This window comes from Lagopus muta, chromosome 3 (genome assembly GCF_023343835.1).
Source record: "Lagopus muta isolate bLagMut1 chromosome 3, bLagMut1 primary, whole genome shotgun sequence".
Taxonomy (NCBI): Eukaryota; Metazoa; Chordata; class Aves; order Galliformes; family Phasianidae; genus Lagopus; species Lagopus muta.
In genome coordinates, this window is record NC_064435.1 from 42,460,732 (window position 1) to 42,576,276 (window position 115,545).

General features: G+C 41.8%; 1 protein-coding gene and 1 long non-coding RNA gene across 6 annotated transcripts; one reads left to right on the plus strand and one right to left on the minus strand.

The window, feature by feature from the left end:
- Positions 1 to 37,353: 37,353 nt before the first annotated feature.
- LOC125690756 (uncharacterized) lies at positions 37,354 to 38,298 on the minus strand. Its single transcript, XR_007375773.1, has 2 exons — positions 38,193 to 38,298; positions 37,354 to 37,478 (listed from the first exon to the last, which is right to left on the minus strand). It is a non-coding gene; the product is annotated as an uncharacterized LOC125690756 (long non-coding RNA).
- KLHL14 (kelch like family member 14) lies at positions 38,124 to 107,653 on the plus strand. Of its 5 annotated transcripts, none has more exons than XR_007375769.1 (10): positions 38,666 to 38,779; positions 39,504 to 40,476; positions 55,725 to 55,846; positions 82,478 to 82,567; positions 86,991 to 87,069; positions 92,936 to 93,126; positions 93,357 to 93,515; positions 96,179 to 96,336; positions 97,002 to 97,689; positions 101,804 to 107,653. XR_007375769.1 is itself a non-coding variant. In XM_048939470.1 (9 exons), the coding sequence occupies exons 2-9, from the start codon at positions 39,548 to 39,550 to the stop codon at positions 97,140 to 97,142; spliced, it is 1,869 nt and encodes a 622-aa protein (XP_048795427.1). In that variant the 5' UTR covers positions 38,124 to 38,215; positions 39,504 to 39,547; the 3' UTR covers positions 97,143 to 99,682. The 5 variants fall into 5 exon arrangements, 3 of the variants coding, with proteins under 3 accessions (XP_048795427.1, XP_048795425.1, XP_048795426.1); XR_007375770.1 differs by having other exon boundaries at positions 106,521 to 107,623; XM_048939470.1 differs by lacking the exons at positions 38,666 to 38,779; positions 101,804 to 107,653 and adding an exon at positions 38,124 to 38,215 and having other exon boundaries at positions 97,002 to 99,682.
- The last annotated feature ends 7,892 nt before the right edge of the window (positions 107,654 to 115,545 follow it).

A 115,545-nucleotide genomic window follows, 5' to 3' on the forward strand; every position in this document is an offset into this window, starting at 1 on the left:
TGCATTTCCACGTGCTCCTGCAGCTGTTGTTACAATAACCAGAAATGCTTGTGCAAAAAAGGACATCCAAATGTCTGCTTTCTTTCACTGAAGCCAAATATCAGTTTCCAGAGTGAAGAGAGACCTCCATGAGGAATAACCAGCAAAGATCAGTCCTTTCCCGATGTTAGATGTTAGTTCTTCGGGAAACAAAAACCCACAAGGGATTGTTTTGACACAAGACTGTTTATTGATAAGCAGACTCACCCACAAGTCTTTTATAAAAACCTAAATGTTATATATGAAATGGGACTCGCTCTTAGTGAATGTGAATTACATTTAACCCTTTTCCCAAAATTCTAAACTCAAGGGCAAGAAACAGCAAAGTGATTTTGCTGTGCAGCTCAAGATTTTAAAAACATAATAACTGTACTTTTTAGATAGTCAGGACTTAGTGAACCATTGAAAGTGACCCAGTTCATTGAGCAGAGCTGAACAGATGGAATTCCAGCCCCGCCATGCTTGGGCGACTCTCTGAACAATACAAAATCTTCTTTCAAAACGCTCTCCACCAAGCTTCCTGTCTCCTACACATAACATTTTGGGATGTTCTGATCACTTTTCAGTTCATTTCACCACGTCTTGGGTAGAGCAGTCGGCAGACTCTTAGCATTGAGCTATTTGGGGGGTTTTTCATTAGAGCTTTTATAACTGTTCCTGTTCTGTTCCAGATGTAAAAATAAAATCCTGTAGAATGTTCTCTGTTCACTGGAAAATGTCTCACCATGCTCTGGCCCCAAAAATACAAGTTATTTTCATTTCTTCTTTCAACTTGCCTGCTACAAAACAGTGACAAAATATATTCAATGTGTATTTGCCATTTTCAGCAAGCCCTCTCCTTTTCACAGGCTAAACAAATGACAAACTTCCCCTCATGTTTTTGTTAACCTTTTAATTGGCTTTTTATCTACTATATTAATCAGTTTCTACAAGACTGTTTCTATTTAGGGAAATAACAAAGAGAAAAATATGTCATTTCTAATCTAAAATATTTCATCAAAATATTTGCATGGATATTCCCCATATTTTAAACAATATTCTTACATGTGTACAAAAATTTGTGAGCAGTTTGGATTGCCTCATCAAAAAATATGTTCATTGAATTTAATATTTGACCCCATCTCATGTTGTTTCATTAAAATTTTAATAAATGTTTCTAGAGTTGGAGCATAGCGTGATGCTTTTTTAAAATGAAGTGATTTTAAAATAAGTTCAATGTTTGCTGAATAGGTAACTGTTAAGGAGGAATTCAGTCTTTTCATTTTAGCAGGGTTAAAATTTAAAAGATTTTTTTAATTTGCTCTAAAAAATTCTATTTCATAAATGTAAGAAAAAAGAAAAGAAAAGATTACAAGAAAAAAATGGAAAAGAAGTATAAAAGGAAATTAAAGAGGTGCAAATAAGGGCATTTTGGATTTATTGTAATTGTTAGTAAATTGAAAGCAAGTTTTTCTACTTTATCGGGGAGAAAATAAAATAATTTTTCACATAGTCCTAATTTAGAAACCCGAAACAAAGGCTAAAATGGAAATATGTCTTATACTTTTCCTCCTCTTCTGTGAATGTGTAGCAGAAGACCTCCCAGCAGTCAGGGTGATCTGGATTCTCAGATGACACCCACCACTTTAAAGCTGAAAACATAGACATGTTGAGCTTGGGAATAGTTGTTCACATATATGTAGAGAGCAAATAAATTGCCATGAAATTACAGTGCAAGTGAGAATCAAATTATGTTTCTACAATCTTTTATGAGAAATCATAGAAAAGGTCAAAAAAGTCACTTTAAGATTCAAGCAACTTCATTGGTTTCCCTATCAAAAGGTGCTTTCAAAAGAATAGTTTATCAGAGTTCTCACTCTTCCCTGATAAATTTCCCCATCAAACAATACAAAAGCAGTAGCACTTATCAAAAGATTGCAGCCAAAGCAAATCACAACTTCTGTTGCTTTGGTCTTAAGCAACTCAGTTGAATTATCATGGTGCTTATATTGCCTTCCTTGACTGCCAGTTGAATGGTCATCACGGGATCTCACCCCAGCTCTGCATGGCCTGCGCTGCTCCCTCACTTGACAGTGTTCTCAGATCAGCATCTCCGAGAGACGTGGCTGCCCCACAGCTGCTAAGCAGAAACTGCCAGCACCGGCTGTGGGCTGGCTGCCACAGTGGAGAGATGAGGGGGAAGGTAATGTAATTATGTGGAAGGTATGGATAAATGTGGCTGAAAAGCTGCCATAACATCCTATGAGGTCAGAGCAAAGAAGACGAATGGAAAACTTTGGGTAAGGTATTGATTTAATAAGAGAGAGCTAAGCATGGCAGATAGAGACCTCCTCTGCAAACGCTCCTAACAGCAAACAGTGCAGGGCTCTGGTGTTCATGGGCTGACAAGAAGTGAGCTTGGATGAGGCAGGCTTCAAGCTAAGTGCAGGAAGTTGTGTACTGAAAGTCTGTAAGGCTTTAATCCTCCTGCGTGCCTGAATAGCTTAGAAAACTGGCTCTATTTTAGATTCATTTTTAAGTGCCCTTAGCAATTTCTTCACTTCTCTTGGTTAGAAAAGTCTTGCTGTTTGTATCTTTGATTGTAAAGTGGGAGTAATTGATTAGATATGATTTGGTAGGAGAAGGATCCTGCATACTGGTACACCAGAGGCTGAATAAACAGATTGCTGGTGCCATGCAGCTTGGAACATACCAAAACTATTAGCTGCGGCACAGACAGAAAACCAGTCACACAGCTGTGCAAAGCAAAGGTCTTCTGAAATAATCTGAAATAGTTAGGTAACCGAATACCAAAAAAAGGAGCAAAGACCAGACAGATCCAGAACAAGATTGGGTGGCTGGTTAGAAGAATGCAGATCATGTGGTATAAGAGACCAGAAGGTATTCATCTCTGTAAAAACCAAAGCATCCCTGTATCCAGTGTGGGGAAAAAAAAAAAAAAAAAAAAAAAAGATAAACACTGGGATGGAGAAAGGCTGTTTAGCCTAAAGGACAGTATTCAGAAGCACACATGGGTATAGGCTGGTCCAGAGCGTTCCTGGCCAACTGGAAGGTCATTCTGACCCACTGGATAAAGGCCACTGCCTTTGTGCTGAAGCAAGCAAGGCCACACAGAGCTCCATGGGTTTGTCTGGCACAGCTTCACACAAGAAGAGACTGCCTGACCTAGGAGGCCTTCCACACCAGTCCCTGAATAAAGATGTGTACAGCTGTAGCTGGCATTTGGCATTTCTCCCAGTTAAGAAGTCCAGAAGAAAGACAAAATCTTCCCACTCTTCCACATTGGCTGGATGGCTCAGCAGAGGCGACGCAGACCTGATTTTGATTCTATCCCTGCTATATCCTTGCAGGAGACAAAGGGCTTCTCACCTGCATTGTACTCACTGTTTTTTTATTAGAACAGGTCCCTGAAGTCTGTCAATATGATAATGAGAGATAGCTTAGATACCTGTAACCTAATTAACCCCAGTACCAATAACAGTTGCTAATAACCATGACTAAGTCCTTGACATATGAGCAAGCTCCTAGCCTCCTGGAAAGGTTTTAATCAGCTTGTGTGAGCATCTCCTTGTCCTGCTCCGCATTCTGTGTGCAGGACAAGGTCAGAGCTAGCATGCAGGTGGCTGCAGCCACAACTGTGCTGCACCATTCACACAACCCAGGCCAGCAGCCCCTCCTCGAACAAGCACTTGGTGTTGAGTCTGGAGCACATCTGCCCTTCTTGGGGTATTAGTAGGGATACCCACCTCCTGTCTGAACCAAAAAGGGAAATTAAATGTAGTGAGCTTATTGACTGTAAAAGCTGGTAACTCACAGGAGGGGAATGCTCCTCTGGTGGCTGTCAGCTCAGATTGCAAACACAGAAGGATGCTCAGGTGGCTGGGTGAGACTTGCATTCATCCCTTGAGCCCACCAAGTGCTCCTGTGTGGGGCACTCAGAGATTTACGAGCTCCAGGGGCAGTCACACCACAGCCCGGTGGTAGGTAAGGATCACAGAGGTTTGTTACACACACAGCTCTGAGGCAAAGTTGCGAGTGATGTGCCCAGCTGGGATGTCCAGAGGCTGGACTGCCTGACTGCACCCTTGGTGCCCAGTTTTCTCTCCTGTCTGAACCAGGATGCTTGATAACAGGCTGTCCTCGCTGCAGTGGGACCCTGTGGTCTGGAGGGTGAGGTATCACCTCCGTTATGCTTTACCTGTCAGGCAGAAGGAAGGGGTGCATTGCTGGCCATTCCTACCCAGAGTCCCTACCCATCTTGAGGCAATAACCTTTGCCAAGCCTCTGCCTAAGCCACAGTGGCATCCATTTAACTGATGGAGAGAAGCAAAAAGCAAACAGTTTGCTTGATCAAGGACAAGGAGAAACCATACCCAGTATATAAATGCTGGCATGAGTCTAGTAGGTGTTATAATTAGGTGGCATTAATTAGTGCCGGAAAATACTGTCATGTCTTATAGCAAGCCTTTGGGTAAAAGACAGGAGCAGAATACCTATCCTTAAAAAATTCCATGTCTATTTTCTTGTTTTACTAGTAGGGATTTTTAATCAGTTGAATGAACTTGTATGTACTAGTTAACTTTGCTGGAGTTTAGTGGTTGTATTTAAAGCAGATTTTATCCTAGAATGATATTAATTTGATAGGATCCCTGATCTGTAAAACCATTGGTTATCTTGGTCTCTCCTGATAAGAAAAAAAAGTGCCGAGGGTTTCCAGTTGGTGAGCACATTTGGGCAGAATCTTTCACACGTCACAAATTGCAGATGGGAGGCAGTGATCTCGAACATGCAGTCACATTGCGTGACCATCTGACACCTTCCATTTAGAAAAATAATACTTTCCTCACAGCATACGCTCCCTGCTGCAACCAGCACCAAAAATTATGCCTGGGAGAGCTGTTCCTCCTAGACTAAGGTCTTAAATATTTCTTAGGCTGCTTTTAAAAGATTCATGCAGCAGCACCACCTCACTCACATCCTGCTAAACCACAGAAAATACTGAAATTCTTCCCCAGACAGTGTTAATCACAAAATAGCTGAAAAGAACAAAAGGGGGAAAAAGACAGCAGGAAAATTATATACTCACACTGGCGAGGTGAACAATGGAAGGCTCCTGTTGTATGTGTAATTCAAACATGCCCATGTAAAACACCGCATGGAGATATTTCCTACTGCTACCAGTTCCTCAGCTGCAGAAAATCCCACAGCTGTGGGGAAGTTCAGTCTCAGGCACCCCGCTTTGTGAGTAATTCCTTTTGACAATGTTGTGTATTGACACGTTCATTTGAAATAGTAATGACCATTTCAGGGTGTCCTTTGCTATATATTGAGGTGTCAGTAGTGATAAAAAAATATTTAATGTGTAAGGACATAACTATGTGAATTCAAAGGCTGACATCCCATGCTAGCTTACTGTGTCCTGCTAGTTACCATGTCCTAGAAAATACAGAGAATAAAAATAAACCTACGTGCATTCTTTCTACCCAAATTACAAGACTATCATGGATGCCATTTTTTAACTCGTGAAATTATCGGCAGCAGGCTGGTGTGACCCAAAGCAGGAGGCAGCTCCTGCCGTCCTATCTGACCTTACCAAGTATAGCTGTCTTAAAGACCAGTCCATGTTTTCCCACTCACCTGCCAAGGAGATGTGCCCCAGCAGCCAGACCAGCCAAGCGCTTCATTGCTGCAGTGCACCATCCTCCCCACCCACAGCCTCACCACTGCAGGTCTGCCATGTGCAGCACTCTGCACACCCCAGCAGGGCTCAGCCTGCACCCAGCACCCTGGCAGACCCCACCATCCCTAAGGGTTTTTTAGTGACACTATTGCTTCACTGTAAGTTTCTGCCTGCCAGGGCTGACCTGAGCCCACTGAGCAGTGATACAAATGCCCATTATCCACAAATAGCAATTAGTGTCTGTGACTCTGGGCCAAGCTTGACCTCATGAAACAGAAGAAAAAAGTTTCATCTTCTTCTATGCCCTCTGGCACGGCCTTTCAACACCCCAACTCCTGGACTGGCTGCCAGCCTCTTTGAAAGCCAAACTGTGTGAAGACTTCATGCTGCTTCCACAAGACACGTACAACATCTGGGCACCATGTTACCCCTTCCCTTACTCCAGCTGAGCTCATGGGATGGCAAATGAGAAAGTCTAGTCCTCCCTAGTGGCAGTGGCATGTGCTGCACCTGACTTGCATGTTCACAGCGCTGATTAATCTACCCTTCTCACAGAGCAGGGGATGCAATTTTAGGATGCTGTGAGACTGACTATAAGACAACATTTTTTCCCTCGGGGCTGAAAGTGTCAGATATAATGTATCTCCCTTTTGGGACATCTTAATCAAACATTCAACGGTTTGTTTTCAGAGTTTGTGGGTACCTATTGAAATCACCGCAGCCCGCAACTGCTGCCTAATGAGGATTACAAGCCTCAGGTTCAGATCCTAAAAGCAAAAGAGACCAAGAATTCTCCCGGTGATCCTAATGTTTGTCAGAGGAGAAGACCTTATGTCTTCCCAGAATGAGCCTTTCCCAGCCTCGTGGCTGATGTCTTCCTTTGCAGGAAGGCTCCTCCTGAACCCTCTTTGTAGGTCAGGGCAGCCTACATTACCCTGGGGCAGGATACCTGAAAACCAGACTTAGCCCTTTTGAACCCTGCCTTTTTGACCCATTCCCTTAAAAGCTGTGACTTGCTGCCTGTATCTCATCCTTGTGTCTGCCAGGAGTCATTGCTGTGTCTGCATCAGCAAGACAGAGCCAACTGGTGAACTTGTCTCATTATCTCCTTGCCGAAAACTTACAAACCGTTACTTATTCTTGGATACTTGTAGTATTTATGTTTTTCCTACCCAGAAGATTAGCTCAGGCATAGCAGAGCTCAGAACACAAACCCATCTCTTGGCATTATCTTAGCCTGGGCTGGCTGTCATTTTACAGTAGTTGCACAAAAAGAGTAACTAGCAACAACACTTACAAATCAGAGATTATATTGTATTGGTTTAGCTGATATTGTTTTCCTTAAATTTATATTGTGCTTTAAATGCTAGCCATTAAAATTATTAGGGCAAGTTTTGCCCTCAGTTTACAGCCTCTCTCCCCAACAGCTCATAAGAGAAGCAGTGGTCCTGGTCTCTCTTTATTTTGTGCTGTAGAAGTCACAGAGAGTATCCAGAGAGTCATAACACAGCCTGGAGCTATTTCACTTTTTCACTTCCAGATGACATTTGTGATTGGAAATCCAGGTACAGAACTAGGGAATGGGCTTTAGAAAGCTGCATTTCATTTGCTCCACTTTCTCACCCCACCCCAAACCCCACCCCAAATCCATGGTGTATTCTGAGTACAGTGATGCAAAAGGGAACAGGAATTAAAAAGACCCAACTTGCCTTTGGCAATAGATTCTTTGGGGTGGCTACCTCAGCCTAAGGAGGACCTTTCTTTTTTCTGGGAGACATTTTCATTAATGTATTCTTTTTGACTGTCATTATTCTCTCTCATGTGTTGCTTTGCATTTCTCTAGACTGTCCTCACATTTCCTGTAAAACATAGTTTTTAAATAGCTTCAGTCATGCATACAGAACTTTCTGTGGATGTTCTTAATCTGTGAAAACAAGATTTGTAGCATAGAAACTAAGACAGTTTTAAGCACAGAGACATGAGTGACACTTCTTCAGGGCCCTTAAAACAATGAATATGATCTTATTTTGACTTGTGACAAATCCTAGCGATGAGATGTGAACAGAGTTTGCTCAGAAGTTTACCTAATATGGGCAGTGCAAAATTAACCTTTTCCAGCCCCACTACCAGAACAGAACACAGCTGCTTGGTCCTTTTGTAAGGATCAAACAGGCAGCAGAATCTAAAAAAGACATGATTTTTTTGAGACGAGGCAGAGTTCTTCATACATGTCTGATGAGAGCAATTGCAATCTGTCCTGAATTCCTCAATGGAAGTTTGAACTAAAATCACAGCTATTTTATAGGCTCAACTACAGCATTACATGTGACCCCAGATCTTAATAATAGAATCACAGAATAGCTTGGGTTGGAAGGGGCCTCAAAGCCCACCCTGCTCCAACTTCCTGCCATGGGCAAGGCTGCCACCCACCAAACCAGGCTGCTCAGGGCCCCATCCAGCCTGGCCTTGGGTGCCTCCAGGGATGGGGCACCCACAGCTTCTAAATGTGTGAGATACAATTGGGCAAAGTTTCCTCTGGAAACTTGAAATATATCTCATGAAGTAGTTCCCCAGCTGTTCATTAGCAGTGCACAGGGTTATCCAAGGCCATAATAGGAAAAAAATTCTTTATTCAGAGGGTGGTGAGGCCTAGAGAAGCTTTGGTTGCCTCATCCCTGGAGATGCTCAAGGCCAGGTTGGATGGAGCCCTGGGCAACTGAGCTGGTGGATGGCGGTGCTTCCCATAGCATGGGGTGGAACTGGGTAGGCTTTGAGTTCCCTTCCAACTAAGCCAGTCTGTGATTCTATGATTCTATGCACAGCAAGACACAATTCATCTCAAAGAGCAGTCAGTGGAAGAGAAGATAATATCTCCCTTCTGCTACAGTGTCAGCTTATGTTGAAAATTAAACCTGTGATGTTTGTTATATCACAGTGATGACAGAAATGTCCATGGAAGAATAAGAGAGTCTGCAAGAGCAAGGAGTGGATTGCCAGAGATGCATGGGCTGGTGGGTGGTGAGATGGCACAGAGGCGAATGGTAGAAAAGCATCAGTATGTCCTTTGGGAAGAATACAGCAAAAAGGACTATGGGAAAATGGGATTTGGAGATTCAGTTGAAAGAGAACCATGGAGGTTTCTAAATGAGGAGAGCTGATGGTGCGCCTGCAGGAGGCAAAGCAGCAGGTGGCAGGGCTGATGGTCCTACCTGAAGTTAAGATAAAGAGGCAAGTGAGAGAGGGAGAAGGCAGAATGCTGTGTGGAAATGTGGATGGGAACTTTTTGTTACTGCAACAGCAGAAATGGCGTATTAAGGAAAGAACTGGATTTTAGGAGTATCTGAAAGGGGAAGGAGTAGAACTGGTCCTTGCATGGGTCTGGGGGAGCAGCGAAAGGACACCACACACTTCTGCAGTAGGGATGCACACGGCATCAGCCCAGGGATTCCAAAGAATATCTCTCTGCTGTCTCGTGCCCTTTGCAGGGGATGGAGATGGAGCTCTGACAGTAGCTTCGGCTGGAAACTGCTGGAAAATCACTGAGCTGCTCCCATACTGCAGCAGGAACAGCTTGTGAAGTGTGTCACCCTGAGGTCAGGCAGCAATGGGAGCAGGGGATGCCTTGCACAGAAGAGGAGAAATTCAGGAGGCAGGAAGCCTTCTGCAAAGCTAATGTTTTATTGTTCCTAAATAAATTAGTTATAAGGCTGAATTGTAGGAATAGGCCAACATTGAGCTTATTTAGAAACACCATATATGTGATTCTAGGTTTTGTTCCTTTTTTATAGGCTCTGTCTGGGGCAATGAGGAGTGCTAGCTGTGCCCAGGAAGCTGTGATGTTCACTGCACTGGTAAGGGAAAGAAGCATTAATCAGGAAAAAACTGCTTAGAAATTCAGAGTTATTATTCTGGCTTGTTCAGAGACTTCATTACAGCATCACCTTCTTTCTTCTTCCAGATGTGCTGAGCAACTTCTGTTCCTATGGAATTTTAGAGCAGGTTCAGGCATCTAGTCACTTTGAATATCATGCAGTATCACACCCCCTGTGTGTGCCCTGTCCATCAGTGCAATACAGACACAACTGCCCTATGCCTTTTGACTGAAATGCCTGCTGAATTAAACACAACCATTAAAGGTTGTTTAGGTATAGGCTGTGTCTTAGCCCATGCACTGGCAGAATGCAGGTATTTGCAAGTAGGATAAGGCATAAAGCTTCATAAATGATGCAAGACAGAATGAAAACTCAAAAAAGTATTGAAAAGAAAGAGAAAAATAGTAACAGGAGAGCTGTCAAAGAAAGTTAGCATGAAAAGCAGAATGAGTATATTGGGAAAAAAAATGCCTTAAAGGGAATGGAGGTCAGAAAAGGGGCAATATGGTACTGAAGGTGTCTGCCTAAATGTCTCCCATACCCCTCTTACTCTCTGAATGTTGATGTGGGGTTGAATCATGTGGCTGGCAGGCAGGACAGGAGCAGCAGACCCCAACATTGCCTGAGAGCTGTTGCACCAGTAGTGCTTCCAACTGGGTTGAGGTCGGATTCTGTCTATCAAAAATGTGCAAGCAATACGGCCAGCTGTCTTTGTACTATGACATCATGGGAAAAAAAAATGTTATAAAAATGTTATTAAAAAAATGTTATACTAGGCACAGAAGGCATCTAGATTTTTCCTGCCACTACCTTCCCTCTTTCTGGGCTTTGCTTTAGGTTTCAAATGTCCTTTACATAGAGAAAAACCATAGTCTTATTCCTGAGGCTTTTGAGCATCCAGACTTCTCTCTCCTTGCATTTTGGCCACTGGTTGTGCTCCTCGGAGGCCATTTGATCATGTTGTAAGGTAAGACAAGGCTGTGACCCAGATTCCTGTCTCTTGGGTGCTGTGGCTCAGCTGCATATGCTAGTGTTGCTTGGGGTTTCACTGTTTCCACCCTTCCTACTGTTCTTGTAAATTTGATTTCCCACTGCAACACATAAAGAGCAATAATACATGCTCCAAGGCATCAACTCTCACCTCTTCCTCTTCATCCATGAGCAAACGCCCCTTTTAACAGCACCTTGCTCATATTCCTTTGGCTTCTGCTCCTTTTCATATCTTTTAATAATTTAACTGTGTTTTTCTTGTAATTCTTTCTGTTAGATTTTAGATAAACCGCAGAACACTAAGCAGAGCTGCAGCTGTTTTCCAGGACAGTAAAAGCTATGGGTCAAATGAAGAAGAAAACATCTCTGCATGGTGGGCCTATAAAATGTGCATTTCAGGGGCAGTGCAGGAATCTGTGGTACACACTTCTGGCTAGCAGCTGGTTGCCACGTCCTACAAATGCTTTTCCTGCTGCAAGCACATTGGAAGTTGTTTTAAAGCCAGTGTTGACAAAAGAGGGTTGGCCTGACAGGCAACTGAAGGACCACAGGGCCATTCAATACCAAAGGTCCATTCTGTGTGCAGAATAATTCCTGGAGAAGGGGCCTATTCTATTCCATGTATTCCCCGGAGTTTCATAGTGCTCTGTAAGAAATAATAGTACATTATATATCACAGAATCACAGAACCATGGAATGGTTTGGGTTGGAAAGGACCTTAAAGACCATCCAGTTCCAACCCCCTGCTCCGGGCATGATTGCCACCCACTAGATGGATTACCTTACATTATTCACCAGTTTCTTAGAGGGACACTTTGTAAGATAGGCTTGAGGAAGGATCAGAGTCTGCCTCTGTCCCTCTCTACATGTCTCCTTGAAGGCAAGTAGCTGAAATCAAACCCCTTGCATCTTTTTGCTGCTTTCTTACTCACAGCAAAAGAGAGGCTTCTGAATGTGTGCATCTCAACCCCACTAATACTTTTAAATACTTCAAGGCTCCCGCTCAACACCTTCTCAGCATGCAATCCTTCATACAACCCAACAATACTTTGCTAATATTTTTATTGAGATCCCAGTGGCCATAGCACAAGGGGCATTCAGAAGGATGCGAGTTCCTGGGCTGCAGTGATGGGAGGACTGGGCTCAGCGCCGGGCATGCTCCACAGTCCTGTGCCCTTGCAGGCTTTCTTCTGCTGCTCTCCTTGGAGCTGCCCTTTGCCTACAAGTTAAAAGAAAACTGAGGCCACATTGCAGGGCCAGCAGCAGGAAAGTACAGTGCGAGAAGCACTTGTCACCATGAATAAACAATGAAATGCATTTCTTTTTAAGTTGCTAATTCCACTTGGCATTTCTGAGTTCAGCATTGCAAACATCCATCTTGTTAAAAAGTGATGTCATTTGCTACACTAGTAGCATTAGAAGAGATTGCAAACATGTTCTCAACCTGTTTTAATAATGATTTAACAACCAGGAAAGTAGTCAATATTTTAGGGAGAAGTTTTCCACCGTGCCTCCACCAGACTCCATCTGTGCCCATGCAGAGCTATGTCTATGGATATGCAGGTGAAATTACCTGAGTGCATGTGTCAAACATGTGCATGTGGAATATTATGCTGGCAACACTTAACGTTCTGAACTGAATTAAAAATCCCTTCATCTTTCTCCAGTCTCTGATAAAATCAATCCCACCTATTTCTCCAATGAATATATAAAATAAACCTTTATATCTATTTTCTATTACATATTTTTGTGTTTAAATCAACACAAAATTGGGAAGATTTTGATAAAGTACAATGTGTAACACAATGCACCTGAATGTCATTTACCAAGGGAAGAGGATGAGATTTGCATTACACTTCCTGGTCACAAAATGAGATCATGGCATTCAAAACTGCTTGTATAATTGTCGTGCAGACATTTTTATTTTTTTTTAAGTGGCTAAGTCTAAGCTAAAGGGAGTGGGGAAGGGGAGGGAAGGGAAGGGAAGGGAAGGGAAGGGAAGGGAAGGGAAGGGAAGGGAAGGGAAGGGAAGGGAAGGGAAGGGAAGGGAAGGGAAGGGAAGGGAAGGGAAGGGAAGGGAAGGGAAGGGAAGGGAAGGGAAGGGAAGGGAAGGGAAGGGAAGGGAAGGGAAGGGAAGGGAAGGGAAGGGAAGGGAAGGGAAGGGAAGGGAAGGGAAGATCTCAGGTTTCTTCCTTTTGAAAGCTGATTCATCACAGGTCTATGTCACTGAAAGTGTAAGCTTTTGAAATGACTTTGGGTTTTCTGTTTTGTTGGTTTCATCATGTTCAGCGAATTGTTCTTATTGTTCTCCTATGCAAAAGAAATATTTTTACAAGGCTTTTTAATCATAGGCAAAGTTCTTGAAAATGTCACAGGTAACTGTGGAATCTATGTCATCCTTTTTGGGGAGAAATAGAGTAATATTTTCTGAAGTATAATTAGATCATCAGTTGTCTGATTTAAACTCTTTGTTGTTAAGTTAAACTCTGAGTTGTCTGAGTTAAACTCTTTGTTGTATTATTTTTGGTGGTTTTTTTTTTTTTTTTTTTTTTCTTCTAATGAATAGATGCTCTGAAATTTCCAAATCTGAGTCATCTGAATTCACTACTCCTCTCAGAAATCTTGGTTCTGTAGGAAAATTCTATGTACACCCTCATTTCCCTACAGCTATTTTTAATATATCACCTGGCTCAGGATCAGGAATGCTCATGTTATTATTGATAGTAAGTCTTACTGACATTAACAGTCATATAATGATATTTGTTCACTTATAAGAAGTTTTAATTAAACAGATTATTTTCAATAAAGGATATCCAAAGGGTGATATTATGAGGGCCTTGTTCCATGTATGTTCAATTCACTGAGTTACATTTTCACTTTGAAGTTAACAGGAGTCTCTACCTATACCACTGTAACATTTTGTCCAAGACTGTGGGCACCATTATATGGATGAAGCACTTTTTCATCCGTTTTCTACCAGAAAATTTGGCTGTGATATTTTAAATGGCAAGTTTTCTTTTTTTTTTTTCCTGTTTTATCTTAGAGAACATGTGATAACCACAGTTTGGAAACATGCTTAGCTCACTTGCATCTTAGTCAGTGCCTGTTATCAGTGGCAAGGCAATTGTACCTCACCAGATAGAGACTACCTTGAACTACAGACTATAACTTGATGTTGCATACAATAAAGTGTAAAAAGACCCAAACGACCTTCTGATTCTCTTCTTCTTCAGACCATGGTTTCGAGGTTGACCAGGTGTTGTAAAATGCAAATGATGAAGAGAAGATCTCATGGAAAGGCTGCTAGAGTCCAGACCTTAGGATACTGGGAAGGAAGCTTGTCACCTTGAGGGTTGCTCTCTGGCCTCGAGCTTCAGGGAGCAAAGACACTGCGTGCCCCTCAGTCACTGTGATGTGGTTGGCTTTGTGAGAAATTTCAGTGGAAGGACAAGTCCCAAAAAGCTAAATGTTTTCTCATTCCTCTAGTCTGTAGCCTGAATTCAGGCTATCACAGATTTCATCTCAAACAGGAACTATATAGAGAAAAATCTCCTCTTTTCAAACTGTTCTCCAATTTGCTTTCACTGGATGACAACTGTGACCCTATTAGTATCTCAAGATATGATTGAGCCAAGGAACTTGTGTGCCTGCATACATATGTGCACGTGTGAGCAGTGTTGTGAAACAGTCTATACTTCCATCTCTACTATAAAGCACCAGCCTAGTACTTCTAACCTAACTTAAATCTGAGAATCTGTGAAGTAAAGAAAATTTTTTCTTGAGTGTGGCGCAAAGAGAGCATTTTGGGAAGTACAGAGTTTTAGGTAGGATGTCAGAGGTATGAAGACAAATGTTTCAGTCATTCTTCTGAGCCTGAGTTGTACTGTTGCAAAGAAATACGTTCTAAACCTGAAGCAGGCAGTGACACTTGATCCTGGCAGACAGGCTGGTGCAGCTGCTAGGAGGTATAGATGGTCCCTGTGCCAGTCTGTCCTACTGCCTTTGGATGAGCAGCCAAGCTGAGCGCCCAGTCCACGCTTGGGAGATGACTTGGGAATCCATGTTGTATTGTGATGCTGAGGAAGCTCCAATTTACTCCAGATGGGAGAGGGATGCCAGGTGTTGGGTGTTGTCTTGGTGGGCTATGAAAGCCATGCACAAAAAGGAAAGACTAGATCTTGGCTCTCCACACTGTGTTGGAGGGGCTGTCCAGCCAGCTTAACACTGATGTATGATGTGCCAGTCAGTTGGCAATGGTAAAGTCTTATTTGTCTCCCAAGAGCCCTGGAAGAAATTATACTGGAAAGGATCTGACCAAAACCTTCTGCCAGAGCATGTTTCCATGGGAATATATTACTTCCATGAGTTGGCATCCTCCTGTGAAATATACCCCTGTGGTCTTTACCAGTTTTTACGCTTTAGTTTCTGAATGTGTGAACTCACAGGCTCCCGAAGTTATCCATTTCCCTATGTTTCCTCAGTCCAGCAGGTGAATCACCTGCAAAGCACTTAGCCAAACAAGGGCTTTCAAAAAATGTATCCTCTGCAAGAAAAAAAATCCCACACTCCCATTTGGGATTTTTCACTTTTCTTTGAAATAAGAAGTACTTTGAATACGTAAGCATTCCTGCATTGCTCTATTACCAAGTTGGAGGAAAATAGTTATATTTTTTGTGTCTTTATTTTTATAGTCTCTATCATGCATGTGTCCTGAAAAAGAGGAGCATCACATCACACAGATCTAGGGATTCACTGAACAGCAAAGAATGCTATGGTGAAGAATATACAAAAATAGGACATTTATAACAGGCTAAGATTCAGGATGGGCTCCTTGTGGTCTGATTTTATTTAACACGTGGTGGGCCTCTGTGAGCCTGAGAAGCACAGGAACAGTGACAAACAGCTTAATAATTACAGGATGGTACATCACATCACATGTTCTTGGTCATTGACCCAGCCCAACTCTTGACCTGTTCTATGACTGTAAACAAATTCTTTTATTGTCGCAGACCAACCCTGCTGTCTGCATCCAGGCAAAACAGTCACTGCAATAAAATTCTGTCCTGCTGTATGTTTTATGACTAATCACAATAATGTTATTCCCTTCCTCTTGCCTACAGCAAGATCTTCTTGCACCACAGCCCCCTGAGGGACAGGGCTAAATGTGGTACGATTTGGCAACAGGCTGTGATCAAAATCAGATCTGAACATCAGTATACAGCAGTAGTGACCCACTTTCACTCTTTACTTCCTCCTCTCATCCATGGTTCTCAAAAATCACTTGCCTCTAGCATTGTCACTCTTTTAACTCCCAACCTAGAAGATCTGCTGTGCCAGAGCACCCCATGACTCAGAGAGATCCAAAAAGCCTGAGCTTAGCAGCATGCCTACTGAACTGAGACAAATAAGATGAGCAGGTCAGTCTGACGAGCTAATCAGAACTCTCCTCTAGGAAAGATTATGCTTTCAGGACATATTCCACATATTGCAGAAAGCATGTGGAATAGAGCCAAGGCAGAGATACCAACTCCAGCATAACCCACGTTCTCTCAGACTTGCATATCCTCAAGGACAGTTTGTCTTTTGACCTAACATTAAGAACCCTTAAAAAGTAAAAGATCTCTACTCTTCCCTTCCTTCTTAGCAGAGATGTTTCTTATCTAATCACTTTCTCTACTTAATTTTGTCCAAAAAATGGGGATTTTATAGCCTCTGAAAAATTGTCTCCAAGTGCCCAAAACAGAGTAGGTACAAGAGTCTACGAGATTTCTCACATCTCCTCCATGTGAATCCTCACTGCCTGCATTTATGACCCTTGGAAGGTTTCTTAGCCATGGCAATAGGTTTGACACTTATGTCTCTTCTCTACCTTAGGCAGGGACAGCCCATTTTGTGGCAGAACAGCTGCAGATGGTACCTACTGCTTTAGCTTCACAAATGTGTCTTCAAATTCGAGTCCAAAAATATTACTGCTAGACGTCCTCAAGCCTTAAATTCATGACTCTTCTACATTTTTACACACCCTACAGCCTTTTTCTCCATCTTAAATGCATAACAAAAGATCTCTGTTGAAGAAGTAGGTAAGATACGTGTGTTTTATGAACTGAGCTCCTCTTATCTACACAACCATATCAACAAAGTATTTTCCAGTAGTCTCAGTCAAGTATCAGAAATATAGCATATTAGCTGAATGGCACCCTGGGAGTGGCCCTCTGTTCAGACACGCTGGTGGTCATATCCATTCCACGCACGATTCAGTCTTCAGTGGCTTCAGAAGAATGGCAGATAGCTAATGAACAGCAGCCGCCTCTGCCACAGCGTGTGCTGATCCACAGCTCTAGCCACAGCCAGCACATTCATGAACCCCTTTAAAAAGCAAAAATCTTACAGCTCTTCTAAGAAAAGCCATAGTACAAACTCCAAAGGTTGCAATTTTGCTTTGAGGCACAAGTGAAACAGCTTTTTTTCATTTCATCATTCTTTATAATTTTTGCATTGAAGAGGAGTAGTAAGACTTTGCAGATCAATACATACATGCTAAGGGAAGACCTGTAAGAAGAACAATGCAGTTCTTATCTGCAATATGCTGTTTTAATAAGAATTACCCACCACTGTTCTTCATACTTGTAGCACCAAATTCACATGCAGGGTTTAACACCGAAAATAAATAAGCAGTGACTTACTCTGTGTGCACGTGCCTGTGTGTAGTATGGCAGATACTGGGGCAGATCGTCAGCTGGTGTAACTCAGCCTAGGTCCATTGACTTTAATGGAAACGTGCCAACTTACCCCAGCTGAGAATCTGATTATTGTTTTGCAAGTTCTTGCATTAAAGATCAGCATTCGCATTCTGCTCTGTTACACTGGTGTAAGTGGGAGTAACTTCGCTGGAGTCTCTGGAGTCCTGCTTCATTTACATTATCAGGAAGGCAGAATTTAGTCCAAAATCTTAATGGCAGTAAAGCAGTTTTTACTTCCACGGTGTTTCATCTCTTTCCTTTTCTTTAAAACAAATTAAGAAATAAATAATGTTAAGAGTGAAAACGAAAGAATATCAGGCTGTCATGGAAATTCTCAACTAAAATCTTTTTCTTCTCTGACTCTCATTTGCAAGCTTTGTGCAAATAGTTTATTTGATTTGACACCTATTGCACAAAAGGCTTCCCCTTCTGTTCTATCAGGGCTGGTATCAAGAAAAGAGAGAAAAAAATAGCACAGCTGGTAATACAGAGAACCCAAAAATATACAAAGACGTACCAGAGGGAATAGTCATCAACATAAAGTGAACAAGCACCCAGACTATTGATTACATGCTGCTCACAGAACACCAGGCATTTCTGCCAACTTCTTTCCACTCTTACACTGAGCTGCAGACAGCATGTTGTACTTTGCATCATCAGTTTTGATGAATAATGCACTGATAAACACTGCAGCCAATATTCTGGAGGAGCTGAGAAGCCAGATGTCATCTGGACCTCCAATAGTTTTAACCCTGGGTCTCTGACAGACACAGAAATAAACACGAGACATGCGCCACAGAATGGGAGATTCCTAAATGTGAGGCTAGGTATAGTATTAAGCTGGCAGGAATGTGGAAAATGGATAGACTGTATTTCTTTCACAAAATACTTCCACAGGTGCTGAGAAAGTGAGAAAGCTCCTGCTTCATCTGCTTCCTGGAAAGATCTTCCAAGTGCAATATCCAATTTGTGGTGCCCAGACAAAAGAAACAAGGTTATTTTCATCAACTCAGTCCTACATGGCACTGCTAGACTCCATGAGGAGGGGAAGGCTCAGTGGACTCACCACCTTGCAGAGTGAGGACCGCATTTGGAAGGGTGGATACATCCATCCCACAGCCATGATTTCAATGTTGCATGTCTTAGAGATACAGCAGATCTTTTCTTTTCATGGGCAGCCATTTATGGCAATGTTTCTCAACCATTGTTTAAAATGCCGTTTGGTATTTATCTCGTGGTTTAAATACCATTTGGTGTTTATCTTGTGTGTTTCCTCATCAGTGAGGCCTGGCTTTTACAAAAACAATCTGTGGGCCCACTGGTTCTACCCTGGTTCTGAGGTCAGTGCACAGGGGACCTCGGATTCTGGAAGGGTTTCAAAAGTGAGTCTTATCAGCACCAGCTGCCCTTTAAAATCTCATTCAATTTACCAATATTATCAATGAAATTATGCAATTTGCGAAGGAAGCTATTCTACCCACCCCAGTAATGTGAGGTCTCAGCATGCTATATAAGAGTAAAATTTACTCTTTTAATGAATGAGAGAAAAGGCTCTTCCTTCCCCAGAATTATACTGTAAAGGGCTCATTGCTAACTTGAAATCCTGTTTAAGGAAGATCTGCTTATATAAAAAGCCAAATTAGGCTCTCAAAGGCTCAGCGTATGCCTAAGCAACGGAAGAGCAGTTTCTCTCTGCTGGCAGTGCAACATTGCTAGGGTCAGGAAGCCCCCTCATGGTTTGCTCACCAGGAGGAGGGATGTATTATTTGAAGCATCCTAAATGTTCTGCTTTATTTTACTGCCAGAACTTCCCAAGAAAAACTACATGTAGAAAAGAATATATATGACTTAAGTATTGAGGAGAATGTTTTCCCTCTATTTACTTTCTCCACTTTCTTTTGCACCTGAGTAATCATTCCTGGCATAGCTAGCAAATGTTCTAAGACATGCCCCTCTCCTGCTTTGAGGGGAAATCCAAAAATAGGTAACACACTCCTTATACATGCTATTTCTTTTCCATTCAGCTTGTCAAATATCTGACAAACGTGAAGCATGAATAAGGACCTCTTAAAGGTATGAAACAGTCCAAAAAGAAAACTGGGAAGTGCTTAAAACAAAGAAATAGATCGGGAAATGCTTACATAGACAAGGGGTAAGTGGTAAAAAGGCAGATGCAGTGACTACAGTGGAATTTCAATTATACTGACATTGATGGGCATAGCAGTAGTGGAGTCATTAAGGATGGATGCGCGTTTCTAAGTGTGATACCAAACTGTTTTTTCGGTTTGAGGAGCAATCAACAAGACCAGGGGCTATTTTGGACTTAGTCCAAGGAAATGAAACTAGGTGAAATGAATAACACAGAAGATAATAAACCCTTAGGGCCAGGTTATAACATCATCAAATTGCAAGCACTTCTGAAAATATTTGTGAATGGTTATAAAAGTACAGTAATTTTGAGGACAGAATGAGTTGAAGAAAGTTGATTGGAATCAACTGTTTGTGGACAATAATGGAAAAGCATGCAGTATTTAAGAAATGGAGAGACTGCTATTTCTGTTCAGTTTATTAGAATTGAAGTCAAAATGATAGCAAAAACAAGCTAATGTGGCCTCAAAAAATGTAATAAAGGTATCAAATGCTTTCCTTATTTAAAAGGCCAGGCATCCTTGAAAAATGGGAAGGTTTGGCAGTTTGAAAATGAATGAGAAAAACATTGTGAGAATACCAACGATGAATAATATCCATTAAATATTTCAATCAAGACTGAAGCCAAGTTGCTCAAGTGTATGCATGCAATGTAAATGGTAAAAAAGAAGAATAAAAAAAGAAAGAAGATAATGAAACACGGAGCACTTGTTCATATCTATTTCCACACATCAAAGGACAAGTGCTCAGACTACAATTCCCACAGCAGTGGAGGGACAATACAGTGTGGTTCTCCTCAAGGAGTGGGCCATTAATGGAGTTGCCGGCTGATGGGGACCTGCATAACAACTCTTGTACAGTAAGAATCTGATCCCACTTTTGTGACGTTGAAAACCACTTAGAAGTGGCCTTGTAAGAGTGCGGGGTCTACACTGGCAACGTGCTAGTTATTATCACCTGCCATGACAACCTGGGAGATGAATGTGAAATTGTACTTACTGATCTATACAAAAGAATCCAGTGGCACAATCAAGTGATCAGAGAGGTGGATCAAGCCCATCCATTTTAATTCCCTGAAAAGAACCTCCTACACACATAGCTGAGTTCTCTGCCTCACCTGGGATGGCCACAGCCTCCAAGTGAGAGGGGCTCTGGAGGACTTGCTTCTGCCAGCAAGCTACCACAGTATCTTGTGTTTTACATGCATTTTCAGCTGACGCTTCCTGGCAAAATCTTGATATCTTCTCCTGAATGCAAATTAGTGACACCAGAAAGGGCCAGAGTCACCTGGCAGAATCTTACCCAGGGAAGGAAACCAGACATTACTTAGTAAGAGACTCTTCAGGGAGGTGAACAGGCAGCAGGATCTTGAGAAAGCAAGAGGCAGTGTGGTTGGGAAGGAGAATGTGCTGAAGAAGTTACTTTGCGTCATCTCGGGAAGAGGCAGGATGTCCTTGGTGAGCGTGCTGCAGTCAGCAGCGAGCCTGGCCAGCACAGACGGGGCTGGCCACACCTGGTTGAACAGCAGTTCATCCTCCCGTAGGGACATGTTGTTCATCTGGCAGCATCTCCTGCTGCTGCACTGAGCCCGTTATGGAGACTTCTGCTTTCCCCAGGGAAGTAGGTGACAGAGCCTTCCTCCTTTCCTGCCACAGTCCCATGCTTCTCAGCCTAGACTGCCAGATAGATATGCCACGACATCACCAACAGCGTCAGCTTGCAGACTTCTCCAGGCTCCACGAAGGCTGGAATTACTCATTTCCTGTCAACCTTGTAAAGTGGAGAGTTCAAGATCATATACCAAATTTCAAAGCAAGCCTTTTGCTTAACAACTCCAGGAAAACTCTTCCAATTTTTCAACTTGTAAAAGATAAAGATTAAATGGAGAATCTTTCTTCTCTGAAGATTCACAGCTGCAGAACCTGGAAAGGGATCAATTTAAATGAATTCTTCATTCAGCTACAAATGTTCATTTCACCATTTTCACCAGATACCTTCCGAACACAAGACTGTTCAAAACAGAGTAAGCGTTTTTTGGGAAACACACCAGATCTGACATGGGTGAACCTCTCCCTGAAATGATGAAACCACGTGCAGACGAGTCTTGGAGACAGCTGATTTCTGGTTTTCATGGTCTGAAGAACTGCCAGTGGTTGAATTTCACAGTAAGCCCTGTACTCAGATTTCCACAGTGAGGGCCAAAGGCAAAAACAGACTGTGGAGGATCATGGCTGTTTTCTGGACCATGTTGTCATGGTTCTGTGGGAAGTATGAACAATATTATATTCAACAGTTTTATGCAGGAGTAAGCATGGAATAGGCCAGAGAAAGTAGGGAGTTAACCCATGGACTGGCAGAAACTGTGGTTCTGGCTTCAAAGATAAAAACAAAATGCAGTTAATTTTTTTTCCAGTTATAAGTCGTGGAAATGAACATAGTTAAAATTAAGCTTAATAAGTGATTCAAATTGTAGATTTGTAGATCTTGCAATTATAGGCTGAGGTCCAAACATGAGCAGGATCAATCCTTTGCATGCCACCCTTCACTCATCAGTGAGATTGTTTGCAAGTAGAGGATGGTCCTGAGTGGAACTGAAGTTTATTGTATGAATCCTCTCCCCTCAGGCACTTTGGCACCTACCAGGCACTAAGCATCCCCCAGCTGTCCCCACAGTCTGCCTTTCCTATGCCTGATGTATCACTAGTTCTCATGGCCCTCTGGAGCTCACAGACACCCTACTAGCCTGCACTACAAGCTGGCCTGGGGAAGATGGTTCATATTGTGCTTGCAAAAATCACAAAACTCCACAGGAATTTCAACCCTGAAATAGTGGCGCAATTTTCCACGAGCCCGTAAAAATTTAACATGGAGTGTAGAAGATCACACATACCTGTGCAGAATCACTTGTCACTTAGGTAGAGATACTCTGGAAAGTTCAGAGTGATGGAGTCAAAATCATCTGTTTGTAGAGAAAATGCATACTTCTTGTTTTATAAAGTGAAATTTGTAGAAAATGAGACTGTTGGTGATCCATAAAACCCTGGGAAGCTCAGATCAGGGTGTCTCTCCTTTTGTCTAAGCACTCATAGTAAGTAAGGAACAAAGAAAGGATTGCAGGAGTGTAGAAAACAGTAAATTTTTTTTTGCAAATCCTACTGCACAGTCTGTCTGGGAGGAGGAGAGAGCCCCAGCCTTTGTGATGGGAAAACTTGCCACATATTTGCCCTGGGTAATGAGCTCAGAGGAGGAGATTTGCAAGAAGACTTTGCATTGTTCGTGGAGGCTCTCGAGCAGAGGGAGGGTGGAATTCCATCTGTTCACTCCAGCGCGGTTCAGTGAGCTGCTTCACTTTTAATGGTTCACTAGGCTGTGACACTTAGCAGAAATTACGGTAAATGTTTTTTAAAACCTTTACATTATCATTTAAGAAGATGCATGACAAGATCACTGAAAAGCTAACCCTTTGATCTCTGTCTCTTGTGAGGTTTTTTGTCTGATAATGGAGACAATGTAGCATGTGCCATTGAGGTTGGGTAATGTCTTGGAGTGCTTACGTTCATTTCACCCCCCATCTTCATGACACTCTCCATCATATTTTTCACACAATCACACTCATAGAAGATAGATTCTTACTTACAAAAGGTATAGTCACCTTAGCATTTTCCATACTGCTCTTAACATGCTAGGAGTGCTGAGATAGGAAGCACCCTATGTTACACTTTAGGTGGAATTCCACTTTGCCTGCTTGAGTGACTCTTTGAACAATGTAAATCATTAAGTCTTTGCAGTGGTGCAAGGAAGGTGGCGGGGGAAGGGAGTTCTCTGAGTGATGCTTGTTCAATGCAGTTTCACAGGAAGTACGTTTATTTTCCATAAACCTTTGAAAAGGAACAAATGGTTCACAACAAAATCGGATTAACTTGAAAGACACGAATGGGAAGTCACAGTATTTCTTATGCACCTTGGGGTTCAATCAACATTTAAGACATTTTTTCTCCTTACATTTTGTCCTTAGCATCACAGTTTTCAACAGTTTGTAGTATAAATCTGTCTTTGCCATCTGGAAGAAAGTGTATGGAATGTCTGCAAAATTTCTAGAAACCATTCAGATGTCTTCACTGTTGTAGGAACTGGCCCTATAAGTAGCAAGAGAAAATCTTTATCTTTTTGCACAGAAGAAAGGAAATAAATATATATGAAGTCAGACTCCCCACACATTCATGGCTTGCAAAGCATTCTGTCATTTTTTTCCTAATCTAGGAATTGTTCATGGATTTTTGAGACAGATCACCCCTTCTTCAACTGCTCTGACCAAGTAGTATATTTCACAAAGAGGCAACCTGAAAAACAGAGGCTGTGGATTCCAGCCATTTTCACCTTCTCCAGCATTCAAGAGTTAATTACTAAAGCCTGTCATTTTCTATGATTGAATGATTCTATAATTTTAGACATAATAAATGAGAACTCTGAAGTAAAACATAGTTAAGCAAGCCCATAGAATTCTTGCTATAGTGCCATTGAGTTGGCCCTCTCATTGAAAAATATCTGTTTTCCTCCTGCAAGATGGAATCTACCAGAGGAGCAGAAGGATGCTGAGACAGTTTAGGAGAAGACTGACAACTATTCACTGAGAAGAGCCAGAGAGGTCACTGGAGAGGGAGAAGAAAAAGCAAGGGCTGCAGCTGAATTCCAACCAGAATAACGCAATACTTTGAATAAGTCAGTAGTAATGAAGGCAAAGAAACTAGAAGTGCTGGTTGGGATTTCAGCTGTGAGCAGCTTCATATGGTCCCCTCTAGCAGACAAATAGGGTAAGGCATTTCTGACCTTGAGAATTTGTGTGACACCTAAACAAGAATAAATAAACTTAGGAAACGCAAACAGCTGAATAGTGGCACCAGAGACATGCCTTGCCTTGCTCCTTGCATCATTTCCATGCTCTTCTCTGCCAATGCTCCCAGCTCACCTGTGCAGCTGGTGAGGCCAGAGAAGCCCTCACACCACAGCACTCATACTGGTGCCTCCAATAGGATCTGGCTCATCTCAAGCAGGAGAAGAGGCAGTGAGAGCCCCCGCTCACCCTCCTCAGTTCTGCTAAAATGTAAGTCCAAATATTTCCTCTCAAGCAATACCCAAATCCCTCTTACGGATTTTCAAAAGCTCATTTGAATGGCGGTATCACAGCACTGGTGTAGTGGCCAGTGAATGCTTTATGTTGTAGGAACATGCTACCACTCTGCCTAAAAGTGAAATTCTTCCTGCAGGAATATCTGTATCTCATGGAGCTGGAAAAGTACGGCCAATATCAAGCAAATAAATCTATTTGCATGTGGACTTTGACTGGTATCAAACTGGCTCATTTATTGCCACAACTCTTTGCTGGGAGATTTTTGTTCTGCTGTAGAGCTGCTAAATTCCCCCTGAGTACTATTAGTGTTGCAGCTTTTTATGTCTCTCTCCATGACACTACTCAATGCAAGTTATAATTAACTCAGAGGAAGTAGAAGGGGATGGTCTCTGACTGTACAGGGGGAGATGGGTACAGAACAGAAAAAATAACCTTCAGGCCTTTTATTTTCTCCTGACCATTCAGACTTTGGGCATTTTCTTACTTCGTCTTTCTTCTCAGAGGCAGCCCAAAGCCTGTTTTCAGGCACAGACAATGGCATCAGGACAAATTTTGGAGGCCAAAGGGGCACAGAGTGACTTAACTTGTGAAACCTTTGTACTGGCCTTTTGCACAAGACTGTGCAAAAGGTTTTAAGCCTTGGAGAACTGCAGAAGCCATCCTGGCTGATATCCCAATACCAAAGGTGACAGTGTGTATTTCAGCAACACTGGACAATCCAGAGAACAATGTATTGTTTAACTATTAAAGATTTAAATGTCAAATGCAGGAGCTGCCCAAGTTTCCATAGATTCCCACATTTGTTCATGTACATACAAGCTTTAGGGCAATTATAGGGCTGAGGCATGCAAAAACAAGCTGTGAGGGCAACAGAGCATTTCTGAAAGTACATGAAGTGAAGTAGGATACTGGTGAGGCTTCTTGCAATTTTTTTGAAGTACTGCATGGTACAGCGTAAAAAGGTAGCACAGCCAGCAAACTAACGGTAACATGGCACATGCTCTGGACACAGAAATTACTTCTCTAGCAGCAAATAGTGTATGTTAATAAGATCTTATCAACATCTAGCAGGGTTCTTGGAAGTTGACAAGAAAAAGAAGACTGGGAAGCTTACTTGGACACCTCTCCTGCAGATACATAGAACCACAAGTAACTTTATGCAACCAAATGAACCTACAGAGTTCAGCAGGACCACTCATATGCACACATTAGTCATATGGGTTTACATAATGTCAGCTCACAGTCTAAACAGTTCTTATTTTTTAACTATTAAAAAAGTGAATTTCTGAACCAAGAAGCCATTTGAATAGCTAGTATGCTATTTTGATCTGCAGTCTAATTTGAAAACTCATCATTATTTACATGCTAAACATAAATGGTGCATTTGGAGTTGTTATGGTCTACCATGTGAATCCTTATTTAAACACTACAAAAAAGAGGATTTGTGACTCAATAGATCATATTAGCTTTAAACCAGCTATTCCTGTTGATCAACTCTATTTTCTTACTGCCCAGCTTGCACAAATTCACATGATAAAAAGTCCTTATGACATATTTACTGCTGTGTCAAATTATGTGGTCATTTTAAATTTCTTTGTATTTTTTCTGTAATATTCTGTGCAGCTTGGCATTCTCAGAGGAGAGTAGCAGTCTTAGCCAAGGTGAACCTACTTTGATCTCAGCCCAGTGGCAGGTGGTAATGAGCTTCCACAAGTTTAAGAAGGATTCACAAAAGTATTTTCTCCTTCACCAAGTGATGTCTGTGATGCTCTCTGGGAATGTCTTTCTCAAAAAAAAAAAAAAAAAAAAAAAGAAACCAACAAAAAAAAATCCCAATGCTACAGACATTGACTACCATGCACAAGACAGAAGGTTTTTATGACATTTGGGATACCTTCATCTGCTTGTGTGAGACTGCCAACCTAAGGTACAGCAGAAAAATTGAACTGTTCAGTTCCATATCTCCCCTCATCGCCTCCTATTTCCCCTGTGTTGAACCATTATCTCACTGACCCATCACACTTCCTCATCCTAGCCTGGTAGCATTCATAGTTGATCTCCTCACCCAGTGGGGTTTTTTCAAAACTGACTGAGTAGAAGAGAGTTGGGTGATCTCTTGTCCCCATTGCCCCATTGACCCCTGTGGCACTGAGTTCTCCAGTGGATGTTGATTCTTCAGCAGTGGCTCAGATAAGTACCAGATCTGTTCTGCCATCATGACAGGCAGTTAGAGGCAGACTCATTTTTCCTTCTGTTTCTCAGGTTGACAGTTCCACACAGACGGATAAAAGTATCTCCTAAATGCCATAAAAACCTTCTGTTGTGTGCTGAGCAGTGCATGTTTTTCTTGTTTCATAGTGGATGAAAATGACCACTTTTATTCTCCTTCCTGCAACATCACCAGTGTGTACTCAGAAAGGGCTGGAAATGTTAACTAGAGAGACGAGCCTTAGAGTTTTGTCACAAACAGGAATTTTTCCTTCTTGTCTCCACTCCAACTGCAATCAAAAGACATCTGCAATTGTCACAACCTTATTTATGTGGCACAAAGTTTTTAGGGACTGCTAACAACCTACACATTTCAGACCACTCTTAACTGCCACCATCCTGTATATATCTCTAGGTATACTCAGCAGGGAGAGAGAAGCAGATTTTTGTCCTCCTGCAGCAGCAGCACTTCGTATTCTTTCTGCTCTCTCCACTTAGATCATATTTCTAAGGCTTCATTCGCAGAAAAAGGGGAAACATACTTTTGTCCAGACCATCAAAGATTTCTGGAAACTGATCTATTTAAGAAAGCTGATGTTTTGTTATTATTGGTGGAGGTCAGCACCTTCTCCTGTGTAATTAGTGATAGTGGCAATAGAGCTAATGGCCTTAAGTTGTGCCAGAGGAGGTTCAGTTGGATATTAGGAAAAAAATTCTTCTCAGAAAGAGTTGTAAGGCATTGAAATAAGCTGCCTAGGGAGGTGGTGGAGTCACTGTCTCCAGAGGTGTTAAAAACCTTGGAGAAGTGGCACTGAGAGACATGGTTAGTGTACATGGTGGGGATGGGCTGATGGTTGGAGTAATTGAACTTAGTGGTCTTTTCCAAACTTAATGATTCTATGATTCTAAGGTAAAACTGAGGTTATCTTTGAAAGTCCTCGTGGTTGTTGCTATTGGCCCAAGCTGGTGGAAGACCCCCACAAATCCAGTTTCTCTCTTTGGTGAGAACATCCAAAAGCAGAGTCCCACCTGCAGTGCAGCTGCACTTCATCAACCTACTTGGGTGAAATCTGTTCCAGAGTGAAACTAGAGGATGAGTCAGAGAGAAGAGGAAGAAAAACGTAAGGCTAGTGACAATGTAAAATAATGGGAACATTCTACCTAACAGATGTTCTGTACTCCTGCAACTTGTTACCTTTGGTTAAACGCTTGAATCAATGCTTTCAGTTTAACAAAGAAAACAGATGCAAAATTTGTTAGGAATGAGTGTCAGGGCACAGCAAGCAATCTGCGCATCTCCCATGATGTGTTTTTCAGTCCAGGACGGGAAACCTGTTGTTCAAATTGTTCCCAGATCATATCCCACTGGCCCTGATTACCTTGATGTTGGAGAAACGTCTCGAGGGACATAAATTGCCTAGAAACATTTGAAACAGCTGCCAGCGACTGTGATTCTATGTTATTACAAAAGCAATCTCCCTTTCCAGGAATTTAATTTGCAAAAAATAAAAGAATTTATTAGAAATGGAAAGAAAGGTTTTGAAATAAGATCAATTCCCAGAATCCAGGTGTCCTGTGCTGGTTGTGCCTTTCTGACACAATTACCCCTTATGATCTCAAATGGGAATAAATGTGACTGCCACAAGATGGTACCTGCTTGTGAAAATAAATTTCTCCCTTGAATTTAGGCAGGCTCGAGTCAATATCTCTTGCAGAAGAAATCTCTCCTTTAAGCTCAGTATATTTTCTGGAACAATGGATATTGAAATGTGTCTGTTAATATAATCGCTTGACATCTACCGTTTTGTATATTCCATGTTCCAGTGAAACCTTCTCTGTATAGCTAATGAAATAATTTTTTTATGTCCTCAATAATCATTATTCTCTTTAATGAAAAGTTAGGGCAGATCTTTCAGCCCTTACTTGTGGGAATAATTTCTACCCTCACATTACTTTCTTGAGTAACTTAAGCCGAGTTGAGTGAATTAAAGTTTTGCAGGGATGGGTTGTTCATAACTTAAGTGCTAATTGACATCTATTTCAGAACATGACATTCCAGAATAAACCTTACTTTAAAACATTAATGCAATTATGGTTTTTATAACAATTAGTACAATTATATTTTGGGTAATAAGTCATTGTAGTGGAATGTAACAATGTTTCCTGACTGCTGCCTTCAAAAATTCCCTGTCCTGAGTCACATAAAGCATCTCCTACAAACACTGTGAAATAAAGGAACAGGCGGCATCATGCTTCAACCTTTTAATTTTGAGACAAGATTAGTTGTCATGCTTGGAAATTTTAGAGTCCTTGTATCATACATGAAACAAATTGTCTCATTTCAATGACTTTGCATCAGAAAAAGTGTCAGGTCCAGATACAGAAGTCGGACTAATAAATGATTAATAGCTAAAGTGAGCCTCTGGTGCTTTATTTCCCGTCCCCTACTCTGTCTCCTCTTTAACACTCAGGTAACTGTCAGAAATGGACCTGGCTGTTATAGATGACAAGGGGTAAATGCCTTCGTGTTGTCCTCCAAAGGTTAAGGTTTACCAACCTCAGTTGGAAGCCACAATCTCCAATAACCATTAATCCACTAAACTCCAGTGCGAGTGAACATATTTATGGCTGCAGTCACTAAAGGGTGAAATAAAGATTAGTTTTTAGTTAGGAACGCAAAGCTTTTTGGATCAATACAGACCCACTGCTGAAATCAATCTAAAGTTTGGAATTTTTAAGTAAAGATTTACAGGGCTTCCTTGTACAGTTAATTTTCCAAAGGGGGAATAGTCTCAGCAATGTTACATAGTAATCAAACTGAGTAAACACCGTCAGTTCGTAAACTGACCTCAGTTTTGCACGTAGCAAATGAGTGTACAGCAATAAAAATACCCATAATGTGGACAGTAAATTTGCCAATAAACAGGTAAAGCCAAAAAGCACATATAGATTAACACAATAAAATATTAGTAGCTACATTTGCCTATTTGAAAACATAAATAATCAATAGACATTAATAATGAAGCTGTTCGTGCGTTTCTTTATTACTGTGCATATTAAGTGTTTCAATTATTTCTACTTAGTTTGATAGATAAATGTATATGCACATTTTATGCCTTGAAAAGAATATAGGATTACTTTTCAAAACAAAAGCTACTGTTCAGATGAACGAACAAGTGGACTAGAAATTCTCTGCTTGTTATACCCTTCTGCTGTTCATGTTTGATGCATGTATACAATTTATTATGCAATTTCTTGAGATTTGACAAAGTAATTGTCTGGCAAACCATAGCTTTAATGATGGCTTTTCAGCTTCATACAGAAGGTCTGAAGGTAGTGTAGGGAAATGACTTAATAGATCAGTGTCTATAAATACCGTTAATGTGCATTATATATATATGTGCTACGGTAACCCAAGTTATTTTCTGAGTTACCGCACAATATGTTGTGAGATTCCATGTGGTAAATTTGTTTTTTGTCATCAGAGCCACCGCATGAAATCTTATATGTTGGGCTGTAACTTCCAAAATAACTCGGGTCACTGCTGTTGCTTTAGTCCCGATGTCTGTCACTGGCTGTTCCTGACAGTGGACCAAGGGCTGTGAAGGAGTCCAGATGTTATAGTATCACCATGGAAGCTGAAAAAAAGCCAGAATTTCCACTGTTAATCCCGTTTTAAAGGGCTTGTCGCTTGGCAGTTAAAAGCTGTTCAGGTCTGAAACCAAAGTCAAGGTGCAATACATAAATTTCCTTCTGATCATATTCGTTTTAAATCATCACCGCTATTCTTGAGATAAGGAGAATAGAAATCCTAAAGTTTTATTATTTTGAACACTTTCACAGCCTTTTGTAGCTAAAATACATCTAATTTAAAAAAAAAAAAAAAAAAAAAGACATTTCTTAGCAGAGGGATGTTCTTCATTTTGCCTATCTCCCTGTTTTATCATCAGTAAATGACTACTGGCCAGATTCATAGCTTGTGTGAGTGAGCGCTGAGTCCACTAGGACCATCCCCTTATAACAGCAATGAACCTATTCCTGCTGATGAGTGCTACATGAGTGAAGTTAAAATGGAATCTCTTTCTCATTTCTCTTCAGGATCACTTCTCAGCCCGAGATGTTTATTTATACCTCAGTGTAAATGAATAGAAAGCACTGGGCAGACAGGGAGATGTTATCTCATGAGCAATAGGTACCTGAAAATCACCCAGGCAACTTGAGCCAAAGGAAAAAAATGAGATGAAGTTCTAGTGACTGGGCTCTGACACCAAGCAGCACTTTATTTCACTTTCATTTTTCAGAATTAATGATATCTACCCTAATGCCTACATTTTTACCTCTCATACACAGCTCATGAATTAGTTTGATTGTTGATAACGGGAAAGACTAAAGCTTCCTCTTAATTCTCCAGCAGAACAGAAACAGAGCTCATACCGACTTCATCACATTCTCCATTTGTCATCATGGAAATATCTGAAAAGGTGAGGGAGAACAACTTCCAGCTGTGACTGGCTGGTATTTCCTTTGCGCCAAAGCAGACCACAGATGATCTGCATGTATTCCAAGGCATTGTCACTCACGCCAAATGGAGGGATGTTTCTATTATGTGAGATAGATGCTGGACTGAAGCAGCTGGCTGGTGACATGCAGGGCTGTGCCAGCCATTCTGTGATGACTTCTTTTGGGTTTCTACTGCCTGGGCCAGATGAGAACCAGGAGGCCAGGCACAACTGCCCACTGTTCTGAGTGGCAGAGAAACTCTCCAGCAAAGGAAAGGGATTATTTTCCTGCTCTCATTTTCTTGACAGGTAGAGTATCTGCCACAGAAGTTATGTCTCGCCTGATGAGAAAACAGGTTTGCACAGTTGTACGCCTGCCTTGGATTGCTGTTTCACAGTGGAGAGAAGAAAGAGATCCCTGTGTACCTGGTAGCTGGTGGGGGTAGGCCTCAGCTGCTGCTGGAGTTCACCCAAAGCACAGTGCCTAACTAGAGAGGGTCAGCTCCAGTTAGGGGAAGAACATTTGACCTTCAATGGCCACATGAAGTTAAAGATTACCTGGTTTTAATCTCATATAGTCCTGTCTCCAGGTTTTGCTTCGCTTTTTCTCTCAGCAAACTAACTAACTTCAGCAAGCAGTTTCTGACTCTAAAAACACAGAGTACAGGGGAGCAGTACAGGGAGAAAACAACATTGACTATCTCACAATGGTGAATAGCTCTGGTTACTGGGAAAGTGATGATACATCATCAACATGGAGAAATCTCCTTCTTATGCTGCAGCATAAGACCATTCCATTTAGGCAGAGCCCTGTGGGGTAAAGCAAGGGGAGACTGTAAACCTCAAGTCGCATTTCCTTTACTTTTTTTTTTTTTTTTTTTTTTTAAATGCTTTTGTTTATTTTGCTTCTAAAAATCTTGCCAATGAAGAAATATCTTGGTAGTTAAAGTCAAAGCTGCATTTTATTTTAAATCATTACTTCCCCACCACCTTCGTCTATGCCACATGCTAGGAGGATTCAGTCTTGGGCATTGGAAAAGAAGCACTGTGGGAAGATTTCCATCCACAGAGCACTTAGTAGTGGTGGTGAACAGAAGTCTTTGTCAGCAGACTTTCTTGAAAGAGAATTAAAAATTCTTTGCAACTCTTCTCTCCCTCAAAAATGGTTAGTGCTCCTCTGGGGCTTGTGAGAGCCATGTCAAACCTGTGGATTATGAATTAGATCAGTACAAAAACAAGCTCTGAATCTAGGCACTGCAATCCAACCGACTTCTGTGACTCTGAAGCTTGCCTTTTCCAACTGTTTCCCAAAAATGCTGCCCCACGAAATCAGCATCTGGGAAGAAGAAACATCCCACCTCCTTACAAAGCCTGGCCATGACTTTGGAGCAGTCATGGTACCAGTGGCCACCAGTGCATCCTCTTCCCTGTTTGCAGTGAGTCCTGCATGCATCAGGATGGGAAATAAGCATCCCCTTTCAAGAGAGAACTTAAGTATATGCTTTGACAAATGCTTAAATGCTTTCCTGAACAGAAATGGACTTAAGCAAAAGAGAATATTCTTTAATTTGGACCATGGTGCAGACACAATCACTAATGCTCATATTATGTGCCTGAATATCAAGTCCCAGAGCGTAAGCTCTTCCGAGTGATGGTTAGAGGGTTCCTACTTGTAGCATGGTTCTGTATAGAAGGATTTGCTTAATCCACCTTGCTTTTAGATTGCAATTTCCCCAAGCTTAGCTGCTTCTTTTAACAGTTGTGAGTTCTGCCTCCCCAAAGTTATTTTAATAACTCTTTCAGAGGCAATACCTTATAGTCTGATTTTTCAGAAGCTACCGGTTTGCTACAAACTTTATTCATGTCTTTTCGATTGCACAGCATTGCGCTGAATTTTTTTTTTTTTTAATGTGATTTACTCTGTCGTTTATCTGGGGACAGGGGTAGGAAGAAGAATGCTTTGTCTTTCAGTGTTCTTGTGATCACTCCTGTTTATCATCTCCCACATCTTCTTCACCAGAACTTTGGACAAGCAGGGCAAAAGCCTCAATACCTACTGGTGATATGACACTGCTACAGACAAAATTCTCTGCATACATTCAGATATGGAAACAATACTTCAGGACATGGTTGCATGCATAAATACAGTCAGCATCCCTGGAGGAATCTCAAAGCACTGGGCAAGCACAGATTAACCACGGCACAACACAGGTGATCAGAATGCCAGTGACACCTCTGGGGCCAGTTGTGCCAGCCTTCAGAGCCACACAGCTGCTGCAGCCACTGGCATAGCGGGTGGAACGGGAAACACTCAAAGCCCCAGCTGGGGGTGGAGCTGGGCAGATGAGCTCAGTAGGGGAGGCAGACTACAAGCTGGGGGAGCCTTGGACTGCACTAATGAAAATCCTTTTTAGCATTTATTAACTGAAGCACAGAGATACTACAGGATGCACCTGGGTCAGGGTTGTTACATGTATATTACCAGACTCAGGATAGCATCTGATTTTAGGACGCTCTCCCTCCCAGCCTTTGTTTTCAGGGAGAAGACCACTCAGGAAGAAACAAGGTACCCGTGGGAGTTGGCCACCTCTGTGTCAGTGTGAGAATTCAAACATATGGATTTGAGAGCTCTAACATCAGCCCAAGCTTCTCCTCCTGCCCTGTTCCTAAATATGCTATGGATTAAGTGGGTTTGTCTGTAAATAGGACGTGCTGCTGTGATGTCAGGCCTACCTTCAGAAGAGCAACCTTATAAACTTCCACATAAGAAACTTCACAGTGTACAACAATTTTTGGCAGGAGCAATGTTATTGATAACACCCAGGACTGCTGTGGCTTGTCTACTTGTGAAATACTTGCACTACAGTTGGGACTGCATGCTCAGATGCTGTCTCAATGACAAAGGGCAAGTGTTCAGAACTGACTCTTATTTTCGCATTTAGTGATTAAGATCCTATGCAGATATCTTGATAATTTTGGAGCTGTGCTGGAGTATCAATGTCAATGTATATTACAAACAAAAAATATGCAAAAAATCTCCCAGGCCACATCATTTGAGGAGATACACTTCATATTTAAAGCACAGATATTATAGAGCGTTTCAAAACTTCTCTTTTTTTTCTTTCTAATTACTCTTACTGAAAAGTGTTGCTCACTTCTTTACTATTTTCCCTTGGATTTTAAAGACAATGCCTTACATTCTCTTGATGAAAGCCTCTGCATGAGGACCTCTTCCTTGAGAACACAGCATGATTCAGTTCCCCTTGTGGGGCTGCCCATCCTGAGACAAGCCTCTGCAATGAGACTTTAGCAAACTGAGGCGCATGCATTGAAGGGAGGTGATGAGTGGGGGGAAAACAAAAGCACGACTCCTGCTCACAACTGACTTTCGAAATATGAAAACAAGGGGTATCGCCCTCCAGTCTGTGGGAATCCTGCTTAAGAATAGGACCTCATAGCTACAGTAAGGAAGGCTCAGGACTTAGCATGTGTCCATTGCCTCAGGGGAGATGCTCCCTTAGTTTCTCTCAAGTCTGAAATGCTGTTAAGCTTATAAAGTAGAGACACAAAGTCTTGCTTAAACCACGTGGCAAGTATATGTAGTTTTGCTTGATAGAAGAAATGGATAATTTTACACAATGTGGGACTGGAGTAATCACAGAAGAAAGAAAACACAGTATTTTCTGCTAGCTGCTGCTGCGTGTAAGAGGTGAACTTTAATCTTCTACTTTGCAGCCATAATATGCAGAACTTTGAAAAGCACCCAAGTGAGCTAGGAGCTTTGAACTCTTCCTTCAGAAGAGCTCAAGTCCATTTAGAAAACAACCTACTCAGGAGTTTTGAGAATGTTTGTTCAATGTGATTTAATTCAGAAAGCTTCAAGGCAGAAAGTTAAAAATTTGTAATTCAGTAGTGACCACAAATCACATAAATAAGTAGCAGTGAACTTTATCCTACCTTCAGTTAGTATACCAAAGTTAAACAAAAATTAATCAAGCCTTTTCACTAATGATAAGGACACACTAATATGCTGTTCTCAGACACTTGCCACATGTTGGCATAGACATATATAGCAGCTTTCAATGGTGTGAGAGTGGGCAACATGCAACATATCACTCACTGAAAACTGATACAAAATGCCCCGAGGGTTATTTATAGACATCCCAGCAGCAGAGTTCAGCAGTATAAGCATGATATAAGAATTGATCTTCCTTTCTACTGCAGCTGGGAGATACCTGGCATGGATGGGGTTGGGTTCAGGTAACTGTGACAAGAGGTAATGGCCTCAAGCTATGCCAGGGGATGTTCACGTTAAATATTAGGAAAAAAAATATTCACAGAAGGAGTGGTGAGGCAGTGGCACAGGCTGCTCAGGGAGGTGGTGGAGTCACCATCCCATGAGATGTTCAAGAACCGTATCAATGCAGCACTGAGAGACATGGTTAGTGGGCATGGTGGGGATGGCTGATGGTTGGACTAGGGAATCTTAGAACTCTTTTCCAACCTTAATGATTCTGTGATTCTATGACCACTAGAAAAACTAGCTATTATTGGAATAGAAGCATCTTATAATTCACTCACCTGTGTGGGGCCAAATCTGGGTGTCCAACAGCACAGTTGGAAGGAAGGGGAGGCACAGCAGGGACAAAACAACAAAAAATGGTTTTAGCAGAAGCATTAAAATAGTGTCATTCTTTCAGGAAGAATACTATGCCCTAAAACACCAGCTATCTAATTTCTCTTGGAAATGTTTTGCAGAAAGAACTGACATACAAAGGAAGAAGCCAGGAGCTGTCTGGTGATGCAAAATGGCAAACTCTGGCAAAACTTCTTTTTTAAGGTCACCAGAAAGTAAATAAAAATGAAACCTGTCACGATGCCTTTCAGTTCCATTCCTTTACATCCCTGCGCAATCTGACTCCAACTATGTCAATGCACTGGCATCCTTGGCCAAGCCGAAGAGGAAGACCATGAGAGCTGGCATTCCAAGTCCCACTCTTGGAGTGTATCTCAGTGACAAAAGCGTATTATCTGGGAAATAGGATGGATCTTATGGATTTCACATCAAGTGAAACTTCCCTTAAGTGCTCATTCCAGCCTCCCTTCATGTGCAATTCTTTCAAGGGCACACATCCCACCTTTCATTTTTTTCCCTTTTTTGTTTTTCTCTCTTTTTTTTTTTGTTTGTTTGTTTGTTTGTTTGGACAATTGCAGGTTTGACAACAGAGGAACACAGCTATACATGTGAGGGTGCAATACATCATGAGATAAAGTCTGGAGAACATGCCCTGTACCAAAACGCCCCTTCGTGGAAAGAAAAAGCCCCAGATGTCTACCACGAGAAATCCCTCTGCTTGTTCCAGCAACAAAGGAGCAAAAAAGCATGGGCTGCACATGTTTCAGGGTATCAGATCTGGCAGAAAGTGGAAAGGTTACATTCATGAAATAGCAGCTGCTTTCCTACCATTTGATTCGGGCTTCTGCATTGCAAAGTCTCGAAACTGAAAGACAAATCTGACAATATGCTAATCTTCCAATAAAAAAGAAGTGACTTCTGAACCCTTATCTGTTGAAGAGCTGACAGTGAAGTTCAGAGACGGTTGTCTAACCAGACAAAACAATAGAGAAAATATGCTTTCAAACAAGATCATAAATCTTGAACAGTGCAGGGGAACAAATGGAAAGGGAACGTTTTGCCACTAACACCATGTAGGAGCCTCACTTTCTCTCTCTACCCTCCGCCCCTTCAGGCTCACCCTGGTTGCTAGAAAGGAGAACACATCTCATCAGAGCAATAATATAAATACTGGGGGGTGGAGGGGGCAATATATCGGGTACTGAAATTAGACATTATTTCCATCACATCCGGGGTGGGGGGGGGGGGGAGCAGAAAAACAAATCAAACCCTGTGCAACCTGAGTACAACAGCCTGCCCCCCCAGCAGCAGCACACACACACACACACACACACATACACACAAAAAGTTTGCATATTGCACAGGGTACTTGAAGATCATAAATCTATGCATGAGAAAGATGTAGTGGAAATTTTTGGGGGGATTAGAGTTTATTTTTGTCATCTCTGTGAGACAGCTACTCATTCATCCAGATCACAGCTAAGAAAAAAGCTGGTCACAGAAATTAGCAGTTTCAGCTCAGCAGCAAAGTCGCCAGCCTGTGAAGGCAGAGAGAAATTGACTAATTAGCAATGCGCACTAAAACTTGACGGTTCTTTATAGAGAGAGAGAAGAGAGAGGGAGAGCGGGAGGGAGGGAAGCAGCGAGGGGGGGGGGGGGGGCTCGCTTTTTCCCCTTCTTTCTTCCAAAGATGTTTGAAATCGCAGTCATTTACGCTCGACAATTTTTACAATAGCCTTGAGCCATAATTTTGCGAGTCTCTCCAGCATCCATCCCCCTGTATGGTCTCTCTCCACTGGCCATGCACGACCGTTTCTCTCCCCAACCGTGGATTTCCTATTACTCTCGTTACGACTCACTGAGCCCCAGGCCCAAGGATAATGATGTGTTGTTTCTTGGTAGCATAATTTGTCACACGTACATTTTTTCTTCTTCTTCTCTTGCAGAAAGCTCTGCGCTCTCTCTCTCTCTCTTTCTCTCTCTCCCCTTCTCTCTCTCTCGTACATTTTCTTGCTGTTGCTAATTCATGGTGATCAAATGATGTACGACAAAATAAATTGTAAAGAGTGACTGCTCCGAGTTGGAAACCAGAAGGTTTTTTTTTTCTTTCTTTCTTTTCTCTCCCTCTTTTTTTTTTCTTTTCTTTTTATTTTTTTTATTTTTTTTATTTTTTATTTTTTTGAAGGAGCGAGCAAACCTTTAAAAAGGAAGGACAATTGATTTTTTGGGGGGGAGCTTAAGTGAACCTTTACTTTGGCAGCCGGTCGTGGAGCAGGTAAGTTTCTGGCCTTGTGCCTCCCCGTCTCGGCGCATTTTCTCCGTCTCCCGATGTGTTTGTTGCCGGGGTGTGTGTGTGTGTGTGCTGGAAGTGTGCGCGGGGGGGGGGGGGGGGGGCAGTTGTGTAACAAACGCGTTGGCAGAATAAACTCCGGTTGCAAGAAATGGGCAAAACGAGGAAGAAAGAAGGGGAGGGTGAAAGAGGAGGAGTGTGTGTGTGTGTCTATGTATGTGCGTGTGTGCATGTATGTCTGTGTGTGCGCTGGGGAGGGGGGACTGACCGGGTCCGCTTAAAGGGAGAGGCTCCGGGAGCTTTCCGGAGCCGGCAGCGGGGCTGCGCGGTGCCGGGCAGGGGCAGAGCCGAGGGGAGCCCCGGCTGCGCCGATCGATGGGGCGGGGGGGGTCAGGCGGGCACGGGCAGCCCGGCGCTGGCGGGGAGCGAGCGAGCGCGCTGCAATGGCAGGAACGGGGTTCGGCGGGATCCCGCTGAGGAGGAGGAGGAGGAGGAAGAGGAAGAGCGGGATGCGGCCGGCGCGAGTCGGTGGCTGCGCAGTCCCCGCAGGTGCGGTCACGGCTCGGGGCTGCGGGGAGCGGGGCCCCCCCGTGCTTCCCCCAACTTGAACTTCCCGTAGTTACCGGAGTTACGGCGGCGGCCGGCGGGGAGGACGTGCGGGAGGCCTCGCGCCGGCCCGGGGCTGCAGTCTTCTCCTCCTCCTCTTTCCACGGGGCGCGGAGCACCGCAGCTCCCGGCTGGAGCGGAGCGGGGGCTCGGCCCGGGGATGGAGCGGCTCCGGGCGCTGCGGAGTTGCCGGGGCGGGGGGGCGGCGGGGCTGCCCGCCTTCCCGGCGGAGTTCCGGCCACTTGGTAGTTACTCCTGGCACAGAGAGAAGCCTAGGGGAGTGTTGTGGAGGGGGGGGGGGGGGCTGTGTTGTGTGTGTGTATGTTGCGTTTGGGCTTTTGGTGGTGGTGGGTTTTTGTTGCTTTTTTTTTTTTTTTTTTGGCGGAGGAAGGGGGGGGGTTCAGCTTTGAAAACGTTACGCTTCCTCGCTCCTCCCCTGGAGAGCAGCCTGGCGTGCAGGGAGGAGGGAGGAGAAAAGGGTGCTGTGTGTGTGCGTGTGTGTGTATGGAGCACGGGGGCAGCCCCCAGCCCGACCCCCCTCCAGCCCTCCTAAGTTGCTGCTGCCCGCCCGCCGCCGTGCGTCCCGCAGGCCTCTAAAGCTGTTTCTTGTTGTGTTCCCCCCGCCCCGACCCCCTCCCCACCCCTCTCCTCCCCACCCTCTGCCCAGGTCGGAGGAGGGTTTAAAGGCAGGTGCGCCCGAGGCCGCTCGCCATGTCCAGATCCGGGGACAGGACCTCCACCTTCGACCCCAGCCACAGCGACAACCTGCTGCACGGCCTCAACCTGCTGTGGAGGAAGCAGCTCTTCTGCGACGTCACCCTGACGGCCCAGGGCCAGCAGTTCCACTGCCACAAGGCTGTGCTGGCCTCCTGCTCCCAATACTTCCGATCCCTCTTTTCCAGCGGCGGCGGCCACCCCCACGCCCTGGGGCTGGGGCCCGGCGCCCAGGACGGGCTCGGGGGAGCCCCCCCGAAGGAGCCGCCGCCGCCGCCGCAGGAGGAGCCGGGCACGCCGTCCTCCTCCCCCGAGGACAAGCTGCTGGCCAGCCCGCGGGCCATCAACAACCTGGTGCTGCAGGGCTGCTCGTCCATCGGGCTGCGCCTGGTGCTGGAGTACCTCTACACGGCTAACGTCACCCTCTCGCTGGACACGGTGGAGGAGGTGCTGTCGGTCAGCAAGATTCTGCACATCCCGCAGGTCACCAAGCTGTGCGTGCAGTTCCTCAACGACCAGATCTCGGTGCAGAACTACAAGCAGGTGTGCAAGATCGCCGCGCTGCACGGCCTGGAGGAGACCAAGAAGCTGGCCAACAAGTACCTGGTGGAAGACGTGCTGCTGCTCAACTTCGAGGAGATGCGCGCCCTGCTCGACTCGCTGCCCCCCCCCGTCGAGTCGGAGCTGGCCCTCTTCCAGATGTCCGTGCTCTGGCTGGAGCACGACCGGGAGACCCGCATGCAGTACGCCCCGGACCTGATGAAGCGCCTCCGCTTTGCCCTCATCCCGGCGCCGGAGCTGGTGGAGCGGGTGCAGTCGGTAGATTTCATGCGCACCGACCCCGTGTGCCAAAAGCTGCTGCTGGACGCCATGAACTACCACCTGATGCCCTTCAGGCAGCACTGCCGGCAGAGCCTGGCCAGCAGGTGAGGGGGCCGGGCCCGAGGGGGTCCCCGCGGGGCGCGAGGCGGTGCCGGGCCGGGAGAGGCCTCCCGGCTGCGGGGCTCCCGGCGGGACGGGGCTGCGGGTCGTGGCGCGACCCCTCCCCGCTGGGGCTCCAGCTGGAGGAGCTGCCGTCGTGCTGAAGCTGTGGGGCCGGAGTGTGAGCGTGGGGTCACGCGGTGGCAGCCTGCTGTAATGACCCGCTCTGGGGCACGAGTTGGATTGTGTATCCGGTTTTTAGCAAGGAGGTGAGTCTTCAGAGCATAACAACACCCAGCCCTAAATCTGGCAGATTACTTTTATAATTTAGCGTTATTCGTGCACACCTCGATACTGGTGATGCTAAGGTGATTTCCACACTGCGCCTGCAAACTTGCGCCTTCACCCTCTCTGTAGCTGTGACATGATGGTTATGTTCTTTGAATAATGTGATGAATCACAATGTCAAAGGTTGACAATGTGAGGTCGGTTTTGGGAACTGGAAGCACAGCACGGAGTTTAATGAAGAGTAAATACACCCGAAATGAAAGGCTGTTTTGTCTTTCCTTTTGAAATGTGTTCAGACCTGATCTCATTCAAAACCAGGAAGATAATGCCTTCCTCCAGGTACACTGACACAGTAGTGCAGGAATCGGAGCACACTGGTTGTATTATGCAGCCTTCTAACTAAGAGGCTAGTTAATGACTTAACAGTAGCAAGAAGAAATAATACATTGCTAAATACTTCAGAAAAAAAGTGCAGAGGGTTCTTTTTATCTCTGAGAGGTACCCTGGTGATTTAAGTTCAGGAATGCTCGCCTTCTCTCATTACTCTGCTAGCTGCTCTGTTAGTGTTTTGTCGTGCTCATCACCTTGCTGTCTGATCGATCTCACTCCTAAACCCCCACAACTAAAGGCAAACACCAGCGTTTTGCAGGGCAGAGTGATTCTGAGAGGCTGCTGTTCCAGCTGCTGTGTCCCTTCTGCATTTCAATATTCAGAGCTGCTGACTTTCAGAATGCAAACCCAGCACGGAGTTGTGAGTTAGCCACTGTGTGCCGCCTGGGGCATGCTGGGGCTCATGTCCTGGAGGATTGCTGCGATACCAGCTGCTTGGTTCAGTGGAGATACCTTCCAGCTTCACTGGTCCATGTCATTTGAAGGATATGTAGTGGTGTTCTGACCACTGAATGCTTACAAGTGTCATGGATGCTGCAAGCATCTGATACTCCTGGTGCTGGAGGCTGGCTTGTCACGTAAACGGGAGCGTGCACTAAAGGATCCTACTTTAGACCTAGATTAGATTCAAAGTTGCACTCACTTAATGGCTTATGGGGGGAAGGGAGTTTAAACACCATTGTTATTTCTGTGAGAGATCAACATAGATGTGCAAGTGGTAGAATTTAAGATCCCTTTAACTGTAATGGGGCAACACAATGTCACCTAGCCAACTTCAGCATGTCTTTAATGGAAGTGCTGTTACTGGCTTCTGTTTGGGTTCTTTGGCGTCGTTGAAATTGGAGTGAAAATATTGAAATTTCTGTTCTGTGTGAGCAGGCATCAGAACTTAGAATACTGGAGATGCTGAAATACTCTGTGTGATAGGGAATACAACAGGTACGTTTTAGTTTGGGTCTGGGTGATAATCTTGGAACTTTATAAAGATCATGAAGGCCTGTTATTTGAATCTTATTCATGCTTAGATTTCATCAGAGTGTCTAGATGTAGAAGTGCCTTCTCAAACGTGAATGAAGAAACAAAAAACATTACCAGGACTATAGAAATTTCCAAACTTGGGTTTTGTGTCACCCATGGCATCTCCAAAGCTGCAATTCTGACAGGTTGGCATTCAGGAAAATTTTTGTTTCAAGGAAGAAAATCCTCAGAAAGCCTCTCAAGTTACTAATTTGCTGAAAGAGATCTTAAAAGTAACCGAGCAGTTAAGTATGTGTGCAAATAGATAAAGTCCTTCTCAGTGTAATAATTTTTAGCCCAGATTACCTTTTCTGTGAGCAATGGTGACCTTGGTAATTTAGAATTTAAAGTTTAATGAAAGGTCATTCACAAAAGGCTCACGTCTTTAGGAAGAGATTAATTGTTCCTCTTGTGCAGCATAATATATATTGTGTGATATACCACGTGCTAGTGAGAAGTGCAGCAGCACAGAGCCACAGTCACCTGCTTACAGCCCTTGGAAGGAATTTGGAGAAGTCCTGGAATAATCACACTCAGAATCATAATTTGACAATAACTTTTCTGCTTTTTTAAAAACAGTAATTTTTCATAATGTGCTGCATTGTAAGAAATGCGTGTACATATACACACACTACCATTTTGGAATTTAGCCTACTTACATTTCTCAAGCAAAGTAAGCATAATGGAGAGCACACAAGGTTTTGCTGCTGTCAAGCAATTTTGGGTCATGGTGGTGCTACCAGTGCAGATCCTGCAGTGCTCGCAGTGCCTGGGCTGGGAGGTCCTCATTTGTCTTCTGTGCCACATGGGTAGGGCTGTGCCAAGAAGGGGAAAGGGTATTTACCTGCAGGGAGAGCACTATCATTTTTTTTTTTCCTGAAGATTCCTGAGAGAAGTTAAATGCTTGAATGTCCCCATGCATTCTTGTGAAATTATTTTTCAAAGTACAGCAGCTAAATGATTGCTGTCTAAAAAGTTGAGAAATAACATTCCCAACTTCTGAACACTCTTGAGTTTAGGCTGTTATCACGGGAGGTGGATATTTCAGCTGACATTTAATCAGGCACCTCACTGTGCACAAGTTCTACTTGTTTCTCTGGCTTCCATGTCTTTCACCTAATGTGGGTCTCAGTGTATGAGCTGCTACCCCTGCTTCTCAAGACATAGTCAGCTTTGACATCACCTGAAGACATTCCACACAGAACAGATTGGGCCTGTTAGGATGACCCCAAATATTAGACTTAAACGATTTTGGCCGTGCCTGAAAGAGACTGTAACTTTGTGCTGTTATGTTTTTCGGAGGTCCGAGAAGAAAATACGTTTCGGTAGAAGAATGTTCATCTTCTGGTTATTTATTTGACTCTTGGGACTTCACTGGAGTATTATCACAGATTAAAATGTTTGTGGTTTATTGTGTAATGAATGTATTTTATATAACACCTGGTATATGTGTTTTCAATTTTTAGAAAGTTCTGGGTTAGAGCATAACTGAGTTGCTGGAAAGAATTTCACTTTTGAAGATGAGCGAGCTAGTGAAAATTACTGCTTCAGTATTTACTTGCAACAACGAAAATGGTCAAAAACATCTCTCTGCTGTGTAGTGCCAAATTTTTACCTTTGATTTTGTTTGTGCTAATGCATAACACAGCTGCAGAGAAAAGATAGAGAAATATAGGTTACTTAGATGACAAGGCTTATCATGAAATCTTTCACATAAACATTTTTGCTTTCTTATAGAACATTGTGATGATGCTATGGTTTTGCTCGCCTTTAACTATTTACAATGATTTGTGTTTCAGACAGATGTGATAAGGTACAGAGGGTGGGGAGAGGCAGCACAGTACAGCCTCGGAGTTGTTTATCAGTGACAGAACACACACAACCCTTGTTAAAAATCAATAGGAATTTGGGCTGATCAGCTCCTTTCCGGATTTGCAGGCAGAGCAGCAGTGAGAGGTCTGCATGGCTGTATCAGGTAACTGGAGGAGAGTGAGGAAAGTAGAGCTGGGTGAGAGAGAAAATGCAAGAAAAGAAAGGAATTAAGATACCCTGAGGGAGAAATGGGACCTAAGTCATGGAAGCAAGAAAGTGCACGTGAGGAAGGGAAAGGGGGAGAGAAAAGTACGGTTTTGAAGGAAGAAGAGAGAAAGAATAGGTTACCAAACAGGAAAATAGGAAAACAGGCAAGCAGGGAGATAGGGGAAAAAAGGCAAATAAAGAGAGTGTTTGAAACAAAACAAATAAAACTAATTCTTGGCAGAAACAGCATCTGTTGTCAATAACAACTGAGCATTTCAGTTGCTGGAAAACCTGTTTTAGATGTGCGGGAGGAAAAGAGGATGAGGATAAACCAACTGACCTGAGATGGAGTAAGTCCTAGGCAGAAAATACGTAATTAGAGACTGAAATTAAAAGGAGGAAAATAAAAAGACGAAGAGATAAGAAGGCTAAGCTTGGCTGTACTGTCTGTTTTCTGGGTTCAGTGAAGTTCCAGAATGCACAGACCCAGCTGTTTTCTTATACTTTTGTTCCCTGAGTTACTAGACCTTCGAGAGATTAGAAGTGTGAATTCTGGTCCAGCTGAAGCTGATAATAGGGTTTTCTCTTTTTCTTTAGTTTCAGCAGAGAGAGGGTATAATCCAGACTGTTCTGTATTTTGTAATATTAGTGAAAATGTCAGGAAATTAAAGTGGCGGGGGATTAAGACAGGATGACCAGTTTTCACTCAGTAGAAAGGTAGTAACTGTTGATGAAGGGGGGTAAAGAGCAGCGTCAGACTCTAGCATTTATGTGGAAGATGTACATATCCAGTCTGTATTACTTTCTGCAGAGGAGATTAAAAATGTGGAGAAACTGGCTGTCTCTTGGCAATTAAATAATTTCCTTCTTGAATGCACTATTTGTCTGCACATTCTTTTTTACTCCAGCTCAACTTCTTTTCCTGCTAAAATTTTTGTAGGGTCTCACTGGAGGTGTTTGATAGTTGTTAAAAGAAAAGTGCTTTTTTTTTCTCCACTGACATACATTGTCATGTATGCTAGAAACTAGCCACCTGACTATGCCTTTGTGATTCTTACACCAATATTTGGATTTTTAACTAACAGTTGTACGTGTTGTTTATTGTGAATGAGAAATGTTTCAGACTCCAAATTAACATCTGAATAAAAAAATCCTTTTTATGATAAACTTGAATTATTAACGTTTGCATTACAACGTGAACAGAGTGAACACAAGGCTCAGGTTTATTTTGTTGGGCTTTGGATCGGGTCTTATGTGCCTGAATAAATATCAGTAAATTGTTCCTGTGCCAGGACTCTCTCAGCTGAGCTGCAGAACAGAGACTGACACATTAGAGGCTGCAGGGAAGCGAACCACAGAACTGTAGTCAGTTTAATCCTAGTTAGTCTCACCTACTTGCCTTACTTGCCTTATGTGCATTCATTTGCCTTTGTAGACTGGTGCTGAAGTGTAAGCAATGAGATGGTTGAATATCCAAGAAGAGGGAGAACTGAAGCCTAGGTATGGTCAGAGGCAGCACTGTTGTTATAAAACCACTGCTGTGAGTCAGGACCATCCCTTGGTGCCTTCTTAAAGTTGTGTATGTCCTGACCATGAAATCTTCAGTGGCTGTGGAAACACTGGGGAGAGCCATAACTAATAGAATATTTAATGGTGTCTGTTGTGGGCAGTCCTCTTTCTGAAAACTGTAGAAGGGGGTGCCAAGTGCCATGTGCACTAGTGTTCTGGTCAGAGGTACCTGGCTGGAGCGATTGTTGTAAACTGCCAGCCCCTCCTGATTTGCATCCTCTGGAAGCGCACAGCCCCAGTATCTCCAGCTCCTTGTTGCCCTCACACCACTGCCAGGTAGGACTCCCTCCAGATCCACCTGCCTCCTCCTGAGTGGTGCAGTCTGCTTTTGTTTCTTGAAGGGAGTGGACATGCAAGCACAGATTGCGTTTGTTAAAATTCTTCCAGTAGCATACCGAAGACAGAGTGGTAGAAAATAGAAAACCTGACATGGTGTTGTTTGTACCCTTCTCCTTGTCTTTGTAGGTAGGTGCATGTAGATGTATCTGCCTGTCTAAACTTTTATTCCACTGGAAAAGCAGGGAAATTTTTCCCAGCCCTCTTGTTTTAGAGGGAAAATGAGGTTAATTAAAAAAATAAAAATACAAAGAAATGAAGCCACTCAAACTGAGGACAAAGTGCTGGGAAAAATGGGAGCTTCCTGTATTTAACAAAAGGTGCCCCTTTCAACCATCTATGGCAATCTGTGCAGTTCATTTGCAAATGCTATGGATCCCTAAAGTAATGCAGTTGTCCATCATGAGATCCTGTGCTGATCTTGTCTTAGCTTTGCCAACACAGTCCAGGGCTGTTGTGGAAGGGGAAACACAAGCCACAGATGGTGCAGGGACTCCTAAATAAGGACATTGCCTAGCAGACAGTGTCCACTTAGTATGATTTAGGTGTGCCTTCTGCTAATTGACTGCTGTAGGATCAAGGTGAACAACACACACCTGTCTCTCAGCTGTCTGCACGTCCTCTCTTTTCCTGACACACATCCTCCTCAAATGGAGAGAGGAGATGAAGGGGAAAAGGTCATGCAGACCATGTCTGCATTTAGTCCTTGAAGGCTTAGGTTCTCCTTAGTGGAAGAATATGGAGGTTCTGAATCTGTGACTGCTGACCAGTAAATGAAACAAAGCAGGAATGGTGTAATTATTTCAGTTTATACTCAAAGAGAAATAGTTTTGGGGGGTGAGAGAAGTAAGGAGGGCAAGCAGCACAAAATTGAGAGAAATTGTTTTTGCAAAAAGAAACCTCAAGCCAACAAACTTTCAGTTCTGATAAACAGATAATGGGAAAAAGTGCTCATAATCTGTAAAGATACCATTTTAACCTTTCAAATTACTCATTTAAAATAACCAAAGCAGTTTCATAATTAGGACAGTTTGTTAATATCCTTTTGCAAAGTATGGTCTGAAAAGATCAAACATTCAAGTTTGGATTCCTGATTAAAAATTTGGGGCTGTCCTCCACTGCTCTGTAAACTTCTCTTTCTGTTGTTGGTTTTGTTGCTCTCCTGCCTGGTATTACAGATGCATCAATCCACCTACCGACTTACCCAGCTACTAAAGAAATTAGCTTTATGAGAAGAGAAAATCCATTATTAGATACTTTCTGGCATTGCTTTTCATATTTGTTGGCTTCCTTAAATTTTCTTTAAAGACTGTCGTGCCTAGTACCATTACTAGTTGACTGTTCTTGCCGTATTCTTGGAAAGCAGACAATGAACTTTGAGCAAATGTTACCAGCTGCCAAGTTCAGTGGAAACGGACGGCTTACACTGAAGCTGGAAGCAAACATAGGTTGATGCTGCAGTAGATTCCTCTGATCTTTCCCTGACTGCTGCCTTCTTTTAGAAAAATGAAGTGGGAAAGGTAACCAGTCACGGCTTATGTGAGGCAGCAGCAGGTTCTGTTTCTCAACAGCTTCTAACGAAAAGGAAGCTCAGCTGGAGAGAGCACAGCCTCTGGTGCGGAGACCTCCTGTAGTCGTAGATGTCTGATATAGAATCAAAAAAAGAAAGACTTCTGACTTTTCACAGTGTGTGTGTCAGTAAGGAGAGCTGATTGAAATTTTCTAAGAGGAAAAATGCAGACTTGACCACCCTGCAGCATTCTATAAACATTTCATTTTACTGCTTCTGTCTAAGACAAAGAAGAAAAGGAAAGAAAAGGAGATGAGGAAAACAAATTTCAGCAGCATTTAGATTTGACATTTTCTTCGTGTTTATTTTTTTTTTTAGTATTCAGGATGAAGGAAGTGTAGGATTATTCAAACTGCCAGCAATATGGTAAATTGGTTGTTTGCAGAGTTTTGCCAATAGGGTTTATGACAAAGGAGATTTTTTGACTGTGAATATAAGATTTGCTATTAACATTGCTGTGATTCAGATAGATCCCTTACAATGCTTCAGGTATTCACTGAGTTGCTAATAAGGTTATCTTCAGCATTCAGATCTCAGTAAATGTAAAGTTGTGTTCAGATGATCCGTTTGTATGGGTGTTATTGTTATAGGAAGTGCACAAAGCTATTAGACCTGCAGTTTTGTAATAAGCTTGCACAGAAAAATATTTGGTTGCAACATAACTGGTGCAAAAGAGATGACACCTTTTGATTAAGGAAATTTGCAGGGAGATGAGCTCATCACAGAGACAGCACATTTATTAAAGCCTATATCAAGCTATAAGGTACAGCAGTGTTGTGTAGAGATAAAGCAACCCTGACAAAACTCCACTTAGAAACGCTGCTGAGAAACTTTGTGAAGAAGTGGTACCAGTCTCTTCTCAATACAAGGAATAGGCTGGACACAGGGAGACAAAGATGAAAGCACATTCCAGTGCGTTCCTCCCAAAGACAAGCTGATGATAGGTGCCACTCTTCCAGGATAGTGGTCCACTCCTAAGACATCCACTCAGAGGGTTTTATCCCCAGAGGAAAAGGCATTCATTTTAAATATCCTCCAGCTATAAATATTCCATAACTCTTTGAGGTTTACTTATTCTAAATGAGTAGCAGCAATGGGTTTGGATTTATAAAGAGAAGATGGGGTATTCAGAGCTGCAAACATATTTTAAATTATAGAAAAGAAACTTGTTTAGCAACTGTAGGTATAAAGCATTCAAAGAAAACCCCGACTTGTCAGGTGTATGGGAACTGCGGAATCACAGCCTGAACCTCTGATTGATCACCTGAGGCAAGCCATGAGTCAGCCACGGGAGCACAGGTGAAGGCAACCCACCTGTGCTGCCGAAAGGGTTGGAGCCTGGCTGCACCTCTCCTAGATCCATTTAAGAGCTGACTACCAGTGGGAAAGGAATCCCTCCTCTCGAGTTTCATGGTGAGCTGAGGATATGGGTAAGCGTTCTATCTATTCTGTTTTGGTATAATAACTGCATAGCCAAACTCTCTGGTATATTTCATAACTATAACATCTGTACCTTCATTGATTATACATCAGGTCAATGTGCAACAGTTACATGTGGCCTGTCAGACAGAAAGTTCACCCACTTGTGAGCTTTTGCTTTTTAGATGGAGGCAGAAATGAAAAATTGCTGTTGAAGCAACCCCTGACTCTTCTTCTTTCTAGTACCAGTATTTTTTTAAGTAAAATACATTGGGGGAAAAAAAAAAGATGAGTAGATTCAGAGAGGGGAAAAAAAATAGCAGATCTCTCTCTGTGTCCACAGCATAGCCTGTCACTGGTCAGCAGGACTGTGCCTTGACTGTACAGCATGGAGAAAAAGTGAGGGAGCAGCTGTATTTTGGGCACCACTGAAGATATTTAGTGAATGTCACTGTGAGCTCTGCTGTAATGAGAGTGTGTACTGTGGGCTTTTTTGTTATGCAGGCTTTGTAAAGTGAGTGAGGAGATGAAAATGAGAGTCTTTGTGATAGTAGTGAATGGTCAGACTGATTTTTAGGTTTATGATTTCACTGGGAAGTTTTTTGTTGTTCTTTTGGGTGGATCTCCAGCAGAACGTGTGAATAGAACAGCAAGAAAAGTCAATTCATAAAGAAACATGTGTTCAGTGTATTTGTGAACATCGTTTGAATCTAAGAACTAAACCATTTCTTGGTCACAATTTGTGAAGAGATTGAGGAAGTCCTCAGTATGCTTTGGGTTCTGACAAATCTGAAATATTCATTTAGATTTGTACATTGCCCACAAGATCGATATTCCTGTCAGTTCAGAGTTGTGGCAGAGCTGCTGCCTGCAGGACTTGATATGATGATGGGGAGAGTTTAGGTCCTTCTCCTGGCAGTACTTGCGGGGTTGGGAAGAGATTCTGGATACCTGTCACCTACAGGTCGCAGTCTTCATTAGTTTATTGATGTGCTGCCATAGCCTCACAACACTTTTCTGTCCAAAGTAAAGCTTGGATTTGTGTATTATGGCTTTCATCAAGTTCATAGTTAAATTTCTGGTTAATGATATTTTTCCCACTGTTAACAAACGTGTTGCTAATCATGACTGTCTTTGCAGTCAGCTGTGGAAGCCAAACTGTATCAAAATAAGCAGTTTTCATAAGATGTTGTTGCACTGAAATGCCTATCCAGAATTGGGGAAAGGGAATTGCTAAAGATCTCATAATATGTTCTGTGACGACAAAACAGATTCTTCAGCCATGGGTAGATGCATGTCTGCATCATCAGTTCAAGTTCGCAGTCAGCAGCTGGATTCTCCCTTTTATTTTTGTTGGACCCAAAAGTCCTTCTGAGGCCTCTTTGGAAGAAAAACATGGAGCACCATTCTGGTTTCTGAAGGTTAAATCGAGTTGTTAGTGTTAAAAGCAAGGTGTGTATCTGAACTGCTAACCTATACAGATTATTTGTGTATGCTTTTTCTGGGATTCTTACTACTTGTTGCTTTGGTTGTGTTACAGTGTATCAGTCTCTATTTTCTCAAATCTATGGGTGTTCCTAAGCTTTATCATCCAGTCATGTGCTCTAGCTAAATCTGAGCTGGTCTTTTGCCTACTGTGTTTGAGCCTCAGTTTGGTGAGAAGACGTCTGAGGTTTAGTTTGGCTCTGCTGCAAGTCAGGCCAGAGCTCAAGCAGGAGTGAGGCATCGCACATGTACCACAAGTTTCCTGGTCTGAAGAGCCACCTGACTCCTTCAGTACTCAATTAGGAGTGACAGTGACTGTAAGAGAATGAATGGTCCAGGGTTTTGGTGCTATTGTAGCCTTGAGTTAATCTGAAAGTGGAGTTGGAACAGCTTTTTCTTTTTTTTTTTTTCCCATGGATTGCCATTATCACCTTTATGTCCAAGATGCAGTTTTCTTTCTGATGTAACCCTATACAGAATTTCTGAAGAAACACAGGATTGTTGTTCTTTGTTTTATTCTCTTGCATTCTCTTCTCTGTGCATTCACCAATGCAGAAAGTGAAGCTTTACTGCATTGTTTAAAAACTGAAGGAATCTGGAGCAAGTCTGTTGATGAAGCTTATTTTCTTTCCTGTCTTTGTAGAATGAACTTCTATTAAGTGTTGAGATGGGGAAAATACAGCCGTGCAAGATTGATGGATAAGCTAATTTAAAAAAAAATAATAAAAAAAAAAAGACAAGAAAAATATTTCCCATTAATGTGTTTTCCATTAATATGAGGCTATCGTGGTTGTAAAGGAGTTTTGGGTGTATGTGGCTGTAAGGGTTATTGAGATCTCTTGCTGTCTTTTCTGCTGATTATGAATAAGGTGATAAACTCTTCTGAGCTCAGTGTTTTGCTCAGTATGCTCGCAGTTAAACTGTAGAATAAGCACCCTGAATTTCAGAGCTGATGCACATCTGCAGCCTTGGAGGTCAGTAGCATTTAAGTTTGTGATAGGTATTCAACAGTTCTGACAGTGAAACCATTTATGAGGTCTCAAATTCAGCATCATTAGGTTTTCTGTGCCTAAATGAAACAACACATGTTGACTTTAAAATATACTTTGGTTTACAGTCTTGTAATTACACAAAATAAGTTTCAGGCCACATAGAGTACCCAGAATCTTAATTAAGGTGAATTGTTTTAAAACCTTTGCAGAACAGAAACTGCAAAGTGTTTGCAGAATAATAACAGCACATGTATATGTATCAGTGAGAACCAGAGTTCTGCATTGTAGGTATAGGAAATGCTTTTGGGATAAGATATTGATCATTTTATCTCAGCTTTTTGTGTGACATTGGCCTGCTGGTTCACGGCAAGCATTATTTTAGCTTTCCTGACCAAGGCCTGCTACTGTTTACTGAACACAAGATGCTCGTAGTAGCATTGCTAGGGACACTGTAAACTGCAGAATGTGACTGAGAAGTATATTACACTGTGAAATAAGAACTATGAAGAGTGTTTCAGACAGAATACCAGGTGTTACTCATGATATTACTGAGTTATCTAAATAGCAAATGCATAATAATGCAGGGAGAGGAGAATCTTTGTCTTATATATATTTTTTTAATTTTTCATTCATCTTAGTGTTTCACTGAATTACACTATTAAGATTTAGAAAAGGCTTCTATATATATGCAGTGATCATTTCCAGATGTTTCATATTTTAGTATACGTGGTGAGATGTATGAGAAAGTTTTAACAGAGCTGCTCAGTGTGATACCTAACAGATCTAATGTAATGTAATGGAGCTAAGAAAAAAAAAAAAATTTGAACTCTGAATGTTGGGGTTCACACCAGAATTTAAAGAGCAGAATTGGTTTCAAGTAAACAGAATTGACTCTCAGAAAACATCTCTTTAAAAGCATACATATCTTCAGTCACTGTGTTATCTTTACACTAGAAGAGCTCTCAAGACAGATTAGTTAGATATTGTATGATCTTGAGTGAGGTAACCCATGTCTTGGTAGTCAAATGAGAATTCACTTTGCTTTTGATGGAGACTATGCTTGCTATTAAATACGTATTAAACTTCAACAAAAGGTTGCTGTCCATACTGCTTCCCATGTTAAGTATGTAAGAAAATTAGATGTTTTTAGAAATTCCCAGGTAACAGTTCCACTTCTTCTCAGGATATAGCAAATGCTCAGATTGTTTAGCTGGAAAAGTAATGTTAAGGATAGTTGCAGCTGCCAAAGTCTGGAAACTCTGAGTTACATCTGACATTTCATTCTTCACCTTAGCTATTGAGCCTTGGCCATTCATTGGTTTTTCACAGTGCTTTGGAGTTAGAAGGGAGTTTCACAGATGAAAGATGAAAATCAAAATAAACTCCTTTATCAAGTAAACCTTGCAAGGGCATTCTGTATTTTAGAATACACAGGGAGTTGATTGTGATATAACATACAACACGAGGGGGTTGGAATAAACAATTTATTCTCTATTGTTAGGGATGGCCATGCATAACTGACTTATGGCTCTGGTTTGCTCCGCCACTTGTTACATGTGTAGTCATCCCTAACTCGTACCAAAAATAGTTTATCACGCTCCTGCATTGCATAGTTTTTATCAAATGTTCTCTCATTAAAAATCTTACTGGGAGATTGAACATTTCAAGACGCTGGCAAATGTTTATGAAAGCTTTCCCCAGAGCTTGGTCTCAGTGAGTTGAGTCTGTGCTGACAGTAATCACGAGATGGCTCCTGATAGACATAGTCTAGTGGGCAGGTAACAATCATCATCTGACAGTAAATAGCAATTTTAGTGCCAAGGTCAAAGGCTGGCTGCTCAGAAGGCCTGTAGGCTGTGGGGGCTGTCTGGAGCTGTGAGCATGGTGTGGTGTGGGGCAGCTGTGGTGTCACTGCCCCCACTGTGCAGTGCCTGTTCACACCAGGAGGGTGACTGTTTTCCTGCTGGTGATTCAAGACCTTCCATGAGCCCTCAATTCTTTGAAAAACAAACAAGGCCATCTGCCAGAGAATTCCCTGGCCATCACTGTGACAGATGAATCTACATCTGTAGTCATCCTCTTTATAGCCATTTGAAAGGTTTCATTTGTAAGTATCTGAATCAGGTATTCATCCTTGTGCTCCCTTCCTGAATGAAGTTCGGGGCTGTGAAGCCAGAGGGTCTGAAGTGTAAGTCTTAGGAGAAACAAGTGGCAGAGGGAACTCGGATTGTTCAGCCTGGAGAAGGGGAGGTTCAAGAGAGATATATCTCTACTCCCTGAAAGTAGGTTATGGTGAGGTGGGAGCCGGCTTTTTCTCCCAAGTAGCAGCGATAAAATGAGGGAGAATGGCCTGTTGCACACAAGGTGGTTCAGGTTGGGTATTAGGAACAATTTCTTCTCAGAAAGAGTGGCAAGGCAGTGGCACAGGCTGCCCAGGGAGGTGGTGGAGTCACTGTCCCTGGAGGTGCTGAAGAACTGTGTGGATGTGGCACTGAGGGACATATTTAGGGGGTATGGTGGAATTGATGGTTGGGCTAAGTTATCTCAATGGTCTTTTCCAACTTTATTGATTTTGTGATTTTTATTATTTTGGGTGGCTGTGCACATCTAAAGCACAGCTCAAGTCATTTTGCTCGTTCTCCTGAAGAGAGGTTGCATTCCTGACACCAATGGGGGTCAGGCTTTCCCCACTGTTTATTTTAGGCCATAACTGAAGGGAATCCACTTACACGTCTCTGTGGCAAAGCATCTTGACTTGGAGTGTTCTGTAGGGCCTGGAGCACCTGGGCACCACTTGCAGGGTTGTGGTGATGGGCTTTGGTCAGCAGCATTCCCCAGCTTGCTTTGCCAGGAGAGTTTACTACAGACCAACATATTGATTGCTGCAGTGATATTGCTCTGATGGGAATAACGTTGGTGTTTTGTAAGGGTGCCTTCCATTAAACACATGGTCCTCCTTCACATTTGTCCACGTTGGTGCAAATATTCCAGGCTACCTCACCTTCCTCCTTAACAGGAACAGTTTAAGCATAGACCTTATTTCATTGTTATCACTCTCTAGCTTAGTATTACCAATGAAAGTTCAATTGTATGTGAAGTGACTGTTAAAGCGCTGAGACTCATCTGGGGGTCTGGGCCCTCCCTCCCCTCTTTGCTTTCCAGTTGTGCTAAATCCCTTAATGTTGTGAAGAAAGCGTACATTCATCAGGTAGAGTGTTGGAGGCCAGGGTGCAGATAACCGCTTTTACTGCATATGAGACATTGCAGTCCTGTTCTTAAGAACTGCCAGGCAGATTGGGAATCACGGTCACGGTTAATAGCAGCGAATTGCCAGCAGTTGATGGGTGGGTAGTCACTCCTTTCAGTGGTTGCCCCCTGGGGGAGAAGGTAGAAAAACAGAGGGAGGGAATTAGAGTGACTTTGCACAGTTGAGCAGGTTCATGCCGCTGGATCAGTGGCAAGCATTGGCAGGGCTCCACTCTGGGGAGGCTCACAACAACATCACAGTCTCATTTTTACCAATTGGTGTTGCTATAGCCAGTGGTGCACAGGGGGAGAGCAAGGAGAAGGGGGGAGAGCTGGGGGAGAGGGAAAGCAAGAGCCTGGGCTAAATTAAACAAACAAAAAATGCTTGTAAGTAGTGTTTAACCCATAACCGTTAGCCCAGTGCTGCTAATTGTGCTAAACTATATATCTGAAGTTCAGTGTGTGATTAAAGAGTTGGCTCACAAACTCTCTGCATAACCTTAATTTTTTCAAGGTTCTTTGAGTGTAGAATGGCTTATAATAATGATTTTGACTAATACGATTTTTGACATGCAACTTTAATGCTTAACCTTAGTACAACTCCAGAGCATTTCATGTGTATTCAGCTGTAAAGAGTGATGATTTAAAGGGATAATATAAGAAAAAGGTCGTTCTAGAATGAACCTCTAACAAATTGCATAAAAGAAGCTTATTATTCCATGAGTAGAGAGATATGTAGCTTTTCTGATCATTTTTCTGCTTGGTTCAAAAAATTGTTGAGACATGATTGGGGAAAGAAACACAAAAAATGAAATGGAAAACTGCAAGCAGTGAACATTCTTTTGATGGTTATGATTTTGTTGCCACTAAAAATACTCTTCAGTAATGCGGTTGTTCTTCTGTCTTCTTGTTTTGGGTGAAGAATTCGCTCCAATAAGAAAATGCTGTTATTGGTTGGAGGATTGCCTCCTGGACCTGACCGGCTACCCAGCAATTTGGTTCAGTACTATGATGATGAAAAGAAGACATGGAAAATACTGACAAGTAAGTGGTTTATTTTTGTACAGTTGTCTTGATGGGTTTAAAAACATGGTTAATCAAATTAGACACTTTATTGATTTGTTTCTCTTCAGAGATTTGTTTATGTATCACAAGGGGCTTCACAATGGAGCAATAAATTGAGATTGCAGAAGATGCTAATTTTATAATAGGATAGGCCTAAATTAACACTGGCTTAAAATCATTCCAGTAAGTTTTTTTAAGTAAACTTGTAAGTCTTCCATCCTGTGACATGAATGCATGCATATTTATGTAGATGTGAACAAAATCTAGTTTAGGAAAAAAAATAAGACAATGTTTTAGTCAGCGTTCTCACTCAGTTCCCTGGTGAGTCATAGAACTAGAGCACACCCCCAGTTCTCTTCTGCATTTTCATTTCCTTCTTCCAGCTTTATCTGTTGTCCCCAGTCATTAAAGAAAGGTTTCCTTTGTACTGTTCTGCATCCACCGCTGACAGAAACATTGGTGGAATATGTGAGCTGCAGTAAACAGTGCACGGTGGCTTCTATCACAGAATTCCTCCCCACCTTCTTTTGAAGGTTGGTTGTGTTTTAGAGCATGTATTTTGCCTGGAGCACTGAGGACTTCGGAACTTATTGTTGGTTGCGATTCCCAGTCTAACTTGGTCATGGAATCAAATCATAGCTTCTTGAGTGCAGCAGGCTGTGTGTGCATTAGTCCCCTTGTGGCTAAACTGGCTGCATTGGTCAATAAAACTAAATTTTAACTGTCAAAATTGCCCAAAGCAGTATAGATAAAATAATAAATGAGCAATTTCGATCCATAAATCAAAGCCATACTTCTAAAACTGGACAACTGGTAAAACCTGGATTTCCTAATATACATCCTTATTTTGAAATAAAATAACATTTTACAGAATTCTGTTCTTCATCTGTTCAACCTTTTAATGGGATGCACTCGTGTTTAAATTATATGCACAGATTAGGATGAAATAGAATAAAAAAGAAAATGACTGTTATGATGCATTGAAACAACGCCTCTGCAAATTGCCTTATCCTATGAACAATTTAGGAACCGTTCTCAAAAAGCTGCAGCATAAAGACTTAGAATTAGGTGCCCTGGATTAATAATTGAAGACATTATTTAAGAATGGAAATTATAAAGGGAAATATGAACTGTATATTGGGGAAGTCTACAGCATCCATGCTAGGGGGTATATTACACCTCACATTTTTTATAACCGTGGAATAGGGTACAGCTCTGAAAGTAAAAGAAAATTCTAAAAATGGTCAGTGAAAAATAATATGTAGGACCAACACATTCTGTATTTTTGAATTTGTTGTGTCTAATCCAATGGTTCACCCTAATACGCAAGAGAGATGCAACCCTCACTTCAAGATCTGAACCCTCCACTGCATTAAATAACTTTATTCTGAATCTCGGATACCTGTAGATATGTAAGATTTTGTAAGAATGAAATTTATTCAGTTCTTGCTTATTTACAATGTGATGCTATCTTCAAAGCTGTAGGAAAATGCACCTGGAGGCAAGATACCTAAATGTTCTGGTTAAAAATATTGACTTGACTTCACAGCTAGTATTTGAATAACAGCCATTTATGGTGGTGTAAAAAGATGTTTGTGAACTATTTTATGTAATTATTATCAAAATAATGTAGGCTTTTCTGGTACAAGTAGTACCCGTTAGTAAACAAAAATTCTCTCTCCATCCTGTTGGTCTGGGTTTGTGTTTTAGATATGCTGAAGAGAACGCTTATCTTTTCTCACTGAATACGACTTAACCATAGCAAGAATGGTTCACTAGAGAATATTACTACTTGCCAAATATTAACAATAATTATTTTTGAAAAATTGAAGCAAGCATTTTGAGTAAGCAGATGTTTTATGCCCCTGCATTGTTTTCCAACTTAATATAAAGAGAGTAGGAAGTGGGAACAGATTGGAATAGAGCTTTTGTCTTGTCCACTTGTAAAACATTGAATGATCCTGGTATAGCATGTGAGTACATGGACTCAATGGTTTTAAAAACTGTTGTTGAGCTGTTTTAGGAAAGACTACAAACTAATCACAGTGTAACATGGTGGTAGTAAAGTGCACTTACGGTGTTTGAATAAACATATTGTGATGTTTAGCTGGTACCTGGAAATGTAAGGACGTTGTGCTATCTTTGGTTTTGGTGTACTTTTTGCAATTTAGGAAGTATAGTTTTGTCCACTTTTTATCCTTTTGCTGCTAGCTCTATTCCAATCAACAGTTTTGGAAAATAATTGATCTGTTTATCCTATTCTAGCTTACAATCAGCAGTGAAGGAGGGGTTTTTGTTTTTTTTTTGTTTTCTTCACTTGTTCAAACAGCATTGTTGGTCCTAAGGTTGCAGATTACCCCCTACTCGTTAGGGTAAGTGAGGAGCTTGTTCCTGGAGAACAGAGACAGAGGAAAAACCCATGTCCTGCTCTGTGACTTTTAAGTGAAAACAGTGTTAGTCCTTGTATCTGGTACTTCAGGGTGCTTCTATCTCGTTATCACCTGAGGTGTATGTAATTTCCTCCTGTAGTAGCAAACATTTCCTCTTCCATCTACATTACTTGTTTTCTGCCGTCCATGCCAGTGACGTTTGGACTTAGGGATACAATTTAGCAAACCTGCTGCTGGGTGCACCCACTGAAGAGGTGATGTGGTCTCCTCTCACCCTGTACTGAAAGGAGCTCCAGAAATTATTCGGTGGGGTCTGTGGACTCACGTGCGGACAGATGCTTGCTTCTTGTGTTTCTTCCTTTCTTTCCTCTTTGGAGTGGCTGTTGGACCTATTCCTTTAGTTAGGGTTCTGTGTCCTGCCTTGTGCAATGCACAGGGAACGCAAAACGCCAGCCCTCAGGAACTGCTGCCTCCATGTAAGTCATAGCTCTGTATTTGGAGCCGTGAAGATGGTTACAGGTGGAACAGCACAAGCTATTGAGTATGACAGCTCAGCAGAGTAGCAATCTCATTTTGTTCCCACTACAAGACTAGATCTATTGGCAGGGGATACTGCCCACCTCTCTCTGCCTGGCTTCCCAAAGCACCAAACGCATCAGTACTAATGGGAGTAATTCTAAAGGAATCAGGAAAACAACTTGCCTTGTTCATAGATCCAGAAGAGGAGGGGAAGCGTGCACCCATTTCCAATTTTTTAATGTCATCATCTATAGGCAAGAATGCTATGGCTCAAGGGATCGGTAGATTTTTCACAGTCTAGTATTACTGTGTATATTTCCTGTCTTGTATTTCTTATAGAGTTATTTTTTTCTATGTTGGCAACAAAGGTTAGAGACAGAAAAAGAGAAAACAAGTGGCATTTCACAAACATTTTCTGCCACCTAATTTTATTTGATGGGGTCACAGTCCTAACCTGAGATTCATAAGGTGCAGATTTCTGTATAATTTGAAACATTTCTTACTGTATAGTCATGCCTGAGCAAAGTAGAGGATTTTATAGACTGTATGGCCAAGTACAGCAGACAGATCTTTACTGCGTGATTTCTTTCCAGCCTTGCTTACACATACACAACCTCGGTTCATTTTTTAACTGAGTGCTGCCTATGTCATGTAACAGCACCAGGCTGCTACTGGCAGTGACACAAACTGAAGCTGATGGGTGTTTGATAATCCTTACAAGCAGTGACGTTCTGCTCTCTGAAGGGTTTTTCATTGTTCTGTGAGGTTTTACTGTCCTTGTAACTACTTACTGGGTGCAGGACAATCAGGGGTCCCATAACACAGCCTTATGCCTCATTGGCCAGGACCAGCCACCACTACTTCTATTTTAATTATGAGCTACAGCTCTGCCAGGAATCGTAGGACTCCTTTGGTTGTTCACTTATCTGCAACACTTAAGATTAATTAAACTTTAAAGATATGAAATAATGTTTTATTTGTTAGAATTATTCTGTAATCAATGCAAGTTTCAAAAAATAAAGCCTGTAAAGATTTTCTTTTTTGTGTGTTCAGAATTGCATAGCTTTCCCAAAAACCCTACTGCTAAGGCAATGATGTATTACTTTCACTTTCATTATATGTTTTTAATCAGAGCGTGACTTCACACTAGACAAAGCGATGCTTTATGCATGGTCTCACTTGTTTTTTGCTAAAATCTTTTGACATGATTAATTTTACTTTAATGCTTTTGTCTTGTTGTAATGGTAAAGATGATGAGTATAAACCAGGACAAAAAAATACATGCTTTTCTGTCATAATGCCTCTGAGCATTTTAAAAATATATTAAATGAAAGAAAAAAAAATCACAAGAGACTGATCCAACTGGAATTAAATTTCTTGCTACCTGAACAGAGAATGAAAGAAATAAATGAAAATGATGCAGTCCTTGTTTTATTTTTGGTGGGTTTTTTTGTATTTTTTCACAGCAGTGTATCCATCTGTCTGATTAGAAGTGATAAGTAGGAGAGAAAAGGTATCTTACACATTTTGAGGTATACTCTCAACACAGGACTTTCTACCTGTCTAATGCACAAAGGGGTAAATATTAGGAAACATTACTGAATGCTTACAGGGCACTTCCCATCTGTAGTAAGCTGCTGCAGATCTTTCCTTCATATTGGTACTTTGTTTTTCAAGACGATGCTAACTATAACATTCCTTTCCCTCCCTAGATATCTGTGTTGTCTGTCTAAACCATGAAGAGGAATCAGAAATAATCCCAAATACATTCATGGGCAGTAGTGCATTTATGCTTAAGTATTGCACTTGGTTTGGATTTGAAATCAATGTAAAAGCCAATGCCATTGGCCAATGAAAAGTGTAGCATAGACAATATATTTGGGTAGGGAAGACAAGAAATGCATAAAAGGTCACCAAAGTGAAGAGTTTTACCAGGATAACCAGCACGTCCTTTCTAGTCACCTAGATAGCCTTAATCTGATTTTTAACTCTCGAATTTCTGTGAACTTCCTGCTCTTTTCTAGGTCTACTTCAGTCTGTTGTGTTTGATCAGTCTGGAAGGACAAATAATGAATCAGACACTTTGATATCCTTCTCCATCTCTCTCTTTCATGCCAGCAGCAATCACACAATATCAGGGAGTTGTCCTTGATTGCTTACCTGCCTCTGTCTGACAGACACAAGAAGCAGCCAGTAACCTTTCTGTGCTCCTTTGTGAGTGCGTCTTCCTTTCCCAGATCAGCTGTGTTTTCATTTTCACATGAGGCAACTTCTACTTTGGGTATCTTGTTTAGCATACAGCGTATTTTTATTTCTGTCATTCTGACTTCTAAATTTTCCTTCAGTGCTTTTTGTGACACTGCAGCCTCTTGGGCAGCAGCCCTCCAACTTCAGGAGCAGTGTTCTGAGTGTCAACCTGCACTTAAATGTATTGGTGGTTCTACAAAACCTTTCAGAAGCACACAGGCATTATTTATTCATTTTTACCAAAAGAAAGTCATGTGAGAAGACAAAATGGTTTGCTTCATGTCATTGTCAGCATCAGAAAACCTGGGTCAGTCTCTGTCCCAGCCTGCCTTTTTTCTGCTGGCATAGTGGGTATTTTTTTTCTGTTTCTGTTGGCAGTTCTGTGGCACTTAGTTGTGTCAGCCTTTCCTGTGCAGAACAGTACTCCGTCCTTCCTGGGTAAGTTAATAACAAAGCCCTTGCTCCACTGTTTTCTGAAATGGCTTTGGCACTGCAGTTTGTTGGTGCTTCATGTGCCTTAACCAGTTTTCCCTTTAAAAAAAATAAAAAACAAAAACAAAAACAAAAAAAACCCAACCAACTCTGCCATATTTTTTCCCAGATTGGTTATCTACAAAAAAGGCATTACAATCTATATGCTTACATCACACGTTCTTAGGAGAAATTTTCAAAGGCATTAATGTCAGTTTAAATACTACTGTATGCCTAGCAGATACTGTGGTGCTGGATGTTTTTACTTCTTTTAAGTAATTGAATTCAGTGTAGAACTTTTGCTTTCTAGAAGAATGTTAGTGTGTTAGAAGCAAAGCTTTCCTCCTTCAATTTACCTCTAATCAATTGGTAGATTGAATAAAAGAAGTGGTGCTTGCAAGAAGTGAGTAGAGTCAGATGGACAAGTTAAATCTCTTGACATGTGCCAGTTATAGTTTCTTTTTCATCACTTGTGAGAACAGTACATACTTATGTTAATCAAAAATGTTTCTTGATGAACAGCTCTTGGCAGCCCTGATAAATTTCTTCTCTTACTTCATTTATCCAGCAGTCTAGAATGCTGCAGTTTCTGCTTTAGTGCTGTATCAAGGATGGTTTCACCACTGCATTGAAAAGCTTGAGCAAGTATTAGTGTATTACTAGGGCAGAAGTCTTGATATTACCTACTAGGCAAATTCAGTAATTGTAATAGGTATATGTGGAAGTTGTGCAAGCATGTATACACATATCCACATGCTCCTATTTATTCTATTTCTTAGGCAAGCACTCTGGTCGCATTAAAAACTAATTTTAAACATAAATTCCATCTGTATTTCTTATCCTTACGTTTAACCCCTTTTAAGGAGTTATAAAACCGGAAAGTAAGGTCACAGCAGACAAGGGAGTCATAAAAAGAAATGTTGACTGACTGGTGCGGCTATCCAACACTGGATTCTGGAGACCTGTTCAATGCAGTTAGGCACACTGCCAATAAGCTACATGTTTTCACATGTGGAAAAATGAGAATATAGTGGTGAGAAACAGCAATATAGTACAGTATTTTTTGTGTGTTAGAGGTAGCCACAACTTCTGTTCCGAGGATGATGCATGGGAATTCAACCATGCAAGTGCCATTAATGATGCATGCTTGCATATCTAAGAGCAAGACAGAGCTTTAAGAATGAATGAAAATGTAGCGTGTTCTCACAGTGAATACTGTATTTGTTAAATATTATTTTCTTGTGCATTACTATTTGAGATAACTCTCAAGTCAGCCTTCCTTCCGTGTATTTTTCTTTTTGATTACAATGTTATTAGCTTCTGCTTTTACACACCAGTGTTATTTGACTTGTATGCTGTGGTAACTTCCATTCTCTGTGCCTGGCTTGACCAAGCAGCCTGTTAAGTTCATTTTGCCTTTTTTCAGCTGAAACCCTCGGAGAATGAGGGGCTAATATAAATTATTCACATTTTTTAAAAACAATTTAAATGGAGGATTTCTACTTATAAAACAGATTATTGTGCATATTCCCCACTTTAATCATAAGTATGGTGTATCATAGGTAGTGGACACCTTTCTCTTCCTGTGTTCTCAATTCCTTTATGTCTTTCTACACAGTGTCTTTGAAATGACCAGCCATACTAACATTCTAGGCTTTATTAAGGCCAGATTCAGTCTGTGCTGAAGCCCTCAACAGTCTTTCAGGTTTTCTTGGCTGCCTTCTGCCATTTGTTACAGACTTCTGAACACCACCTACCTTTCTGAAAACCTGGATGTATGAAATTTTTCATTTTCTTTTGCATATGCAAAGATAACTTTCAGGATGTTGATCTTTCTCTTGCATATACGGTCCTGCCTGAAAAATACTCATCTTCATCCTCAGAAGCTCCACAAGCAGTTACTTTAAAGTCAAAAAGTCTTATCGGAATGTTCTGCTGAGTTCTCGTGCTCAGCCCGGACTGTCTGTGGATACAACCCTGTTCTTAAATGTTCTTAGGCAGAGGGCAAAACAGTGCAGAGGTGAGGTGGGGCTGATCCAGGTAAGAAGCTGGCATGTGTAACACAGGTGAAATATCAGATGTGTCATTTGCATGGTGGTTGCTGATGTGATTCTGTCCTCTGTAGACGTCTTGCAAAGAAAGCTGCTGATTTCTAGAGATGCCAGTCTCTGCTGTATCCTAGCAGGTATATCGGAACCTTTGACTCAAAACCTTCCTCCTGTTTTGTAGAACTTACCTTTTTCTACCTCCTATTTCAACTTCAGTTGTTCATCTTTACAGATCACTTGAGAATGAGTTTGATTTTGCAGCAACTTCTACAGCTTTGTTCTAAGGCGAAATGAAAACGTTCACTAAAATGTTTTTGTGAAACCGTAGTTGTATTAGAATATCCCTTCTCATACCAACACACCAGCAAACCCAAGTGAGCGACATAACATAGGTGCTTAGACTTAATGTAGCCTTAAAGGACCTTCAGCATTTCAAGTTATCTCAGCCTATGAGGATCTCGTGTCAGCTGTAAACACACATACTGTGTGTTGTCCAAGCAGAGTGGGGACTGAAAGCTATGTTGGCCTGGCATCCATTCAAAGCAGATGCCCCATTTGGCTAGATATAGTTTTCACTGGAAATCATGTGACTTTACTGAAAGGAAATATCACCAAAAATGTTCTCACCAGCTCTCTGTACGTTCCTTAAACGCTGTTTGGCCAGTATCTCTAAACATGGAGCTCTTTGGAATAGGTAACTTCCATGCAAAATCGCATGGTGTTGGATGAATTTAATGCTTACTGTAAACATGGCTTTCTACTAGTTAGATGATTTCAGGTAAAATGTATGTGTTTATTAAAGTAGGGAACCTGCTTTGGCAGGGGGGTTGGACTCGATGATCTCTGGAGGTCCCTTCCAACCCCTACTATTCTGTGATTCTGTGATTATCATCTAGTTGCACGAGGATTTATGTGGCATTAGTGGGAACCAGGCATGTATGGAGATGAAAATGAAATCTGGAGTCTTCCTAGTTGCTTGCTTCAGAAAGCAATCTCTTTTCTAGTATCTAATGTGATATTTTATTTATGTATAAATGGGATGCAAACAGGATGGCAAAGCACCACTAGCTGGGCAAAATGTAATCATAAACAATTCTCATAGAAATCCTCTGACTTCTTGAGAAATTGATAACACACTTTATAAATATTCTCCTCTCAAATCTTCCTAAAACAAAAGAGAGTTTCCTTCCAAGAAGTTTGGTTTCCAATTGCTTGCAATACAGATTTCAGAAACCTACCTTATTTTTCTCAGTTTCCTACTACTGTTAGTGGGGAGAGATGCACATTTTGTATCCTCAAGTTTATTTTCACTGTTGTATGTGCTGTATTGCACTGTAGTCTCCTCCAGTTTGTAGGAAGCTGTTCTCAGTTTTTCTCTATTTTTCTCACAGCTTCCTTTCTTCCTTTCCTTCCCTGTCCCTCTTCCCATCCCTACCCATATATCCTCTGCTAAGGACAGAAATAGAATTTATTATGGATTTGATTTTTTTTTTTTTTCTTAGCTTTCTGTCTCATACCAGGTGTTGTATGAGCTAATGTTTTCGTTTAACTGAATGCTGGAATAAGTACCTGCAGGAACAGACTAATATGTCTTTACAGGGATGGTTTTTGGTATGTTGTTCTATCATATTTATATATTACGATTCTACTCCCAAATGGAGATTGTGCTTCTATAGGGTATGCAACTGCAAAATGACTGTTCATACTGAGGAGAGAAAAAAAAAAAAGTGTTAACAAATTGAATAGTAATGAATTAACCTGCAGAAAAAGCATTTTGCCCTAGTACACAGAAACCCTGCATAACTAGAGCATATAATTTTAAATGAAGCAGGCTCTAGGAATGCCTCAATGGGTGTGATGTCGACAGTAGCTCATAATTCATGGATATGAATTATGGCTGAGTATCAGGAAAAAACTTCTTGACATTGAGATCTATTAGGTTGTGGAATAATCCCCCATGGGAAATGGTGGAAACTCCATTGCTGCAAGCCAGACTGAGTCCTAGGAAAGGCACAAATCCTGACTTGGCCTTAACCTTTTAGGGAAAATAAATTAATTGGGTGGGTGGGTGCACAGCCTAATTAGGTGATGTTGGTCTGGGGCAAGCAGGAAAAGTCCAACATGGGCTGGTTTTGTCTGTAGTACAGTGCGTGGTGGGAGCTGTATTTTCAGCACAGAGGGGCAGCTGGTTTCAGGTGCCCAGCAGCAGCCAGCATCCATCTGAGGCCTGAGAGTGGGGGGTGAGCTGGGCAGCCCAGAGAGACCCCTGGGGAGTGCTGAGAGGGACAGTGAGGGGGAGCGGGCTTCCCTTCTGCCGCATGAATGCTACCTCTGACCCCAGGTGAGCCTACCCAGATGCTGTAAGGGTTCAGCAAACACCCATAGCTAACAGCATCTGATGTGAGCCTGTAGCTCTCAGTGACTGAATGTAAAAGTTCCTATTTTGTTACAATTAAATACTGTTCTCACTGCACACAATTTTAACTTTAAAAAGCGTTCAACTCTGAGATGGCTACAGATAAAACTGTGAAGGAAATCAAGCTTGTTTTCTTGTGTGTAAAAGCAAAATAAATGTGGGTGAAGTGATGGCAGTAACCAGCACCTTAGTATATAAAGGCAGACCAATATTTTGAGGTTCTATTTAAAAACACACAAAAAAAAGAGAAGGTATGACTCCAAAATATGAAACGAGGAGATGGGAAATGTTCCTTCTTGGGCTAAACTGGAAAGGACAAAGTCAGACCTGTGTGTGTATCACTTTCAGATGGGGAGGCTCAGGAAATGACATTAATAGAAGTCATTAAAATAGATTTTTAACGGAATTATCATGATAAATAGTGTAATAGCTGCCTTTCTACTCTTCCTATCTTTCTCCTCAGAGAAAAGGAGAGCGGAATGTATGGGTGTGATCTTGACTCATCATCTTGCTGGTGGTTGGGAATTACAGCTGCTCTATGTGCGCAGCTTAACTAGCATATACACCTTATGTAGAAGATACTTTTCTGATTGCAGTGACATGAAAAGGATGTCAGTTACCGGATGAGAAAGAAACAGATTTTTTTTTTCTAGATGAATTGTTAAAGAGTAACAGAAAAGAAGTCCAATTAAAGGTCATTGAGTGGTTTTCTGCCCTCATGCATGTGTAAGGCATTGTGTGGGCATAACTAATGTGAAATTTGACTCCCAAATTTACTCATTTGCTGGATGCAAAACTGAAAGGAAATCTTTATGGCCAGCTTATAAGGCTATATAATGAAAAATTACAACAGCAGAAAAATGTATGTGTATCATATCTCTAATTCAGCAAAGTATCAATCACACTGATGTTCAGCAGTGTGTTTAAATACATGCTTAAGTACTTTATAAAGTACTGACTGTAAACATCTCTATATGACTGTGCATTATCATATGACAGAGATCATCTGTGTGCTATCTCCAGAAAAGTGAAGTCATGTTAGGAGCCATGGCAGGCAGTACAGAGCTGGGTGACATATGGTGTTCACAGCCCAGTGTTCTGGCTAGCCCCCCATGTAGCCCTCATCTCCAAGAAGGAAAGCTGATGTCTTCACAGGCTCATTTACACTTAGTTTTATTCAGCAGGATCACAACTGTGGTAATCAACTGTGCATTTAGTGGCTCCCATTAACTTCTGCTTCAATGAAGCTATGTCCAGGGCAGAGTCTTGTATAAGGGCTTATGTGCAGTGCTTGGGCCTCCATCCTAGGTCTTGTTAACACGTTTCAGGGGCTTTCTGTACCAGGTTCAGTTTCCCCCGATGAAGTTGGAGCCACTATTCTCTTGTTAGCTCATGGGTACTCTCTCCAGCACAACCAAAAGGAAAGGATCATTTGAACACTCAGAAGTTTGATTTTTCTTAACTGCTAAGATTTACAATAGCAGTAAAACCCTTCTCCTGGAGCAATGGTTTGGCCTCAGCTGCTTCATTTTAACAGCCCAGCTTCTCCTAGAAGAGGATGACTGCCATGGAAAGGGTTTGCCCCCAGGAAAAACACCGTCAGTGTACTCCTGGAGCAGCCTCAGCCACTTGAGGGCATTCCCTGGGAAATTTCAATATTGGGAAAAAAATTGTTGTCCTCAGAGAAAACAACCAGCTCCCTAAAGTCCTCTAGCTTCAAGCTTTAGTAGCTTGTGGTAGCAATGGTAATGAGAAGACGGTTGGACTAGGTGATCTTATAGGTTGTTTCCAACCTTGTGATTCTGTGATTCACACAGACATGAAACAGCAGTGTTCTACATACGTAAAGATACATCTTTAAATAACAAAATAATTTGTTTAAATAATGCTAAGCTTGCTGTTTCATGAGAAAATGTTTTTATGCAGAGAACTCCTATTGATCTACCAGCATCTATTGATTTTCACAAAAAAAAAAAAAAAAAAGAATCCATCAGAGCTGGCCATTTAACTATATAACATCAGTTATTTGCCTCTGATTCTGAAGTCACTAATTAATTTTTGCAGCCCACAAAGTTTGATCTCTAGAGCCCCTGAGTTCATCCCTGGCACTTGGGAGAAGGCTACAGTGTGCAGGATGTTCAGCAGGGTGCTGGAGCTGCCTGTGGATTCTTGTGGGCTGGGATCCCACTTCTGGTTTAGAAAACAACTGGAAAGTCTCTTCTTCCTCACAGAAACATAGCTGTAAATGTAGCACTAAACTACTGCAAGATTCATGAGTGCACATGCTTTGGGTATGAGGAATCTCCATTAAGAGTGCAGGTGTGATGAACTAGTCACTGACCTTGGTTGGTTTTCCGCTGCCCGAGGAAGGCAGACACCAGAGCCATCTTCTGAGTCCCCAGCTGGAGCTGTTCTGGGTAGGCAGCAGGGACTGGTGCAAAATTACCAGGGAAAAGCACAAGCTCAGGATAGTCTGAGCTTTTAGAGATAAGAAAAGTGAACTGCATGCACCAAATTTATACTGCTTTGTGAAACCTGTGAATGAAATGTACTTAAAAATGATTCGGAGCAGCCCAGAGACACTAAAAATCTGGAGACGAGGATTTGATTTGACCATGTTGATTGTTCCTATGTGCCTTTGTAGCATGTGGATACAGCACCTATTAATTAAACTCAGGCCCTGGACCCACTGGGACCTCTGAAACAAAGGAAAACCTGAGAGTGTACTAGTTTGAGCTAAGTCACAGAATTTCTTCAGGTATCCCTGAACTGTACTGCAACAATTTTAGTACTCACAGTTCTACCCTGGGAGCGTTCCCACTCAGAGCAGCAATAATGCTGCCCTTTGTCATGAGCCTAAAGAAAGCCTGAGTGCCTGATTATGATTCTTTCAGGGAAGTTCCTGCTGAGTAAAATTAGCAGCACTGCCAAGAGTTTTATCTCTGATCTTGCGCATTTATGTATTAAGACAAAGCTTCATGATTTGGCTGATTGTTTTTGAAATGGGAGGGCTGGATCTCACAGTTGAAAATTAAAAGTAAATCGAAGGAGTGTCAAGCATCTATAGAGTCCTGCAGTTAGCGATATGGACTGCAATTTTTAGAAATGTTTTGGGTTATCAGCAACTTGTACCATGAATGCACGTTCATGAGTACTGTGAAGTACCTTCATTGACATTGTGTATATGAACCCTATGTTTTGCAATAGAATTGTATGTCTTTTTGTAATTACTCACGTGCTTTACCTATTGCAGAGTACCAAAAAATTATTATGTTCAAAAATGAAGCAAATAGAAGAACTTATGATTTGAAAGCCTATAAATAGCTGATTATATGGTACTGTCTTATCAGACTCAAAGTCTGAGGTTCAACTTTAAGAACTTTTTGGATAGTAAAGGTATTTCTTTAGTAGAAACACCACTCTGTTTCGTGGGGTCACTTTAGTCAGTGCAAAATTTCAGTCATATGGTGTGCATATTAAGTATGCTGGCATGAAAAATAGGCTGATTTCACCAGCTCATTTTGTAGGTATTTGCAAACTGCTTGTTTGTTATCAGTGGATTTTGTGTTTGTTTGTTTGTTTGAGTCTAAAACCTTTGTAATTTCTTATAATGAAAGGATTGCAGGAGATCCAATTCACCTATTTTTCTTCAAGGCACAGCCACCAGTTGAGACACAGCACGTGCTTGTGCTCGTGTTCCTAGGAGGCTACAAATGTGAGGTAAAAGGTGCTCTTCTGAACGATTCTAACCAGTGTTTTAATGTAGGTTGGGCCAGTGGCTTTTTTCAACTCTTAGAGGCTATAAGCAGTAGCTGCTGCCCAGCTGATATGTAGATGAAAATTTTTTGCGTCATTTTTGTAAAAACACATTTATTTTAACCAGATGTGAACCAACAACATCCGTATGAATACACATGAGCAGATGCACTTATTTGGGATTATATTCTATCTTTAGTATTTTTATGGAGGCTGTGAACACATCAAACCAAATGGGTCTGCGTTAATGTCCAACAGTGATGCATGCAAGAAGAATTGGGGGTATGCTTACTCCAGTCTGTGGTGCAGATCTGTGGTGGGGATTCCCAGCAGCTGCCCTCTGGTACGAGTGGCTTTCCATTGCTGAGTGGGAGGAGGATGAAAAAGAAAAGACCAGCTTCAAAACGATCCTAGTTTTTTGCTCCTCTTCTCTTGACCACTTAAAAAAGGGTGAGGAGTTTGCGGGAGATTGAAGGGCAGGGCTGGGACAGAGTGCTATAGAAGTGATCTGGAATACCTGCCTTTCATGGGAGACTGGAAGAAAGCTGGATGATGGGAAGGAGTGCTCAGTTGTATTTGACTTGCAGGTTTGATAATAATTAGTGTTACTGGGATGGATGATGCTGTATACCTCTGTACATCACCTCTTTAGGGAGATGAGACGATAGCTGTAATTATGGTTTATCTTGATGCAATCCAATTTGGGATTAGCCTTGAAGACAGCTCTGTGTTTCCTCTGGCATAGAAGAAAGAACTATCTTGGAGAAGTTCTGTAGGTTATTTTTTTGTCTCTCAGAACCTCTTTCCCCTTCCCTACTCCTATAATGAGAAAGCACTCTTTGTCAAAAACAAGCATGTTGCTTCCAGATCATTATTAGAAGAGAGAGAGGGTGAGAGATTTGGCAGTGTATTGGCAGGGAAGGGAACTGTGCCTGCTGTATTTCACTGGGACTGGTGTGTGGAAGAGAAAAGCAGATGTGTGTGGACTGCCAGCAAAATCGCTGAGTGATTCTCACTGCATTCTGTGTGTTTCTGTGTTTCGGGGAGCTAAATCAAGACAAGCCAAAGCAGGTATGACTGAAAACTGTGCCAGAACCTGAGCATTCCCAGAGCCCATCATAGCTAGTGGAGATGGAGGGGCTCAGCATCCAGCAGGATTAATGCACAAAGCATTTATTGAGTTGTTTTTTTGTTGTTGTTGTTTTTGTCTGTACTGTGTGTGATTTCCTCCTTTTCACACTGAATGCGAGGAGCAAACAGAAGTTAACTGCCTGGGAGGAAGCTGACTGTATCTTTTTTTGTGCTGCATTTCACCTCTTTGTTTTTGGTTGGCTGTGAAACGTAAAGCCAAAATATGATGGAAATGGTTTTCCAGAGGGAGGGGGAAGGCGAGAACAACGCACACCATCTAGTGGCTTAGCATACAACTACCGGCTGGAAGGGAGAAGGGCAAGGAAGAGATGCGACAGGATGAGGAGGACTCCTGCAACTCTTGCCGTGAACTCGATGTGCTTTGGACTCTGTAGCCCCAAGATGGGTGATCCAGAAATGCTGGAGCAGCTGCGGGGTACAGAAGCCACTCAGCTGTCTGTCAAACCAAGAGTGTATCACACACAGATGAGTTGCGCTGAGCACAGGTCACTTGAAAAGAACATTAGAAAGCTGGTGACATCAAGCCCTCTGAATTGGGAAATATGAGAATTAAGCTGCTTCTGCAACCTTAATTTGGCCTCTGTTTGCTTAAGCATTAAGATACAATCTCTACTGATAACGCGTGCTATTCTTTGTCATGTCAGTGCACAAAAGGGACTGTGCTGAATTTCTGCTCGCAGTATTCTTTCTGTGTTGTTCAGCAAGTAGATCCAGTCTATCATACATGACTAAAATCTTTTTCCGAAGACGGAATTTTTCCCCAAGGTTTCCTTCCCAGTGTTCACAACAACAGGGTCTGACTGATTGGCATCGGTTAGTGTATTTTCCCACATTCGCTTTGTGAAGAGCATAGTCAGTCACGGTTAGAATTTTGCAGTTAAGGAATAGAGGTGCAATGAGATCCAAGTCAGAGGTACCCTTTACTTCGAGGGGCACATTTCAGGACCCTTTCAGACCTTGCTTTCCTAAATGCCAGTCTGCTTCAGTTACAACAGCACACACAGACCGCTCTGGCATGTTTGACACAACGGTCAGACACACAGTGGCTGTTCTCAGAATAGGTGAAGTGGGTAGCTGTGGACAGCTAGCTTTAGGGACTTGCCTAGCACCACGATAAGAGTGTGGCACAGGCAGGGATGAAGTCCCAGAAGTGAAGCAGCCTATTGTAATCTGAAGTCTTTCTCAGCATCGTGTGTTTCATTCATAGGGCAGCCCCATCCCCTCTATGGGGGCTATGGTTACATGGTGTGTTAAGCTGCTGCTGTTTTTTGAAGTTTCTTTGTACCCAAACCCCATCCCGTGTTCCTGTCTCCTTTATATCGCTGCTGAAACTTGTTCAACTCCCAAGTGAGCTGGCTTAGGGCATTAAATCAAAATGAAACTATCCTCTCTTGTTTTTTGTGTTATTTTTCTACTAGACTATTGCTTTGAAAGGGCTCACTGAGGAATGCCAAGGAGAAACTGTGCTGGCGTGAAGGGGGCCCTGGATTCCCTGGTCTCTAAGAGGGGCAGGCCCACGAAATTGAATGGTGTCCAATCAAATGGTTTTGTACCATGTGTGCTGGGGCTGTGGTTAATGCAGGCTTGCACTGTTGCTGATATACCAGTCCTTCCCATATGGCCACATGTTTTGCTCCATCACCCTTTTGTCTATGGGTCTCTGGTGTTTATGACTGAGTCCTCAGCAAGATAGGCAACTGGAAAGTATCAGGGTTAGGCTGTATCAGCATAAATATAGAGGTACTGGAGGAACTGTGCACTGCTGCCTTTCATACTGGTAGTCCATAACCGCATCTGCTCATTGTTTATGTAGATATGAACGTGATCTTGCTTTTTCAAGGTATGCTGAGAAACAGGCACATTGCCTAGGCTTTTTTTTTAGATATGCTGTAGGCATTTCTGTTTTTTTATTTAAGGCAGTTACTGAAGACAGTGGAGGCTAGGTGCCCTGGGAACCAGGGAATGCAGAGAACACAAGCTTTCACCAAGATCTGCTGACAGCAAAGGGGTGTCAGAAGTCCAAGATTTGGGGCTGTGGGTCAGTATGTGTTACTATATTTGTAGATGTGCCACCTCTTCCTCCAGTCCTGGTCCCTTTTGCCACATCTCCTCTGATGTGACCCACCTATCCCTGTTCTTTTCAATTTCATTCTCTTCTTGAATTTCATCTAGGCTCCACCAGGTCCTTGTCCAAGCCATGGTTGCCAGCACAATGGGTCCTGGTTTTATTTTTGTCTCATCCTCACTTTCCTACACCAGACTAAGTTAAAGTCATGAACAATAACTTGCAAATGAGTGTCTTTAACAAAGATTGCAAGACACTTGAGGATACTTAGCTATGTATTTTTTAGGTATTTGTGATTAATTATAACAATTATTTTTAATTTACTATAATGTGCATGTCCAATCCTGAACAATATAGTATTTAAATTAACCTGACCTTTCATCCTGTTCATCAACAGTCCATGGCCACGCATGCATATGATTTGTGAATTATAGATGGTTCTGTGTGAACATGGTTCACTGCGTAAATTTTGACACCACTTGATTTGAATAGCAGCTGCTTGTGCTATTTAGCTCAGTATTTAACTTAAGATACATTGTTTTGCTTCTGGATTTTCCTGAATTTCTAAATTCACAAAGAGTTTTTTGAGGTGACAGAACAAAATATCTGGTATGAATGCTCGTATTTAGTGGATTGTCCTTATCTTCATGATTAGGCATTAAAACACATTGTTAACAGCATTTTTTTTCCTGAAAATATAAAGCAGTGCTGTTATTATAGAAAGAAAAAGAAATCTAATATTAATTTAGTCCAGATTTATTCCTGGATATTTTTTTTAGTATACGTTCTCATTTCATTTTCTCTGTACAGGTGTACAAAATAAGTGGTCTCAGCAAATTTTACATAATTTGCTACACACACCAGATTTCCTTCTCTGAATTACTCATGGGTCTGCTATTTGCCTTCCTTGGGACTCCATTTGTGAGGAGGGGTTTAGGAAAACATTTTAAATCTAATTTCTTTTGGAGAAAACACTCCTCAGTTTGCGTGCATATTCCATTGTGTCCTTCTGTGTTTAGTACATTTTACAGTTGGCTCTTTTGTCCACTCTGAGCAAGATGAATGTTATAAATTATATTAATTTCTGTTTGACATGAAAGTGCGTCAACACTAACACACTTGATTTCCTGGCATCCTGATTTTGATGATGAGAGCATTCATTTCTTCCAGGGCAACTCTTAAGTACTGTTTTTCTCATGCTATTAGTAGGGATTTGTAGAAAGGGGAAAGTCTGGGCTGCAGTCCTTGCTCAGATGGGAACATTTTTGCCTACAGGTGTGTGTCAGTGTTCAGTGAGGGCTGCTGGCTCCAAGAAGACAGGCCATAACAAATTCCATCCAGGAGATGAGGCCATAGGACTTGACACAAGCTAACATGTACCTACATAGATCCATCAAAACACTGACTACCTGCAGCATAGATCTGAGATCAATCCAGGAGTCAGAGCCAGAGGTGGGCTTGGAAGCGAGCACACCTGCTGTATAACGCAGTCCAGAATTGGGTGCCCAGGCTAAAATGGGGCTCCTTGGCCCAGGGCAGCTGTACTGGTGGAGACCTCAAGCTGGTCAGTGCCAGTAAGAGAATGTGCATGTCTTAGGGTCAGACAGAAACTGATTTACAAATGGATGTAACTGGACACAAGCAGTTGGCCTTAACCCACTGCCCCTGGTGAAGGACTTTTTTCCCGTAGTGCTGCTGGAAGAGGGGGTGCATGTCCTTTAGCAGCCATCTTAGAGGATCTGAAAGTCTCCTTTGGGGCAAAATAGTATTTCTTTCTGGAGCTTTCTGGCAACTCTGCCGTGGTTTTATCCCATCAGGGACTGTTCATCATTTCCTCCATGAGGAGATTTTGTTGTATGAAGTGTCACATATGAATGTTTCATCCTGAAACTATTACGATGTGACGAGATGTCATTCCCCAGTAATATATGTCGGGCTCTACTTTAGAAACCATAAATCCAGGCCCGAGTAGGTATACAGCATATTCTGTTGGGAAACAGCTGTCACTGAGATAACATTGCATAGCTCACCATGGTGGACAAAAAGTGTTGCATGATAAGCTGTGTGACACCAGGCCAGGAGAGTCCTAGAGAGGACCCGGGTGGGCAGTGGGTTGGCATGTGAGTAGGGGATAACAAAGCAAGAGGAGCTGTTCATGGCTCCTAAAACTGTCATTTCCAGTGTTCCCATAGGATCGTATATTAGATCCCACTGCTCTGCTTCATGACAAATTGGGTGTATTCATTCAGATGAGCTTCTCAGGGACTGCATCAGTAGCTCAGCTGAAAGGAGTTATTTCCATTAGGGAAGAGAATGGGGAAGCACTGCAGAGCGTACATAAGTTTGCTGTGCACAGTGAGGATTGTGCAAGGACTTTGGTACTGGTGCTGATGTGCAGATGCAGGATTTTCCTACTTGATCAAGACAGTGTTGATCCAAATGGGCAGCCTTATTTTTATTGTTCAAATGAAATGCAAATATGCGCTTGCAGCTTTCAAAATATATGGGTAAAACTTGCTCTTGCAAATACTCAAATATGTGTGCTCCTGAAAACCCAGTTAAGCTTTCTGCTATAGGGTGAGTTTTACTCATGGAAGTAGACAGGTCTGTACTTAGAACTTGCATCTCAGTAACTTTAAAACAATTTATTTTGAGGAGAGCTGTGCATGCCAGCTGTTCCTGATGCTACATTTGCCTAGTCTGGTGCTTCAACATGGGTTTAAATGTCTTGTAGATGCTCACATAAGAAAAAAATTGTCTATCAAAACAATTAAAGTGGGAGCCCTGCTGAAGAAGCCTGTCGCATGTTATTCTAAAGAATGTATCAAAATAATAACTCCTGACATTTAAATGAAAAATATTTTCATTAATGTGGAATACATTCAGAACATGAAATATCTTCATTAGTATGAAATATCTTCTGCTATGTTGTGAATTGTTCCAGGAACCTGCATCTGCTCAGATCACTTTTGCTTTAGTACTTATGTAAATACTTCCAACTGAAGGTAGATTTTAAACTTAGGTTTTCATTTTACCTTCGTTCCCTGCAATCTCAGTTAAGTAGAGGCTTTGTCCTGGATGAACTCTTCTGGCCTCTGCCCATTGTATCTGTAATGGTTTGAAAGGAGTTAATGCAGAACTAGCGTGGATATGAAGAAGTTGGGAAATGTCTAGCAGAGCTGGTAGAGCTCTCTGTGGTATAGCTGGACCATAGATATTCTAGGTGGTTGCCCTAGGAGGTGACTGAGGCACAGTGCTTTAGCCTCACATCTTACGATTTCTGCTCTTGATGACTGCTGTTGGATTGGATGTCCCAAGCTGACTATACTGAGTTAAGCTCAGGCTCCAGACTGGCACTGACGTGTTACTGGGAAAAATGCATAACAACTATTTGCTTGAATTTGAGATGACGAAGTGCAGTTTGACTGCAGATACATTAACAGAGGTGTTTGCCTTTTACTCTTCATTGTTCTCTTCTTTTAACATTTTTTTCATTATTTTTTGAGCTGAAAATACCAGTGGGTGAAAACCTGATGCCTTCAAAAGTCAGTTCAACGAGGCTAGAATTTCATAGTTATTGTGATCAGTCTTTCCCCACAGTTATTAAATAACTAACAGTTGAAATGAACAATTCACAGAGGAATTCTAGCATTTATTTATATAACCTCTTGGTGAGTTATAGCAAGTAACATGCAGTAGAAATGTATAGTCTTCATGCAAATGATTTATGAATCAAAGAAAAGGCAAACAATATTACTTGCTCTCCTTACAGCAAGTAATTGAACCAACTGTCCTCTGGCTAACATTTCTGGGAGCGGATTGGAAACAAAATGTTATGTTTCTGCTATGAGCAAATCACATTTTCCTGCAGTGAGTTTGCAGGTGCCTTCTGTATGGGAATGGAACATCTTCTCACATTACTCTGCCCTCTGGAGAGATGGGGAAAGACTCAGTTTTCAAGCAGCATTTGTTGAATATTATGCATCCAACAAGTTAGGCAGCTAATATTGTGGAAGGTCATTATTGCCTCCTTATATTTTCTGGTAATGATATCTTGGTCCTGGAAGCACTCTCTTCTCTTACATCATCTGCACAGTTCATTAGAGATGATAACCATGACTTTTCAGTGTGTGCTGAGTCTTGAAAGGGCTATGCTCAAGCTATGCAGCATCTTAGGAAGAGATTTCTTGGCTTTCATCACAGTACCTCCTATATCCCAAGCAGCTGAATGTTTCAGGGTTGTGAAAAATCTATGGATTTATTATTTTTTTTTAATCTTTGAATAGAAGAATCCAATGCAGTTTCTGAGAGTTTTTAGCAGAGCAGGGGCATGGTTGTGGGCTGTATCACAACTTTCAGATCACCTGGGACCAGAGCTTATCTCTCTTTCTGTCTTTAGACATGTCATCATTCCTGTTCTCCCTTTTTCTCTGCTGGTTAGTTTCAAAGTGAGGAATCAGTGTCCCTTTGATAATGTATTGAGAACAACCAGATATCATTTCCTAAATGTAGAAAGGCTGCTCTGAAAGTAATGCCTCCTCTTTTATTGCGTTGACCTGTAACACTAGAGGTTGGTGGTATGGCAATAGAGATTGAACCTTCCCACCAATATTCTGCTACATGTTGTTGCCATGTGACAGATGGCAGCAGAGGGGCAGTCTGACAGAACAGCATCAGACATGGAAGTGCTTGTGAAGGAAGGATGTGTCATTGAATTGGCAAAAAATGGCATCCTTTGACAATCATCAATGCACATTGAAAGTTTATGGAGGCCAACAAGTGGATGTGAGCACAATGAAGGGTGGGAGGTGCATTTCAGCAGTGGCGACAGCATTGTCAAAGACAAACCTCGTTCCAGATAGCTATGCATGTCACAAAATGAAGAGCGTCTCAGTCAGCTCATCAATGTGAATCAAGCAGATTGCAGTCAAGGAACTGCATACAGAGCTGAATACCAGCTTCAGTATATTGGAAACAATTGTGTTGATGTTAGAATATTGCAGAGTTTGTGCCAGGTAGGACCTATGACTGCTCACAAAGGAACAAAGAAGGAACACCATATGCAAGTTTTTCAGGACCTCTTGAACCAATCCAAGGCTGAAATTGGCAGTTTCCTGGATCACATTGTTACTGATTAAGAGATGTCATGTCATCACTGTGAGCTGGAGTCAAAACAGCAGCCCATGAAGTGGTGACATGTGAATTCACCATTCAAGACATAGCCCTCAGCGGGTAAAGTGATGTGCACTGTCTTTGGGGATAGGAAAGAGGTGATCCTTCTGGATTTCCTGGAGCCCAGACCAACCACCAGCTCTGACAACTACACTGTGGTGCTGACTAAGCCGAAGGCTCAAACTTCCAGAGTCCATCCAGAGAAGAAGACAACCTTTCTCTTGAATGCAGTGATGCTAGGCCCCATACCAGTTTGAAGATCACGAAGCACATTGCCAATCTTGGCTGGACTGTCCTACCACACCCAGTGTGTAGTTCAGACTTGGCATCTTCTGACTTCCATCTGTTTGGGCTGGTGAAATATGAATGGCATGGGCAGCAATTTCCTAGCAACAACACTGTCATAGCAGCTATAGAACAGTGGGTCACCTCCACTGATACAGACTTGTATGAGCTGGCATGCAGAGTCTTGTTCATTGCTGGCAAAAATGTGTAGCTTGTGATGTTGACAATGCTGAAGAATAGTATTTTTATAGCTGAATATTTGCTCCGTCAAATACAGTTACTGTACTCCTTGTATATGTTGTAGTTTCCATGGAAATAAACAGGAGGCACTACTTTTGGAGCAACCTACGTACAATTTTTGGCAGAAACGAAATAAAACTGGATAAGGCAAGCAGCACACATTATTGTTTGTGGGCTACGTGAGAGATATGATTCAAATTCTCACCATTCAAAAGTTGGAGGTGCCTTTGGAGCATGTTGGCATCTGGCTGACCATAGCTGTTATGATTGAGAGGGTTTTGATTCATGAGCATTGTTTTCGTCTCTTCTGCCTTCTGGATCATTCTCAAGTGTAGATCAGTGGTTTAGTTTCAACCTGGAAAGTGTTTCTTGTTGCATATATGTACATGAAAAAATCCTTCCCACCTTAAGGAGGGTCTAAATTGCATGAGAGAAGGGCTGGTTGGGGCACTGTCTTATCTAGGACTACTTGGACTTGTTTCTTCTCTTGGTCTGAGAGTGCACAAAACTACCAGAGTTTTGGAAAGTGTGTGAGGGGTGAGGGCTTAGGAGATGTGTGTTCTGCTTGCTACTTCTAATCCATTTATGCCTGTCTCAAGTCGTTCCCTGGCACCTATCACCTTGGTAGCTGAGCATGTTTCTCAGGTGACCATGGCTTTTTTTTTCATCTTTTCATCTGTTTAATAGCCTTATCTTCTTCTTGTAAAATCTTACTTTAATAAAGTTGAGAATTCTCACACAGGATTATAAACATGTGTTATTAAATTTTAAATCTGTTTTGAAAGTGCCTCTATCCTACTCCCTCCAAGTAAAGTGACCTTTTTAAATGGAGGGAAGTGGGTTTAGATGACAGTCATGATAAATGCGGTCATGTTCACTCAATAAAATAAGGCCCAGTGCATTTGAGGATAAATCAGTGAAATGTACAGCCCCACCTGTCTGTCTCCATCATTCATTTCCACTGTCACTTTCACAGTGGCTGATGGATCACAGTTGCTGTAAAATTAGACAGCCTTTAATCTCATTTCATCCTGATTAGCTTCTCCTTACCCTTTCCCTCTAACTCACTGACTGACACGCTAAAAACTCACACTGGGCTCTGTTTGAGCATGGCGTACAAACTTCTCTTCAAATACCCTTTTTGCGGGGCAGGCAGGTGTTCCACTGGCTGGAAATGGAAAAAAGGAGAGAATGTGATTTTCGCACGATTAAAGCAAAACAGCAGACAAAGGCTTATGCAGAAATAATGGAAGCAGCAGTCTGGGCAGTGTGTGTGATGGGCCAAATTCTTCCTGTTACATCCTGGCAAGTTCAGGGAGTTTGTGAAGATCTGCCGCTACCAGAAACTGAATTAGCAAGATCACTAGCATGTAATTTTGACTGTATCTATGAAAGTTAGCTCCTGTACAGATGTGTGTTCATAAGGAATTATAGCTTATGACAGAAGTTCTCAGGCGCTTTCCTTTTATAGCAGTCTTGTTAATTGCCCTAGTTTTAATTTCTGTGTGCAATTCATGATTGTGAGGGACCCTGAAAATGATCAGGGAGAAAGGTGCAAAAACTCCCTCAGGTGCTGACAGCATTGCCCAAATACCACCCTCCTGTCCTGGGAAAGCTTCTCTGGGGCTTTTCTGTGAGCTGCAGATGTTAGTTCAGGTCATTTGGGCCCAATCCCCCAACAGTGGGAACGTTGCCATTGAGTAAAGTGGGAGCTGGGATTAAGCCCTTAGTTTTTGAGGTTTAATTATCATCGTAAGTGTGGAAGTCTTATTGCATAGTTTATATGCATGGAAACAGCAGAAGAGCTTAAAATATAATTTCTTCCTCTGCTGGCCCTGTTTGTGTCAATATGGAGGATAAATAAAGTATTTTCAAAAAATGGAAATACACCACACGAAAAATATGCATGTGTGCTGCCTGTACACCAAGTCTTTAATAAATAAATACTATTCTTCAGTCAAATTGACTGAAGGAAGAGCCTGACTCAACCTCTGTCTTGGACCTGATTTGAAAATACTGTAGCACACTGGGATAGGTAGGAACTAAAGACCCTGCAGACTGGTCTTGGAGAACCTCTTGTTGAGAGGAGTGATCCGAGAGGCATCAAAGGAGACAGCTGACTTCTTGTGGGAAGTCAGATTCATTCTTTAGTAAAAACTTCCACAAAATCCTGGGAAGTTCAGTGGGTTTGAGAGATTTTAAGATGGGAAAATGTTTGAGATTAATGAGTGGGAAAAGCACGGTATGGGTACTAAGAAAATAAAAATCTCTGTCATTCTTTATCCCACTGCGGGAATCTATAGGTAGTATAAATTCTTCAGCATTGCCTAGTATAGGATTACATTCCAGCTTTGTTAAGTTTGCATGTAACAAATGACAACAGTTAATAATATTCCATTGTATTTAGCTGCCCAATTTAAGAATTGCTTCACTTACATGACTTTCAAGAGTGCAGTCTATGAAAATGATATTTGACCTTTACTAAAAACGAACCTTACATTTTCATCATTGCCTTGGCAAAAACTTCAGGAAGAAGCTTAAATGAGCCCCCTTGATCTTTAAGAGCATGTGTCCTAAATAACAAAGCTGTGCTCATTTCTTATTATTTTTATTTGCGTGTGCTGTACTGCACAAATGCACTCTGAGAAAAATAAAAGATAATAAAACAAATGAAATGAGAGATATATCAACCAAAATAATCCAAGTGTGAGATAGGCTGCCTTTTTTTTTTTTTTTTTTTTTTTTTTTGGCATTGGCAAAAGAGCACAAAGTAAGAGCTGGCCCTGAGTCATATTGATTTCCCACTGCACTGGTTTCCTAAGTGCTCTGTTGATCCGTGTCAAGCAATAAGTTCCCTGCCTGTACATGCACATCACCTCCCCATTTGTCCTCACCTAGATTTAAGGTACCCATATGATGAGCTGAACAAGGACATCATTTTTCCTACTGGTGTCACTGGGCCAAAACTACAATATGTGGTATGATAACTAATGCTGCCTAAGTTTTCATTTACCATATAGAATCACTGGTGCTGTATGCCACAGCACAATAATATATGCATATTATGTATGGATAAGCCCTTATTTTTGTGTTTTAATACTTATGATGGAAAATGTAAGTTGAAAAAAAAATAGAATATTGTGACTGTGTTTGGTCTGCAGTAATTCCAGTGTCTCCAAAAAGAAAGGATGCCGCAAACCTAATGCCACAGTTTTGATCTTTGTTAACAAAGGGCTTCTTGATTAGATGAATAGGAGATGTGTGATTGTGCTGCTAATGACATTGTACAGGAAATTAAGCGTACACATTTGGAAAAGGCATTAAATCAGCAGGACCTTAATTTAAAAACTTAAAACTGTATGGAAATGCAGCTTGTTCATTGCTGTGTAATAGAAAGCTACTGAACACACTGACTCTTCTTGTGGAAACATTACCAACAGAACAAAGCTGGGCTGAGGTTTTTATAATGTTTCCTAGCATACCAGGATCCCTAACATCTGCTTATTCCAGGAAAATATCAGACAACTTCACTCATTTCAAGATTCATTTTAGAGCAGCATATATATGTGGGGGAGGAGGGTGGGGATGAGGAACCAAAGGGCCAGCATTCCTGCTTTATTCAATTATCTACAAGATCAAATAATGTGAAGTTGCTAATAAGCATCTGTTTCTGCTATTAATTCATCAGACATACATGCTTGGGGTGGATGCCTTCTGTTATTATACAAGTTATATAAATTATATACAAATTCCATCATGGTGTTGTATATGGTGTTGTATTTTGTACCTTTGGAAGTTTCTATGGAACCCATGCCCTGAGCTGATAAAGAACTCTCTCTTTGCTTGCAGTTATGCCATATAACAGTGCGCATCATTGCGTCGTGGAAGTGGAAAACTTCTTGTTTGTACTTGGAGGAGAAGACCAATGGAACCCAAATGGTATGTACACTGTATTAAAAGACATGGGCAGCATCTGCCTTCCTCTGTCTATCTGTCTGTCAGGTCAGCTGATGTGGTCATTAGTAAGTTATTTTGAGGACCTGTAGCCAAATTATTGAGCTACCAAAGGCTACTTTCAGATATTGATGTAATAAATATCTGGTTCTTCAGCATTAGCATCTCTGTCATTCATCAGCTCCCACGTCCCTCGAGAAATGCCACAGGCAGCAGAACAGACTCTTTCAAGTGCATGCACCAGGCAGCAGCTGTTAAGAATTTTAACCTTCATTTCCAGTCTCCTTCCAGTCATAATATAATAATGCAATTGCAGTAGATGAATGCTTCCTTTCTATTGTCAAACCAGATACTCGCAGCTAAAGTTGTTAATGTGTTAATTATCTAGACTGAGATTCTTAAACTGGTCCCTTTTTTAGTCTTGTGCAAGAGCTTCTCATATAGATTATCTGCTGCTACCTTATTTGATTTGATTACTTCATAAATTTACTGCAAAGAGAAATTAAACAATTTAACAGGCTTCTGAGCAAAGCAAAAGGAGAGTACCATGCCTTGCAAAATTCACAAAATAGTCAAGACGTTGTTAAAAAGCTTGCACATGAAGAAAGAGTTGTAGTTGTAGCAGCCTGTGTAACAGAGATAATTATGACTGAGAAACCATAAAACAGCTTGCAGGTACACATTTTTACTTTAAAACACCAGAGGATCCAGCTGAAATTACATATACTGCATATATTTTATTGTGAATGCCCCATTTCAGCATCTGCACTAAACCAAATTATAGAAAATTGTTACATCTGTTCACTTCCTAAAACCTGAGACAAACAATCCAGTCCACCCTAGAAACATATTTCCGGTGTAGTTAAAATATCACTAAGTGTTTTGGGAGAAGAGCCCTTCAGTTCTGCAGTTTGAATCTCCTTTATGTTATGCTATATTACGCAGGAAGTACAGGGGCATAATTAATGGTAATTATTATTAGGAGTATCAGCCACAGCCAACAACTGAGGGCCCCTGTTGTGCTTGGTGGTAAGCAGATAACATAAGGCAGACCTTGTACCAGTCAGTTTTTAATTAAATAGCCATGTCATATGAAGGACGAAAGAAAAGACGAATAATTATACAGAATTTAAAGATGTGGAAACTGAGTCACAAGCTAATAGAGAGTTGTAAGAAGAAGTGAACGCCCTGTGACTGAGACAGGACTTGAACACATGGTTTGTGACATAGATAGCACTCAAATTCTAAGGCTGCCTGGATCACTTCCTGAGCTGAAGGCACGTGCAGCAGACATCCAACAGCTTCCTTGATCAGTGAGAATCAGAGCTGTGATTTGTCCGTAGTGAAGTTACAGTGAAGGAAGTGGGAACATTATTGATGCTGATGTCTTTACAAACTTACCCCAAGTGAAATGGATCCTATTTGTCTCAAAAATTAGACCTAAAAATCATAATTTACATTCAGAGATATTTTTGGACTAGCTCTTTTTTGAAACCGATTTGCTCAAAGTATGCAGCTACACGGGAACTGCTCACACATACTCACTTTTGCGTAAAGACCTTTGCCTGCTATCCTCATAGAACAGAAGGGTCTTCAAAAGAACCTAACTTGAGCTTTCCTGCCAGTGCATTTCAAGGATTCCAATACAGATGGAAAGGTGCCAAGTGTTGTTTCAGTGGATAGTGGCAATGGAAGGAGCATTATGCATTTCTTTAGGCACTGTGCCAATTCTTGGGAAGCAAGATGTACCCCAAGGAGTGACCATGCACATTCTGTGCTGCTCCTCTGACTTCCTGACAACCTAGGGAGCATGGTGATATTTCTTCTCATTTTTTACATCCTCCTATGGCATCACCTTTCCAGTCACAAGGGATCCTTGCATGAGTAAACGTTGATGAGGGCAGGTTGCAGAGCAATGGCATGGATTTAGGACAAACATTTGTAACCTTCAGAGCCCTTCACCTTTTGGCATGGGTGCAGAAAACTTGCTGTACAGAGCACAGCAGCATCTGCCTCCTTTTCTCTCATTATCTCAATTTACTAGTCCTGATTTCTGTTTACTTCTCACAGTTTCTGCATTCTGACAAGTGCTTCATGGCATGTGCAACCCTATTGACTGATGAGCAAGACAAAAATAATAGATACAGTTGTCTTTGAAACTGAATTCCAAAATTAAATTGGAATGAAACCATTTATACCAGGCAGCTTAAGGAGGTTATCAAATCCTTTTCCTGCCATCACAGGCATCATATAGTCCCATTTTGTAAATTTTCTAAGCTCCATTTGAAAAGCAGTTGGATTTTTAGCTTTCTCTACTCCTGTTGGAAAGCTGTTACAGAATCCAATTGCTCTCAATGACTAGGAGCCTTATTCTAATTTCCAGTAAAATGTATTCTTTGACTGTCTAAATCACCTTGTTCTCGTGCCAGAGTTGGCCTTTAGCTTAATAGCTTTTCCCCTCCTGGAGATTTGTTCCTCTGATGTATTACAGGCAGCGTTCCTCTTCCCTTTCAGCTTTTGTTTTGCTGGGTGCAACAAGCCAAGTTCTGCTGGAGTCTATCTCCTGCCATAAGATAAACATCTTGTTCTTCTTGTCATTCTTGTGGATCTTCTTTGTGCCCCTTCCAGTTTGATTTCATCTTCTTTCCTATGAAGTGACCAGATCTGTATCCTGCATCCCACTCTATTCCCAATAAAATCTCATTCTACTTCGTGCTGCACAATCTTCTACATATGTGGGATTTATACCGAATATGTGCATGACACAGTATGTTAAGAGGCCAAGGTCTCCAGATCAGAGCGTTGTAAGACATGAGTGAAAAAGCTGCCATATAGCCAATGACTTCTGAAGTCCCAAGCAACTCTGAAAGATGCGGTAAGAGCAGAAACCTCCTCACAGGACTTGAAACTTGTGATCAATACTTACCTTGTATTGTAATCCCGCTTTCGTAGTAGAAATAGATGAATGCATGTCCTAAACAGTGAGACCTAGCTGGTCAGGTCCTGCTATTTTACTCTTCATTGAATTTGTAACTCTCAATATCTATTCTTCTAAATTGTCATTGTAGACTAAAGGAATTCAGATAGGGACCAAGAGCAAAGTCTACCTTTTCTAAACCCAGTGGAAGAATCCCATTTTCCTTTAGCTTATGGGGCTCTCACCCTATACTCTGAGATGTGTTTGAGCAGTGCTCAGCATGCAGCAAGTTTGGTCCTCAGTAGGCACCATGCTGGATTTGGAACACGATACATGGCAAGAGAATGAGTTTGCTTCCAGATAGAGTACTCAATGCTTTCTTTATCTGTAATCTTGTAGAACGTGATCTTAAATGATTATGAAAACAGATTCTAGCTGTATAATTTTTCTTCTCATCAGTCTCCTGATGATCTATTTGCACATGCTGAACTAAGAGTAAAATGCAGCACGTAAAGTAAACCAGTCCTACAGAGGCTTTTCCGATGCAAAAATATTCACCTTGTAGAATACCCAGTGACCATTTATAGAACTGTGACATACGCAGTTGGGTTATTCTGCTGTCCTTTGAAGCCTCTAATTCAATTTTTTAGTCACACTTACATAAACAAAGGTTTCTTTTTCAAAGGTCCTCATCTGTTGAAGTCTCAGGTGTTACAAGAAATTGCCGTACACTCTCTTGCTTCAGTTTTCTCGCTGTGATGTCAATCTGCATGTAAAATAAAATGAAACCTTAGTATCGTGAAGACATGCATACAGTTCTTGGGTTTGACAGCAAGGATAAGCTAGTTAGCCAGCGTATGTTGCTCATGTTTCACATTTTTGCTAACACATCTGGATAAGATTCTAAGAGTATATTCCCCCTTCGATGCACATGTGTAACTCCTAACTTAACACTGAAAGTACATGGTAGAATAAGCCATCTAGTGCAAATACTGCATACCCCATGCTGATGGCTTATGAGCCTTCTAGTTACTTGCTCACTGTTTTTTACTGTGTTCCACATAGAGGTGAAGAGAAAGAAATGCGTATGTTCTCCCTATGATATTTTACCTGACACAAAACACTCTAACCATAAAATGCTATAGGGATATTCTCTTTTGGGCAGTAATTTTGTTTAGTGCTGTGATTTACTGTGGCTGTGAAAGTACCACAGCATCTATAAGTAAATTTAAATACATGTTTTCAAGATCTTATTACAGAGAGCAAGAATAATCTCTATCCACTTTTACTGCTAACAATTGCTAATTCAAACCTTGTAGTGCCCCATTTGTTGAATTATTACTGTACACATCGTGTAATCATACATTGTTGTAAACGGGGTAACCCTTCATAAAAGCTGGCAACTTGTGAAATATATGTAATTTATAATACAATCATGATGTTAAATACATGAAACAAACAGCTGAGTGTCAAAATAATCTATCTTCACAGGGAAGCACAGCACAAACTTTGTTAGCCGATACGATCCCAGGTTTAACAGCTGGATACAACTTCCACCCATGCAAGAGAGGTAAAAACCTACATGTTTTTCAATATATGTTTTATCATCCTAAGAACAGCAGAAGTTTGTCTTAGTGTGGGGATATAAGGATGCCTACTTTACAAATTCTGAGATAAAACTGCAGCGTGCAGTTGCTTCCCATTTGTCTCCTAATTTTTTTAAACATTCCAGATTCAAAACTCCACATGCCAAACCCTGCAGTGCTAACTCGTGCAAAATAACCATGGACTTTGTGCAATTACTGGTTGTCCGAGTGCAGTCTGAAGGGTTTTTCTGAAGTCTCTGTAGTATCCTGTCATGTTACCTGACTGAAGTGTTATGATGAGTTTGCAGTAAACAAGCAGTAATTATAGACAGATATCGTACAGAGAGCTGAAACCTTCATATGTTGACCACATCCCGTCTCACCACACCAGCCATGGAGATCTCTCCTCAACATGACTTACCTTGTCAGAAGACTCAGAATCCTGGGTGGTCTTTGAATGAAGTTGCTGTCAGCCAATGCATATTAGAGTAGCATACATTTTAATCCTGCTGTGTACCGAAGAGCAGAGCTGCGTGTGGACTTGAGCAAGGGCGTGTAAAGATGGCATAGACATAACTCTGGATCCCAAATCCTAACCTAACAGGAAAAAAGTCCCCTAAACCTGATCTGAATGATGTGTGTTTCATAGGAAGAATGTCAAAGGCAGAAGATCACAAGTAATCATGTTTTTATGAAAAACTATTCCAAAGACGATCCATCTTTCAGATGAGCACCCGTCTTTTCATAGAACCACTGTACAAGATATCCCACATCACTCTCCTGGGACGCTCTCCGTATTTCCTGTGCCATCAGTACTACCATTTTTCAGTTGTCCACAGTGTTCAGGTGCCTGGCTCTCTGAGTATCTGCAAACAGACTCCCAAGGAGCTCATGTGGCTGGCTGAAGGGTTGGGTTTGTTTGACAAAGCTCAGAAAGCAGGTAGGTGATTGAAAGTTGGAGAGCAAAGAAAGGAGTTCTTTCACCTCCACAGTGGGCAGTTGTGTGGTACTGGTGAATGTGGTTGGTAATTCCAGGTGCTGAATACAAGTTGTGTCGTATCCTGCAGGGTGCTGCCACCTTTATCCAAGAGTTAGAAAGTCTGCTGAGCTTTATGGTTGCTTAGCAGCTGCCCAGCAGTAAACTGCAACATGTTAGTGTCTTAGAGACATACGATCTATAATGGTTTAGGTTGGGAGGGACCTTAAAGACCATCCAGTTCCAGCCCCTCTGCCGGAGTCAGGAACACTTCTCACTGCATCAGGCTGCCCAGAGCCCCATCCAGCCTGTCCCTGAACGCTTCCTGGGATGGGGTTTAGCACATTACAGTTTTAATTAAATATAACGACCTACTCATACATAGTTCCTTCGGCTAGGGACTGTACTTTGTCATCTCTTCTATTCAGGATACATAGGATGTAGACTTGTCCGTTATTTTTCTATAAAGTCTCCTTGGCATAGGGGCTGCTGTTGGAAAACAGTGATTTTCAGGTTTCTGAAATGCTTTTAAAAGTTAATTTGCTTATCCTTAATGACTTTCTCAGAGTTGTTACAGCCTTTAGAGGTAGGGCCTGGCCCTGACAGTTTTTAGGTCATACAAACTACAGGGATCTTTTATGCAGTCTCTTTCCCAGCTCCTTAGTCAGATAAAGTTCTCATTAAAGTCAATAGGCTACTTTTCTCCCTCTAGGAGTACAGGGTCACGCCCTGTATCTGCTGTTATAATGCAGGCACCGTTGACAAGACAGACTGTTTAATGGGTTCTTCTGAGTCATTATGGTCCATCAAGTCAAAACCCACTTAGGAATTTTAGTCTGAGAATAATTGGCTGGATAGACTCCTTTGAAATGACTGCCAGGTAAATGTGGGTCTCATTCACAGGCAGTACGTTCTCAAGTTGAAAATCTGTATGAAATATTTGATGAGTAAACTTTTATTTCATATACTAAAATCCATATCTGATTGATTTTACTGTTTGAGCTATAAAGAAAAATCTAATCCCTGCATGGATTCAGAGCCGTCAGCGTGTTTTGCTTTAACGCCACGTTTGGCTTCTTTTCATTTGTAGCATATCTCAAAAATAGTTGCCTTTGAAAAGTGTGCAGTGTTTTCAGGTGTGTGTTGCTGAGAAAAGCAGCAAATGAGTCATCAGTTATTGAAATACTGATTGGCCCAAGCATGCAATGAGAGTGGGATACCGTTTGGAGAGCAGTCCAGTTACACTAACAAGTTTAATGGAGAACCAATCTCTGAACTTGTAGAGTGAGTTGCAACTGAGCACCTCTGTCCAGTGCTGTTCCAGCCTACCAAATCAGCCCAGAGCAGGGCAAGGGGTGGAGAAAATTTATAACTTTCTGTTCTTCTTACATTCCAATTAAAGTTTTTATTTAAAAAGACTGTATTCTGCTAGGGCATGGAGAAGCAAGCACAAGTGGATCTGATCCAGGCTGCCTTCTCTAATTAAGCTGAGTGGAGTGATAAAAGAAGCTGCAAAAAAACCCAACCAAACAAACAAGAAAAAGACAGAAAATAATTTTATGTTTTATTTTAGCCTCTGACTTCAATAATAGCATTAACCTTTGTTAAAATGGCTTTTGCTTTTTAAAAGCAAACCAAACACTCTAACAGTGACCGTGTAGTAAGATCCAGATTCTGTTGTGAATGTTCTGTTCTGTTGATCACTCACAGTTTTATACCTCAGACCGTTATTTTGTGTTCCACAGCATGGATTCATTTTTGGTAGAAACTAGAAGGAAGTGTTAGAAATGTTTCCCTTTTTGTGCATTATGAGAAAAGTTACTTAGGTTGCTTATTGAGGGAGAGGGTTGGAAGGAAAAGCATTTCAGAGACCAGAAAATGTCAGACACTTGCAAGCTCTGAAGAAAATCTCCAAATAATTGTCTTATTGTCCATATTCACATTCTAAGGTGCATTCCAGCTACTTAATTAGAGTGGGTAGTCTCTTCCCAGTTTTGTAGGAAAAGTTGTCTTGTGAAGACTGCTGCATTATGTTTTAATCTGAATTTACAACAATTTAAAAAGCCTTCCCTTAACAGCGTATCCCTTGTGTGCTCTATTACTGAGAAGTTAAAAACCAAAAACCTTAACATATCAGTGGCAGGAGCTACTGGGTAAATAAACATTCACCTCCAAGCAGAAGAGTGAAGCGTACTGATGCTCTCATTTTTGCTCCTTATAGTGACACTGTGTGGATGAAACCAGGAGTACACCTACAGAGGGATGTTCACAAAATCTCAGTTATAACAGTAGTGCCTACCAGTAATACCTACCCCCTTTGTTGAATTTGAACTGAAAAAATAATAATAATAAAAAAGAGAGAGAACCCGCTATTCCTATATAATACTATATACCTACTAATTGCAGTAGAGTTTGGTTTTGAAAATTCATTCTGTTGCACTTTTTATTAGGTTTGTTACTGAAAATCTGACTAAAATATGTCAAGAACTGCAAGAGCAGTTTGTTCATGGTTTGTCAAAGGAGATGGCTAAGGACAGATTGATGGGCACAAGAGCACCCCAAGTATGGATGCTGGTAGCGCTGCAGGTTTTTGCCAACAACAGCAGGGCCAGAGGAGATGTGAGCTCTAGCTGAGCATTTCTCAGCACATTTCACAGCACATGCCTGTGTAGGATGTCTAACTGGATGTGACCTCTGTAGCTTTTCCTGCTCCCAGGAGGGGAATGCGGGCTGTCTTGCCTGTCATATGCTCTCAGGAAGCATATAGGCACTTGGTTTCCTCTAACGCTTTTACCCGCTGTCAAATTAGAGTGAAATCAGCCAGCAGGTTTTTGGTGAGGAGACAACATTCAGACAGACATGGATACACGTACAGTGTAATCAAATAAGCTTTGTTTCCATAGAAAATCAGGCTAAAAACATAGATGCACAATTTGCTGCCCGACCATGCAGAGCAATACATGCCATCAGCTTCTATCTACCCATTGACAGATAAATTAAATGGTCTTATTTAATTCGTCAGTGTAGTTGGAGGCACTTAGCAACATTCATTTCCTCCTGTTTGCATCCTTCCTTTCTCTAGGCATATTCTTGAGGAAGTACTCAGAAGCCAGAGAGCACCATGTTAGCTACAGAAGTAGGCTTGTGACCCAGCCTGGCCTAACTGCAAGGCTCTGGGCTCACACAAAGTGAAAGGGTGGTGAGGCACTGACACAAGCTGCCTAGAGAAGCTGTGAGTTCTCCATCTCTGGAGGTGCTCAAGGTCAGGTTGAATGGGGTCCAGGGCGGCCTAGGCTGGTGGGATGCGTCCGCCTATGGCAAAGCTGGAACTGGCTGTGCTTTAAGGTGCCTTCCAACCCAAGCCATTCTATGACTCTATGACTTGTTTAGTCCAGGTTCTGGTTTGGAACCAACGATTTTGCTCAAATTCTGTGTTCAGTTTGGGGCTCCTCACTACGAGAAGGATGCAGAGTTGCTTGAGCGTGTGCAGAGAAGAACAAAGCTGCTGAGAGGACAAGAAAACAAGAATTACGAGGAGGGGCTGGGGGAGTTGGGTTTGTTTAGTCTGGAGAAGAGGAGGCTGAAGTGAGACCTCATTATTCCCACAGCTATCTGAAACGAGGCTGCAGCAGGGAGGATGTCCATCTCTTTTCTCAGGTGACAAGTGATAGGAAGGAAGCATCCTCAAGTTGCAGTACAAGTTTTGTGGTCATTACATTGCATATCAGGAAGAATTTCTTCATGGAAAGGGTGGTTGGGCATTGGAATAGGATGACCAGGGAAGTGATGGAGTCTCCATCCCTGGAGGTGTTTAAGAAATAGGTAGATGGAGTGCTAAGTGATGTGGTTTAGAGGTGGACTTGGTAATATTAGGTTATGGTTGGATTTGGTGATTTTAAGGATTGTTTCCAACCTTAATGCTTCTATGATTCAAATCTAGCTTTTGTGCTGTGCTTTTTTTTTTTTGCCATTTTTTCTCATATCATTGTAACTTAGAATTAGAGGCCTCTACCCTGGCAAAACTTCCTACCACGGAATAATCAGGGGAGCGTTCCCTGACCATTGCTTACACCAAGTAGGGTCTCACAAAATGATCTTCTGCTCTATTTTTTCTTCAGTAACAGACACCATTAACTTTAGAGTCACGAGAAAGACAAGCTAATATATGTCTAGTAGTCATAACCAGAAAAAAATAATTATTTCCCTGCATACCTGAGTTGCATGCAAAACCAAACAGGTGGCTAAAACTTTTCTCAGAGTTAGCCGGATGGAGCCAGACCTTTTTTGAGTTAAAGGGTAGAAATGTAACACTGTGCCCAGGTTAAGGAAAGTTGTTCTATTTGCAATACTTGCAGAAAGAAGAAAAAAATGATAATTGAAGAAAAATTTTGATGATGTGGTTCTCTTAGTAAATTGGGAACAATGACCCTTGAAGGACCATAAAGAAAGTGAATGTCAAGATAATTTATTATTGTTACATTATCTACCTCATTTTTCACTGTGTCTTTCTGAGTTGTTATATCTCTTACAAGGTATTGCCCCGAACATTAATGAGCACCTTTTTATCTTCCACGGGTGTGAAAAAGCAACAAACAGCTTTAAAGAAAAAGGAATTTTCTGTCAGACTTATGTGTGCTTAATTGTTTTGACACCAAAAATAAGGTGTAAGGTATTCATTTGACGTAGAATGTGTATTTGATTAGCAAAGCAGACAAAGTCTTTAGGATAAATGCAAGCATGAGAAGCTTCTGGGCACTTCAGAAAGTATCATTTGGAATAGCAGCTATCTTAGTTGAGGGCGTCAGCTGGATTTTAAAGAGGGAGTGGCTCATTGGTTGTTGGCTCCTGTTGTTTTCTTTTGCCCTGTCCTCCAGGAGAGCCAGCTTCTATGCCTGCCGCCTGGACAAGAACTTATATGTAATTGGTGGAAGAAATGAAACTGGCTATTTGTCCAGTGTGGAGTGCTACAACCTGGAGACAAATGAGTGGCGTTATGTGTCTTCCTTACCACAACCTTTGGCAGCCCATGCAGGAGCCGTTCACAATGGCAAGATATATATTTCAGGCCAGTATCTTTTACAGTTCCCGCTATAGAAATATTTTATATATATATATATATATAAGTTGAGATACATACATCTACATCTACATCTACATATATATATATATATATATATACATACATATACATATATACATAAGAAGATATAAAAAAAACAAAACCCAGGGCTAAATTCCTGCTGGAGAACAGCATCTTTATTTACAATAATCAACAGAGGTGCATTTATTTTGCAGGAGGTGTTCACAATGGAGAATATGTCCCCTGGCTGTACTGCTATGACCCTGTGATGGACGTCTGGGCCCGAAAACAGGACATGAACACAAAACGAGCCATCCACACTTTGGCTGTAATGAATGACCGACTGTATGCCATTGGAGGAAACCATTTGAAAGGTCACATTTCTAACAGTGAAAAAGCATTTCAGTGTCACCCATCTCCTGATAAAGAGTATTTTTGTTAGACAGTCATTGTTAAATGCATTAAAATACAGGCAACACAATTTAACAGGACACTTGAGCCAGCAATTTTAAAAACATTTTATGCAAATTATTTTAAAATTATAACAGTACATTAAATATATGAGTAATGAATCCTTTAGATAATAAAAATGGGAGCTTCCATTACTCAAAGGCACGGACAATTTGTCATTACCAAGAATTCAATGAAACAAACAGATTATTCTTTGACCCGAAAGTACCAGCAATATTTTCCTCTGTAAATCATTTTCCAAATTGTGCAGTTAGAGAGAGCTTTATTCAGAGCAACATACAAAAACAAGCTCCAGATTTAATGAGAGAAAAAAAAAAACAGCTATTAAATATTAGGACTAAGCTCTTTAGATCCCTTTTTAGTATTAAATATAGCTTGTTAATTATGATTCGTTTTAGAGATCTCTTGTTTTCATCTTCTGAAAAGATTTCATGTTAAGCTAACTACTGCTTGGGCACCTGGTACTTTTGTCTTAATACTCACATGCCGTAACTATTACTGTTGAAGTAGAGAGATTCTGTTATTCTGTTTAATCCAACCACTCAAACAAAAAACACAGCTCCTATTCATTGTTCTCTGAAAATATTTGACAGTATAATCACTTTATTTTTTTCCTTTTGCTTTCTTACTTAAGGAAAAGAAACAACTAGGAAACAAACAAACAAACAAACAAAAAAACCACAAACAGCAAAAGAGAAGATGAAAAGAGAAAATTGTAATGCAAAAGGAATAGTAGGAATGGTGATGTTAACCGACAGTGATACCATGCCATGTGCCTGAATGACTCTGGCACCCAAGTCCCAGTGAGACTGTGACATCTCATGCCGCTTTTCAAGATCTGAATGTCCATACAGAGAACAAAGTTGACGTAGTTTCCAGTTAAGAGTACTGGGGCACAATCCCTTGCAGCTGGGCTGATGTGCCTCTGTTCCCCACACTCAGTTATAATGGGTCTTTGTGGGCTGAACTTCAAAAAGTAACAGGGGTAAAATCTGCCAACATCTGCAAAATTTGTAGAGGTTGCAGAGCACCACAGTGTTGGTTTTGTTTCCTACTCAGTTAACCTATTTAACACATCCCAGTCCTGCGATAGGTATAACACTTGCCTTGATTTGCACAAGCTTGAATTGTTTCCATCTCCCTTCTTCACCCAGTTTCACCTCTGGGAAAACAAGCATTGCATTTTTGCCTCTTTAGCTGCTGCCCTGCATTGCTGCCCTTCGAATTGCTTGCTGTTTGTTGTGAGAGGCAGTTAACATCTAGACTTTTGGAATAGTTGGTCTCTGGAAGGAGGGCCATTCGGGAATATGTCTTTTTCTGTAAAGTGAAGCAAAGAGGAGGAAGGGGGCTGAAGTGCGGATGAAATGTAGTAAGTTCTCCACTGGGTCAGAACTGCAGGGCTCTGATAGCTCCGTGGCCAAGCACTTCTTTGTAAGGCTGGATTGGCATGCCTCTGTCAGCAGTGCATTTGCTGCAACACAGCTAGGTGTGTGTATGCTGCAGTTTATTACAGAGCTCTCTGACAGATTCTGGCACACAGCAGTGGCCTTTCTATGGCTCCTAGAAAACATTGACAGAAAAATCATTTCATTACAGCTATTTGTTCCCTCCTACAAGAAACTTCATTTTGAAATACCAATAACACCAGATGCCCTTTTCCAGAAAATCAGACTTCTCTTTTCTACTTTGCCTTGATGGAGAACATAGCAATGTCAAGTAAAGCATCCTAACAGGTTAAGAAGACCATAATCTTCTTTCAGTACCCTGATTAAAAAAATAAAAAAAAAAAAAAAAGGTTGTTTGAGCTAGGGAAATGCCTAAGTACTACAGCAGGAACCAGGACACTTGGGTTCTATGTCTGCATTCAGCTCACTTATTTGTTACTGAGCATCACAGCTTGAGAGTCTTGAGATGTATCTGCCCTTTGGTGATTACAAAGCAGCTGTTGCTTGGAGCCATTTTCTCTCTCAGACATGGAAGAGTGGCACTGCAGTTCTTTTGGTGACATTTCTGTTGCCTTGAAGATGTTGTCACATCACAGATACGTGCTTAGGGTACACCTTAAAACAACTTGCAACTGATCCTGAATACTAGGTTGTTCTGGGACCAAGTGGCATCAACTGTCTAAGCTCCACTTTCACTTGGGAGACATTGATTCCTGAGCAAAACTTAACCTGTTTTTTTTTTTAATAGTTTATATCTGCTGACCTTTGGGAAAGACTGCCTGGATAGTCTCCTACATGCTCAAACGTGCATTAGCACTGATGAATGAGGAGGAATATTGCTTGAATTTGCTTTGTTCATTTTTATTGAGTGTGCTTGTGATTTGTAGAAGACTGTGGAACTAATGGTAAAAGCTTTTAACAGATTCATTTGAACTGAAGTAATGGGATATTATCATTATAGAAGATGGCTTAGGTGTATATGGTAATATTGAAGAAAATTGAATAGTGATGTTGTAACAATGCAATTGCAACTATAAGTTAATACATTTAACAGTAAAAATATATATGTCTAAAATAGTATGCCGTAATTCATGTTCTTCTTTCTCAATGCTGCTACCCAGGTTTCTCCCACCTCGATGTAATGCTTGTGGAATGCTATGACCCTAAAGGTGACCAGTGGAATATCCTCCAGACTCCCATTCTGGAGGGCCGCAGCGGTCCTGGCTGTGCAGTTCTTGATGACAGTATTTACCTTGTAGGAGGATACAGCTGGAGCATGGTGCGTACTTGCTTTCTGCAGTGATCTTTCATTCCTGCTGAGCTATTGCACCCAGAGTGTATATTTGTCACAAGGGACATAGAGAAAGAAAGGGCTGAAGAACAGGCTGCCTAGAGAAGTTGTGGATTCCCCATGCCTGGAGGTGTTGAAGGCGAGGTTGGATGGGGCCCTGGGCAGCCTGGTCTAGTTCCTGACTAGTGGTTGGCAACCCTACTTGCAGAAGGAGGTTGGAAGTAGATGATCTTTTAGGTCCCTTCCAGCCCAAAACATTCTATAATTCTATGAAAGTAGCTGCAGAGACAAGTTTTGGTTTGGTTTTCAACTTGTGGAGAACATGTAGTGCCTTTTTACCTCTGTGCTTTTCTACTTCAATGAATTATTATCATATTATACTCACTGATAAGTAGTAATGTAAAAATAAGATGTAATTTGGTAGGGATTGTATGCCTCTAGCTCTGCTTATAAGGAGCTTTGTAAAGGAGCCTGGTTTTCAGAAGCTGGATGCTCTGCCCATAGGAAAACCAAACCTTCCTAAGGGTTCTTAAGTTAAGGCCCAAAACTGTGAATCACTTTTGAAAAAAGAAATAGCTTTGCATCTTTAATGCTCCCAGGTAACTTGGACTTCACCTAGGACACTTTCAGTACAACTTTTGGTTCTGTTTCAGGGCGCCTACAAATCTTCTACTATTTGCTATAGCCCTGAGAAGGGGACTTGGACAGAGCTAGAAGGAGATGTTGCTGAGCCACTTGCAGGTCCTGCTTGTTCAACTGTGATACTGCCAGCCTGTGTGCCGTACAACAAATGATAGTGGAGGAGCACTGACACGGACACTGATTGCATTTGGGAAAATAATGACGGGTGACGTAAATATTTTCTTAGAACAGGATTCCTGTTAAACAAATCTACTGTAATTGACCCTTTATTCCATATTTACGCTTTAGGAGCAAACTAAAAGAGAACAAAAAGAAAGCGTTGTCCCATCTCAGATAGAAGCCAGTGTCTTATGAAGCAAGTAGCTAAAACACACCGAACATTACATGCTGACAGACTGCCATTTCAGACTGATTTTAACTTTTTCCTGCTGCAGAAAGATTCCTCACGTCAACTCTAACTTTAAAAGTATGAAGGCTAAATGTTCAGACACAGCCTGAAGAGACAAGATCAGTATTGTGCATTGTATCTACCTGCATGTGATCTGTGTTGAAGTCATGAGGATGTTGTTTTCATGAATGCTTCAGAATTCAGATAGTGAAAAGCTCACTCTGCATTGCAGAATTGTCTCCTCCTGAAATCCTAACCTACAGCTACTACACATGCTCTGCAAGCAACACAGGATCAGAAGATTATAGAAGGTAAAGAAATGTCGTTCAGTTTTTGCACAGCTTGTCATCAAATACACTCTGCCTTCAAAGACCCCATGTGTAAGTGTTGTGGAAACCAAGACTACACTGAAACCCATGCTTTACAGAGCACTTCTTTCAGTAGCCAATTTGGGGATTAGGGTCAAATTCTCCTTGTCACACTTGTGTAAAGTCAGAGTTGTTTCACTGAAATCACATGGAATGACGACTTTCATGTTAGTATAGCAGAAATTCAGTCCTACACCTTAAATTCTGGGTTCATAAAGTAAGTTATTTCCATAACCAAGTAACGAAGCACCAGAACCCTTCCTTACTTTTTCTCACCCCCCCATTAGGAGCACATGTGCTAGTTGCTTCCAAAGACAACAAGACTGCATTTAACTGTAAATGTATTACTTTAGACTATTAAATGATTGCACACAATTTTAGAGGGGGACTGCTGAGTAGTTAAAATACTCCCATGTGACTGGTCTTAAATGAAAGATTTGTATTAATGATCCAAAGTAACATGAGGCTGGACTTTCCACTGCCTTGTAGCTCGTGTAATCATTTACACAATGCAAAGCAAGTTCAGAGTGCTTTATTTCAGACTCGCTTTATGAACTCTTAGTTGCTTGCACAAATCAGACTGTCCATGTTTTTAAGCTTATGTCTTTCTGTCCTGGCATTGCAGAAGCAGTGACAAAATCTGCAGTCCGGTATTTAACATAATCATCTACACCACAGCAAAATATATGTGGAATTCTCCTATTGTGGTTTACTGATGCTACATCCATTACTCTCAAGACCATCTTCCTCACTGATATAAAGTGATATTGCTCCATTGAAGCCAGTGTGCTTTGATGTGCTTCTGGCTCGTGTCAGATAAGAATCTGGCCTTTAATTTGCTTAGTTTTAACTGGCTGCACCAAGTAAGAGGCAAAGCAATCTCACATGCTGCATTTTCAAGCTTGTGCATATCTTTCATGATAGGTTGTAATGCTAATGCATTAAGCAAGGAGCAGATGACTGCTGGAGGTTGGTTTCTACTGCAGAGGCAATAGACGTGAGGAGGAACTCATTATTTGCTTTGCAAAATAGAAAGAGGACGAATGTATTCAGAAATTACACCATATATTGAAGCTTGAGAGCAATATAAATAATGGAGAGCAAATACTGTGGGACTGTTTCTTTCTGGCATCAGTCCAGTTTTATTGCAGTACAACTCCTGCAGAATTACGCAGATGTAAAATTGGAGTAATGCAGTGAAGACTGATAAGCATACACATGCAATAAACCAGTTGATGAAGTAGCTGCATGCCTGGAAAATGTTTAAACAAAATAATTATCTGAAGATGCTAATATTTGAATGTGTCGTTGGGGAATTTTCCAGTGAGCATCACTAAGGAACTCGTAAAGGTGGAGTGTATATCCTGAAATCTCAATCCATTTCTACTATATAGTGCAATCTTAGTTGGTTTTGTATTTATTTATATTGTTCAGATCCAAGGGATCCCTTGTAAAATATATTTGGTGCAATCATGACTTTTTTTTTCCTGTTGAAAGTATATAAATATAAATATATATTAAAAGGAAACTGTCAAGATACTAAGCGAGGAAACTTAGAACAACATTTAAGATCACGCTAAGGTCTGCCACTAAACACTGACTGTCACTTGTCTCTACTGAAATGCACCATCTTAAAGGACATTTGTTGTCCTTTTAAGTGGTTCTTTTTTTTATCAAGATAATTTAAAGATTTAAGAGGTCTCTATGTAAATCTTTCTATCCTTCAGGAAGGCATGACCAAGGAAAGTGCTAACTGAATAAGTCACAAAAAGAATGTAAATTTTGTACAGTATTAGACTGTGTAAATGAAGCTTGCTCGTAGGGGGAAAACTTTAAATAAAACCTTATGTACTAATTCAACTGTCTGCCATATTCCTACTTATAAAGTGTATGTATAAATAATAACTACATTAAATTCTTTGGAACTTTTTTATCATGTAGATGTGTAAACTTCCTTTATTTTGTGGCCATACGTAACAGTCTTGTTGCCTCCAAGTGCCGTTGCTCAGTGTTTCTAAATGGCATCGTGACAATACAGAGAAGCAGCACCTTCCCATGAGCACAGTGCTTGGCCTCAACACAGAGCAGAGGCAAGGCAGACCTGGCCCCTTGGTTTGGAGCAAGTGAGAGCTGTGCTGGGGCATGGCTGAGGGTGTAATGGAGGAGTTACAATCACAGAGTCTTAGCATCATTATCATTGGAAAAGACCTGTAAGATGTCCATCCATCAGCCCATCCCCACCATGCCCACTAAGCATGTCCCTCAGTGCCACACCTCCACGTTCCTTGAACACCTCCAAGGACAGTGACTGCACCACCTCCCCGGGCAGCCTGTGCCACCGCTGCCTCACTGCTCTTTCTGAGAAGAAATTTTTCCTAATATCCAGCCCTGGTGCAACTGAAGGCCATCACCTCTCATCCTATTACTGAATGAAATGACAGGAGGATCTGCACCGGCTTTCTGCTTGCTGTCTGCTCTTTCCGGGCACTCGCCTCACCTTCCAGAAGCAGGTGTTCTTTGGATCCCAAAAGGTTAGGTCAGGAGAATACTTGGGTGCTACAGTGCTCAGGTTTACAATGCTTGAGTGCCCTGCATTTCTGTGGTGTGTGGGCTGAGATGAGCGTCAAGCTGAAGCCCGCCTCTGTGACAGTGGAGGAGAACTCTCGCTGGCAGTAAGGCACAAACAGAGCAGATGTGTCTCAGGTTCCGGCCCCGATCGGGCCAAAGGGAACATCTTTTCCGTTGCTGGTTCATAGATGAGCATCTTCTGCAGGAGTTCCACACTGAGCCTGCTCCTCTGTTCTCCTCTTGCCCTGCCACCCTCCCTGCCAAGCATGAATCTCCTCTTGCCCCTCAGGACAACGCTCTTGCCTAAGCACTTCTGTAAGCTGGGCACGGATAACCCACTGACCAGTGAATGGAGACATCTCTTCACTCCCAGCCGTGAACCCCATCCGTGACCCAAGCAGTGTGAGATGGCCAGATAGCTGCTGACATGCAACTCGTATGCCTGCCCTTAGGGAGGGCAGAGATTTAGAAATCGCTTTTCACTGGTGATAGCATTGTCTTCAAAGGTGCTGTGCCCCTTTCTCCCTGAAGCTGCCATTGTTTTCTGTCATATTTGCTCTCCTTCCTGCTTTTAATACAGTGATTTAGTAAGGTTAACTGCATTTGGGAGCCAGTTTATGAGAAAAATCCATACCAAATCTCTTTATATGCCCTTCTTTATACTGTAATCGGTCACCAGTAAAGTACCGTAGTTGCTTTGTTTTTAAGGAACAGACCATGTTTCAGCTTCCTATTTACATGGAGCTTTCCAGGTACGGACAAAGGCAGAAATCACAATGAGGTGATTGCTGATGAGGGCAAGGTAGTAATGCCCGGCAGCACTTAAAGATACACATTCTCATTTCTGTTGTTAATGCAGCAGCAGGAAAACATCAGAGCTTCGGTCTCTTGTGTTCAAGGCAGGGATGGAGTGACAGCAGTGCTGGAGGTCAGAGCAGGAAGGAAAAGTACACTAATGAATTCTGGTGGGTTTGTAATGCCATAAAAGATTCAGTTAATCTGCAGCATAGATGTTGATCAGCAAAACTGAACCTAACTCTCTGGACCTTGTCAGATATATTCTGTGCATGTCAGTGTTCCACACCAATTACAGATTTTAGAAGATGCTCTCATGCAAAACTATATGCCCTAATATATAAGTCAGCTCATATGTAACTAAAATTAAAATCTGACTGTGGCAAATCTCTGTGATCCTGATATATGAAAATCCAAATAAATGATTTGTTCCCAGAAATGAAAAATAACTTCAGCAGGAAATTTCAAAATTACTTATGCAGGATTAATCCAGTTCAATGAATGCATCTTGCGTTGATTAATAAAGCATTCCTGAATTGCAAAGTAAAAAACGAGAGGAGACTTCTGGTGCTGCTGTGTTTGTGTATTTCTGAAGCTAGAGAGAAATCTGCTTTTACAAGAGATGTGGTCAACCAGTGTAAACAGAAATTAAATACAAATAGTGATTTTCTAATTGTCTGTTTTCTCCCTGCAGCAGAAAACTACCTTTGTGTCATTGATCCTTTTCTTGAAGAACACAGGTACTGTGTTACCTGCCACAATATGGGATGAGCATCTAACACGGTTCTACAATGACTCCAATTAGCATCCAAATGACGTCTGTGGGTTTATCCGGAGAAGAAAGGCAGAACTGGAGCTATTTTCCCCCAGTTTCATGGCACACGGAGTGCTCCCTCTGCCCAGAGCCCTGGTCAAGTAGCATTTGATTTTAGTTTTGATTCAAGTTGCACTTGAATTTAGTTGTCCTTACAAGTGAACAGATAAGAGGGAATCTATTTAGAAATTAAAAACAAGGGAAGGAGATTCAAAAATGCAGCATTTTCCCAAGTATTTCTTTTCCTTCAGCATCTGCACATGCACACAGAAAATCAGTTGGATTCATTTAAAGTGGTATCAGCACTTCATCTAAAAGGCTCTTCTTCCATTTGGAAGATCCTTTAATCACTGCAGTGTTTTCTAAAAGCATTCATTGCAATTTCAAAAGTTGTACTATGAAAAACACCTTCAAAATCCTTCTGTTTCCAACTTCTTTCCAGCTTCCTTCTCTGCCAGTACAGAGAAGATCAGGAGATTTCTTTCAGACCAACAGAACTGCAGCCTAGAGCTGCAATACGTTGAAGCTTTGCACTGGGATCTTCCCTTCACCAACAAGCCTTGCCCCGGTCAGGATATGATAGAACTGATATTCTGGCATTGCTCAGGATGGAACGTACTCTTCTTAACAGTATTTGCAGGGTGAAAACCATCATCTGATTATGCAGGATTTGGGTGTAAAGAGTACAGCATGATAAGCTTTACTGAATGGTTTTTACTTACAGGCTGCACAAAAGATGCATCAACTCACTGCAGGAAAGTAGTAGAATCACAGAATCATTAAGGTTGGAAGAGACCACTGAGATCACATAGTCCAACTGTCAGCCCACTCCCACCATGCCCACTATCCACGTCCCTCAGTGCCACATCGACAAAGTTCTTGAGTACCTCCAGCAAAAAAATTCTGTTGTCTTTTAAGCTCTTTGGCTTCTTTTAGTGGAAAGACATTAAATGGCATTTGTGAAAAACACATTTGCCTGGCACACTTCTTCTTCCACGTCTTGTGAATTATTCTACAACAGTACACTTTTGCCACAATATGTTCTCCATCAGTTTCATAAGCAACTGAACACTGTCAGTACGCAAAATGAAAAGACAGAAGATTTTCCAGCTGTGCTTTATTTTGGCTAGAATAAAGGTGCCATTCTCTGGATTCCCTCTTCTTATTTTCAGAATGGGCCTCAAGTGAAAATAAATCTGGGAGCTATAGGAATTTGTCCTTCTGATCATGAAAACACCAGCTCTTCCCTTTGCCCTGTGAGGAATGCAACCAGAGATGAGCCTTGGTTGATTCCAGTGTGGTTGTTTATTCTGATATTGTTTACCATGTCTGTGCCCATCCCAAATTCATCCTACGAAATGTATAATGTGCAGCCTGGTCTAATGGTTGGTAACCCTGCCCACGGCAGGGGGGTTGAAACCAGATAATTTTTGAGGTCCTTTTCAGCTCAGGGCATTCTATGATTGATTGGTTGATAGTACTGCCATGGTGCAAATAAATCCCCTAGCACAGCCGCTGCCAACACCTCATTTCCCCAGACCTGTTTTCCCTTCTTTGTTCTTCCTTAACATTGCCACTTCTGGATCTGGCAATGGCAAGACCAGATACTTCTGCCTCGTTGCATGTTTCATGTTGGCAAATGCCATGCACTGGCTCTATAGTTCAGTGTGAATAGAGTGTAATCAGACAGCTCAGCATTGTGTGGCTTCCCACTCTCTTCCCTCCTCCACTGTCTGCAGTGTGCAGCTCACCCCAGTGTTCCCTGGGCCACAGGACAGGTACTGACAGAGAGGACTCCGAGAATCATTCTTTAGATCTGGAGCAACACTCGATGGATGACATCCTCTACTCATTGGTTCCAATTAGAGGATGAACTGTCCTCTATTTTCCAAAGCGTGTTATAATTTTGAATGGGTTTCTCATGGGCAGTGGGCTACCATAGGAAATCTCATTTTGACAAGTACTAATTATGGACAAGCCAGTGGCAGACTGTAATCTCTGTCATGAGAGCTATCAACAGGGATGCAGCGAAGGCTTTAACAGTGGGTGGCAGTACTTTGGGTCAAATTAATCACTTCCATAATGACAATGAAATCAGTAGAGCTTTGGGATGTTAAGTTTGATAAAAGAAGCCATTCTGTTCTCTGTCTGGCTATTTACATCACAGCCTGAGCTAATCTTTTGTTAGGCTTTTCAGGGCTGGGGCTTCTGGGGGGAGATGGAGGAGAGAACAAAGAACAGCCCCTCTTGCAGAAGCAATGCTTTCATGTCCAGATCCGAGCTGCTGCATGTGGATTAAGGAAGTGTAAAGCAGACAGCCCCAGATTTGCACAGGCAATTATTCCAAGGCACACAAAAATGTAAGTGGCACTTTTGGGGATGCAATCTTGGATGTGCCGATGTGCACGGTCAGCTCTGTTTGGCCTCAGCTTTTGCCAGAGAGATTTAAGAACATCTCTTCCACTGCATTCGCATCCTTCAGCCATGCCGTAGGGCCTGTGGTCTGAAGAACCTCACTAGCACAGGGTATAGGCAACTGCCAGACACAGTGTGCAGATGCAGTGAGGGGCAGAGGTGTTGGGAAGCAGCCGGGTGAGCAGATTCTGCATGTAATGGTGCTACACTAAACTGTGTCAGATTTTAACCTGAGTACAGCTATGAGCTCACTTGCTGGGAATGATTCATTCTGCTTTACTCTGCTTCAGACACATATTTCATGATTTGCTACTAATGGCTTTTTCTGTAAAGCCAAGCCTTAGAACTTTCCTCAGTTCCCTGCATTCATGAGGATGCTCCATCAAGACCCTGGGGGACCCCAGGAAGGGCCCATGCAGGGGCTGGGCAGGAGCTGCTACCTCCAGCATCACCCAGTGCATCCCACCATGTCTATGTGGACACAGACACAACAGGAGGCATTGCAGCTTGTGTAGGGCACAAGCACAAAACACATCTGCTTCTTTCTACACAGGACTCCTCCATCCCCTCCCCTATCCATTAAGGGATATCTCCCCATGTCCTCCGCATCTTCTGGCAAACTATCAAATACTGCTGTTGAAGACAGCAGCCCAGCCTTCTGTTCAGGGCTACAATGGACAGTTTTCATTTCTACATCTGTAGTCCCACACCTAATAGGAAGAATCAAATGTAAAGCAATGTCGTTCCATCCACCTGCTTAAAACAAGAGTGGTCACAAAAACACCAAGGTCCTAAAATCCATATAAATTGCTAGCCAGTGTTCGGGATCTATTTTGTAACTGTGCAGAATGATCTGCTCTTTTATTAGAATGGTTAAAGGAGATTTAGAGGGAGGAAAGAGCATGGTGACTTCCAAGGGAAGAGTGAGTGATTCAGTGCAAAAAGGGTAAATTTCATCTGCACATTCTTAACGGCGAGGACATTCTGCACATCTCAGGAGTGCACTAAGTGGTGCAGTAAACCAGTAAATTAGAAGAATGTAAATTCTTTAGTAGGAATTGCACGCAAGGGAAAAATGCTTCCTCATGCTCATATTTGTTTTCATGAAAATAATGTACACTCTTCCTAAAATCAAACTGGTACAGAGCTGAGTAAGACATCAAAACCAGTAATAGATATTACACTGGACTAGGAAATGGCAATGACACAATTATCTTTCGTGTTTCTGATGATCACTGTGATAAAGCGAGGAGCTGGCATATTCTGAGCCTGGCACAGAGCGAGGAGCATTGTGGTTCCCTTCCCCTCTCACTCTGTCTGTCTTATTTATCTCTCATTAAACTAAATTGTATTCTTATTGGCTGACTGACCTCTGATATTGTTATTAATTGATTTATATAGTGCCTTTTGCAAGCCTCGAGGCACTTCAGAGAATTGCAAATATATACGGGGATCACTTCACCAGTCACCTAAGTGCAGCCACCTTTAGGGTGGAAACAGCAGCCACTGCAATAGCACTGGAAATCTTTTGGGTTAGCAGGGAAGGAAGACTGATGGAGTCGACATTTCTGCAATCCTACTGCCCAGGAGCTGCCTTGGAATCAGACTGGAGGTGAAGGAAATTGTAAAGAAAAATTACCCGTTCACGCCAATTATGAGTTAACAGAGTGGATTTGAAAATGAGTGTGAGACATAGAAAACCAGCCTCGTGAATTCAGTACCCACGTGAGCTGTGGGGAGGCCTGTATTTTCTTCTCAGAGTCCTGACGGCCACATACACCTCACAAGTATCATTCTCCATGTCAGACATTTGGAAAGCTGGCACAGATTTCAGTCTGGACACCATGTTTAGTATAGGACCAAAGCATCTCTAACAGAAGGTTGAGCATCCAACCTTTTGGCTTTCCTGGGCCACACTGAATGAAGAGGAACTGTCTTAGGCCTTGTGAAAAATACATAATATAGTTAATGTACATAATTAACAAAGCTTATTTTAAAATATTTTTTATTAGAACAAAAGAGAGCGACACAACATAAAACCAGTGAGATAGGTGACCGTTTTTGTGAAATTAACACATCATCCAGGTTCAGTGGTGGTGCCTGCAGATCTTAGTGAATTCTCAAGATGTTTGCCAGAGATTTTTTATGAAATCTTACCCTTCCTGTACTTCTTCTTTGACAGGAACCCCCAAAGGCCTCAGTGAGGGGAAGGGCAAATTCCTTCACCTGGGGAGGAACAACCCCACACACCATGACATACTGTGGCTACTGAGCTGGAAAGGATCTAGCAGTCCTGCTGGACTCCAAATTGGACTGAGCCAGCAATGAAGCTAAGAAACTGGAAACTAAGGCAAATGGTGTCTTGGGCTGCATGAGGTCAAGTGCTGACAGCATGTCTGGGACAGATCCTGTCCTTGTGCTCAGACCTGAGGAAGCCACGTCTGAAGTGCTGGGTCCAGAGCTGGGCTTTCCTCTGCAAGACTGACCTGGTCACATAGGAGAGTCCAGAGGGCCATTAAGATGCTAAAGGACCTGGAATACTTCTGTGCAGAGAGGCTGAGAGCTGGGACTGCTCAGCTTGAGATGAGGAGGCTCAAGGGGATACCATCCATACACCTGAATACCTGAAGGGAGGAACAGAGAGGTTGGAGCCAGGCTCTTGCCAGAGCGCTGTACTCAGGGGCTGCCTGAGCAGGCCGTTTGGAGAAAATGGACTCCAGATAAGACGAACAATTTCGTCTCCGTACCTGTAGCTGTAGGGGGGGCTGGTATACACCTTGAACCTGGGCTACCTGTGGGGTTGATAGAGACTTTGACCACTTATCACTGTAATAGTGAGGGTAGGGCACTGCGAAGAGGAAGCTTGTAGAATCCTGCTTCACTGGAACGAGTTGCCCAGAGGCTGTGCATTCTCGGAGATCTTCAGATCCGCCTGGATGTGGACCTAGGCACTAAGTGTCCCTGACTGAGCAGGCGCTGGGCTTAGTGGCCCCTTGCTGAGTTCACGGTTCTGTGATTCTGTGGTTCCATGAGTGATGAAGAGAGAAATGCTACAGTAGGCTAACACACACATAGAAGGTGGCCACCAATTATGGCTGTATCTCGCACAAAAAGCAGCACCAACCTCCATAAAAGGGCACTTTGTCCCATGGCAGTACCACATCGATGGTCCCTTCACACATCAGCGCTATATTTTCAAATGTAGGAGATGGCAATCATGTAGTGTAAGTTCTTGAGCATTTGCAATAAACATTTCTAAGATTTTTTTTCTTCAATTATAGATGAAAGGCTTTGTGGGTGTTTTTGTTTTTTGTTTTTTGTTTTTGTTTTCTTTTCAGAATATTATAGTTTTGTCTTCATTTGAAACATTTGAATGCCTCTAATTTAAAAAAAAAAAAAAAGAATTCTGCCCAAAGGTGCAAAGAATATCAGAAATACCTTGAAATGCTAGGTCATTCAAGATACTTAGACCAAAGTGAAATGTATTGCATGTATCTGAAGGTTTCCTACCCTTTCTGTTAAAATGAATCCTGAATGAGAAAAAGTGCACCCCGCTTCAGAACAGCATTAATTTTACTGGCTACATTAACAAGCAGGTCTGCATTCGTCTTATCTTTCAAGAATTGTATGCCTGATTGCATTTATGTTCTCATTTAGCATCTCAAAATGGGCACTTTCTTTCAAGAAGGGGTTAGTGCATGACTCACCCGCTTAGTTAATCTGACTAATTAGCATACTGTCGCCCATTAACAGCATTAGAACAACAACTGTAGCTCTCACTACCTCGCAGTCTGGAAAACAGATCTCTCCTACTTCGCAAGGACATTTGTTGCTCCCTGTCTTCTGTTAACCACGAGGTTATTTATCACACCAACGCAGGATTTGCAGATAACGTTGGAAAGGGCAATATAATTCTTAATACCCTGCAAAACCTCACAGCCCATAATCTTTTCCAGTGACTTACTGGAAATTATTCTAAAATTAAGTCCTTAACTCTGCAAGAAAGCTCTCTGGAATCCAAGCTGCTCTCATGCATCTCTTCAAACTTCATTGAATTAAAAAATGATGGTGGAAATCAAATAAGTTATTCTTATGTAGGGTGATTTTCACTAAGAGCATTGCTATTAAAAACTTTTGCATTTCAGCCAGCCACTGTGGTCTTGAACTTACTTCCCACTGATATTCCATGCTCAGGAGCAGTCATGCTTGGATGGAAGTTAGTGGGCATGGTGGTGGGTTGGCAGTTGGACTAGATGATCTTAGAGGTCTTTTCCAACCTTAATGGTTCTGTGATTCTATGACTAAGATCTGTGTCTTTAGATGAACAGCTCTTCAGGAAGCCGCACTGCATGCCAGCAATGGTTTTATTTCCAGAAGTGATGCTGAGAACAGCAAGTTAAAAGACTGAGCTAGGGAAGCCAAGGTAGCAACTTCAAGAGCTCCTGAAGGCAATTGGCAATTGCTCAAAGCACTCAAGAAGATTTACACACCTAATTTCCCACTCTCACATTAAGCCTGCCTCCAAACAGGGTGAAAAAAAACCTGCAGGAGCAAGATTGGTGTGAATTTCTATTATTTATCTGCAAGGGCTGTTCTCAGAAAGCCTAATTATGACCACCTAAATGTCAGGACATTTAATCACTCCACTGCAGTACCCCAAGAGTGCCTAACTAGCACATATCCCCAGCATCACCAGCAAGCAAGAGAACGGTGCAGGTACCACATGGGAAATATTTAACCTCCCTTGATCTAAGTATGAAACTGGTGGATGTTCATATTTGGATGCATTCTGCTTCGTATTACTCAGGAATTGCACAGAGCCAAAAGGATGGGCTGATGCTGGCCCTACTCAGTGTCTTGGAGCCAGTGCTAGAGGGGTGAGCTCCAAAGGTTTCCCAACTACCCCACCTCCTCCTTCCCAGCGCAGATACAATACATGAAAACATGGATGTATGTAATGATGCAGGCTCTAGCGACCTGAAATGTTAAGGAGATCTGCGGGTTTTTCCTGAGACACTCCACTACTTAGAGAGGCCTTTGTTCATAGAATCACAGAATAGCTTGGGTTGGAAGGGACCTCAATCACCTAGCTGGTCAGTGATGGAGCTCACACTGAGGAAAGCTTCCCCCTGCCCTGGGCAGAAGTGGAGCAATAAATTCACTGACCAAATTCCTCCTGCAGAGTGCAGGTTTCTGCAGCACATGGTTGGGTCTCATGGGCACATGGGTCAGCACGTGGGTCAGCTCACTCCCATGCCATGGCCCTGCCGTAGGTGCTGCTGGGCAGTGAGAGCTCCTAGCAGAGACAGCAGCACCTGTACAACTCAGGATCTCCAGCCTGGCTTCCAGAGTGTCCCTGGTGAGACTGACAATGATTTTACATTAGCAGCTAAACTAGTTTCAGGACCAGCGGAGAGCAATATTACTTTGGCGTCCTATAATAGGAGGGCCGAGGCAACTGCTCTGGTGCAAGGCAAAGTCCTTGCTTTGGGCACAGACTGACACTTTTCGCTCTAAAAAAAGCAGCCCCCAGGGAGTACAGCCTTCTGAGCACCATCACCATCTTGGAAAATGCCTGGCTCCTCTGACACCAGCTTGCTGTACAAACTGATGCTTTTGTGCTATGACCCAGAACAGTGCACAGGGAACAAACAACAGGGGTGGAAGCAGCTCCAGAATGAAATAGTTCTGTGTGCACCAGCTGCAGTCCCCATACAGACTCACCACAGAACAGCAGTGTCACGTCCTCCTTACAATTTACACCCCGTCCTTACTGTAAAGGGCCTTACCACAAAAGGAACCATAGGGAGGACTCTTCCTCTTACAGCTTTTGTTATTTTCCTCATTATGAATTTGACTCAGCACTGAAAATTTTCCCACTTCTGCATTTAGCACAAGTTCAAGTCTGACTAAATTTAGAAAAGAGGTCAAAAAAGGGACATGTAGACTGTATTTTGTGGAAATAAAGTCTGCTTAATTCAGGATCTGAAGTGCTTCTTCTGGCCAGAGTGAAGGATAAAAAAGGAAAAGTATAAGCAGTGGAAGCAGGGGGCCTGGGAAGAATATAGAGATATTGTTGGGATGTGCAGGGATGGGATCAGTAGAGCCAAGGTGCAGATGGAATTGAATTTGACAAGAGATGTGAAAAGCACCAAGAAGGGTTTCTTTAGATACATTGTGCAGAAAAAACAGGCAAAGAAGAGTGCACCCCTTCTGATAAATAAAAAGTGAGACCTGGTCTCTTCAGACACGGAGAAGGCTGAGATTCCTAATGAGTTCTTTTTTCCTCAGTCTTTGTCACACATCTTGTGCCCCTGAAGCAGGTGAAAATCGTTCCCAGCATGAGTGGAACAAGTTTGAAACAGTCTCATGAGTTTGAATGCATACAGGTCTATGGGGCCAAATGGCGTGCATTCCAAAGTTCTGAAGGAACTGGCTGATGTGGTTGCCAAGCTACTTTCCATCATATTTGAAGAATCGTGTCTGTCAGATGAAGTCCCTGGTGACTGAAAAAGAGAAACATAATTCCCATATTCAATAAAGGGAGAAATGAAGACCCGGAGAACTAAAGGCTGGTGATCCTCACTTCTGGGAAGATCATGGAGCAGAACCTCCTGGAAGAGGTATCAAGGCACAAGCAAGATTAGGAGGTGATCCAAGACAGCCAGCACAGCTTCGACAAGGGCAGATCATGCCTGACAGATCTGGTGCCCTTCTACAATCAAGTGTTGGGCTTGTTCAGCTTAAAGAAAAGAAGGCTCCAGGGAGACTTCATGGCAACCTTCCAGTACCTGAGGGGAGGTACTGCAGGATGGAGACCAATTTTTTACATGGTCTGATAGTGATAGAACAAGAGAGAATGGCTTTAAATTTAAAGAGGGGAGATTTAGGTTAGATGTTAGGAAGAAATTCCTTAGAGGATGGTGAGGTACTGGAACATGTTGCCCAGAGAAGTTGTGGATGCCCCACCTCTGAAGATATTCAAGGCCAGGTTGGATGGGATTCTGGACAGTCTGATCTACTGACTGGCAACATTGCCCATGGCAGGGGGGTTGGAATTGGATGATCTGTAAGGTCTCCTCCAACCTAAGCCATTCTATGATTCTATGATTCTCTGACTTGAGTTTAGTGTTCAGAAGGTGAAAGCACAGAGCACTCAAAGGAAGCAGGGAACTTAAAATCAACTGCGAGATTAGTTCAAAATTGCAAAGGAAAGTAACACAAAATTTGAACTTGTGCCTGAAAACGGGGCTATTTTTCCAGATCTCAGTAATTATTTTATTTTATTTTATTTTATTTTATTTTATTTTATTTTATTTTATTTTATTTTATTTTATTTTATTTTATTTTATTTTTTCTTCAAGAAGGTACTACTTCTTCCAGAAGCCTGTGCCTGTGTTGTGGTTTAACCCTGCAGGTGACTAAGCACCACACAATTGTTCGCTCATTCCCCATCTTCCAAGAGGGTGGGGGAAGAAGATAAAAAGAAAAATCCAAAGTAGAACTCATGGGATAAAACTATTTATTAGGATAGAGAAAAGGGAAAGGATAATAGTTATAACTGTATATATATATATATATATATATGATATGTATATAAATGTACATAACAAGTGTTGCACAAGCAATTGCTCACCACTCCCTGATTGATGCCACCTAGCCCTTAGTGAGCAGAAGAGAGCCATGTGAACTCCCACCCCCTTCAAAGCTCTCCTTGCATGGTAGTATATGGCATGGAGCGTCCCTTTGTAAGCCAGCTGTCCTAATTCAGTCCCCCTCCCAACCTTTTGTTAGTATGAACTGAGAAACTGGAACTGCCTTGGCTTGGTACAACACTACTTAGCAATTACTGCAAACATCAGTATGTTATCAGCACTGTTTTTCTCCTATAATCAAAACATAGCAACATAACAGACACCCTGAAGAAAACAATTCCATCCTAGCCAAAATTTAGTCTGTCTTTTCTGTAGACCATTACAGCTTCAACACTGCTACTATTTAGCACGTCTTAATGTGGCAGACCTGTGTCTACTGTAAGGAATATTCTTCAAGAGTCCAAAAGTTGGGTATGAAGGATGTACCTCAGATCATTTTTGAACTGTGGCCTGCACGTGTTCAACCTTGTATTTTGGTGGAGTAGAATCTATTCATACAGCACAGAAAAAGACAGAAGATGGGAACTGAATACTGGGGAGCCTTAACATGCATTTGGGGTACTTTTTGCATGAGAGAAGCATCTATGTTATTTATATTTAATTATTAATGATAGGACAGCAGCAAAGTGACTCAGGAGTTTCTCAAAAGAAATGTTTTGATAGAAATATCTCCACTTCATCTTTAACATATGACTGCAAAGCTCATTCCTCTTATAGATCCATAACAAATCAGTCTTTCCCAGAGAGTTTTGATGTTAGAAATATTATCCAAAATTTTAGTAAAGACCTAAAATCTTTAATCACCAGATAAGTCCCTCAGAAACCTAAAATCAATCCAAGCTTTCAACTTTTTGTTTGTCCACCAGGGACACAGAGGAACCATAAGGCTTCAGCAGTTTTTCAGTCCTTCACTGCAATACTCTGGCACAAGGAGTACCATATGATTGCATTACAAACATGAACCATATTTGTGGCTATGAGACAAGAAAAGTCTGTTGAAAAGCCTTCACCTTGTTTAGAGATGAGAGGTGCTAGGGTGACTGCTCAGTGGTACCAGCCTCCAAGCAAGTCTACTGTATGTATGAGGACTTGCATCTCTGATCAAAATGGGGAGTGCAAAGGGGCTACACAGTTATATGACTGTTGGAACACTACAAGACATGAGCATGTGTTTTTCTTGCTGTACTGAAACCTGACAGTAACTCCATGCCTGTTCATCCACCTAAGCTCACATACCTGCCAACAGCCTGGCAGAAGTCAGGATGAGCACACAGGCATGAGTTTGCAGGGCTAGTTTAACTCCTTTGTGAAAAGCTGAGAAGGAAGATATTCTCTTCTATTACATTTACTATAACATTACCAAAAATATTGAATTAGGACTTTATTTAGATAGAATTATTAATTGTCATATGGGTTTTCAACTCATTATATCAGTGCATCCAATTATCTTCAATTCACAATCCAGTTGGCTCATAACAGATGATCACAAGGACTTCATTATACATCCTCAAATTCTCTCTTGAGATGTCTGTATTCCCTAGACAAAGATGACTAGCCAAAGAATTGCTGAATTTGTACTGCTGAGATAATCACAGAAGGTTTACTAAGAACAGTATCTCTCATTTCTGTAAGGATGGCACAGGCTTCTCAACATAATACAAGCACATTTCTAATCCTGCCTCAGGAATAGGAAAGGGAAAGAAAAGGACAGTGCTTGATTGGAGCCAAGGTTCTGTTACTCCCTCTTCTTCCAGAGGACAGAGGCGATGGTTCTGGGAAGGGTCCTTCAACCAACATAAGCTGGGTGTAGCTACCTCGCCCTCTCCAAACTGAGTTTCTAGGAGTAAGCAGGAGATAGCAGGATTGGGCTGTTTTGCTGGGTTTGGTGTCCTAAAGCTATTATAAACAGGAAGGGATTTGGAAAGGCCGTCAATCCACTCATCAGCTACACCTAATCATTCCTGAGCAATCTTTTCCAACCAGATCCTAATCCCAACAATGAAGAAGTCAGTATCTTCCTAGATGACCTATGATACTGTCTCATAGCTGTTGCTTTCAGATATTTCTTAATAGGAAAACTAAATCTCCCATAATGCAGGTAGACTACTTACTGCTTGTTGACTTTATTTTTGCCCTGTTTTAGATTTTTTCCTGCCCTCTTTGCCAGTTATAATCGTTTATGTGCTTTTGAAGATAGTTCATGTGCTTGCTTCAGTTCCTCTTTAGACAGAACAAACCAAGTTCCTTTAATCATGACATAGAGACAAAAAAAAAGAACAAAAACAAGAAAAAGGCTGGACCTAGCTCCCTTCACCTGCGTGGGCTCAACACCAGACACTGTTCTCCAGCTGACACCACATCTGCATTGAGCAGAGGGAGAAAACATCATATATATTGCAGACAAAGAGCTCTTTTTTTATATACAGACCGCTACAGTGTTTACCTTTTTGCTGTAACATGCATCTTTAACTTCAAGATCTTCTCCACAGCTTTTGTGTTTTAACAATAATTCCCAGTTTTGTGGGTTCTGGAGTGCAGATTTTCCTTGAAAAGTGCGGAGATTTTCCTTATGACCCTGCAGAGTATTTTGTTCTCACCCCTTCTCCAAGACACCAGTATAGTCTGAGTCCTAATTCTGACTTTCAGAGTGTTGGAGTTCTCTCAGCTTGTGGTCTTCTGCAAGTTTAACAAGAGCTCTTTATTTCATCAGCAATGTGGTTGTTGAAATTTATTCTACACAAATATTCAACGCTCAATATTACCAGGTTTGTGACAGACCACTGGGTCATTCCCCCCTGAAACAGGCTCCAGTTTGGCAGTGAACCACTATCAACCACTCCAGCTGGTTTTCAGAATGGTTTTGAACTCCCTTATCTAGACTATATTTTCTTTATTTACTCAAGGGGATTCAGTATGTAGCAATGACAAAAGACTCCCCAGTGCTGTGATTTATGGACTCTATTCCTTCTTCCCTAATCCCCAAGTCCTGTTATCCTGTCATAGAAGGAAATTAGGCTGGTTTAATGCAATTTGTACTTGACAAATCCAATTTGCCCTTGCAGCTAGTTTGATTATTTGTTCTATAAGTCTCTTCCTTTCCCTGCTTTCCAAAGAGAAGCATTATATTTATCATTTTCCAGGCTTATCCAGTGTTACTTATGTGTCACACATTTCCATACTTGTTTTCATCCCTAGTTCATTATGAAGGCGAGATTTGGTCAACATCTCCTCAGCACTCTTTTAAACTGGAACTCTCTTATGTGCTTTGAAATGCAGGTGATCAATAGCTCCATAAGAGCTTTGGAGCTCTCTCTCCAATAGTTAGTGCTAACTGTGATTATTTCATTTGAAAATACAGCGGATAAGCAGCTCATTTGCCTCAGTCTCCACAAACCACATCTCCACCATCAGCTTGTCAGCACTGCCTTGGTTAGCCACAACCAGCAGTAGTCTGAGATACTTTTGTTTCTCAACCTAAAGAGCCACAATCTTAAAATTTTGAAGTCATCTTTGAGGCGGGTCTCAGATCTTGATTTAATTTAAGAAAATCAT

What these genes read in the sequence shown, in the direction of transcription:
- KLHL14 (XM_048939470.1), top strand. Translation starts at nt 39,548, where the DNA reads ATGTCCAGATCCGGGGACAGGACCTCCACCTTCGACCCCAGCCACAGC. An exon ending in AGACCAATGGAACCCAAATG is followed by an intron (nt 82,568 to 86,990) that starts GTATGTACACTG and finishes CTATCTTCACAG; the next exon opens with GGAAGCACAGCACAAACTTT. An exon ending in TGGCAAGATATATATTTCAG is followed by an intron (nt 93,127 to 93,356) that starts GCCAGTATCTTT and finishes TTTATTTTGCAG; the next exon opens with GAGGTGTTCACAATGGAGAA.